Source organism: Salmo salar, chromosome ssa14, assembly GCF_905237065.1.
Source record: "Salmo salar chromosome ssa14, Ssal_v3.1, whole genome shotgun sequence".
Classification (NCBI taxonomy): Eukaryota; Metazoa; Chordata; class Actinopteri; order Salmoniformes; family Salmonidae; genus Salmo; species Salmo salar.
Genome location: NC_059455.1, coordinates 24,198,847 through 24,343,025, shown reverse-complemented (window position 1 = coordinate 24,343,025; position 144,179 = coordinate 24,198,847). Strand labels below are relative to the sequence as shown.

Here is a 144,179-nt window from a genome sequence, read left to right as displayed (position 1 = left end):
GACTAAGGGAGGGTCTGAAAACACATTACTGATACAGTCGTCAGTAATACTTTCTATCCTCCCTGGGAATTGTGTTCCTGTACACACGCAGAAGTAGACAAAACATAGTAAATGTAAGTCTGTCTCCCTCAATTTAGTATGGTATGTATTAATTTGTGATATGTTACGAATTACAATTTGTACAATATGTTACAAATTTCCAATACGTATGATATGTTACAAATTCCAATTTGTTGTGGCTAACGTTAGCTAGGTGGCTAACATTGTCGAGTTTAGGGGTTAAGTGGGAAAAAAAATACTAATCTTTTAGAAAAAAAATACTAATAAGTAGTACACATATTTATCAATCTGATAAAGTGCATTCGGAAAGAATTCAGACCCCTTTACTTTTTCGACATTTTGCTATGTTACAGCCTTATTTTAAAATGTATTAAAAAAATTTTTTACCATCAATCTACACACAATACCCCATAATGACAAAGCAAAAATAGTTTAAAAAATATATATTTTTAGCAAATTTATAAAAATAAAAAAACCTGAAATATTACATTTCCATAAGTAAACCCTTTACTCAGTACTTTGTCGACGCACCTTCGGCAGCGATTATAGCCTCAAGTGTTTCTGGGTATGACGCTACAAGCTTGGCACACCTGTATTTGAGTAGTTTCTCCCATTCTTCTCTACATATTCTCTCAAGCTCTGTCAAGTTGGATGGGGAGCGTCACTGCACACCTATTTTCAGGTCTCTCCAGAGATCTTCGATCGGGTTCAAGTCCAGGCTCTGGCTGGGCCACTCAAGGACATTCAGAGACTTGTCCCGAAATCACTTCTGCGTTGTCTTGGATGTGTGCTTAGGGTCATTATCCTGTTGGACGGTGAAGCTTCACCCCAGTCTGAGGTCCTGAGCTCTCTGGAGCAGGTTTTCATCAAGGATCTCACTGTACTTTGAGTTCAGTCTTGGTTTTATCAGACCAGAGAATCTTGTTTATAAAGGAACCTTAGCCTTTTGGCAAACTCCAAGCAGGCAATTTGCTGAGGAGTGGCTTCCGTCTGGCTACTCTACCATAAAGGACTGATTGGTGGAGTGCTGCAGAGATCGTTGTCCTTCTGGAAGGTTCTACCATCTCCACAGAGGAACTCTGGAGATATGTCAGAGTGACTCCCCCTGATTGCTCAGTTTGGCCGGGTGGCCAGCTCTAGGAAGATTCTTGGTGGTTCCAAACTTCTTCCATTTAAGAATGATGGAGGCCACTGTGTTGTTGGGGAACTTCAATGCTGCAGAATTGTTTTGGTACCCTTCCCCAGATCTGTTTTTCACCACATTATCATTATTAGGTATTGTGTGTAGATTGATGAGGAATACATTTTTTAATCTATTTTAGAATAAGGCTGTAACGTAACAACATTTGGAAAAAGGGAAGGGGTCTGAATACTTTCCGAATGCACTGAACAAAAATATAAATACAACATGGAACAATTTCAAAGATTTTACTAATTGAACTGATTTTACAGTTCAATTTCTGGGATCTTTTATTTCAGCTAATGGAACATGGGACCAACACTTTACATGTTGCTTTTACATTTTTTGTTCAGTGTATATCAGACACATCATTGGGGTGTCAACTAAAATACATATTCCAGACAAGATTAAAGAATGGGACATGTAGAATATAGAGGAAAACCTGGTTCAGTCTGCTTTCCAAAAGACACTGGTAGACAGATTCACCTTTCAGCAGGACAATAACCTAAAACACAATGCCAAATATACACTGAGTGTACAAAATATTAAGAACATCTGCTCTGTCCTTGACAGACTGACCAGGTGAATCCAGGTTAAGCTATGATCCCTTATTGATGTCTCTTGTTAAATCCACTTCAATCAGTGTAGATGAAGAGGAGGCAGATTAAAGAAGGATTTTTAAGCCTTGAAACAATTGGGACATGGATTGCGTATATGTGCCATTCAGAGGGTGAATGGGCAAGACAAAAAATTTAAATGCCTTTGAACGGAGTATGGTAGTCGGTGCCAGGTGCACTGGTTTGAGTGTATCAAGAACTGCAACGCTGCTGGGTTTGCACGCTCAGCAGTTTCCCGTGTGCATCAAGAATGGTCTACCACCAAAAGGCCATCCAGCCAACTTGACACAACTGTCAGAAGCATTGGAGTCAACATGGGTCAGCATCAACACCTTGTAGAGTCCATGCCCTGACAAAATGAGGCTGTTCTGAGGGCAAATAAGTGTGCAACTCAGTATAAGGAATGTTTTGTATACTCAGTGTAAGTCAGTGCTTGCGTCTGCAGTTTGCATGAATTTGAGTGGTTAATACAATACATGTTGACAGAATGGCTGTGAGACAGAGAAAGAGAGACTGTTGCTGTATTCCCAGCCTTTGCTTCTGGTACCACTGAAGGCCCCAGTGTTCAGTCAGGCAGCTTGAAGAAGATGTGTCACCATCCAGGCTCATGTCACAGCATACAGGGGCCTGATAGCGAGATTAAAATAAATACATTATGTACCTTTCACCACAAAAGCCATGTTAGCATTCACTGCACATATTGCTGAACAATTCAACCCTTTTGGTAGTGTAATTGATATATGGAAATTCACATATAATATTCATAAGCTTTGACTAATACCTGTAGGGTCTTGTGGGCCGCTTTAGCATTAGGTAGCCTAACATGAATCATATTACCAGAACAAATATATTTTTCTTTAAATACATGTGTTCTGGACCTTTTTAAACTACTAGCGGGCCGCTAACTGTTAGATAACAAACAACCTTGTCCAGTCATGTTACCTAGCTGACTAACAACCTGGTAACTCGACCACCAGTATGCTTTAAGATGGCACTGGAAAAAAGAAAAGCTGCTCCTGGATGTGCTCTCAGGCCTATAGGCTAAATCAATTGAAATCAATACCTTTTTATGGTGCTCCTAAATACTTTTTGATGCTCTTAATTATTTAAAGATGAGCACTGACTACCAATTAAAAAAGTTCATTTAGAGCCCTGACAGTGTCCCTTTATGTTTAGATCTACTCCCTGCTCTCAGCGGTGAGGACACAACCAAAGATTTCTTCCAAGAGCTGGTGAACATTCTCCTCAGCTATGTCTGCAAGTCGTTCAGACGGAGCTCCAAAGTCCTGGACTTCCACCACCCTCACCAACTCAGAGAGGGCCTGGAGGGCTTCAGTCTGGAGCTCCCAGACCAGCCCGAGAACCTGGAACAACTCCTGGTCGACTGCAGGGATACCTTGAAGTATGGAGTCAAAACAGGTACTGTAAGAGCTGTCGACTGTTTTGCCAAACGTACTCCATTAGGGGTGTAACGGTTCAAGCCCAAAGCCCAAGGTTCAGTACATATTGCAGTTTTGGGGTTAGGGTTCAGTTCCGGTACAGCGAGAAAATGAAATGCCAACAGTTAATGTAGTTCCTTTTTGTTTATTTAAGAAAATACAAAGTGTTGGTACTCCTGATTCCAGATGATCATGAGTCATAATGCTTGATGACAGCACAATCAGGAATACTAACACTTGTTGTATTGTCTTTAATGAAAACACATGATTACTCATCAACAACACCATTAAAATAAAGTGCAATATGCCTGCGAAATCAATATGTAAACATGGCTCCGATATTTTATAGGCCAATGCTGTAATGTTTTCTTAAAAAGAGAAAAATATGCAGACTTGTGTGACACTCATAAAGGGGTCATGTCTGCAGCACAGGTACTTCTCATTTCCCACTCTGGGGTAATGTAATGGGCTGTCCCTGTTAAGTAGCTCTCTGTAGACCTGAAGGTCCATCAATCTGCAATAAGTGCAACCCAGGGTGCATTGGCCAATTCATTGACAACTTTGGCTTTAGCTTGCTTATATAGAGCGGGTACCACCTGTTTGCTGAAATGGGTGCGAGAGGGAGAAGTTCGTAAGGGACAGTTCGATATCTACTGAAAGGAGCATCAAGCTCATCGGGTGCACTTTCACCATTTCATCTGTAGCCTAATAAACTGTCTGCTTCCTGGAGTCTAGAGGACACAACACATCATCTCACGACTCAAAGTTCACTTCGATATCAGGGGTTGCGTTAACGCAGAATTCAGCTTTTTTTACGCTGAAAAAAACGACAGCAATAAGAAATATGTTGCTGCGTTTTGTAAACGCAGGTCTAAAATGCTTCTCACGCCTTGACCACACATACAGCATCAATGCGCAAAATGGTACGAAGCATCATCTGGATATGTGTGCAACAAAAGTTCAACATTCATCTGCTACCATTTCTCTCAAGCCATCTACAAATACAATTCGATGCATAAGTTCGATTAATCCAACATATGCACCACACAGAACACACTGCAACTGCCTCTGCAACTCAATGCTGCAATGCTGCCATGGAAACACAGTGTTCCATTGGAAATTAATGTACTTCTGGAGTACCAAAACACAACGCCACTGTAGGTGTGATCAAGGCGTTATTGTCATTTCTGTTTGGCATTAGACTCATTTTGTGCTTCAGTTGCGCTTCTTCACTTAGGATGAGAATTCACTAATTCACATTCTATCATCAGACAGCTATCATCAAACAACACTCTGACTGATGTGTAGCTACTTTTCTCTGTGTTCCTCTGGTAAAAAAATTATTTCAAACAAAACATTAGGAAGTGTAGCTGGCTACATTCCATCTATGATAAACATTAGAAATATGATGGCCATGCATAGTTTTTGCTCAAAATACCTTGAATTTTCATTGTAAGCTAATTTACTTGGCTGTTAGCCAAATAGTGTTGCATTTATATTGTCGGCTGATGAAAATGAAGCTATTTTCTGCAGAATGTGTTGCACTAAAGTATTTTCTGTGAAGGAAAACTATAGTTGCACGTTCCCTGGTCACTCTATTGAAGCAAAAGAAACACTCTTGACTTTCAATATAAAACGCAGGTGAAATGGTTTAAAATGCAGATTTCTGTACTCTAACGCAACCCGGATATGGATATGATGGTTATTATATCAATATTTGAGCATTAAAGATTTTCTACTACCATTTCTTGCATAATTCATTTTACAGACACAAAAATATCCCACCTTGTTAAGTGTATTTTGTTTTGTTGACATTTGGAAAGTTTACCAACAAATTAGCTAGCTGTTTACATCAGGCTGGTCATGAAATGCTTTATCCAGCATGTACTTTACTCACATTAAAAGGATGGATGGAAACCTGGTTAATGTCAAGCCATTTTGAGGATGCTAGAATTATATTTAGGACAAACTTGCACATGCCTACAGGAGACTTTAGAAGTAGCCTAATCAGATTAGAACATTGTGCCTGGTTGTAAGCTATATGTAAGCTATATTTTGTCTCCAATGTTTATTGAAAACATACATACATTTTCACAATAACCACTTGTTGTCGCTCAAATACATTGTTACAGTTGGTGGTTAACTGTCTAGCAAATTTTTGCCATATTAGCATTCATGTGAAATCAGTCAAAACACAAGTTGAAACAAGTTGAAAATGAGCCACTTACATTTCCCCACATGGCAGTTTCTTGTCATTCTTGCTAGCAATCTGGCAACCCAGAATCAGAACAACAGAATCACAACAACAGGCTGACTTCTCCCCCATGGAAGCGAACATAGTTTTCGTGACATTATCAGCCAACTCGTCTATATGGCCACATTATTATAGGACGACTTGGGAGAATAATGATCTGCAACAGATCGCACATATCAGAATCAGATGTAAAAATACAGCCATACTGGCCTGCTACTGTGCCTTTCTAGACCTTATACACTGTCGAGAGTAGCCCCACAACTGATCCAAACGTAAAGAAACATTCATATCACAGGGCTTTTGCACGTTATTCAAAAATTTCACTACAGCCAAGAGTAGAATTTTGTACTCACTTGAAAACAATAATGCAATTATTCATTGCATTGTGGTGTTGTAGGCTAGTCTAGGTAAAATAATTTTATTGTCCCTAAACAAGATCAAATCAAATTGTATTGGTCACATACACATATTTAGCAGATGTTACTGTGGGTGTAGTGAAATGCTTGTGCTCCTAGCTCCAACAGTGCAGTAATATCTAACAATACACAACAACTGAGTACGCAGTGTTCTGTCAAACATTATTAAAGTGCCAGTGTTCCATGACTATGTACTGTACATAGGGCAACAGCCTCTAAGGTGCATGTTAGAGTAACCGGGTGGTAGCCGGCTAGTGACAGTGACTAGGGGTACTGGCCGGAGGCCGGCGGAGGCAAGTGGTGCTATTTAATAGTCTGATGGCCTTGAGATAAAAGCTGTTTTTCAGTCTCTCGGTCCCAGCTTTGATGCAGCTGTACTGACCTCGCCTTCTGGAGGGTAGCGTGGTGAACAGGCCGTGGCTCGGGTGACTGAGGTCCTTAATGATCTTCTTGGCCTTCCTGTGACAACGGGTGCTGTAGATGTCCTGGAGGGCCATACTCGGTGGTGATATATTCCAATGGTGCATCTGTAAAAGTTTGTGAGGGTCTTAGGGGCCATGACAACTTTCTTCAGCCTCCTGAGGTTGAATAGGCGCTGTTGCGCCTTCTTCACCACACTGTCTGTGTGGGTGGACCATTTCAGTTTGTCAGTGATGTGTAACCCAAGGAGCTTTTCACCTCTCCACTGCGGCCCCATCGATGTGGATGGGGGCGTGTTCCCTCTGCTGTCTCCTGAAGTCCATGATCAGCTCCTTTGTTTTGGTGACATGGAAGGAGATGTTATTTTCCTGGCACCACTCCACCAGGGCCCTCACCTCCTCCCTGTAGTCTGTCTCAATGTCGTTGGTAATCAGGCTACCACTGTTCTTTCATGTGCATTGATGCACTTGGCCTCTCCTCAGCTATTCCTATTTGTTCTTGTGGATTCATATTGAAAATTGATGCAGCTTTGAATGCTTTTATGTGTGCTATGATTGCTAGTTAGCCTATTGCAGATCTGGACAAACGATCCACCTACCATTATTGTCACTCTGAGAAGAGAGACGGCAGGGTTGACATTTCGGCTGTATATTGACCTGTGGTATAGTTAACCAATAAGGCCCGAGGGGGTGTGGTATATGGCCAATATACCCCGGATAAGGGTTGTTCATAAGCACAATGCAACGTGGTACAGTATATTGGCCATAAACCCCAGAGGTGCCTTAATGCTATTATAAACTGGTTACCAACATAATTAGAACAGTAAAAAGTTATGTTTTGTCATATCTGTGGTATATCAGTTTTCAGGGCTCAAACCACCCAGTTTATAAGAAAAGTTAGCGCACGGAAAAGCATATTGCATAAGGGATGTATTAAAACACCTTGATATAGGGGAGGCGCATGCAAGCAGATGAGGAAATATGGATAGAATGGAAGAAATTCTATATGCAAAAGAGAGAATGCAAACCAGGGGGAAAAAACTCACTACCCTCCCCAAAGCAGCAAAAAAACTGATAGACAACTCTCCCTTATTGCAGAGGGGAGACAAAGTTGTGCTGTTTTTTTTCTTCTTCGTTTTGGGGGTGATGTAGGCCAACCTGGACTCAGGAGTAGATGTAACATATTACATTTAAATCTGGGACATTCCAATTAGTATGATATGTTAAGTTTCACATGGTATGTATTCATTTGTGGATGTCCATCATCCATTTGGTATGATATGTTGCGAATTACAATTTGTACATGTTATGAATTTCAATTCGTACAATAAGTTACGAATTGCGTACAATATATCACAAATTTGAAAAACATATGATATGTTATGAATTCCAATTTGTTGTGGCTAAGGTTAGCTACGTCACTAATGCTAACGTTAGCTAGGTGGATAACGTTAGCTAGGCTAGGGTTAGGGCAGGGTTTTCCAAACCCCAAGGGGTGCACGTTTTGGTTTTTGCACTACACAGCTGATTCAAATAATCAACTAATCATCAAGCTATGATAATGTTAATCAACTGTGTAGTGTTTGGGGAAAAAACAAAATGTGCACCCCTTGGGGTCCCGAGGACCGAGTTTGGGAAATGCTGGGTTAGGGGTTAAGGTTAGTTTTACGTCTGTGTCGGCATAAATGTGTCAACATGTTTGAGGTGTTGACAGCTACACGGGCTATTCTCGTTGATCAGTGTCGACATATTCTCTCTGTACATTGCTGTTGTAATCTACTGGGAAGTCAAAATGTTCTTAAACGATGATGTAGAATCCTCCTTGTTTATCGACCCAACCACTCTCCATCATACAGATCTAGTTACTGGCTGCAAAAGGAATGTGTGAAATATTATTACAACATGTGCATATGCTCTATTTGTTTTAACAGAATAGCCTGAAATGTTCTTTTTCAGCTCAGATTTACTCTAAGCTTATACTGTAGGCCTAGTGTTTTTTTGTGTGGTTTTTTATGTGTTCATTCGGGAACCGAAGTCCCAGTACCGTACGGTCCAGTACAAATATGTGTACAGTTACCCCCCATACTCCATGTACCAGTATGTCATTGGTTCTGGCCATGGGAATGACTGACATTATAGATATCATAGACATTATAGATTAGTAGAATGTTCCAGAATGTCTTCATCTGTCCCCAGGTCACCCACGCTTCTTCAATCAGCTGTCTTCAGGGCTGGATGTCATCGGTCTAGCCGGGGAATGGCTGACGTCTACCGCCAACACAAACATGTAACATTTACATTCCTTTTTATTTAACCCTTATTTTACCAGGTAAGTTGACTGAGAACATATTCTCATTTACAGCAACGACCTGGGGAATAGTTACAAGGGAGAGGAGGAGGAATGAATGAGCCAATTGGAAGCAACCAAAAAAACTCATCATCAAGCTTTAATTATTTGAGTCAGCTGTGTAGTGCTAGGGCAAAAAACTAAATGTGCACCCAGGGGGGAAATGTACAAAAAAAGAGGTACAGCCGAAGAACCCTTTTAGGTCCAAGGTAGCACCTTTTTTTCAAAGAGTGTATGGCCTATGGTGTGATCTGTCCTCCGGTAAATGTCATTCTGCAATATGAGTTAAAGTGTAAAACCTTTTTTCTAGGTTTACTTATGAAGTGTCCCCAGTGTTCATTCTGATGGAGGAGGTTCTACTGAGGAAGATGCAGGAGATTGTGGGTTGGTCAGAGGAAGAGGGGGATGGTGTTTTCTGTCCAGGTACAGTGTTAGCTGCATTCTGACCTTACTATCGATACAAACAATGTAGCCAATGACAAACATACACTTTGTTACATTTACCCTTGTTACTTTCATTGAATTGGTTCATTGTGTCCTCTTAATTTTGGATATATTGTTTAGGTGTTATGAAGTTCAATGAAATTATAAGCTTAAGACAATCTCTTAGTGAGATTTCCACCTATAATAGAGTACTCTCTATTGGTTACACAGACTTTTGGCCCCATCCTATTCTAACCACCTCTCGCCGGCTTTGTATTCATGCTACCTGATGAAATTGCTGTATAATATGATCCTGTTGCCATCTAATGCACATTCAAATGTAATAAATCAACACTGCTGAGCTGTCCCTGTCCTCTGCCGTGCCTTGATTGTATTACTGTTGATGATATTTGGAAATGTGCATGTACACCCTGGCCCATACTGTTGCTAGCCACAATTCTGACTTGTGCTCTGATATCTGCTTCACTGATTTCAGCTCTCATAAAAGCCTGGGTTTTCTGCACGTTAACACTAGAAGCTTTTGGGGCGGCAGGTATCCTAGTGGTTAGGCAATTGGGCCAGTTAGCGCATTGGGCCAGTAACCGAGTGGTTGCTAGATCGAATCCCTGAGCGGACAAGGTAAAAATCTGTCGTTCTGCCCCTGAACCAGGCAGTTAACCCACTGTTTCTAGGCTGTCATTGTAAATAAGAATTTGTTCTTAACTGACGTGCCTAGGTAAATAAAGATTACATTTAAAAAAGGAAAAGCTTATTACCTAAATTGGATCAATTGAAAGGGTGGGTTCACAGCTCCAATCCAGATGTGTTGGTCATTACTGAGACGTGATTAAGAAAGAGTGTTTTGAATACTGATGTTAACCTTTCTGTTTATAACCTATTTCGGAAAGACAGATCTTCCATAGGTGGGGGAGTGGCAATCTTTACCGAAAATCAACTTCTGTGCTCGGTTGTCTCCACCAAGTCTGTCCCCAAACAATTTTATTTGATGGTTTTAAGTATTAAACTTTCAAATAGCTCTTCGTTGACTGTTGCTGGGTGTTATCGTCCTCCATCAGCACCGGCCTGTACCCTACCTGCCCTAAGCTCTCTCCTGGCTCTTACACTAAGTCTGAATTTGTCCCGCTAGGTAACCTAAACTGGGACATGCTTAAACCACCTGACCAAGTCCTAAAGCAATTAGACTTTCTAAATCTCTCTCAGATAATTACCAATCCCACAAGGTATGACTCCAAACACCCAGAAAAGGCTACTCTCCTCGATGTTATCCTCACAAATAATCCTCACAAATAAGTACCAGTCTGGTATTTTCTGTAATGACCTTAGTGATCACTGTTTAACAGCCTGGGTTCGTAATGGCTGCTCAGTGAAACATCCTGTCCTGATTTGTCATAGATGCTTGTGTCACGCCCTGACCTGAGAGAGAGGGTTTGTTTATCTATGTGGTTAGGTCAGGGTGTGGGGTGGGCATTCTATGTTTTGTATTTCTTCGTGTTGGGCCGAGTATGGTTCCTAACAAGAGGCAGCTGTCTATCGTTGTCTCTGATTAGGAACCATACTTAGGCAGCCTGTTTTTCCTTTGGGTTTTGTGGGTAGTTCTTTTCCGTTTAGTTGTGAGTACCTGACGGAACTGTCTGCTGTCATTTGTGTTTAATTTGTAAGTGTTCATTCTTTCATTAAACATCAAGATGAACATATTCCACGCTGCACCTTGGTTTACTCATTTTGACGCCTGTGACAGCTTGCTAAAACACTTTAATGAGCAAGCCTTCCTTCATGACCTGGCCTCTGTAAATTGGTACAGAATCAGCTTGATTCCCTCTGTCGAAGAAGCTTGGACCTTCTTTTTTGATATCTTCAGTGATATTGTTAACAAACACTCCCCCATAAAGACAATGAGAATTAGAAACCGGTTCAGCCCCTGGTTTGACCATGATCTTGCAGAGTTACTCCACCTCAAGAACTGCATTTGGTGAAAGGCTCAGCACATGCATACTCTGGCTGACTGGCTCTCGTTCAGGCAAATGAGAAATAAGTGCACTCAGGCTATTCGGAAGGCCAATGTGTAGTTACTTTAAGGAGTAGTTCTCTCTCTGTATGGGTCTAACCCCAAGAAGTTCAGGAAAACGGTTAAAGACCTGGAGAATAAACCCTCCTCCTCACAGCTGCCCATGTCCCTTAAAGTTGATGTGGTTGTTACTGACAAGAAGCACACGGCTGAGCTCTTTAATCACAACTTCATTAAGGCCGGATTCGTATTTGACTCAGCCATGCCTCCTTGCCCGTCAAACATTTCCTCATCTCCCACTAATGCGACTAGCCCCGATGTTCCTCCCTCTTTTTCCCCTGCCCCACTACAAAGTTTCTCCCTGTAGGCAGTCATTGAGTCCGAGGTGCTAAAGGAGCACCTTAAACTTCACCCCAAAAAAACATCTGGGTCAGATGGTTTAGACCCTTTCTTCTTTAAGATTGCTGCCCCTATAATCGCCAAGCCTATCTCTGACCTTTTTAACCTGTCTCTCCTCTCTGGGGAGGTTCCCATTGCTTGGAAGGCAGCCGCAGTTAGTCCTTTATTTATATGCAGATTATACAATCTTATACTGGCCCCTCCCCGGATTTTGGGTTAAACGCTTTACAACAAAGCTTTCTTAGTGTCCAACAAGATTTCTCTGCCCTTATTTATTATTATTATTAAACCTTTATTTAACCAGGAAGGGGTCATTGAGATTTAATATCTCTTTTTCAAGAGCATCCTGGCCAAGATAGGCAGCACCAAGTCATTACAAAAATTACAGACAAACAACATGAAAAACTACAAGTAATCTAGTAAAAACCATAGAATTCACAAGAGTATAACAAAATCAAAAACAGCAAATGAAAAACATTGACAGGTCAGGGAATCAGTCTCAAGATCATTCATCAGTGATTTAAAAATACCAATCGGGACAAGTTCTTCCAGTTTAAAAGTATTTTGTAAGGCGTTCCAAGACGATGGCGCAGAGTATATAAAAGCCATTTTACCAAATTCAGTTTCGACATTTGGAACAGTTAGCAGGATAAAGTCCAGCGAACGAAGAGAGTACCTTGTACCTTGTGGTTTGGTAAGAAGAATGCCCCTCTCACCACAGGTGTGACTACTACCTCTGAGGGTTTAAAGCTTGAGGTAGTCACCTCATACAAGTACTTGGGAGTATGGCTAGACGGTACACTGTCCTTCTCTCAGCACATATCAAAGCTGCAGGCTAAAATTAAATCTAGACTTGATTTCCTCTATTGTAATCGCTCCTCTTTCACCCCAGCTGCCAAACTAACCCTGATTCAGATGACCATCCTACCCATGCTAGATTACGGAGACATCATTTATAGATCGGCAGGTAAGGGTGCTCTCGAGCGGCAAGATGTACTTTACCATTTGTCCATCAGATTTGCCACCAATGCTCCTTATAGGACACATCACTGCACTCTATACTCTTCTGTAAACTGGTCATCTCTGTATACCAGTCACAAGACCCACTGGTTGTTGCTTATTTATAAAACCCTCTTAGGCCTCACTCCCCCCTATCTGAGATATCTACTGCGGCCCTCATCCTCCATTCACATCCGACCGTGATTGGGAGTCCCATAGGGCGGCGCACAATTGGCCCAGCGTCGTCTGGGTTAAGGGAGGGTTTGGCCGGCCGGGATGTCCTTGTCCAAAAAATAGGCACGCTGGGCTTTTGGTTTCTCTCCCTCTAAAAACAGAAATAAATATGTTGGCCTTTATAAATATTATTTTGGCCTTTATTCAGATTACAATCGCTTTAAATTCTCTTGTACAGACAATATTGAAGACTATCAAATGCTTTTCAAAGATGCCCTCTGGTGGTCAAACTAGCACTAACTAGCATTAATGGCAACAATGGCTGACAATGAAATAACGTGCCATAGAATTCTGCGGCAGCCCGCAAGGTATGCAGCAGTATGGCGCAACTTTTACAGGAAGAACTACTGTACAACACCCGTTCTGCCAGTCACATTCTGTTAAAGGTACTGACAGCTGTGGCTGCTTTGCGTGATGTACTGTAGTCTCTACCTTCTTGCCCTTTGTGCTGTTGTTTACATTTTTACATTTTACATTTTAGTCATTTAGCAGACGCTCTTATCCAGAGCGACTTACAGTAGTGAATGCATACATTTCATTATTTTTTTATTTATTTTTTGGTACTGGCCCCCCGTGGGAATCGAACCCACAACCCTGGCGTTGCACACACCATGCTGGTGTTGCAAACACCATGCTCTACCAACTGAGCCACAGGGAAGGCTGTGCCCAGTTGGTCGTACCCTGTTTTGTGCTGCTACCGTGTTGTGCTGCTGCCATGTTGTGTCGCTACCATTCTGTTGTCATGTGTTGCTGCCATGCTATGTTGTCGTCTTAGGTCTCTCTTTATGTTGTGTTGTATTGTCTCTCTTGTCGTGATGTGTGTTTTGCCCTATATTTTTATTTAATTTATTTTTATTTTTAATCCCAGTCCCCATCCCCACGAGGCCTTTTGCCTTTTGGTAGACCGTCATTGTAAATAACAATTTGTTCTTAACTGACTTGCCTAGTTAAATAAAGGTTAAATAAAAATTAAATAAAAATTTATATATTTCCTCAGGTGGGACCATGTCCAATCTGTATAGTGTACTACTGGCCAGATACCACTTCTTCCCTGAAGTGAAGACCAAAGGGATGACTGCTCTGCCCAGGCTAATCCTCTTCACATCAGCACATGTACGCATCACCAGTATTCATGTTAGGTCATGCTTATTCATATTATCTATAAACATGTACTGACAAATACTTTTTTCCCTACTCTAGAGTCATTATTCAGTCAAGAAATCTGCAGCAGTCCTTGGGATAGGAAGTGAAAATGTTGTGGTGGTGAAATGTAATGACCGGTAAGCAAGGAGGGGAGAGTGATTTGCATTTGTTGATCGTGAACATTGACAATATCATCAGAGATAAATGAGTGATGTTGTTTTTTTACTATTCAAGGGGAAAGATGATCCCTGCAGAATTGGAGTCAAGTATCATTACTGCCAAAGATCAGGTAATGGATGAATGAGTCTGCTCTTGCCAAACTGAGGGATACAGGGCTGTGAATTAAATACATGAAAGCATATATTTTCAGCCAGGGATGGATTTATTCAAATTAGGAAGAAACAGACCCCCCCCCTCCCAACAGAATACGCTCAAATCAGAATTTCTGTTTACCAGTCAACAACATTGTCTGGTTCCTAAAATGAGCTACCAGAGCTCCAGTGTGTGGCAGGGACTATTTCACAGGAACAGGTCAATACATTCATCATGATTCTTGTCATCTCTCTCTCTCTCTCTCTCTCTTCAGGGTTGTGTCCCATTCTACGTCAATGCCACAGCAGGCACCACTGTGTACGGAGCCTTTGATCCTCTCAATGCCATCGCAGACATCTGTGAGAGCCATGGACTCTGGCTGCATGTTGATGTATTTACCTTATAGCATCCATCTATCCATCATGGTTTACCGGACACAGATTTAGCCTTATTTCTGACATATTTTAATTGGGCATGCTTTTTAGTCCAGTACTAAGCATAATTTGTGTCTGGGAAACCGTCCCCATAAGAATTTGTTATATGTAAAGATAAGATTGTATTTAGAGTTAAATTCTCTTTATTTCTTAACAGGCAGCCTGGGGAGGAGGACTGTTGATGTCCAAGCGGCACCGTGTGAAACTACAAGGGATTGAACGGTAGGTACAGTAACCAGAGAGAACAGAGACTTGAGGACACCCAAAATCTACAGCTCTCCAAAAGGATAATAGATTTATGAATTTCACTCTACCATACAGCCAGGATCAATTACATTTGGGGGGCTACTGTTTCCATTCACAGTTGAAATGGAATTGACCCTCAACAGTTCTGCCTTGATTGGATCTTACATGCAGGTCTATTTGAATTATGTTTATTACAGAGCCTGGTCTGTGACTTGGAACCCTCATAAAATGATGGGTGCTCCGCTTCAATGCTCAGCCATACTGGTGAAGAAAAGGGTGTGTAGTCTAACGCTATGAATTTAAAAGATTCATCATCAAGATTACCATTACATGCACACACACACACACACACACACACACACACACACACACACACACACACACACACACACACACACACACACACACACACACACAGAGAGAGACACACACACAGAGACACACACACATAATGGAATTACTGGTTTCTCACTAGCAGGGCCTCTTGAAAGACTGCAATCAGATGTGTGCTGAATACCTTTTCCAAACTGACAAGCACTACGACACCTCTTATGACACCGGAGACAAGACCATTCAGTGTGGCAGGCATGTTGATGTCTTCAAGCTCTGGCTCATGTGGAAGGCCAAGGTATGTAACATACTCACATGGATTTATATATTTATTTATTTATCAAATGGCAAATAAAACTAATTTCATTCCCACCTTGATACATTTATAGTGTTTTATATATATATACTATATATATTTCTCTTCTCAGGGTTCAGAAGGCTTTGGATCACAGGTCAATAAATGTTTGGAAAATGCTGAGCACTTATTCGACAAACTTAAACAAAGACCAGACTTTGAACTCGTCTTCAAAAGCAAAGTAAGTCTGTTTTTTAAAGTCCCTTGTAGTTATTGAATAATTCCTCAGTGAGATGAATCGTTGTTAGCCTTTTATCTGTGATACATCCCAATGCAGCCTGAACACAGCAATGTGTGCTTCTGGTACATCCCACCAAGTCTGAGGAACATGCCACCAGGTCCTGAGAGGAACAGGAGACTCCATGAGGTAATGCTACACCTTGGATCTCTAATGTTAGTGATATATTAGATGCGTCTTAATTCAACCTTTTCGGTTCTTTATCCATTCGATTCTGCAGATACTGTATCTGTAATCATTCATTACTAGCACCAGCACATTATGACATCAGTTCATACTCTATAAAGCTAAATAACTGTTTGGTTTCTAAGGTGGCACCAAAGATCAAAGCCAAGATGATGGAGCAGGGGATGGCCATGATTGGTTATCAGCCGCTTGGAGACAAAGTTAACTTCTTCCGATGTGTCTTCTCCAACCCAGCCACACAGACAGAGGATGTGGACTACCTCTTGGAGGAGATCGCTTCTCTTGGTCATGACATGCAGAATGCATCAGGATTGAGACCAATTTGTGAATCAGGTTTGAGACCACTTTATGAATCTGATTGTGGCTCAGATTAACTGTAAAACATGCATTTAGAGGAAAATGGGTAAAAACAATCAGAAAACTAAATATATCTCTATACGTACTAATTGTTCTGAAATGTTTTGTTGTGTAATTACAGTCCTTCTTATGTAAAAATATATACAAATATGATTTTTGTATTCCAGAGTATCAGGGAATCATTAGAATGTAGCCAGTTAATATCCTAAATTCATTTTATTTGTGTACAACAATATTGTAGCCTACACAGCGCATCCGGAAAGTATTCAGACCCCTTGACTTTTTTCACATTTCTTTACGTTACAGCCTTATTCTAAAACTGATTAAATAATTTTTTTATCCTCATTAATCTACACACAATACCCCATAATGACAAAGGAAAAACTGTTTTTTAGAAATGTTTGTACATTTATAAGAATAAACAAACAGAAATACCTTATTTACATAAGTATTCAGACCCTTCGCTAGGAGACTCAAAACTGAGCTCAGGTGAACCTTGTTTTCATTGATCATTCTTGAGATGTCTCTACAACTTTATTGGAGTCCACCTGTGGTAAATTCAATTGATTGGACATGATTTGGAAAGGCACACACCTGTATATATAAGGTCCCACAGTTGACAGTACACGTCAGCCAAAAACCAAGCCATGAGGTCGAAGGAATTGTCCGTAGAGCTCCAAAACAGGATTGTGTTGAGGCACAGCTCTGGGGAAGGGTACCAAAACATTTCTGCAGCATTGAAGGTCCCCACGAACACAGTGGCCTCCATCATTCTTAAATGGAAGAAGTTTGGAACCACCAATACTTTTCGAAGAGCTGGCCGCCAGGCCAAACTGAGCAATCAGGGGAGAAGGGCCTTGGTCAGGAGGTGACCAAGAACACAATGGTCAATCAAACAGAGCTCCAGAGTTCCTCTGTGGAGAAGGGAGAACGTTCCAGAAGCACAATCATCTCTGCAGCACTCCACCAATTAGTTCTTTATGGTAGAGTGGCCAGACGGAAGCCACTCCTCAGTAAAAACATGACAGCCTGCTTGGCATTTCTATAAGGCTCCTAAAAGGACTCTCAAACCATGAGAAACAAGATTCTCTAGTCTGATGAAACCAAGATTGAACTCTGGCCTGAATGCCAAGTGTCACATCTGGAGGAAACCTGGCACCATTCCTACGGTGAAGCATGTTGGTGGCAGCATCATGCTGTGGGGATGTTTTTCCGTGGCAGTGACTGGGAGACTAGTCAGGATCAAGGAAAAGATGACAGGAGCAAAGTACAGAGAGATGCTTGATGAAAACCTGCTCCAGAGCGCTCAGGACCTCAGACTGGGGCAATGGTTCACCTTCCAACAGGACAAGAACCCTAAGCACACAGCCAAGACAATGCAGGAGTGGCTTTGGGACAAGTCTCTGAGTGTCCTTGAGTTGCCCAGCCAGAACCCTGACTTTGCTAAAATGTCTACAACCTGTTTTTGCTTTGTCATTATGGGGTACTGTGTGTAGATTGATGAGGAATAAAAACAATTGAATCCATTTTAGAATAAGGCTGTAACGTAACAAAATGTGGAAAAAGTCAAGAGGTCTGAATACTTTCTGAATGCACTGTATATCTAAGGGGACAATGAGCATGGTTTCATTTTTATATATAATTTCTCAAGTTTGATATTTCAAACATTTCAAAATATGAATGTTAAGTAGGCAACAGTTGACTCTGTAATTTAGTAATTGTATCAACTGAAAGGTTATTAAAGTGTTTAATCATATTGCCGTCATTGTGTTTTGCCTAAAATTCAGAGTAAAATTTCACTAAAAAGTCCATCACTAACATCTGTAGGTAAAAAGGAAGACTTGAACAAATCCAATCCCGAGCTCTAAAATGGGTCAGTTTTTATGTTTCTCATATGAATGAACACAAGTAGGATTTTTTTCTTTTCTTTTTTGAATGAATCACAATAGAGAAGCTGGAATAATGGTGATTGGTTATAACGTTTTAACTCTTTATTGCACAAAAATATGAAAAATCCTTAGAAAAATTCAAATTCATCATTATAACTGTACACATTCCTAAAACAAAGTATAACAACCATTTCTTCCCTCAATACGACAGCACTATCTCTGGTTAAGAAATAGCCTGAATACAGGCATTGTGACAATGTCCTGTAATTTTGGGGAGTGAGATAGAAAGATTCCAAACAGCTTATTAGTATCCAGTCTTTCAGGCACAGGATATCATGGTGAACCGTTTGTAAATACAGTTCATGTTGTGCAGTACAATGTACACAAGTAAGAGTAGGACAAAACCCAGAAGAACCACTAAGCCTGCCCTGGTCGTGAACGAGCTCTTACAACAACCTTCCTCCCTCTCCCCATGTTCCTCCCCCAACCCTGGGCTTCCCTCATCAGACACAGGCACGGGAGACATCTCCTTTGTCTGCCCAGCCAGTAGGTGCCTACCTGAATGTTCACCAGGCACTGTAGCCCTCTCTTGGTCTATAGACAGGTAGCAGGTGTTACTAGGCAGCTGTTTGAAGAAGACAGGTGTGTATTCTGGGGGGGATGGGACAGAGATGACGGCCATAGTGTCCGGGTCATCTGGGAGCTGGGAGACGGAGACCCCAGGTGGCAGGGTGGTGACAGAGCGACACCAGGGGCAGCGCAGCTCACTCAGGCTCATCTTCATCTGGGTCAAGCACACAGAGCAGCAGGTGTGTTGGCAGTCCAGGAGCTTGGGCCTGTGCTGCAAATTGTAGCAGTTCAGACAGATCTGACATTCTAACATGGGGCTTTGTTGTGAGACAGGTTCCATAATCATGAGTTTGGTCTGTTGTGTCAATGACGGGCACAAGATGTCAAACCACAGTCTTGTTCCCTCAGTATGAATATGCAGATTAGGGATTATTGCACATCCAGAGGGAGACACACAGACATTTCATGCTCTTGGTCTCGCCTCTTCTTTAGAGTTGTGTTGTCACAGTACTTAGTTAAATCCATGTCTGGCTCCATCTACCCTATTAGAGAGAAAACATTTGTCAAGTCAGTGTGTGATTCAGTAATCCTCATTAAATCACTTATATTGAAAAAGGAAAAAGACGACATTGTCATGTCCTGCCCTGTGTGTGTTGTGTGTGTCTCGGTGTGTGTGTCCTTCAAGACCCTGTGTATCACTATAAGGATAAAGTACAAGAAACCATTTTTGTCATTGAACAAAAAATAAAAGAAGCCTAGATAATGAGCAAACCTGTATCTGGTATGGACTGGCAAGGATGTTGACCTCTAGATCTTTATCGCTCAGCAGCCTAAGGAGAAGTTCCTGCATGACGTTGCTGAAAATATCTTAAGACAATCTTATGTGCTTAGTCCAGGTTGAAGTTTTTAGTTGAAGAATCAGTTGTGAGTTACAGAATGCATGGCAGCTCACAAAACGTTTTCAAGTTCTTGCAAGTACTGACATACCAACCAAACCAGTTCACCAGGTTCTCTAAATAGGACACACAAGCACAGTCAAATTATCCCTCTAAACAGCGGCAGTAGAGATACAGTTCTGTAACCTGCCTTCCACAGTTACTGCAGTAGCCTATCCTAAGTGCTGAAGTTTGCTAAAATAAAATGTACTTTAATTAGAGCTTTCTAAGACAAAGTCCTTGGACTTTACATATGCAAAGATAATGCTTTGCCACTAACTTGAAATGGTTATATATAGTTGATAATCACCTGAAAAGAAAAGTGGACATTGGCTCTGTGAATAGCTGGATGGAGCTTTAATTTGAAAGCAAAATATTACATGACGCCACACGTTCCTACCATATAGCCTAAATCATTAAGTTCAAAAGTTAGTGTCTACTTTAAAGGCTATGTAAACACTGAATGCCATGAAAGGTTGTTGCATTTAACTGGCCATAATGCTGTTTTCAAGGTCATTTCCTTAGTAGGTGATGTCAAAGGTGAGGAGTGGGAGCTCATTTTGTTTAACCTTTATTTTGACAGGGAGTCATGCAGTCTCACAAACATGCATTCTCACAAAGCAATAACAACTATTTTGCTGTCCTATAAATCCAGTTGCCAGTTTTAATATAATATTTCAATGGTGTCCTCAGACCAAATACAGGTAACATTCACAAGTCTCTTTTTGATCCTTCAGAGTACTGTATGCAGGTTGAGTAGCACACACAAACATATTTTGAGCCAAATAATTACACAAAAAAGGACCAAAGAGATAATAATGAATTCATGTGGTAGTTAGTGATTGTCAGAAACATTTTGGGGAGGCTCTCATTCTCAAAGGGCTATGTAATAACATCGTTTCATTCAGGTTGAATACCCTTGTGTCATAATGCTCCCACCACGCCTAGTTCCTCCAAGGGGTATATATTCCACAAAACCATTCCAGGTGTATCTCATGGAGGGGCAGCAGTGGAACAGTGAGATACTGGACAAACTTCACTCCCAGAACTCAATCATATGTGGGCTCACTATGGATTATTTGCAGCTGCCAGGTAAGTGTCAAATGAGCACATCAATTATTTAGATGTATCTATATGGTATCTCTATGGGGTTATGTCAAGATGACATAACTCTATGGGGGGCTATATAATTTAAAATAACTGGCCTTTTTCTGGCTATACTCCATGTATTTTGAATGGCATGGCAAGTTTTCATTTATGATATCTGTAAGTATGACAATGTATTAATGGTAGCATATATATTTGAATAATATGTTAGATTCACATGGTATGTAAAAAAAACATATCCAACATAGACCTCTTGAGTGGCGCAGCGGTCTAAGGCGTCACTACAAACCCTGGTTCGTTCCCAGGCTGTGTCACAACTGGCCGTGATCGGGAGTGTCATAGGACGGTGCACAATTGGCCCAGTGTCGTTAGGGGAAGGATTGTCCTGGGGTGTAGGCTGTCATTGTAAATAAGAATTTGTTCTTAACTTACTTCCCTAGTTAAATAAAAAAATATGTTGGATACAGGCCTAATGTCAAAATTAAAAGAATTCCAAATGTCAATATTGTATTGGATCATCATGTACTCTGGGTTTAATTGTTCCAGAAAGCATCATTGAAAATGCTAAACCAGGTGGGCAGGTTTTGGCAGAGAGTAAACAGCACAGAAACTCCTCTGACATCAACCCTCCACAGACAGCAAGTGATAACACCTGCAGCATAACCAAGGACTTCAGTTGCATCTACAGCAAAGGTAAAACTAGCCCAACATCATATGTTGGCATTTATGTATCTAATCCGGTTTCGGTATGAAAAATGACTGACAAAATCCCAAATTCCCGCGAGATACAGCGTGGCTCCTAATCCGTGACCAGATGTTTTATTTGTGAGGCTCCGTATCCGTGACTGCGCAGGTCCTCAGTGGAATGTGGGACTTCAATGATTTCTCATGCTGAAACCGGATTACGGTAGATAAATACATACACAAAGATTATATTCTAAATGTCACCAAGTAAAAAAACCAAAACAGAAATAGCCACTACAATGTCAAAATATGATGTTGTTATGAGTTCTGTACCATTTGCTTGTGTATCCATCGTCATTCGCTAGCTAACCGGCGTTAGATAGTTTGCCAGCCTAGCAAACTCTGGTCTAGTCCAATGGAAACTGATGCAACCAAAGATTTTTATAAAAACAAGAGACCACAGCCAGTCGTTTCAAACGTTAACAAATGAGTCATAGTGGGCAGAGCCAAGCACGAGCTAGCGCATATTTTCGTTAGGGAACCCCTACTCTGTCAAGTATCCGGGTGCTATAACTGAATTTGTCTATGCACTCTTTCTAAACAACGCTTTTTTTTTACTTTGGCAAATAGTAAAGTCTACTGAACTTGGTCCACTCTTTTCGTAACATATTCTATTTTTGGGAACCTAAAATTGTATTGAGATCAAATGTTTCATCGATGAGAAAATTTGCAGAATGTAGACCAAAAATTAATCTCATTCCATCTCCCACTGCTGGCAACAAACTTTCCTCTCACTACCATATTTGGTAGTAAGTGGAAACGACAAGCGAATGCTTCAGATTTATACATCCGGTGAAATATCTGTCTAATTATTCTATCTGTAATGCAACCCTGCTGGCTAGCTAGATGACCAATGATGATAGTGATGTACGTCCCTATGAGATTATAGGCTCTATTTTGATGGTTAGGGAGAAGTCAACCACTAGGTGGTTGAGATTTTGTTTGTTCAAATGTTTTAAAAACAATTCTAATTAATGAAACAGTTTGACAATGGAGGAAGATACTCCAAACGTTTAGACATTTTAAAATCCATCAAATATTGACTGAATTATATCACATAAAACATTTTACTGACATAGATATATATAATGACTGTAGTTCAGAGATTTTGATGGGAATTCATGTATTCAATATATTGTAAAATCTCACTTTTTTTCTTAGGATGCACTCATATGTACATTTTCTAATGGTATCAAGTATTTTTTTTAAATATTTTGTGTTAAAATAAAGAAAATGATGTGCTACATTTGCATGAATACACTGGGAGTATTTGCGTATTTGACTAAATTAACATAAAGGGGTGGAATTTACCACAGGTGGACTACAATCAAGTTGTAGAAACATCTCAAGGATGATCAATCGAAACAGGCTGCACCTGAGCTCAATTTCGAGTCTCATAGCAAAGGGTCTAAATACTTATATAAATAAGGTATTTTAGTTTTTTATTTGTAATACGTTTGCTAAAAAAAAATGTAAAACCAGTTTTTTCTTTGTCATTATGGGGTTTTGTGTGTAGATTAAAGGGGGGGAAATAATTTAATACATTTTAGAATAAGGCTGTTATGTAACAAAATGTGAAAAAAAGTCAAGGGGTCTGAATACTTTCACAATGCACTGTGTATAGCGAATATATATATATATATATATATATATATATATATATATATATATATAAACTGAACAAAAATATAAATGCAACATGGATAGTGTTGGTCCCATGTTTCATGAGCTGAAATAAAAAATTCCAGAAATGTTCCATATGCACAACTTGGCTGCAATTTAAATTAATCTCATTTTCTGGTGCTCCTACAAACTATTGCAAGTTGGGAGCAATTGCTAACATTGAAAAAATGAGCCCTGACCGTGTCCCTTTATGTTTAGATCTACTCCCTGCTCTCAGTGGTGAGGACACAACCAAAGATTTCTTCCAAGAGCTGGTGAACATTCTCCTCAGCTATGTCTGCAAGTCGTTCAGACGGAGCTCCAAAGTCCTGGACTTCCACCACCCTCACCAACTCAGAGAGGGCCTGGAGGGCTTCAGTCTGGAGCTCCCAGACCAGCCCGAGAACCTGGAACAACTCCTGGTCGACTGCAGGGATACCTTGAAGTATGGAGTCAAAACAGGTACCGTAAGAGCTGTCGACTGTTTTGCCGAAAATTTACCAAAAATGTACTATAGGTACAAAACATGTACTCCATGTACCAGTAAGTCATTGTTTCTGTCCAGGCAATGGCTGACATTATAGATTAGTATAATGTTCCAGAATGTCCTCATCTGTCCCTAGGTCACCCACGCTTCTTCAATCAGCTGTCATCAGGGCTGGATGTTATCGGTTTGGCCGGGGAATGGCTAACATCTACTGCCAACACAAACATGTAAGATTTACATTATCCCTAAGGTGTAAGATCTAATTTCTCACTAAGCCCTCATATTACAGAAGGACATTTGCCTAATAACATATCTGACATTTACCAGAGAACAGTATGTATCAAGCTTCTCAGAGTAGTAGTTCTGATCTTATAGACAGGGTGGATCTGATCCTATACAGTGGGGGGAAAAAGTATTTGATCCCCTGCTGATTTTGTACGTTTTCCCACTGACAAAGAAAGGATCCGTCTATAATTTTAATGGTAGGTTTATTTGAACAGTGAGAGACAGAATAACAACAAAAATATCCAGAAAAACGCATGTCAAAAATGTTATAAATTGATTTGCATTTTAATGAGGGAAATAAGTATTTGACCCCCTCTCAATCAGAAAGATTTCTGGCTCCCAGGTGTCTTTTATACAGGTAACGAGCTGAGATTAGGAGCACACTCTTAAAGGGAGTGCTCCTAACCGCAGCTTGTTACCTGTAAAAAAGACACCTGTCCACAGAAGCAATCAATCAATCAGACTCCAAACTCTCCACCATGGCCAAGACCAAAGAGCTCTCCAAGGATGTCAGGGACAAGATTGTAGACCTACACAAGGCTGGAATGGGCTACAAGACCATCGCCAAGCAGCTTGGTGAGAAGGTGACAACATTTGGTGCGATTATTCGCAAATGGAAGAAACACAAAAGAACTGTCAATATCCCTCGTCCTGGGGCTCTATGCAAGATCTCACCTCGTGGAGTTGCAATGATCATGAGAACGGTGAGGAATCAGCCCAGAACTACACGGGAGGATCTTGTCAATGATCTCAAGGCAGCTGGGACCATAGTCACCAAGAAAACAATTGGTAACACACTACGCCGTGAAGGACTGAAATCCTGCAGCACCCGCAAGGTCCCCCTGCTCAAGAATACATATACATGCCCATCTGAAGTTTGCCAATGAACATCTGAATGATTCAGAGGACAACTGGGTGAAAGTGTTGTGGTCAGATGAGACCAAAATGGAGCTCTTTGACATCAACTCAACTCGCCGTGTTTGGAGGAGGAGGAATTCTGCCTATGACCCCAAGAACACCATCTCCACCGTCAAACATGGAGGTGGAAACATTATGCTTTGGGGGTGTTTTTCTGCTAAGGGGACAGGACAACTTCACCGCATCAAAGGGACGATGGACGGGGCCAGGTACCGTCAAATCTTGGGTGAGAACCTCCTTCCCTCAGCCAGGGCATTGAAAATGGGTCGTGGATGGGTATTCCAGCATGACAATGACCCAAAACACACAGCCAAGAGCCACTCCTTTGTTGCCAAGAAGAAGCACATTAAGGTCCTGGAGTGGCCTAGCCAGTCTCCAGACCTTAATCCCATAGAAAATCTGTGGAGGGAGCTGAAGGTTCGAGTTGCCAAACGTCAGCCTCGAAACCTTAATGACTTGGAGAAGATCTGCAAAGAGGAGTGGGACAAAATCCCTCCTGAGATGTGTGCAAACCTGGTGGCCAACTACAAGAAACGTCTGACCTCTGTGATTGCCAACAAGGGTTTTACCACCAAGTACTAAGTCATGTTTTGCAGAGGGGTCAAATACTTATTTCCCTCATTAAAATGCAAATCATTTTATAACATTTTTGACATGCGTTTTTCTGGATTTTTTTGTTGTTATTCTGTCTCTCACTGTTCAAATAAACCTACTATTAAAATTATAGACTGATCCTTTCTTTGTAAGTGGGCAAACGTACACAATCAGCAGGGGATCAAATACTTTTTCCCCCCACTGTATGAGCACTCCTACGCTGAGGCGTTTGACACATACGGCCCCAGATGACTCTAGGGCCTACGGTGTGATCTGTTCTCTGGTAAATGTCATTCTGCAATATGAGTTAGTGTAAAACAATGTGTAAAACCTTTTTTCTAGGTTTACATATGAAGTGTCCCCAGTGTTCATTCTGATGGAGGAGGTTCTACTGAGGAAGATGCAGGAGATTGTGGGTTGGTCAGAGGAAGAGGGGGATGGTGTTTTCTGTCCAGGTACAGTGTTAGCTGCATTCTGACCTTACTATCGATACAAACAATGTAGCCAATGACAAACATACACTGTGATACAATTATCCTTGTTACTTTCATTGAATTGGTTAATTTTGTACTCTTAATTTTGGATATATTGTTTAGTTGTTATGAAGTTGAATGAAATGATAAGATTAAGACAATCTCTTAGTGAGATATCCATCTATAGTACAATATGTATATATTTCCTCAGGTGGGACCATGTCCAATCTGTATAGTGTACTACTGGCCAGATACCACTTCTTCCCTGAAGTGAAGACCAAAGGGATGACTGCTCTGCCCAGGCTAATCCTCTTCACATCAGCACATGTACGCATCACCAGTATTCATGTTAGGTCATGCTTATTCATATTATCTATAAACATGTACTGACAAATACTTTTCCCCTACTCTAGAGTCATTATTCAGTCAAAAAATCTGCAGCAGTCCTTGGGATAGGAAGTGAAAATGTTGTGGTGGTGAAATGTAATGACCGGTAAGCATGGAGGGGAGAATGATTTGCATTTGTGAATGTTGACAATATCATCAGAGCTAAATGGGTGATGTTGTTTTTTTACTCTTCAAGGGGAAAGATGATCCCTGCAGAATTGGAGTCAAGTATCATTACTGCCAAAGATCAGGTAATGGATGAATGAGTCTGCTCTTGCCAAACTGAGGTGTAAAGGGCTTTGTGAATTAAATACATGTAAGCTTACCTGTACACAGTATTTTCAGCCAGTGAAGGATTTAGTCAAATTAGGATGAAACAGATACCCCCAACATAATACACTCAAATCAGAATTTCTGTTTACCAGTCAACAACATTGTCTGGTGCCTAAAATGAGCTACCAGAGCTCCAGTGTGTGGCAGGGACTATTTCACAGGAACAGGTCAATACATTCATCATGATTCTTGTCATCTCTCTCTCTCTCTTCAGGGTTGTGTCCCATTCTACGTCAATGCCACAGCAGGCACCACTGTGTACGGAGCCTTTGATCCTCTCAATGCCATCGCAGACATCTGTGAGAGCCATGGACTCTGGCTGCATGTTGATGTATTTACCTTTTAACATCCATCTATCCATCATGGTTTACCGGACACAGATTTAGCCTTATCCAGGACAAAAAAATATATTTTAATTGGGCATGCTTTAGTCCAGTACTAAAGATAATTTGTGTCTGGGAAACCGTCCCCATAAGAATTTCTTATATGTAAGCAGGGTTGGGGAGTAACAGATTACATGTAATCGCAAATTCAAGTTTGTTCCACCTGAGCGAGTCTGACAAGTCAGAGACCACTATGACAACACAATAAATGTGTTTGACGGAACGCGGGAAAAGATCAGGAACAGGCTTTTGTGGGCTACAGTCTAAGCTATGTCTTCTAATGGTGCGACTGCTGTCAGCATCCAAACATTATAAACTTAAATACACGCTTGGAGGATGACAGCAGTGGTGTAGTCTACAGCGATATGGATATCACGTATTATTGATATCTACTGTACATAACGCATTGATGTGAATCACACTGCTGCCCTCTGATTTAGCTATTTGCACCTTACGGATTGTGGTTGTTGTGAATGGCTGTTCACAAATCTAAATGTGTTTGAACCCAATAATGGTTGAATTCAAGAAGTTTAAGCTGCCTATCAATCAGTTTTTGAAACCAATGGACAGCCTGTGAAAATTGCAATCTTTCAGCATCTGCATAGTGCGGATCCCAGCCTATGGAATAAATGTGGGGCTTTTTTGCTAAATCATACTGTTAAAAAATAAATAAATCCATAGGCCTAATGGAGACATGCTCAATCTCACACACTTTTGATAGACTTAAAGGGGCAATCTGTAGTTGCTACATCCATTTCTAGACTTATAAATGGTGTGTGTGTGTATATATATATATATATATATATATAAAATTTAATCCTATTATTATATGTAGTAGAAAGTGATGGGTTAGAAGAAGCCTACATAACCAACCCATAAAGTAAAATTTAACATCAATTTATGGCCAGCTATGTAAACTTTAACATTGATTTATCCTGCAATTGGTAATACATTTTTGTCTTCTTCTAATATCACTTAAGGGGAAAGTAATCTAAAAGTAACTGAATGTAATCACATTACGTTATTGATTACAATTTTGGACAGGTAACTAGTAACTGTAACGGATTACATTTAGAAAGTAACCTACTGTACAACCCTGTATGTAAGATATAAAATATAAAAAGATTGTATTTAGAGTAAAATTATCTTTATTTCTTAACAGGCAGCCTGGGGCGGAGGACTGTTGATGTCCAACCTGCACCGTGTGAAACTACAAGGGATTGAACGGTAGGTACAGTAACCAGAGAGAACAGAGACTTGAGGACACCCAAAATCTACAGCTCTCAGAAAAGATAATAATTGCTGAATTTCACTCTACCGTACAGCCAGGATCAATTACATTTGGGGGGTACTGTTTCCATTCACAATTGAAATGGAATTGACCCTCAACAGTTCTGCCTTGATTGGATCTTACATGCAGGTCTATTTGAATTATGTTTATTACAGAGCCTGGTCTGTGACTTGGAACCCTCATAAAATGATGGGTGCTCCGCTGCAATGCTCAGCCATACTGGTGAAGAAAAGGGTGTGTAGTCTAACGCTATGAATTTAAAAAAATACATCAAGATTACCATTACATCCACACACACACATTGCACACACACATACACACATTCAGAAATACACATACAAGATGTAGTCAGTGGTTTCTCACTCACAGGGCCTCTTGAAAGACTGCAATCAGATGTGTGCTGAATACCTTTTCCAAACTGACAAGCACTACGACACCTCTTATGACACCGGAGACAAGACCATTCAGTGTGGCAGGCATGTTGATGTCTTCAAGCTCTGGCTCATGTGGAAGGCCAAGGTATGTAACATACTCACATGGATTTATATATTTATTTATTTATCAAATGGCAAATAAAACTAATTTCATTCCCACCTTGATACATTTATAGTGTTTTATATATATATACTATATATATTTCTCTTCTCAGGGTTCAGAAGGCTTTGGATCACAGGTCAATAAATGTTTGGAAAATGCTGAGCACTTGTTCGACAAACTCAATCAAAGACCAGACTTTGAACTCGTCTTCAAAAGCAAAGTAAGTCTGTTTTTTAAAGTTCCTTGTAGTTATTGAATAATTCCTCAGTGAGATGAATCGTTGTTAGCCTTTTATCTGTGATACATCCCAATGCAGCCTGAACACAGCAATGTGTGCTTCTGGTACATCCCACCAAGTCTGAGGAACATGCCACCAGGTCCTGAGAGGAACAGGAGACTCCATGAGGTAATGCTACACCTTGGATCTCTAATGTTAGTGATATATTAGATGCGTCTTAATTCAACCTTTTCGGTTCTTTATCCATTAGATTCTGCAGATACTGTATCTGTAATCATTCATTACTAGCACCAGCACATTATGACATCAGTTCATACAAAGCTAAATAACTGTTTGGTTTCTAAGGTGGCACCAAAGATCAAAGCCAAGATGATGGAGCAGGGGATGGCCATGATTGGTTATCAGCCGCTTGGAGACAAAGTTAACTTCTTCCGATGTGTCTTCTCCAACCCAGCCACACAGACAGAGGATGTGGACTACCTCTTGGAGGAGATCGCTTCTCTTGGTCATGACATATGCATCAGGATTGAAACCGATTTATGAATCAGGATTTAGACCACTATATGAATCAGGATTTAGACCACTATATGAATCAGGATTTAGACCACTATATGAATCAGATTGTGGCTCAGATCAACTTTGAAACATGTGTTTAGAATTATTCTCATGTTTTATTGCGTAAATATTCATTTCTTTATAAATATTTGTATTTCAGATTATCAGGTAATAGTTATACTGTAGTCAGTTGATTTCTACATACATTTTGTGTACAACAATATTGTATATAACAGGACAATGAACATGGTTTAATTTCTCAAGTTTGACATTTTAAAATATCAATGTTAAGTAGGCAACAGTTGCTGTAATTGTATTAACCGATGGGTTATTAAAGTGTTTAACAATCATATAGTCATTGTGTGTGGCCTAAAATGTCCAACACCATCTGTAGGTGAAAACAAACAATTGAACAAATACTGCATGTTGTACAGTACAATGTACACAAGTAAGAGGACAAAACCCAGAAGAACCGCTAAGCCTGCCCTGGTCGTGAACGAGCTCTTACAACAACCTTCCTCTCCCTATGTTCCTCCCCCAACCCTGGGCTTCCCTCGTCAGACATCTTTGTCTGCCCAGCCAGTAGGTGCCTACCTGAATGTTCACCAGGCACTGTAGCCCTCTCTTGGTCTATAGACAGGTAGCAGGTGTTACTAGGCAGCTGTTTGAAGAAGACAGGTGTGTATTCTGGGGGGGATGGGACAGAGATGACGGCCATAGTGTCCGGGTCATCTGGGAGCTGGGAGACGGAGACCCCAGGTGGCAGGGTGGTGACAGAGCGACACCAGGGCAGCGCAGCTCACTCAGGCTCATCTTCATCTGGGTCAAGCACACAGAGCAGCAGGTGTGTTGACAGTCCAGGAGCTTGGGCCTGTGCTGCAAATTGTAGCAGTTCAGACAGATCTGACATTCTAACATGGAGTTTTGTTGTGAGACAGGTTCCATAATCATGAGTTTGGTCTGTTGTGTCAATGACGGGCACAAGATGTCAAACCACAGTCTTGTTCCCTCAGTATGAATATGCAGATTAGGGATTATTGCACATCCAGAGGGAGACTCACAGACATTTCATGCTCTTGGTCTCGCCTCTTCTTTAGAGTTGTGTTGTCACAGTACTTAGTTAAATCCATGTCTGGCTCCATCTACCCTATTAGAGAGAAGTCAGTTTGTGATTCAGTAATCCTCATTAAATCACTCATACTTAAAAAGGAAAACGACTACTTGGTCATATCCTGCCCACTGAGCTCTGTCCAAAACACTGGTGTCAGAAACAAACAGCAGTAGCATTAAGGCTGCACAATTCTGATCTTGTTCCACCAATCAGCCTTTCGACCAATCACATTAGCTCTGAAAAAGATCTGATGATTGGTGGAATACCTGTCTTTAGACCAATCAAATCAGATATTTTTCAGAGCTGATTGGGCTGCCTGTCTAATCTGTGTGTGTGTGTGTGTGTGTGTGTGTAAGGATAAATAAATAAATCTAGCTAATGCGCAAACTTTACTGCTAGACCTTTAATCACTCAGCAGCCTTAGGTAAAGTTTGAATGACATTGCTGCACATCTCTTTTCAAGGCAATCTCTGTCCAGGTTGAATTTGAGTTAAAGAAGCAGTTGTGAGTTAGACCACAGACTTTTTCGGTCAACAAAAAAAACACCTGGATAGAGCTGTAATGTGATAGCTATATATTACATATAGGCACACATTACTAGTACCATATAGCCTTATTCATGACATTGCAAGTTAAAGTCATGTGGATATAATGATGGCGCCGGAGGAGATGACTGACGCTTTACCGGCGCCAAACCAATTGTGCCATTGTGTGTTTTTTGGCGTCATTTGTAACTTATTTTGTACATAATGTTTCTGCCACCGTCTCATGACTGAAAAGAGCTTCTGGATATCAGGACAGTGATTACTCACTTCGTACTGGATGCAGATTTTTTTCTTTAACGAGTCGAACGTGAAGGATTTACTTCAGACACCTGACAAGACCCAAATCTCCATTCGCATGAAGAGACATCGGGGACGTAGGTCGGGGTGCCTTGTAAGGATCCGACGGCGAGTGAGTAATCCTTCTCAACCATCAGTCCTATTAGCCAACGTGCAATCATTGGATAACAAAATGGATGAGCTCTGATCAAGACCATCTTACCAATGGGATATTAAAAACTGTTATATCTTATGTTTCACCGAGTCGTTGCTGAACGACGACATGGATAACATACAGCTGGCTGGGTTTTCGGTCCATCGGCAAGATCGAACAGCTTCCTCCGGTAAGACAAGGGGTGGCGATGTGTGTATCTGTAAATAACAGCTGGTGCACAAAATCTAATAGGTTTTGCTATGAGGTATCATAATAAGCTGTAGACCACACTATTTCCCAAGCGAGTTTTAATCTATATTTTTTGTAGCTGTCTATTTAACACCATAAACCAATGCTGGCACTAAGATGGCACTCAACGAGCTTTATAAGGGCATAAGCAAACAAAAAATGTGCATCCAGATGTGGTGCTCCTAGTGGCCGGGGACTATAATGCAGGGAAACAAATCCATTTTACCAAATTTCTACCAGCATGTTAAATGTGCAACCAGAGGCTTTTAATTAGACCACCTTCACTCCACAGACAGACATGTACTAAGCTCTCCCTTATCCTCCATTTGGCAAACCTGGCCATAACTCTATCCTCCTGATTCTTTCTTACAAGCAAAAACTAAAGCAGAGTACCAGTGACTCGCTCAATAAGGAAGTGGTCAGATGACGCAGATGCTAAGCTACAAGACTTTTGCTAGCACAGACTGGAATATGTTCCGGGATTCTTCCGATGGCATTGAAGAGTACACCACATCAGTCACTGGCTCCATCAATAAGTGCATGGATGACGTCGCCCCCACAGTGACCGTACGTACATACCCCAACCAGAAGCCATGGATTACAGGCAACATCCGCACCGAGCTAAAGGGTAGAGCTGCCGCTTTCAAGGAGCGGGAACCTAACCCGGACACTTAAGAAATCCTGCTATGTCCTCCGACGAACCATCAAACAGGCAAAGCATCAATGCAGGACTAAGATTGAATCGTACTACACCAGCTCCAACTCTTGTTAGTTTGCAAGCCCTGCCACATCTATTACGGACTACAAAGGGAAGCACAGCCACGAGCTGCCCAGATGAGCTAAATAACTTCTATGATCGCGTCGAGGCAAGCAACACGTGAGCGTGCATTCATAAGCGCATCAGCTGTTCCGGACGACTGTGTGATCACGCTTTCCGTAGCCGACGTAAGACCTTTAAACAGGTCAACATTCACAAGGCCGCAGGGCCAGACGTGTACTCCGAGCATACGCTGACCAACTGGCAAGTGTCTTCACTGACATTTTCAACCTGTCCCTGACAGTCTGTAATACCAACATGTTTCAAGCAGACCACCATAGTCCCTGTGCTTAAGAACACTAAGGTAACCTGCCTAAATGACTACCAACCCATAGCACTCACGTCTGTAGCCATGAAGTACTTTGAAAGGCTGGTCATGGCTCACATCAACACCATTATACCAGAAACCCTAGACCCACTCCAATTTGCATACCGCCCCAACAGATCCACAGATGATGCAAGCTACACTGCCCTTTCCCACCTGGACAAAAGGAACACCTACATGAGAATGCTATTCATTGACTACAGCTCAGCGGTCAACAACATAGTGCCCTGAAAGCTCATAAGTAAGCTAAGGACCCTGGGACTAAACACCTCCTCTGCAACTGGATCCTGGACTTCCTGACGGGCCGCCCCCAGGTGGTAAGGGTAGGTAATAACAGAGCCGCCACGCTGATCCTCAACACAGGGGCCCCTCAGGGGTGCATGCTCAGTCACCTCCTGTACTGCCTGTTCACCCACGACTGCATGGCCAAGCACGACTCCAACTCCATGATTAAGATTGCCGACGACGCAACAGTGGTAGGCCTGATCACCAACGAGACAGCCAATAGGGAGGTCGTCAGAGACCTGGCAGTGTGGTGCCAGGATAACAACCTCTCCTTCAATGTGATCAAGACAAAGGAGATGATTGTGGACTACAGAAAAAGGAGGACAGAGCACGCCCCCATTCTCATCAACGGGGCTGTAGTAGAGCAGGTTGAGAACGTCAAGTTCCTTGGTGTCCACATCAACAAACTAGAATGGTCCAAACACACCAAGACAGTTGTGAAGAGGGCACAATACACCTATTCCCCCTCAGGAGACTGAAAAGATTTGGCACGGGTCATCAGATCCTCAAAAAGTTCTACAGCTGCACAATCGAAAGCATCCTGACTGGTTGCATCACCGCCTGGTATGGCAACTGCTCGGCATCTGACCATAATGCGCTACAGAGGGTAGTGTGTATGGCCCAGTACATCACTGGGGCCAAGCTTCCTACCATCCAGGACCAGGCAGTGTCAGTCAGAGGAAGGCCCAAAAAAATTGCCAAAGACTTCAGCCACACTAGTCATAGACTGTTCTCTATGCTACCGCATGGAAAGTGGTACCGGAGCGCCAAGACTAGGTCCAAAAGACTTAACAGCTTCCGTGCAGTGACTTTACATCTACCTACATGTACATATTACCTCAAATAACCGGTGCCCCTGCACATTGACTCTGTACCGGTACCCCCTGTATATTAACCTCGCTACTGTTATTTTATTGTTGCTCCTTAATTATGTTATTTTTCAATTTCTTATTTATTTTTGACTTCAGTTTATTTTAGTAAATACTTTTTTTGTTAAAATTGCATTGTTGGTTAAGGGCTTGTAAGTAAGCATTTCACTCTAAGGTCTACACCTGTTGTATTCGGCGCAAGTGACAAAATGTGATTTGTCAAGTTAAGCCTATGTAAACAAGGAATGCCATGAAAATGTATGCCTTTTTTCCCCCATTGATAAAAGCAGTGCAATTCCTGTATTGAATTTCGGCATTGGAGCATGCCGACATAATAGTGAACAAGGTTTGGAATTTGTTGTTCAGCCTAGTGAACAAGGTTTGGAATTTCACAGTACCATTCAGCAACAAAATGTCACACTGCCTACCATTCAGCAACTGAAGAACCGACATCCAGACCATTTTACCGGACTTTGTGAAGCCAGTGTGAGCCAGTCCCAAGGAAACGTCTGTTCCTTGTTTTGTCACGTGATTCTTGTAGCCCGCTTGTTTCTCAAATTACACACACGAGGTGGTTCGATTAATCTCTCCATGGCGCCCATGTGGGCCTGTTTTCCACCAGCTGAAAGTAGATCGCGTTCGATTTGAAACCGGGTTTACTACCGAGGAGAGCCAGTCTCCCCGGTCTGTCAAACGACTAAATATTTTCTAAACAAGTAACGTAATTAAGCACGTGTAGTAAGGATTCGGTGTTTTCGCATGTTAAACTAATTGCTTTTGATAAAAAAACGCTTTCTGCCTTCCAAATTAAAACTAGTTTGTAAATTCAAACATGTATTTTATGTAAAAGAGATGCATGTTTCCATACCATACACCATAATGCCTGGTTGACATGTCCGAGCGGCACAGATTACTGTTCGATTTGAGCATTGCGCTCCTCCGGATGATTTGACGGGCCATTGTCTGGTTCAACGCTGTCCAGTGTATAATAACTAATTGTCCCGAATTTAGTTGTCCGCGCCTACCACATGTTGATTAGGCCATCTCACAGCCCTCTCAGAAAGCGTTTTTTTTTTTTAGATTAGACTGAATTCATCCTTCATTTGGAACTACTAGACAATGAATTTGCTGTGCCTTTCGCAATTGACAGTGAATACATTTTACTTTCGAATTGTTGTGTGCGTCTATAGAATTCAGCTGTCATCATTAGCAAACTACCACTTTTAAAAAAAAATATATAACCTTTATTTAACTAGGCAAGTCAGTTAAGAATAAATTCTTATTTTCAATGACGGCCTACCCCGGCCAACTCCGGACGACGCTGGGACAATTGTGCGCCGCCCTATGGGACTCCCAATCACGTCCGGATGTGATCAAGCGTACATAAAAATCATTTCCATCCACATTTTCATATCAAATGCCTCCACTACTCCAAAAGACCAAAATACAAGGAATTATTTAAAAAAAAAAGTTTAATTTTGTTGTAGGTAGGCCTATAAATAGGGTTATTAAAATATCTTAGTCATTTGTTCTGTCTGGTCAGTCAGTACCTTGTGTTTTTCCATTTGCTCCTGTAGAGAAAAATAGAATTAATTCAAAATAGTTAATTTTCATGATCATTGAGCCATTTTAATATCTTCTATATAGGATCTGCTTGTCTTTTCAAAAATGACATCAGAACTCATTAAACGGTTCTACTTGCCTCTTGCTTTACCAGATCTGCCATAATACCCATTACAGCGTTCTTGGTAGCCATTCCTCTGGGTGTTCCACTGTCCAAGGGAGTTTGATGGGTTAGTCTGTGCCTGTGTTCTGTCTGTAGATAAAACCAATTACACAAACAGGTATTCAGCATTGAAAACACCAACACAGTGGAAAATAGTTATATGTTGAACATACCCTGTGGTCCATTTTGCCATGGTCTCCGTTTCTTTTTATTATTGTTCGGGCCATATCCAGTTTCGCCAAATTCATGACCAGGCCTGGCCTTGTTTGCTCTCCTGGAATCTGCAGGAGAAAGGTAAAATGTACATGTCATTTTCCAGCATCTTTTCAAATGTGCATTTGTGTAAGAACACACAGTGGTGTAAAGTACTTAAGTAAAAATACTACTTTAGTAGTACTTTAAAGTATGTTTACTATTTACATTTGACAACTTCATACTTTCCTAAAGAAAATAATGTATGTTTTACTCCATACATTTTCCCTGACATCTAGAAGTATGTGTTACATTTTGAATGCTTAGCAGGACAGGAAAAGGACCCAATTCACACACTTATCAAGAGAACATCCCTGATAATCCCTACTGCCTCGAATCTGGGGGACTCATTAAACACAAATGCTTTATTTGTAAATTATGTCTGCGTGTTGTAGTGTGCCCCTGGCTATCGGTAAATAAAATAAAAGAAAATTGTGCTGTCTGGTTTGCATAATAAGCTTTTTGAAATTATTTATGCTTTTACTTTTGATACTTAAGCATATTTTTGCAATTACATATACTTTAGATACTTAAGTATACTTAAAAATAAATATTTTTGGACTTTTACTCAAGTAGTATTTTTCTAGTAAGGAATCTTTACTTTTACTCAAATATGACAATTGGGTACTTTTTCAACCATTGAGAGTACATCAAAATCACACAGTAATTCAGACCAGTTTATGAAATTATTTAAAAAATATAAAAAAATAGGCTTTGCTCTCTTACCCATCTGTCGTTTCTGATTCTGTGGAATGCCACACTGCTGCTCCTGAGGCTTGAGATCAGGGGCCACATTTCCCTCATTCAGTCTGCCTGTGGGGCTCTTCCTGAAACTCTCTACGTTTAGCGTCGGCTCATGACAGGAGCAGTTCCTCTCCTGTAGCTTTGAACACGTCAGACTACACATCTTGAACTGTCTGTTTGAGGAAGGAACCGTTAGCATCCTAATATCTGCGATCATCTGCTTGCAGCCCTGCCGACTGGGCACAACAGGCCCAGTCTGTTTGGCAGGCTCCTTCTCTTCAATCTCCATTTCCTGGTTGCAGGGACCTGGACAACTGTAACCGGGCTCTTTGTCTCCTGCCATACATTCGGAGGCATATGTTTCAGGGTCACCTGGAGAGCAGGGAGGGCTCTGAGCCCTGTGCTCTGTAACTTCAAGAGGCTTCAGATTTGGGCAACATTGAGCCTTGGGTTTCAGTGACCCTTGAGTGCTATTCAATGATCCTTCAAGACTTGGGATCATTGTACTTTTGCTTGAGAGCATAATAGGTGAACCATCCACACTGGCTTTTTCCACAGGCTTCACTGACCAAACAAACTCATTAGCATTTCTCTGTATTTGGCTATAGTGGAACGACTCCTGGCATGGAGTAGCATTCTCTACAGACATTTTCTCAGCCTCTTTCACATTTTCTAAAGTCAGTGAAAACCGCCGACTTCTCCTCCTCTCTGTTATATCAATGACCTGACTGGCTCTGAGGCCTTGATTGACGTTAGCAGGATCAGATTCTTTCTCAGTCACCACATCAGGATTCATAAGGACGTTCTCTATCAGCAATTCCTTGGAGGGGACATACGGGGCCAACGACTGCACTGACCATACTGACGCATTCAACTTTTTCGGTACCTGCCTATAATGAAAGGACATCTGGCTTTGATCAGCTGAAACTTTCTCAGACGACTTCTGTGCCACATCTTCTGGCGCCATCAGTCCATTTTGTATCAGCCACTCTGTAGAAGGGATGTATGGTGCCATTGACTCCACTGACCACACAGACTCATTCACCTTTGACTCCGTCATCAAATCATGAAAGATAAAAGGTAGCTTTAGTATTTTGTAGTGGCAATTGTCTAAGTTCGGAACACCTTCACAGCTTCCTGTCATGACCACATTGGAGCCCTCTGTGGTATTCTCATGTGTAATTTCTTGGGTAAGAGTCTGACCACATTTGGGTGCCCTCTCTATTTTGGAAGATGGCGAACCTCCACTGATCAACACATCTGGGAAGGAGGAGGACGCACACCTCTCAGCCATGATAACTTCATCCTCCTGGTCAGAGGAGCTACACATGGGGACCATGCCATCAGCAGAGCTAACTGACCACACATCATGATGCACTAGGTGGCCTCCACCATGGACAGGCTTCCCCAGTGCCTCTATAGAGGTCCTACGTGAGTGGATGGTCTTGGTTCCTGCAGGTGGGTCTGTGCCAGTACCCTGGCCGCTCACTATCCCCTGGAATCCAGTTTTGAAGGCAATGGGGGAATTAGGTTCTACTTCCAGGCAGCTCTGTTTCTCTGCATTGGAGCTTGGCGAGGATGGGGTGGTGGAGTTGGTAGAGTTGGTGCCTCTTCCAGAGTCTGACCCAGCCAGAGGGGCAGCATAGTATTTCTCCGCTTCAGGTGGTGGTTCAGTCTGTACTTCGGAGTTGACCGTCTCTCTGGGTGTGGTGTTCTGGTAAAATGTTCTCAACCTATTGTTGTGGTTCTGGTAGACCATGGCAGCAGGAGGAAACTGGTATTGTCTGTACTCAGCAGGGTGCAGCTGGGCATGGGGAAGAAAATAACCTGGAGCCTCCATGTAAGGGTGGCGAGGGAACGGTGGCATAACCATACCCGGCATACCGTAACCTAAAGACAGAATTAGAAGAGATGAGTATCATTGAATTGAATCAATTAATAAATAAAAGACAGCTGAAAAACATGGGGTTCCTCAAATTATGGAGGTGTACATTTTGAGTTTGTACAATGTAGTAGATTAATCAGAACAAACATTTGGTTTAATTATCATTACTTTATACACCCAGACTAAACATTTCATAGCTTTAATACTACGGAGTATGAAAAAGGATTCAAGCGTACCCATCCCTGGAAAGCCAGAGTATGGGTTGTAGGGCATGGGCCACTGGTAGAAGGGAGGAGGAGGGGGCTGCACAGGCTGCACGTAGAAGTAGGGTCGAGGCTGGTGCACATGATGGGTCGGATGTTCGGTCAGATGAGGCCCTACTCCTTGGGGTCCATGCACTGGGTGCCGTGTACCAGGGTTAGGCTGACGAACTGGCTGGCGTGGCCCAAGGGGCCTTGCTACCGCATGTCGGCCATGCTGTCCATTATCAAACGGGGTTGCTGCCATAACTCAACTAGGCAAAGAAAGAGATGGTAACTATAAGGAAATACATTGAATCAATGAAAAGTCTGACATTTTGATTAATTAATGACCTGAATTCAATCAATTTCATTGAATAATAGGTACATCTTACAAATGGTGACACTACAATAATTAACTCCAATTGCCCTGAATAAGAAAAAAAACTCCAAAACAGAGCACACAAACGTAAGAAATGACCTGATCACCACCAAAACAATAGATCAACTTGCATTGCCTAACACGCTGATCGAAAGTGGATACTAGACACACCTGGCATTAAGTAGATGATTATGAGAGGTGTGGTTTCAGTTTGAAAAACAGTTCCTTATTTGGATTGGTTTACCACCTGTTGCAAAGCTACCGGTAATTTACCAAAGTTACTGGGATTCTTGGTAATTTAGATAATTAACAGGTAATCCATAGCAATCTTTGGTCATTTACACTTTAATAACTTTTTACAAAATGTATTCATATAGTATACTTATTTTATATTGGTGTCCATATTGTCCTTGAGTTTCTAGTGGTTAGACCAGGGGTATTCAACTCTTATCCTACGAGGTCTGGAGCATGCTTGTTTTCTGTTCTACCGGATCATTAATTGCACCCACCTGGTGTCCCAGGTCTAAATCAGTCCCTGATTAGAGGGGAGCAATGACAAAATGCAGTGGAACTGGCTTCAAGGTCCAGAGTTGAGTTTGAGGGGGATTAGACCATATGGTTCAAGAGAAAATAGCCTAATTAATGAAACAGGCATATAATCAACAATGGCATTATTTTCAATTAACTTTGCAACTCTTCTAACTATTGACAACTCTCACCAGTTTGGTGGCAAAACATTTACAACAAACACATATTGACATAGTAAATGACATTTAAAAAAATGTGTAAAAAAAAAAAATATCAAGGATATTTTTTATTTTTTTTAACCTTTATTTAATTAGGCAAGACCTGCAGGGACAGGGGCTGGGATTAAAAATTTAAAATAAATATAGGACAAAACACATCACAACAAGAGGGACAACACTACATAAGACAACAACATAGCATGGTAGCAACACAACATGACAACAACATGGTAGCAACACATCATGGTAGCAGCACAAAACATGGTACAAACATTATTGGGCACAGACAACAGCACCAAGGGCAAGAAGGTAGAGACAACAATACATCACGCAAAGCAGCCACAACTGTCTGTAAGAGTGTCCATGATTGAGTCTTTGAATGAAGAGATTGAGATAAAACTGTCCAGTTTGAGTGTTTGTTGCAGCTCGTTCCAGTCTCGTGCAGCGAACGTAAAAGATGAGCGACCCAGGGATGTGTGTGCTTTGGGGACCTTTAACAGAATGTGACTGGCAGAATGAGTGTTGTATGTGGAAGATGAGGGCTGCAGAAGATATCTCAGATAGTGGGGAGTGAGGCCTAAGAGAGGGTTTTATAAATAAGCATCAACCATTGGGTCTTGCGACGGGTATACAGAGATGACCAGTTTACAGAGGAGTATAGAGTGCAGTGATATGTCCTATAAGGAGCATTGGTGGCAAATCTGATGGCCGAATGGTAAAGTACATCTAGCTGCTCGAGAGCACCCTTACCTGCCGATCTATAAATTGTCTCTCCGTAATCTACTGTAGCATGGGTAGAATGGTAATCTGAATCAGGGTTAGTTTGGCAGCTGGGGTGAAAGAGGAGCGATTACGATAGAGGAAACCAACTTTAGCCTGCAGCTTTGATATGTGCTGAGAGAAGGACCGTCTAGTCATACTCCCAAGTACTTGTATGAGGTGACGACCTCAAGCTCTAAACCCTCAGAGGCAGTAATCACACCTGTGGGGAGAGGGGCATTCTTCTTACCAAACCACATGACCTTTGTTTTGAAGGTTGAGGACAGAGAAAGCTTGTTGGACACTAAGAAAGCTATGTTGTAGAGTGTTTAACACAAAATCCGACGATAGGGGTAGCAACCTTAAAGAAGAAAGGCTCAAACCCATCTGACCCAGATGTTTTTTTGGGGTCAAGTTTCAGGAGCTCCTTTAGCACCTCGGACTCAGTGACTGCCTGCAGGGATAAACTTTGTAACGGGGCAGGGGAAAAGAGGGAGAAGCGTCAGGGCTAGTCCCATTAGAAGGGGTGGGAGATTAGGAAATGTTGGACGGGCAAGGAGGCATGGCTGAGTCAAATAAGAATCCTGACTTAATAAAGTGGCGATTAAAGACCTCAGCCATGTGCTTCTTGTCAGTAACAACCCCATCATCAACATTAAGGGACATGGGCAGCTGTGAGGAGGAGGGTTTATTCTCCAGGTCTTTAACCGTTTTCCAGAACTTCTTGGGATTAGACCCACAGAGAGAGAACTGCTCCCTAAAGTAACTAACTTTGGCCTTCCGAATAGCCTGAGTGCACTTATTTGTCATTTATTTCTCAAGTATGCATGTGCCAAGCCTTTCGCCAAATGCAATTCTTGAGGTGGAGTAACTCTGCAAGATCACGGTCGAACCAGGGGCTGAACCTATTTTAAATTGTAATTTTCTTTATGGGGGCGTGTTTGTTAACAATACCACTGAAAATATCAAATAAAGAAGGTCCAAGTGTCTTCGACAGAGGAGATCAAGCTGATTCTATACCATTTTACAGAGGCCAGGTCATGAAGGAAGGCTTGCTCAATAAACTATTTTAGCAAGCGTCTATGACAAATCAGGACAGGTCGTTTCACTGAGCAGCCATTATGAACCCAGGCTGTTAAACAGTGATCACTAAGGTCATTACAGAAAACACCAGACTGACACCCATCAGGATTATATGTGAGGATAACATTGAGGAGGGTAGCCTTTTCTGGGTGTTTGGAGTCATACCTTGTGGGATTAGTAGTAATCTGAGAACGATTTAGGGAGTCCCATTGCTTTAGGACTTGGTCGGGTGGTTTAAGCATGTCCCAGTTTAGGTCACCTAGCAGGACAAATTCAGACTTAGTGTAAGGGGCCAGGAGAGAGCTTAGGGCAGGTAGGGTACAGGCCGGTGCTGATGGAGGACGATAACACCCAGCAACAGTCAACAAAGAGCTATTTGAAAGTTTAATGTTTAAAACCACCCAATCAAATTGTTTGGTGACAGACAACTGAGCACTGAAGGTTATCCTTGGTAAAGATTGCAACTCCCCCACCTTTGGAAGATCTGTCTTGATGAGAAAAAAAAATGTTACAACCAGAAAGGTTAACGTCACTATTCAAAATTCATGCTAAAACCCTCATTTTAAACACCAATTGTATTCACTAAGTTGATGGTTTGTATTTAGGATAAGGTTTAACAGCTTTGTCATTCTATTTTTATTATATGATAAAACCACAGACGGGCCAGAGATAAGTACACCTGTGACACCTGTAATAATCTGAAGTACCTAAAAAGGCCACTAGATGTCATGTTATAAAAAACTTGAAAGTTACCAACATTTGGTAGTTTACTGGTAAATTTAGAAAAGCCAGATTAAACCCAACTTTCATTTGCTTTACAAAATACACTTCACAAAAATATAACTGGAAATCAGTTAATTGAAATAAAAACATTAGGCCCTAATTTATGGATTTAACATGACTGGGAATACAGATATGCATTTGTTTGTTACAGAAACGTTTTTTTTTAATGTAGGGGCATGGATCAGAAAACCAGTCAGTATCTGGTATGTTCATCATTTGCCTCATGCACAGCGACATCTCCTTCGCATAGAGTTGATCAGGCTGTTGATTGTAGCCTGTGGAATGTTGTCCCACTCCTCTTCAATGGCTGTGCAAAGTTGCTGGATATTGGAGGGAACTGGAACACGCTGTAGTACACATCGATGCAGTGCATCCAAAACATGCTCAACGGGTGACATCTGGTGAGTATGCAGCCCATGGAAGAACTGGGACATTTTCAGCTTCCAGGAATTGTGTATTGATCCTTGTGACATGGGGCCGTGAATTATCATGCTGAAACACGAAGTGATGGCGGATGCATGGCACGACAATGGGCCTCAGGATCTCGTCACAGTATCTCTGCGCTTTCAAATTGCCATCAGTATAATGCAATTGTGTTCGTCGTCCGTAGCTTATGCCTGCCCATACCATAATCCCACTGCCACCATGGGGCACTCTGTTCACAACATTATCAGCAAACCACTCACCCACGAGACACCATCTGCCCGGTACAGTTGAAACCGGGATTCATCCATTAAGAGCACACTTCTCCAGTGTGCCAGTGGCCATCGAATATGAGCATTTACCCAATGAAGGAGGTCACGATGCCAATCTCCAGTCAGGTCAAGACCCTGGTGAGGATGACGAGCACGCAGTTGAGCTTCCCTGACAGTTTGTGCTGAAATCCTTTGGTTGTTCAAACCCACAGTTTAATCAGCTGCCCTTTCTCAGACGATCCTGCAGGTGAAGGTGAAGTCAGATCTGGAGGTCCTGCGCTGGCAGGTAGGGTACAGGACCTGCCCAAGTGAGGCCGATTGGACGTACTGCCAAAATCTAAAACCACATTGGAGGCTTGTTAAATAAATGAACATTCAATTTTCTGGCAATAGCTCTGAAGGACATTCCTGCAGTCAGCATGCCAATTGCATGCTCCGTCAACTTGAGACACCTGTGGCAGTATGACAAAACTGCATATTTTAGTGGCCTTTTGTCCCCAGCACAAGATGCACCTATGTAATGATCATGCCATTTAATCAGGTTCTTTATATGACACACCGGTCACGTGGATGGATTATCTTGGCAAAGGAGAAATGCTTACTTACAAGGATGTAAACAAATGTGCACAAAATAAGCTTTTTTTTGCTAATGTCTGGGATCTTTTATTTCAGCTCATGAAACCAACGCTACGTTCAGGGGCGGAAATCCCGGGGGGGACACAACCCCCCCATCCTTGGAAAAATATGATTTGTCCCCCCCAATATATCACTGAAACATAACTATGTAATTTAAATAATATTAATAATACGCAATGAAAGCAATTGTGCTGATTATAGACACTTAATAGCACGTTTTTAAGTTTCAAATGATTGCGACCCCCCCCACCCTTTGCCTCAATGTTTTGATCCACTACCAGTTCCTTAGTTGGCAAGGTAACAGAGGGGTCGTATCTACTGTCTGAAAGGCACTCAATGAACGTAACTGACGTGAGGTTAATCCAGTCAATCGCGCGCGCACACACACTAGCTGAATATGCAGAGCTAGCACGCAAATATTAACTATTAAGCTAGCTAGTACCTATTCCATTTATGTGGCCCCGTCAAAGATGGAATCTTTGCTATCGTCAATTTATTCCAAGATCAGCATGCAGATGATGTAAGTTAGTGCTTCAAAGTCCCTGCGATAAGGTTAGCGATAAACTGAAGTCCAAACTGAACTACACTCTCTTCTACCATTGTCTTAAATATATTTAATGGTCTCGTTGCAAAAGCTAAATTGTCGCAAGGGAACTTTTATTTATTTCATTTCACCTTTATTTAACCCGGGTAGTAAAGATTATAGCAAACACCACTGAATTGGTGCTCGCTAGCTTTGCAAATTCAGCTATTGTTAGAAGCCAGCCAATATGAAACAAACAATTAAAATTACAAAAGGTTGCAGCATATGTTGTGTAAATGGTGAAATCATACAGCTGTCAACTCTTGTCATTTTAATCCGTTTCACATTTGCTAGCTACCTTTTAGATCGAAGCCCAAATAGAATGATATAAGATGATAGAAGCCCATCTCCTACTGTAAATAACCTACACACTGTGTGTGTCTGTGTAGCCAGCCAGCCAGGTAGAAAAATAAAAGACGGACATCAGAGTATTTTTCAGTACACCAAAACGCAAAGTAAGAACCCTAGTAGCCTAATATCTCAAAGACTAGTTGATAAAATGTTCATAAGAAATGAAATTCTAATGGAAATGTTTCACAATGTCATTAGGCAGAGCAGGCAGATGGCACAGACAGCTGAGTTGGGACAGATATGCAGGGACAGACTGGCAGAGACAGGGAGTCTCAGGTAAGTTTGTTGAGTCTTTGTTTGGCAACATTATGAAAGGTTCTCCATTTTGACTTGTAAAATAGGAACATAATTGGAAAATGCCATGGATACCCCCACTCTCAACTTAAACTGGTGACTGAACTAAGATTTGTTAAAGGCAATGGTATTGCTGTTGTGATTAGTTGTGTAGTTTTGGGTACCGGTAGTTAGGAGTATGGCAAACACCTTATTTCCTTGGTTCCTCAATATACATTTACCATATTACAATGTAGGCTGTGTTACAGCACTACTTGGTGTCCCCCTCAGGAATTGTTCATGAGAAAATGTAATGTAATTGTCCCCTCCAAAGTTCAGATTTTCGCCCCTGGCTACGTTGTGTTTATATTTTTGTCCAGTATAGTTACGTCTACAGTCCCCATTGTCCAATGATCAAGTTGAAACTTCAGGTGTGACGTTAATGGTCATCAGACAACATGTCACCCATTACAGTCAGAATAAAGAACTGTGGTGATCACAAGGCTGTGCTAGCTTCCAGATTACCTTGAACAATTCATAGACATGCCAATGATTAAGACTGTTACAATAGTACAGATGTGAAGTGGTCTGCTCTTCCATGAAGTCCATAATGCAAGGATAGCCATCAATTACATTTTGGGCCTTTCAATTACTGAGCCAACTTGTAGAGCACCATCCACACCTTTCATGAAACTGAGGCAGCAAAGTATTCTTCATGATGAATGTAGCCCTCGTCTCTTAAAATAATAAGTCATTTTTTAAAGTGCAATGCAAGGATTTTAATGACACAACAACACTGTGCAGACAAGTAGATGTCAGTTTGTCAACATTACACTGCAATGCTTAAAATATCTGCACAATAATAAAAAGACACATTTAGACTGCCTGGCTCTTAGCTCCAAACTAGCCCAACAATTATTTTGCCACTGCATTTCCACTGCTTGATACATCTTATTACCTGGGCTTCATCCTCAGTGAACGACACAGACACTGAAAAGAGTTTAAAAGCTGCAGAGTAGACTGGACCTACACCTCCCAGGTCCATTCTGGTCTGCAGGTCAACATGGGGGTTAGCGTCACAGTACGGTCAGTGAGGCTGCAGCCCAGGCTGTGATTAGGATGAACACACAGCGTCCAACATGACTACCATCAAGCAATGGAAATGCAGGCATCTACTGTGTAGCTAGTTGTTGAACTGCCGCCTGAGATTCTTTTTTAACCACGTATACAAACATTACGAGTGTCTATTAATTTATTACAATGTGTTTTGTGTGCATTTCATAGTGCAAGTGAATTTCTATATTAGGTAATACATTTAGAATAAATATATTAGGAGCGGTGCAATTCTTAAATAGGCTAATATCTTGTGCCCCTTCTCTTTGTGGTCCCTGAAAAAAGGAAAAAAAAAATTGATAATTTTGAACCGTGACAGAAGTAGTAGTATCTATACTGCAACACAACCCTTACCTCTGCCCCTCTGGCAGCGAGAGAACTCTGATTCTTCATGATCGTCATAGTCAGTCCTTCGGGGCCTCTGCTGAACAAATGGCCTTCTGCGTGGGGGTCTCACTGAAGAATAGAGAGGGAGGCATGAGCTGGGACACCAATAACAGCCAGGTCAAACAGTGAATGACTAGTGAAAAGTAGAGAACTGACAAAGGCAATGGGTAACTCGGCAGTTTGAAAAGGAAACTCACTTTGTTCTTGGGACCCATTGTACGGTCTCCAAGACTTTGGCTTATATTTGGCACCAGAACTCCCCCAGCTATCTTGGTCTGATGCCATAGTGCCCTCTCTCCAAGGTTTCTCTGGGAAACATGACAAATTCACAACATCACATTTGTAATGAATGACACGAGGATTAAAAGTAAAAACACTATTTAGGAGGAGACATCAGACGTCAAGAGATGAAAAAAAATCTTACCATTATAAGGCCTGCATGGGGCATTTCTTTGTCCTCCTTTCCCTTTATACTTGTCAGCTTTGACAGTAGCTTTATGGTCCTCACAGTAGTCAAAACTCCAGAGGTAACCGTGCTCCTGCTCTTCGTGACACATGACTTCATGGTGGTCCTCACAGCAGCCCCTCTTTGGTTTACTGTTAGGAAACTGGCGAGCAGAGGGCTGAGGCACTCTGTTAGGGTGATGTGGCTTCTTCACAGGCACCTGACAGGCGCTCAACAGCTCCCCTCCCTCATTGTAGTCATCTTCCTCTAGTGCATCTTCATCCGTTTCCTCCCGCTCAACATAACGGCATGGCCCTTGTGAGTCGCCTGGCCTCGACTCTTCCGCCAGGCTCAGGCCACAGCTGAGACAGGTCTTAGAACAAGCTGGAAACCCTTCTACTGGGTTGGATTGAGTTGGTACGTTTTCCTTACCAGAGAGGTCAGGTGTGTCGCAGGTTGCCTCGGCTAGCTTGCCGCCTCCCACATACAGGTGACCACCAGAGATAAGGTCCACATCTTCGATATCAGTGGAGAAGAGCTCGTCTCTTGAGGAGAGCTCGTCTATGGATGGGCTGAGAACACTCTGGCGCTCCTGGGCCACTTGCGGGTAGTAGCTACAGTAGTAGGCACTCCCAAGCGGGGACAGATGGCTTTGCGGTGGAGGCACCAGACTGGACGCAGCAGAGTCAACATACCACAGTGGATCGTCCAGCAGCATGCCTGTAACCTGATCACAGGGCAGCCTGAGGGTTCTGTAAGGCAAGTCAGAGGACTCTGCCTTGGAGGCTAGATTTTCTACAGGGTCCTTCAGAGCAGAGGCGGAGTGGGATGGAATCAGAACCTTGTCGCAATCTAGTTCTGGAGCCAGACAGTCAAGTGAGTGGTGGTCATGTGACGCACCATTCAGTTCAAGGCTCTGTGTCAAGGCCCCAGAGTCACATTTTACATCCTCTGTAGTATTAGGATGTTCTCTGGACTGCCCCTCTATCCCAGGTTCTTCAGTATTCAGGTGGAGCGTCTCAGAGTGGCATTGCTGCCTAGACTCCTCCAGACTCTCCTCCTCATGGACAGAAGAGCTGTCGATGGGCAGCACCCCAGAGCCCAGGGACCAGCAATTCTGCTTGGCCATCTCCAGGCAGCTCTGGCTAGATTCTGCATCATAGACCACTGCTGTAATAGTGGAGTCACTGAATACGCTGCTGGACAGAGGGGAGTCCCTCTGCCTCCTCTTACCCTGCTGGGGTTGTCTCTGTGGCAGAGGTCTCAACTCCAGCTCCCTACCCTTCCCACTGAATTCCTTTTCCACATTCCCAGAGGAAGAAATGGTTGTCTCAGAGGTTAGGGACCCTAGGTCAGATTTAGGGTTTAGCTCACTGTCTTCAGGTGGCTTCTCATTGGTTCTGAGCCTGTCCAGACTGTCGATCAGCTTGTGGACAGTGTCGCTCGGATCAGTTTGAACCTCTGAACATGCGGTCTCTCGCAGTACACAGGCCTGTTGCTGGTAGTGGTGGCGGTACTGGACGTCGTAGGTCGCAGAGGAGATGTGGGGGTTAAACACCCTACTGTAATCAACAGGCTGCATCGGAGCCTGGGGAACCACATAGCCAGGATACTGCATACCAGTATATGGATATGGAGCCATATATGGACGCACGTAAGGAATAACTGGAAATAAAGAATGTTTTTATTAAAATGTAAATTAATTTGTTTAAGATTCTAGAAACAATGTGTGCTATTGTACCTGATGGGGGAAGACCATACTGGCCATATGGGTTCATATTCCATTGGTACATATTATAATAAGGTTGAGTTGGTGGTTGAACATAGAAAAATGGTCTTGTGTGATTAGTTGGATGGTGTGGTTGCCCAACTCCCATTGAGTGTGAAGGATTATTCATATCTGAATGGAACGACAAATGAATTAGTTGATTTGACACTTCATTTCACCACAAATAATCAATTGAGTAATGTTACAATTTATCAAAACCCAGTAGACTAATAAATAAAACCCAGTAGACTAATAAACAACAATCACCTTCCATTGCTTGGTCAGGGCTGAAAGACACAGCACAGGATATTATACACCGCAATTCTAGTGCAAATAGGAAACAAAAAGTTAACGTAAGCCTACACACATTAGATGGTCACCCTAAATCGGTGTAGAAACTGGTAGTGTTGTAGAGGCCATGCCTTCCATTCAAATAAGGCGACAATCTGACTGCATCCACGAACAACAAGAAATATGTATTATGCCATTACATTAGAGATATACACCTGAAAATGACGTGGGGGAAAAATGTATAAGGACTTACATGTGACCGTGACGGTCCAACAAAAAAACAAACCGTGAGACCGTAGGAGTGCACGAAACGAGAGCAACACAAAACTCTCTCTTCCGTCACCCTCCCCACCATATTTATCACCTACTGCGCGTGGACATTGCAACACGCGCGCCCCACACCAATTAGCGTGTAATCAACTGGATATTTTTCAGGTGAGCCGACAGGCAAATTAGGCAATTAGTCATTTTCACCACAAGGTGACACCAAAACTTCACAAAACCATGTACTGCACTGCAGCTTTGCGACGTTTCCCCAGTCCAAGCCATATTGGCTCCGGGATCTCTGTTTGATAATTAGGTTTTGACACACAATGGCGGTGCACGGCGGTTAGTTTCTTTGCGCAAAGCAGAATACGGCATTTTTCTCACGCAGTTGTTTACATTCGTGGCTAGTACTGCAGCTAGATTTTACTACGACCCTCTTACTACTTTTTTTTAGAATAACATTTGATATAAAAAAAAATATATAAATACATGTTTTTAGCGCACAAGTCTGTATTGGGGTGCGTGACATGGTGTTTTGAAAGCACCCGCTTGTGAATGAAATGCCATCTCATCGTGATTCAATGGCTGTCACTGCAGACAGTTGAACGAAAACACTGGGTAAGCAGATAGCTTATATGACAGTATTTTCACATAGGTAGAGATATCATTTCCACTTCAACTTTAGTTAGCTAGTAATTGTGTTGTTGCAAATATAGAGTACTGCAGATGCAGTAAAAGTCTCTGGTGGCTGTGTGTGTCCCTTGATATGACAGCCTTGTGATTTAACAGCCACGCACTGTCGCGGCTTACAGGTAACGTCTTATGAATGAATGAATGGATGTCAGTAAGGCAAGCATCTTGCTCATGTTCGTCAACCCTGCCTGTGGTGTGGCATTGCCCTCAATGATTTGCTATCTGATCTGTGTGATGATGATGACTGATGTCTCTTTTCCAGGATGGCTAGTACCCTTTCAGACCAGCTAGAAGAGGTACGATGCCATGCGGAAGCTTGTCTGTATTCCACTGGCTCAGTGCTGGAGGTCCGTGCAGGAATATCAGCCATGGCCAACATACCCTTACCACCATCGGTCAAATACCGCTACATTGCTGCAGAGACCATGATAATTGAAAACGGCGTCAATAACAACAGGAAAGAAGTGAGTTAGAGTGTGGTTGAAACAGTAAACAATGTCCATATAACAATGGCATAATCACCTTCACTTAGCCTACATCTTGGAATAGTGAACTCCTTTTCCCTCTCTCTCTATACATTGTGTTCATATTTTTGTTCACTGTCTATTCTTTTCTCAAACTTTTTCTGTATCAAACTTTTTTTGTCTTTGTCCTCTCTCCTGCCAGACCATAGGTTCCCTGCAGAGATTGTCCACAGCACTGAACATTCTGGAGAAGTATGGCTGTAACCTCACCAGCTCCAGTAGGCCCAAGTACTGGCGTGCTGTCAAGCACAACAACCCCGTCTTTAGAGCAACAGTAGATGCCATTCAGGTGAGGATGTCTTCAATACAGGCAGGTGAGATTCTGGGTGGTGATATGTAGTCTACTGTCTTGTCACTATTATCTTATTGGCATTATGTTGATATAGGCTTAGTTCAATATGAGTCTATAGCCTACTACCTTGTTAATGAAGTTAATTGTGCACACACCACAACACTAACGTTATACCAATAGTATTGCATAAAACCCTCTATATCCTTTCCTCTACTCTGTTCTACCCCAGGGAGGAAGGGCAGTGCTCTGTCTCTATGGTTACTCCAATCAGCAGCCAGATGGCCTGAGTTTCCCTGATGAGGTCGTGGAGCCTGACATTGAGAAGGTCGCAGCGGTCACCTTGGAGGTCATGAGTCTACGCATGGAACTGGACATGCTCATCAAGGTCTGGACCAATGGCAGTTATTCTGAAATATTTCAAAGAGGTTTCTAAAGTCAGTTGAATTACTGAGTCGTTGTTGATGTTTTCACAGGAGGCTCACCCCCACCCAGAGTTCTTTGAGAGAATTATCCCATCACTGAACCAAAAGGTATTTTTCCTTTCTCCCATAACCTATCCTCTTCCTCTCTGCCTTCTACATGTTTTTTTGTTCACCCTATTTGCCTTTCTCTACTTCAGACAGTTTTTATATTTGTGTGGTTTTGTGCCTGGTAGTTTCCACCACCATCAGATGACTGAATTCTCCTTTATGATTCCAGGATGACTTCGGACCCATTTCTGATGCGGTAGCTATTCCCTCCAGCCTCAGAGAGAGCCAGCCCCTGTACATGTCTCTGGCCTCCCTGTCTCAGTCTCCTACTAGTGCCTTTCTTCCAGTACGGACTGCTAACGCCTCAACCTCCACCTCTATCTCTACCAGACACACAGGTTGGAAGTGTGTGTGTGTGTGTATTTTTTACATCTGAAACTTGCATTCAACTTTCCTTGTTTCTCTTCCCCTTCGCAGACAACTGCACTATCTGTGCTATATTCCCAGTGGCTGCCCACTGTAACTCTTGTGTCCAATGGCTGTGTACTGAATGTGATAGACTGTACCACTCCTCTGCAGAACGAGCCAATCACCACAGGACTGTCGTGACATCCTCTAAAATGCGAAAGAACCACAGGTAAGACATGACAAGTAAGACAAATTAGAAACTGACAGGAAAGGGTGAGAATCGCTACATTTTCAAAGGGGGTGATTATTGCTGAAATGCAACTCCCTGTGTGTTGGGCACTAGATTCACTTCCTCCCTCTCTTTCCCAGCAGCTCCCACCTGTCGTGGCACTGTGCCCAGTGCACCAGGGTCAACTCCCACCAGGACATACTGTGTGAGACATGTAAGAGACCACGCCTGGCCTCCTCTGGCTCTGCTAAGGATGAGTTCCCACAGCCCTTCACCATCACTGGTCAGTATACACACACACACACACCCAACCAACAATGTTTGTGTATTAATAGTGGTGGTTTGCCTTTTTTGCACTCCAATCAGTCTCACTCCTCTGTATTTCTATGTATACTTGTTTATTGTCTGAAAATGGATAGACACACTTGTTGTATATGAGCTGTTGAGTTAATATTCACCTCTTCCATAGTCCTTTGTTGAGTGTGTTTTCACTATGCATGTCACCAGAGTGGCAGTGTAAAAGCTGTACGGTGGTGAACGCGGGCAGTAGTATCCTGTGTGAGGTGTGTGAGCGCCCCCGCCTGGCCACCAAGCCTCCGGCAACCCCCACACGCCCCCCTCCTACACCCAACCGGCCTGCTGCTCCGGTACTGGGTATGCCAGGAGACCCAGACAGCCAGGTAAACTGCTGTTAAAGTCAATGCAGAAGCAGCACATTTTGAGTTGAAATGAATGTTTATCACCATGTATTACAGTTAATGTTGTTCCTCTATTCCTATGAGTGTCTGAGCTCACGCAAATTATCTGTTCTTCTCCTATCCTTTTGCAGTGGATGTGTCAGTTCTGTACTTACGTCAATTACACTCCAGCGTCAGTGTGTGAGATGTGTGACCTCCCCCGCCCCGAGCCCGCCAAAATGCGAGTCAAACTCCACCCTCCGTCCCAGGTCAAAAGGGTCCCCGTGCTGTCCGTCAAACCCAAAGACCCGCCCATGGAGGACCCTGATTTGAGGAGGCAGAAACTAATGAGGGAGGAGGGGCTAAAGCTGATCCAGCTCATTAGAGTGAGTGAAAGCTTTCTGTTTTATCTATAATATGGTGTATAATCACATTACCCCACTACTTGTAATATTGCAAGCTATTAGCTAATTTTAGATTCAGAAAAGTCTTTATTGTACCATTGCTAGCCAATTTGGTTGCAGTACTATTAAAACTACAGACTACAGATTTCAGAAAACAAACATTGTGTAAAAATAACCTTAGCATCCTCTAGGTGTGTAATATACAGTGTGGTGAGTAGCAGCAGCTGAGGCCTAGTGAATATGTATGACAGATTGGTTTCTTTATTTCTCGCTCTCTCTCGCTCTCTCTCGCTCTCAGGATGGAGAGAAGAAAGGAGTGAGTCCAGAGGAGGTGTACACAGGCATGCGCGTCTCCGGGGACGGAAACATCCTTCCCTGTGATTGGCTCAAAGCGGAGCTACCTCACTTGCTCGACCAGATCTGTGCCACTTCGTCTCGAGCAGCAGACCTGAAGGCCGGACAGAACCAGAACGGTGCTGGTACTACAGAGGATACAGGTGTGGAGGAGGAGCAGACCAGAGGGGGAGGAGTGACCCTGTCCAGGGCTGAGGCCAAGCTGGCCTGGCTGTCTGCAGGGGGAGACACTGAGAGAGCAGCGAAACAGGCTCTCAGAGACAGACACTCTAAGGTGAGAGACAGGTCAGAAAGTCTATTGCCCACTAAGAAATGGTCTAAGGTCAGTTGTACCGTCACTTTTTTCACTTTGCTGACAGCTATGTGCTGGTTTCCCAGACCTAGATTAAGCCTAGTCTTGGACTAAAACTGACTTTCAATGAAGATTCTCTACTAACTATTTTGAGTCCCGAATTAGGCTTAATCTTGGTGTGGGAAATTGGCCCCATATGTAGGAGATTAGCCTTCGAACACTCAAGGAAGGGTTTGGTCTCTCATGTACTTTTGCAGGTAAAGGAGCTGTGTTCTCTGGGGTTCACTGATGAGGTGCGGTGTCAGGAGGTTCTGAGGCAGAGCGAGGGAGAGGTGCGGGGGGCTCTATCTCTGCTGCAGCGACCCCTCATGGAGCCCTTCCACCAGCGCATGTGGAGCGACCAACCTGAGCCACCCATCGACATCAACCACCCCGACAAACAGGTGGGTCACTGGGGCACTCTGAACTCCACTATGTGCTTTATTCTGGCCATACATTTAGCTGAACACAGAATAGCTATATTGATGATAATCTGCTTATACCTACCACCATTTGAAAGGCCCACAGGTCATACATGTTCTTCAGTCATCTTGACAATTGCTTGATGTCTCATGTACATTGATGTTTTACAGTGATAAGAGTTATTTTTGAGTGAGGCATATCTCTCCTTTCATCATTCCTCTGTATCTGTTTGTCCACTTCCCTGGTCTGATCGCTCTCTCCTCACTCTACCCCCTCCACTCCCTCCCTCTTCCCCCTGGGGCCAGCGTGTGTGCCGAAGGCTGCTGGCGGTGTATGACCTGCCCAGCTGGGGCCGCTGTGAGCTGGCCCTGTCCCTGCTGCAGGAGCGTACCGCCCCCTACTCCCTAGACGACGTGGTACAGGCCGTACGCGAGTCACATGACCGAGACTTCATCCGCCGGGTGCTGGCCAAAGAGTGCCCCATCTGCCTGTCAGACTTTCCCCACAGCAAGGTACTCTCTCAAGTGTGTGTGTCATAGCACAAGCTTGTCTTTACTCAAAATGTAGCAGAAGCTTTTCTCTTTAGTTTTTTGTTGTTGTTGCCGTATCCAACCCCCCCAACTCTCCTAATCCTTTCTTCCTCTCTCTTCCCTGTTTCAGATGCAGTCTCTGACCTCCTGTCAGTGCTCGGTGTGCTGTGGCTGTTTCCAGCAGCACTTCACTATCGCAGTGAGAGACAAGCACATCAGAGACATGGTGTGTCCCGTCTGCTGGGAGCCTGACATCAACGACCCCGAACACCTCAACAGCTACTTCTCCACCCTGGATATCCAGGTAGTACATCACACAGAGAACAACGTCACACAACATCTCCCTCAGATTCTCTCTTTGAAGAGGGAAGAAACTGCGAGAAAAAACACAATTCCAGGATTTCAGAGGCTTCTCTCCCTTCAAAATGCAGTTGTTGGTGGTGTCAGTGTTGTCTCATGAGATCACAGTTTTGTTTTCTGGGTGTGTGTATGATGGTAACACCTGTAATCATATTTTCCTCTGCGTGTGTGTGTGTGCAGCTGCGGGAGTGTCTGGAGCCGGAAGTGTATGATCTGTTTCATAAGAAGCTGACTGAACAAGCCCTCATCAAGGACCCCAAGTTCCTCTGGTGTAGTCATGTGAGTTCTAATCACATAATAGCCTTGAGTGGGTTTTTATAGTTTTATTTCCTATGTGTACAAAGGCAAAGGAAAATTTTTATATTATGTTTGTTTCCAGACATAATTTGCTAATCCCCATTTGAGGCTGTCATAAAAAAAAAAATCACAGTAATCACACTTCACTAGCTAAGAAATGTAGTGACCCCTTTCTACATTTCGTTACGTTACAGCCTTATTCTAAAATGTATCAAAATTGTTTTACCCTCATCAATCTACACACAGTACCCCACAGTGACAAAGAAAAAAACAGTTTTTATAAAGGTTTGCAAATTTATAAAATAAAAAAACTGAAATATCACATTTACATAAGTATTCAGACCCTTTACTCAGTACTTTGTTGAAGCACCTTTGGCAACGATTACAGCCTCAATTCTTCTTGGGTATGACGCTACAAGCTTGGCACACCTGTATTTGGGGAGTTTCTCCCATTCTTCTCTGCAGATCCTATCAAGCTCTGTCAGGTTGGATGGGGAGTGTTGCTGCACAGTTATTTTCAGGTCTCTTCAGAGATGTTCAATCAGGTTCAGGTCCGGGCTCTGGCTGGGCCACTCAAGGACATTCAGAGACTTGTCCCGAAGCCACTCATACATTGTATTGGCTGTGTGCTTAGGGTCGTTGTCCTGTTGGAAGGTGAACCTTTGCCCCAGTCTGAGGTCCTGAGCAGGTTGTCTTCAAGGATCTCTTGGGGACCTTCAATGCTGCAGGCATTTTTTGGTACCCTTCCCCAGATCTGTGCCTTGACACAATCCTGTCTCGGAGCTCTACGGACAATTCCTTCAACCTTATTGCTTGGTTTTTGCTCTGACATGCTCTGTGAACTGTGGGACCTTATATAGACAGGTATGTGTAATGTGCAAATGTCCAATCAATTGAAGTTACCACAGGTGGACTGCAATCAAGTTGTAGAAACATCTCAAGGATGATCAATGGAAACAGGATGCACCTGGGTTCAATTTCGAGTCTGATAGCAAAGGTATTTCTGTTTTTTATTTCATGAACTATTCCTGTCTTCCCCTTCCTCCCCTCCCCTTCCTACTGTCAGTGCTCCTATGGGTTCATCTATGATGGAGACCAACTGAAGGTCACCTGTTTCCAGTGCAGGAACAGCTTCTGCGCACAATGCAAGAAACCTGTAAGTGACAAACATCCACTCTATTTATGTGTGAGAGAGGGTGATGGAAGGGGATTTTTCTTTGGAGTGAAGCTGGAGCCTAATCTGTATATCATCCTCTCTTGTCTCTGTCACCTTGCATTCTCTAGTGGGAGTCTCAGCACGGTGGTCTGTCGTGTGAACGGTACCAGTCCTGGAAGAGAGAGAATGACCCAGAGTACCAGAGGCAAGGCCTGGCCGGATACCTGCGTGACAACGGCATCAGTGAGTCTCTCTCTCTCTCTCTCTCACACACGCACACACACCTTCTTAAACACCTCCTCCATTGAGAGCTACTGTAGCGTTTAACCAGGAAAGGCAGGTACTTGCGGAGGTGTGAACGGCCAGACACTTGACTAGGTGTTGAGCTGAGAGAGATCAAATTGGTCTTACTCATAGTTCCTCGTCCAAACCAGTACATTTCATTAGCATCATGAATAACATTCCCATAGAGGTACTGTAGGCCTTCTGCCTGAACTAAGCCAGAAGACTAAGGACAAACCGGACTGTGCCGACGAACAGTTAAAAGCAGCAGTTGGCCCTCCTATCGCCTCTGACCGCATAGAATATTGTCTGTCATTTTCTGTTCATTTCTCGACAATTCATGTTGAATTGTTACCTTTCATCGACATTCAGAAGGTGTTCTACTGCACCTCAGTAGGTGTTCTACTGTATTTACCTTTAGACCCTGTTTTACCAAGTTAGAGCAAGTTAGACCCTTTTAAATATTTACACTCTCTTCCATGACCTTCATTTGTGGGAATTATTAAAACTCGTTTAGTTCCTTTCCCTGATGCATTCTCATGTGTACTCTCCCAATACCCCGGAGTCGTTTCCCTGAATTGACTTCCTCTTTCCCTCAGCATGTCCAAACTGCAGGTTCCAGTATGCCCTGTCCAAAGGAGGCTGTATGCACTTCAGCTGCTCCCAGTGCAGGTACCAGTTCTGCAGTGGATGCAACAACCCCTTCCATACTGTAAGTCTCTTAAATGGCTTGGTGTGTTTGTGTTGTTCATTTGTGCATCGTTCATTTGTGCGTCATCGATTGTGCTAGTTCCTGGCAAGGTTTTATCTTATGGGAGTTGAATTGAATGTCACTTTAATGTGGGTGTTTGTTTTTCCTTCTCTCTGCCACTCTCTCCCACCCTTTCTCTCTTTCTTTTCTCTCTCTCTTGCGCTCTCTCTTTCTCTCCTTCCTTTTCTCTCCCTCTTCTGAAGACTTGTGCAGTGATCCATTGTAGTGTGACAGGCCTGCATGCCCATCACCCTCGAGACTGTCTCTTCTACCTGAGGGACTGGGAGCCTGGCAGACTACAAGCCCTGCTGCAGGTAGAGACGCACACGACACACACACACACACGGATGCTCACACTCCATTACAATCACCATAACCACATTATAGCACCCTGACTCGCATTCAGTTATAACTGATTTTATTGCAAGAATATCTGTAGATGGACCGCATTAAAATGATTGTTTATTGTTATTGTCTGTTTGCAGAACAAGGGTGTTGAGTTCAATACTGACACCCCTCCAGGAACTCAAGCAGGTAAGATTCTATGTGTTTTATTTTTACTCAGAAAAACTGAAATGGAGAAATACTAAGATATATAATTTTCTTTCTCTCTATCTCAGGGCTGTGCGGAGTGATAGAGCAGAAGGATGAGAGTGGGCAGCAGACTGACTCGGCCTGTGGGGCTCAAACTCAGCCTGGCCATGCAGGACTCTGCGAGTATGTTACCTCTCACTGCCACCACCAGTATTTTTCAAGGACTCAAGGGAGCTTTAGAGAACAACAGAGTGCTCCCATGATAAACATGCATCGACGTAACTAACTGTTTTTTGTCTAATCTATTCCAGGAAACACTACAGAGAGTACTTGGTGAGCCTCATCAATGGCCATTCCATCGACCCGGCCCCTCTCTTCAATGCCAACGAGCTGGTTCCGGCCTGTCGGAGATACCAAGTGGATGACGCCCGGGGGGAGCTGGAGGACGACGTGACGTACTATACACGAATACTGGAGGTATGCTTTGATGGTCCTTGTGGAGGGATTTGTCTTTTTCCAAATATTTAGTCACTTGGTTTGAACATTTCTAATCTTATTTCAGAAACTTATTGATGAAGTACCACTTGGAGACAAGGTTCCACGGAAGAAATGAAAACTACTTGTATGTTCGTTGAAGTGTTTTTAGTATTGAGTGTTGGGATTTTGGCTCAATAGGCCATCAAATGTGTTTGCGTCAATGTGACTGTTACAGCACACAGCAGAAAGCTATGCTTACATCCCCATTATTGTGCTACAGTTATTTATGAATCTATATTAGGGATAAATGCTCAGTTGCACATTCATTTAAAACAGAGAAGTATGAGTGTGTGTGTGCATAACATTTCAAGACTGATAACAGGGTTACAGCTTAAATAACCAGTTATATTTAGAGGCATCGCTTCATTGCACACAGTCTGGAGGTGCATGCTCTCAACTGTATATTTCTGTCTGGGGGAAAAAATATATATATGTCTGGGGGGAAAAAAATAATATATGTCTGGGGGAGAAAAGATATATATATATATATATTTAAGCACCCAATAAACCACTAGATTTTCACACCAACTCTAATCTAGCACACCTGATTCTAATAATTAGCTGGTTTATATGCTGAATCAGGTTAGTTAAAACTGAGGTTGAACTAAACCTGCAGGAGGGTAGAACTCCAGGAACGGGGCTGGAGAGCCCTGCAATAAACCAAAAGATCAATCATCCACTATGGTTCTCAGTCATGCTTTTTTATCCAAAATGTTTCTGGTATGCTTGCTGTAAGGGAGGTAGTTGTGTGCTCAGAATAACTGCAGGGTTGACATAGTTACGGGAATTTTTTTTTTTGGGGGGGGGGGGAGAGATTGGACCAGTACAGCGCCAGAGGTAGGATTCCGCTTCAAGACTGGACATTTCCAAACTGGAGATTGTTTCCCCTCCAGGTATCATTGTGAAGTATTTCTACAGTAAATGAATCATACACAATCATTTACAATAAACTTCAGATTTTACTTGAGATATTAATTGTTTTCCCTTAATTGCATTTGTCTTCAGTGTCAGTGAATTATGACTGAATATCACTTTGTGTAAGTTGGCTATGACTAATGTGGGACTGATTATAAAGGATGTGGCCCACTGTGTGTTGCAGCCCCAAGCGCTATGATTAGCGGCCACTGTTATTCACTGTTCTGACTCTGAAAAACACACAGAGCAAGAACTTTAACTCAGACCTTTTGAAATTGCATTTTTTTTCTACACCGGGTTTCAATGTGCTTATTGACTTACATGTATATTCTCACTCTATTGTTTGCATAAAATCATGTTTATTAAAAAAAGGAGCAGCCTTGACATTTTACGGTCAAAGAGTTTTTCAAAACATCTGAGCTTGAACAAGCCTAATGACGGCTCAAACATGAATAATCATACGTGTATTGCGGTTTTTCGCTCCTCCCATACGAAGTCAGATGAGTCAGCTGCTGACATGGCTGCTAATGTCTTGTGACAGATGAACTCTCTTGTGCTTGTCTCTAGGATGTTTTGGGAAGCGAAGCAGCCATTGTCTGAGATAGATATCGGTACGGCAGCAGGATCAGAGACAAGTGGAGAGGGGGCAGGGAGAGCCTGCAGGTTTATGGGTACTTCTGTGATGGTGTCTCTGTGCCACAGGGCATGCGTTGGAACAGAGCAAGGCACACTGCCAAAAGTCAGAACTCGTATTTGTACCCACTGCTTAGGCCAACCATCCAGTGAGTGCCCTGAAGAGACGGGGGTCCTGATGAAATGAACAAAATAGGAAATGCACTATACGGCAACATGTTTTCCTAACATGTAACACACACCTTCAGGTCGTGGTATTTAGGTTAACCTAAGCCAGAATTGTCATGAAATATTAAGTTTTATTTCAAGCTCAGCCAAGCTATATCAATTGTGTTATTGCTCTATCTGCTCTGGAATTGACCTCTGGGGTAGTTTGACTGGGGTTGGTGACGATGGGGAAGGGAATGGCTTTTTAACATGCACCACAAGACCTGTTTGACCTTCATTATCCACAGCCAGATAGCAGCCCTGCAAAGCAAGTGTATCTGTGGAATGTTTATCAGCCAGCTGTGTCAAACTAAATTGGCTCCATCAGATACATTTTAAATGAGAACATTCAGTGTGTCAAGGGGCAAAAACTGAAGGATGACAAGTGAACTTGAAAAACACCAATATCATCAAGTGGGGAAATGGTAAACCAAAAGCTTGAGACCATAAAATATACGTAGTGGTAGGTTACGTTTGTTTACCACAACACTATATATTACACTGATGCGGGTTGTGATAGCGTTACAGAAGCCATAACTCAGATTTTTTTGCTGCATAATAGGCCTACAGTACAAGTCAAGCTGACTATCAAGTGCTTCATACTGGATGGATTTTTGACTGGCATGTGCATGGGCTGACATATAAAACAGGTTTTCTCTCAGGGGTCTGACAAAATGGTTTGCAAGTTCAATTTTCATACCATCACTATTAACAGTCAAGTCTTGTCCTCGGGCTTGCTGAAATGGAAGTGAAATGGAATCTACCAATCAGGTTGTAAGATTGGGAAAAGCTACAGTAAAAACTGAGTGCAGTATGTCAAGATTGGTTAAAACCATGATGAGCAGCTAAAGGGACATCCTTATGAAATCAATAGGTTTAGTACCGTTGAAAAACTATCAATACATATTTTTGTATTTTACTGTCAACACTGAATGAATTTAAAGCTAAAATATCGAACTGTTGTTTAATGTATCAAGCAGGTTGGGCTTACAGTTGAAGTCGGAAGTTTACATACATTTAGGTTGGAGTTATTAAAACTCATTTTTCAACCACTCCACAAATTTCTTGTTAACAAACTATAGTTTTGGCAAGTCGGTTAGGACATCTACTTTGTGCATGACACAAGTAATTTTTCCAACAATTGTTTACAGACAGATTATTTCACCACTGTATCACAATTCCAGTGGGTCAGAAGTTTACATACACTAAGTTGACTGTGCCTTTAAACAGCTTGGAAAATTCCAGAAATTATCATTGCTTTAGAAGCCTCTGATGGCTAATTGACATCATTTGAGTCAATTGGAGGTGTACCTGTGGATGTATTTCAAGGCCTACCTTCACACTCAGTGCCTCTTTGCTTGATATCATGGGAAAATCAAAAGAAATCAGCCAAGACCTCAGAAAAAAAATTGTAGACCTCCACAAGTCTGGTTCATCCTTGGGAGCAATTTCCAAATGCCTGAAGGTAGCACATTCGTCTGTACAAACAATAGTACACCATTATAAACACCATGGGACCACGCAACCGTCATACCGCTCAGGAAGGAGACGTGTTCTGTCTCCTAGAGATGAACTTACCTTGGTGCGAAAAGTCCAAGTCAATCCCAGAACAACAGCAAAGGACCATGTGAAGATGCTGGAGGCAACAGGGCAGAACTGAAAAAGCGTGTGAGAGCAAGGAGGCCTACAAACCTGACTCAGTTACACCAGCTCTGTCAGGAGGAATGGGACAAAATTCACCCAACTTATTGTGGGAAGCTTGTGGAAGGCTACCCGAAACATTTGACCCAAGTTAAACAATTTAAAGGCAATGCTACCAAATACTAATTGAGTGTATGTCAACTTCTGACCCACTGGGAATGTGATGAAAGAAATAAAAGCTGAAATAAATAATTATCTCTGCTATTATTCTGACATTTCACATTCTTAAAGTAAAGTGGTGATCCTAACTGATCTAAGACAGTGAAATTTTTCTAGGATTAAATGTCAGGAATTGTGAAATACTGAGTTTAAGTGTATTTGGCTAAGGTGAATGTAAACTTCCGACTTCAACTGTACTTGCCAATCTTACCATTGTAATAGCTAGCTAACTTGTTCAAGTGAGAGATTCAAATACAAACTGAAGAGAGAGAGCGAGGGAGTAGTCTATATTTTTATGTGGCTGATATGTAATTGTCCACAGAAATCGGTGGCTAAATACCCAGGCCAATCTGCAGCAGTGAGGGAGGCAGCGAGGCCAGCTTGACTCCTCCCATCTCTTCGCCTGAACTCTGGTATTGCCCTGAGGGTCTGGGCACCGCCACCCAGGCATGTCACTCCCTCTCTCACACTCCTCTACAGATCATCCTGCTAGAAAGAGACAGGGCCAAGGCATGGGACAGGGTCAGCATCCCTCTCCAAATAGACCTTTAGATTAGAACACTCATGGGCTCCATGCAATGTCAACATAGAGCTTTTGCTGTTGAATTTTATTGAATTGAAGCAGCACTTGAGTTTTTGCATTTCTTTCTGGGTCATTCCACGAAATGAGTGCCTTTTGATATTAAGTCGAAATTGTGCACAAATATTGAATTAGAAAAACCTGTTATTAAATGAGATGCCCTTTAATATAGACCACATGGAAAATGCAATAAATAATTTTTTTTATGTGAATAAAATTCTGCATTTTGTCCCTCTGTGCATCCTCTGTGACTTCTAGGAAGATTTTAACCCCAACATTTTCTCAAGTTTTCACCATTATTGTAAAGCCCTAGTTTTTTTTATTTTTGCTTTGACAAAGTCATTTCTGAAGATTACAAATTATTTAATGTGATGAGTGATTCATTTTAAGGTAAAAAAATACATGTCCATCTTTTTAAGGTCAACCCTGTTACGTAAACTGAACTCTCGTTTTAATATGGTGAAACATTGAACATCTAATAGTCAAATCATAGTGTAAAAGTATGCAGGTGAGCTGGTTCTACTCTTTTCGACATTTTCTTGTGTTTTGTGGTAAAAAAACTGAGCGGGTTGAGCATTATAGGTAAACTCTATTACCCATACAGGCTACAAATGTTATGCACACAACAAGCTTCCATTCGCCCTGTCATGAAGCATATATGGCTGATTTAAGATGAAATCGTCAACCCTGTTACTGTCATCCCTGTTACTTTATTTGGCACTTAATAGGCACTTACTATAGTAATTTGTTTATTTAACCTCTTGAGATGGGAGAAATGTGGTGAAATAAAAGGTTACACTACTCAAAAGGCACTTCATTAGTGAAACAACCCATCTGTATTACCAAGATATTGCCAAAAGCCCTCTGTTGGCAACTCCAAGGACGGTTGTTATTACTTTGGACCTGTTCCTATACACCACAATCTAGCACAAGTCAGCATGTAAGTAGCTGCTTTTTCATAAATGTCAGCGATACATGCATCATTCTGTGTTGTTTACCAATGAAAACACCTCATTTGAAATGTCATGGCAATTAAATCTGAGCTAATTAATTATGTTGCCCCCCTGTTTCCTCTAGCCAAACCAGCCCCCCTAGTAGACCATGGATCACAAGCACCCTCCCACTGGGCACACACTGGCCGAATCAACGTTGTTTCCACGTAATTTCAATGAAATGACGTGTAACCAACGTGGAATAGACAATGAATTGACATCTGTGCCCAGTGAGCTGGTCTCATACCCAGGGGCCAGACAGACAGTACCCAGACAAGATCTCTCAGAAGGGCTAGGCCAGACAGGCACAGTGTTCCCCTGCCAGTGGGAGTTACACAGCAGAACGAGTGACAGATTGACAGATTGAGAAATAATTAGAATATTGTACTCAGCCCATTGGCTGAGTTGGCAGTTGACAGCGGGTCTTTGATTTTGTTGTTGTCTGCTGCTTCTCTCTACCCCTCTCTCTCGCTCAGAATGACGCTAATGAAAATGAACCTTTATTGGTTGGTTAGTGACTTGTTACACTCCAATGGTTTGGGTATTTCAAACCCATTTCCGCTGACTATTTTGTCCACATTATTTTGGCACTGTACCATAGCTTTTCAATGTTTTGACACTTGCCATTTTATATTATAGTACAGTGCCTTCTGAAAGTATTCACACCCATTGACTTTTTCCACATTTTGTTGTGTTACAGCCTGAATTTAAAAGAAATTAAATTGAGATTCTGTGTCACTGACCTACACACAAAACCCCATAATGTCAAAGTGGAATTATGTTTTTAGAAGTGTTTGCAAATTAATTAAAAATGAAAAGCTGAAATGTTGTGTCAATAAGTATTCAATTATTTTCTTATGGCAAGCCTAAATAGGAGTAAAAATGTGTTTAACAAGTCACATAATAACTTGCATGGACTCACTCTGTGTGCAATAATGGTGTTTAACATGATTTTTGAATGACTACCTCATCTCTGTACCCCCCACATACAATTATCTGTAAGGTCCCTCAGTCAAGCAGTGAATTTCAAACACAGATTCTACTACAAAGACCAGGGAGGTATTCCATTGCCTCACAAAGAAGGGCACCTATCGGTAGATGGTATAAATTAAAAAAGCAGACATTAAATATCCCTTTGAGCATGGTAAAGTTATTAATTACACTTTTGATGGTGTATCAATACACCCAATCACTACAAAGATACAGGCAACCTTCCTAACTTAGTTGCTGGAGAGGAAGGAAACCCCTCAGCGATTTCACCATGAGGCCAATGGTGACTTTAAAACAGTTGCAGAGTTTAATAGCTGTGATGAGAGAAAATTGAGGATGGATCAACAACATTGTAGTTACTTCACAATACTAACCTAAATGACAGAGTGAAAAGAAGGAAGCCAGTACAGAATACAAATATTCCAAAACATGCATCCTGTTTGCAATAAGGCACTAAAGTAAAACTGCAAAAAATGTGGCAAAGAAATTAACTACCACTATTCATATTTTCAAGCATGGTGATGGCTGCTTCATGTTATAGGTGTGCTTGCCATCGGCAACAATTAGGGAGATTTGTGGGATAAAAAGACATGGAATAGAGCTAAGCACTGGAAAAGTCCTAGAGGAAAACCTGGTTCAGTCTGCTTTCCAACAGGCACTGGGAGACAAATGCACCTCTCAGCAGGACAATAAACTAAAACACAAGGCCAAATATACCCTGGAATTGCTTACCAAGAAGATATTGAATATTACTGAGTGGCCTAGTTACAGTTTTGACTTAAATCGGCTTTAAAATCTATGGCAAGAATTGAAAATGGCTGTCTAGCAATGATCAACAACCAACTTGACAGCTTGAATAATTTTAAAAAGAATAATGTGCAAATATTGTACAATCCACATGTGCAAAGCTTTTCGAGACTTACCCAAAAGGATCCACAGCTGTAATCTCTGCCAAAGGTGATTCTAATGTGTATTGACTCAGGCGTGTGAATACTTATGCAATATATTTCTGTATTTTATTTTCAATACATTTGTAAACATTTCTAAAAACATGTTTGACTTTGCCGTTATGGGGTATTGTGTGTAGATGAGTGAGAGAAAAAAAATGATGAATACTTTCTGAAGGCACTGTAAATCCAAGACGTCTCACCCAGTTTGAAAAAGTTTCAGACGAAGCCTCTTCTCATGACAATCCTTGTTTGGTTCAGTGGACAAGCCTCCCTGTGTCACCATCTTTACAGTTAGATGCCAGTCTGAGAGCGGCTCTAGATAGCAAAGGCTACTGTCCCACTTTTAGCATGTCAGCTCTCTTACTATTCGAACGGACCTGTCACAATGGCATGTTGTCTCACCGCAGGTCCTCACTCTGTTTGAAATGTTGGGGTTTGTTGCTGAGCAACTACGGCTGTCATTAATAACAAAGGAAGAAGATTCTTCACTTGACAAAATTATCACATTTCATTCAAATTCAGAATGATGAGCAAGTTTTCTACCAGATCTGCTGATCGATATACATTTTTTCAATATTCATCACCTCTGAATTCTGCATCTGTGTGTGTTTTACATAATCTAATCATTGCAGATAGCAAGTGTAAAATGAACCCAAACCCTTCTGACAGAAAGGTCAGACTGATCTGAAACTCAGTTTATGTATCATGTTTGTTACAGGATGGTATATTTTACAATAGGATATGTCTGTAGAATATATGTATAGTAATTATAGTATAGCATGTGAATTACAGTAAATAGACTGTATCCATTGAATTGATACCATGTGTTTTAGGAGAGGATCACGGCAGCTTGCCTGGTTCTGATGACGTATGATGCTGAGGGCTGCTCTATTAATATTTCATACTGTAGATATGGCCCAGATATTTGATGCAACACTGGGCTTTGAATAGACAATGTCATCTGGATCTTTTAATATACAGTACAAACGAAGCATGAATATTTAGCGACTGCTTTCTTTTATGATAAAGAAATAATCTAGGTTGGACACGTCTTCTAAATAAAAAAAGACTCCAGTGAGTTTGTATTGTGTCCAGTACTTAACAGTAAGAGACAATGAGGGGTTAAATGCGGAAGACACATTTCAGTTGAATACTTTCCGTTGGACAACTGACTAGGTATCCCCCTTTCCTTTCCCTTTCCCATTACATTCAGATTAGTATTTATTTGCTGGTTAACACTGATGCAACTGATTCAAGAGGCCAGTGGAGTTGTATGATTGCTCCTGTCATAAAAAATTAACCTTGGAAATCATTAGGAGGAATTAATGATGGAATTCAGAGCTAGGCATAGCTATCCATTTGACAGAGTGCCTGTTCAAATCAATAAGAGTAGACAGCAGTAATTAAATTGTGGTTGCATAGGGAGGGATGTCTCCTCCACAGAACAGGGGTCTCTCTTGAATAACTAATATGCTTACTGCTGAAAGATTTTAACAGGGATTTATGGTGGAGTAATTGAAAGTGAGAATTCCACATGATAAACATGAATATGTGTGAGAATTCATTGCTGCAGACAGTTCTGAATAATGTACCTTTTCAGTTACTTAAAATCAAGAGGTGAGGGGTAAAGGTAGGAAGCACAGCTATAAAACATGGGTGAGATAATGTGGGGGCTGTCCCTAGTTCTGTGAGGTGGCCCTTATTTCATCCAGGCAAAACGTAAACAGCTCACAGCAGCCCTCCTCTTTAATGAGTTCCATCTCATGAGAATAAATAGATTGTTGAGGTTCTCTACTACAGTAGTGTTGGTAACCGTGACCAGAAATCGGCCCGGGCATTGCAAATACACCGGACCATTTTTTTCCTTGAGGCCACCAAACAGGCAATTTATTTCTAGAGGCCCCTGTTGTTATCCAAATAAACATTATGCTCAAAAACCTGCAATTCAGACAGGCCCACTTGGCCAAAGATGGACCAACCCATCTGACATTTGCCCAAACTGCATTTAGGAAAGTCTGTTTCTGGTTGGTATGGAGTGAGCCATTCCTCCACAGTGTGTTGTGTTTATGATGTGACAGACAGGTGAGCTAGGAGAGGATACAGCACCAGGTGACAGCTAGCCTGACAACTCACACTAAATGATCTCGCTGCTCTGTCGTTCGCTATATACTTTAGTCCGAGACTGCCATCATTGAAGTTCTTTATGGTGACGAGGTGCACGAAGGGCGTTGACAGTGATCGGATCGTCTCTAACCAATCAGAGTATCAAAGCCAATGACTCATTTTATAACCCATCGTAGCAGGCTTGAAAAGAAACGCCTGAAACTAGATCCCCTACATACTGGTCTTGACAAGATGGGAAAAAAACTGGCAGAGGAGGTTCTCTTCTGCACTGTTCAACCAATCCAGTAAATGTGGAGGAGGAGTTAAGATGGAGTGTTGCCTTCTTAATGTCCAAAAGCGGAAGACACACCACAGGCTCTCTTTCATTTCCCCTGAAAACCAGAACATCCAGTTGTTGTGGACTTGGCAGAGGCTACGCATTTCCAAACCGCTGCTTTACCCACGTGTGTTCTGGCTCTGGCCCAACCCTTCGGTTTCTGGACCTATCAGACGGCCCCGAATGTTCTCACATTCGGTGAAGGGTTGGGGAGGCCCTCAGAACCAGACTCATTACGGAGAAGAAACTAACATCTGTGGGTGTGGCGTAGCGTTTGGCCAGAGCAAGGAGTCTGGGTAGCCAGGTAAGGTGACAGCACCATCATTCTGGCTTAGTCACCCATAGGTGGTGTGGCTGTGGCAGTCAGAGAGAGAGAGAGAGATGGCCACAGGAACAGCAACACGGCACAAGACTGGCCAGTGGTGGAAGGAGATGTGTGACGCTCATCTTCACGTCAGTGGGGCTTGAAATGGGATCTGCCAAATGCTAGCAGTTCGAGTCACGCCAAGGTATTTATCCTCCCCTGCACCACTAATGACAGATGGTCACATCTTTGAAGATTTACCATGCGTCGCAGATTGGCTGCCTGGGAGGGAGGCTAAGGTTGTCATTCGGGGCCCCTAGGTGCCGCAGTGCCACTATATAAGCCATGACGGGTGTATTATAGTGTTTAGGAATATAGAGCTATAGTGTTGTCCTCTTTCCCCCCCATCTCCTCATTCTCACGCCTCTGTAGCATCACCTGTCTGTCAATCAGTCATGGGGCATGGATAGATTTTTCTTTGTGACAGGGTCCATATTTATATCTGGATGCTCTCCATCTCTCACACATGCACACAATTCATTAACTATTTTCCTCATTTTAGACAGCTAATACAAGCAATCTCTCAGTTTTAAATCTCAAATAATAATATTTTAGTGTCACTGTTCAGCATTTCAACGAAATACCATTGAAGCAAGGCTGTGGTCATGTTTTGAGGTTGTGCAGTTATATAGCTTGGTCGTCCTCTGGCCATGCATGCAGCCAAGCTGCGAGGAGGGCGTGTCAAAATCATAGCGGTTGTGCGGCTGTGCTTCAAATAGCCTATGGTGCGTACGGTCAAGGCATAGCCTGTTATAACTAAGGAGATCATTCATTAAAATCGCAGTCAATGACTGTGTCGGGACCCTCTAGTAATAAATGACGGGACTTGATTGCTTACCGGCGCATTCTGTATGAGGGTAGCAGTAGGCTACAGTATGAAAGTGAGTTGACGCGGAAGCTGTCCATGGTGCTGAACCGTTGTACGCACTTTACCAGAATACCCAGATGAGAAATAGGCTACATATGTGAATAGTGGGATAATTGACTACTTAACCACAAATCAACACTTTCTAGTGGGTGCGTGCGTCACTGCTACAGTTATTTATAGCTATTATATTATTTCATAGTGGCAGCAGGAGAACCCTATTCCCTCCTCACTGGGCACAGACGTCAGTCCAACGTCTAGTTTTTATTTACATTTGGTTGAGTTGTCAACTAACGTGAATTCAACGTGATTTAGGTTAAAGTTTGGGTGAAAAAATACAAAATTCTCTGAAGTTGATGACTTTTTGCAAATCCAATCAGTTTTCCACGTTGATTCACAGGTCATCACATTGCATTTTGGGGTTGAAATTATGTGGATTCAACGTTGATTCAACCAGTTTTTGCCTAGTGGGTCTGGATTAGGTTAATAGCCTATTGTATTTTGCTCATCGTTGGTCAAGTATAACCTACCTGAAATATTGGCCAGGCCTTCGATTCATTTTATTGCAGTCCTTTGGGATATATATATATATTTTAATTAGCCTATACATTTGGTTTAATTAGGCCTATCAGAGTGAATTGCAATATGCTGTAGCTCTATTGTGGCTATTGAGGAGAAATGTGAGGTGAGGAGCGACTGAGGAAGAGTTGCGAAGCAATGATGTCATAGTTTCAAGTCTGTGCCATGGGAGAGCATATGGTTCGTACCCGCTGCCGAGCGGTAGGGTTGCTTTGTTATGAACAGGCGGCGCTGTAGCTGGCGGAAGAGGAGGTCGCCCAGCCCAGTATCTCTTCGCCTGGAATACAGAAGCCGAGGGGGAGACGAGAAAACGGGAGGAGAAAAGACGGTGTTGGCTGGAGGAGAAAGAAAAAGCTACGATAATGGCCGCTAAATCGGATGGGGTATTGAAAATTAGAAAGAGCGATGTAGCGTTCACGCCTTTGCAGAATTCGGACCACTCGGGCTCAGTACAAGGACTCGTTCCAGGATCGCAGCCGGATTCGGGAACCGGGGATGGGGAATTCGTGAATGGGGAATCGCGGTGCTGTGGTTCTAATTCGACATGTCTTCGCCTTGGCAGAGAGCAGCAAACAAAATACACGATATGGGACTGTCTATGGATTCTCGCTGCAGTGGTGGTGTATTTCGCCGATGTAGGCACCGACATTTGGCTTTCTGTCGACTATTACCTCCGTCGCGACTACTGGTGGTTCGGGCTCACGCTATTTTTTGTTGTGCTAGGGTCGTTCTCCGTCCAAGTCTTTAGTTTCCGATGGTTCGTCCACGATTTCAGCACCGACGAGAGCGCCAATGCCGCCGGTGCGGCAAACTGCTCATCCCACATGGACGGGAAGCTGCTGAGTGGTTCTGCTTCACATGGAGATGTGGGCGCCCACCCGTCCACACCTCAAAGACAGGCATCCACCGCGAGCAAGAGCAACACCACAACCAACAGCAACAGCAGCACGGCAACCCCGACTAATAAGAAAAGGTCGGCGTCCTGTTCAGTATTCATATGGTCCGCGCAATCCGTCACCCACATCTTGCAGCTTGGGCAGATTTGGAGGTAAGCGTTTTATATGCTCTTTCGAATGAATAGAGTAGCACCCCATTAGCCTACGTGTGTTAACTTCTGACTGCACGTACCTCATAGCCTAGACTTAGCTCCCATCATGCCCAAGAGGGTCTACTGTTACTAATTATTAGGCACCGACTGCCATAGAACGTCTAACATTTCAGGTTTTACGCGCACTGCAAAGCATTTTGAGAAGCATACCCTGAGTAGCCTCTTGGTGGGTTATAGGTGTTATATCTTAAATAAACAATCATAGGGAGAGAAAATAGTCTGTCGTAAAACAAAATGGTATCATGTTTCATGATGTGGTATCCTTGTGAATGTGCTTGGTCCAATGGCGAGCTCGAAGTTGTGCATGTTCAATTGAATTCCTCACACCATACAGTATAGGGCTAGATTTATGTAGCCCAGCTTAGTATACAAATGGCAAACTCTTTACAACTAAGCCTATTATTTACAAACAAGTACATTATGTGTGAGGAAAGGAACAGTAATAAACCACATTGATCTCCTTAAATTAAGAATATATCAAATATGTATTTGAGACATTTGGGTTCTGAACATTGAGGGTGAGGGTATGCTGTGTGTTTATTGTGTGAGTGTGTGTGTGTGTGTGTGTGTGTGTGTGTGTGTGTGTGTGTGTGTGTGTGGACCAGGGCATCAATACACACTCTTTTGCAAAAAGCATGTCATGTCAGAAGAAATGGATTGTAAATTCACCCACATCAAGTTCAAAATCTATTGATAGAAACATATACTGAGGCATGATATTGAATAAAACCACATTGTAAATCCATTATTAATGAGATTGAGCTTTAACTTCAAGAATTTCTTTAATTAAATACAGGGGTCGTAACAAGCTATTAGTGGATATTGCTTCCATTCTCAATTCAATTTCTCTCTGGTGCCATCCTATTTTTTTTGTATCCATTCTGTTCCAGTCACACACAGTCTACAGTAGGCCACATGTTATCTGCGACTGGGCTAATTTAATGTGGGTGTGTTCGCACATGCATTATTATTTGCATGTGATATTATGTTTTATTGATTTTCTGTTTAGCTCCTGGCCATGCATGATCATCTACAATAATGTACATTTCATGGGGGCTTGCACCCTTGACTCCTTATGTAACTCCTTGACACTGCCACACTTGTATTTAGGGAAAGGGGAAATTCAGTTGTACAACTGAATGCCTTCAACTGAAATGTGTCTTCCGCATTTAACCCAACCCCTCTGAATCAGAGAGGTGTGGGGGGCTGCCATAATTGACATCCACGGCGCACGGGGAACAGTGCTCAGGGGCAGAACGACATATTTTTACCTTCTCAGCTCGGGGATTCGATCCAGCAACCTTTTGGTTACTGGCCCAACGCTCTAACCACTAGGCAACCTGCCGCCCCATTTAGTTTCATCATTGTTATGTCACATTGTCTGGTGCATTGAGAATACTGTAGATCTGACTCCACCAGGGTGTGTATCCTCAGAGAGTAGACAGGGTATTGTTGAGACACGGCAGTGAGCACAGTAGTCTGGGGAAATCAGGCAAAGTTGAGGGGCTGCATCCCAAATGGCACCCTATTCTTTATGTAGTGCACTACTTTGGACCAGAAGCCCTGGTCAAAGTAGTGCAGTATATAGGTAATAGGGTGCCATTTGAGACACAGACAAGGTTTTATAAATGGCTGTGTGTTAATGAAGTTCATCAGACCCAGTGTGAGCCATGTTGGTTCCTGACAACGGTTATGACATGACATCATCACCATGTGTATTATTAGCACAATGACTCTGTAATTGTTTATCCAAACAGGTTTCCATCAGATATTTCTCCAAACACTCACGTTGGAAATGGTTTGAATAATTCAGTTATTTCTGAATTATGAGTAACCTTTTTTCAAATGCATTTTCTGTATTATTTTACTCACACAATGTAAATTGCTTTTCAGTAAGGTTTTCCCCTTTCAATTGCAGCTGTAGGGTTAATAATATGGCTGTCAAACCTCCACATACAGTATTTGTATTTATTATGGATCCCCATTAGCTGCTGCCAAGGCAGCAGCTACTCTTCCTGGGGTCCAGCAAAATTATGGCAGGTTTATACAATTTTAAAAACATTACGATACATTCACAGATTTCACAACACACTGTGTGCCCTCAGGCCCATACTTCACCACTACCACATATCTACAGTACTAAATCTGTGTGTGTGTGTGTGTATAGTGCATATGTTATCGTGTGTGTATGCATGTGTCTGTGCCCATGTTTGTGTTGCTTCACAGTCCCCGCTGTTCCGTGAGGTGTTTTTAAAATATTATTTTACTGCTTGCAGCAGTTACTTGAAGTGGAATAGAGTTCCATGTAGTCATGGCTCTATATAGTACTGTGCACCTCCCATAGTCTGTTCTGGACTTGGGGACTGTGAAGAGACCTGATGTGGCATGTCTTGTGGAGTATGCATGGGTGTCCGAGCTGTGTGCCAGTAGTTTAGGCCGACAGCTCGGTGCATTCAACATGTCAATACCTCTCATAAATAAAAGTAGTGATGAAGTCAATCTGTCCTCCACTTTGAGCCAGGAGAGATTGACATGATATTAACATTAGCTCTTTGTGTACATCCAAGGGCCAGCCATGCTGTCCTTTTTTGTGGCACCTGACCACACGGCTGAACAGTAGTCCAGGTGTGACAAAACTAGCGCCTGTAGGACCTGCCTTGTTGATAGTGTTGTTAAGAAGGCAGAACATCGCTTTATTATGGACAGACTTCTCCCCCTCTTAGCTACTACTGTATCAATGTTTTGACCATGATAGTTTACAATATAGGGTTACTCCAAGCAGTTTAGTCATCTCAACTTGCACAATTTCCATATTATTTATTACAAGATTTAGTTGAGGTTTAGTGAATGTTTTGTCCCAAATACAATGCTTTTAGTTTTATAAATATTTAGGGCTATATTCCTTGCCTCCCACTCTGAAACTAACTGTAGCTCTTTGTTAAGTGTTGCAGTCATTTCGGTCGCTGTGGTAGCTGACGTGTATGGTGTTGAGTCATCCGCATACATAGACACTCTGGCTTTACTCAAAGTCAGTGGCATGTCGTTAGTAAAAATTGAAAAAAGCAAGGGGCCTAAACAGCTATCCTGGGGAATTCCGGATTCAACCTGGATTATGTTTGAGAGGCTTCCATTAAAGAACACCCTCTTTATCCACATTATAGCAGGGGGTGTAAAGCCATAACACATACATTTTTCCAGCTGCAGACTATGATCGATAATGTCAAAAGCTGCACTGAAGTCTAACAAGACAGCCCCCACAATCATTGTTATCATAAATGTATCATCAGAAGTCCAGATGTTTGTTGTATACGTCACATCTTTGGATTGACACTTACAGTACCAGTGAAAAGTTTGGACACGCCTACTCATTCAAGGGTTTTTCTTTATTTTTACTATTTTCTATATTGTAAAATAATAGTGAAGACATTAATACCATGAAATAACATATGGAATCATGTAGTAACCATTTGTTTTTAACAAATCAAAATATATGTTATATTTGAGATTCTTCAAAGTACCCACCCTTTGCCTTGACAGCTTTGCACACTCTTGGCATTCTCTCAACCAGCTTCACCCGGAATTATTTTCCAACAGGAGTTTACGAACATGCTGAGCACTTGTTGGCTGCTTTTCCTTCATTTTGTGGTCCAACGAATCTCAATTGGGTTGAGGTTGGTGATTGTGGAGACCATGTCACCGGATGCAGCACTCCATCACTCTCCTTCTTGGTCAAATAGCCCTTACACAGCCTGGAGGTGTGTTGGGTCATTGTCCTGTTGAAAAACAAATGATAGTCCCACTAAGCGCGAACCAGATGGGATGGCGTATCACTGCAGAATGCTGTGGTAGCCATGCTGGTAAATAAAACACTGGCAGTGTCACCAGCAAAGCACCCCCACACCTCCTCCTCCATGCTTTATGGTGGGAACTACACAGACGTTCTACTCTGCATCTCACAAAGACAGAGCGGTTGGAACCAAAAATCACAAATTTGGACTCATCAGACCACAGGACAAATTTCCACCGGTCTAATGTCCATTGTTCGTGTTTCTTGGCCCAAGCAAGTCTCTTCTTCTTATTGGTGTCTTTTAGTAGTGGTTTCTTTGCAGCAATTCGACCATGAAGGCCTGATTCATGCAGTCTCCTCTGAACAGTTGATGTTGAGATGTGTCTGTTACTTGAACTCTGTGAAGCATTTATTTGGGCTGCAATTTCTGAGGTGCAGCTAACTCTAATGAACTTATCCTCTACAGGTAACTCTGGGTCTTCCTTTCCTGTGGCGGTCCTCATGAGAATCAGTTTCATCATAGCGCTTGATGGTTTTTGCGACTGCACTTGAAGAAACTTTCAAAGTTCTTTGAACTTGGTATTTGGACTTGGTATTTTACCAAATAGGGCTATCTTCTGTATACCACCCCTACCTTGTAACAACACAATTGATTGGCTCAAATGCATTAAGAAGGAAAGAAATTCCACAAATTAGCTTTTAGCAAAGCACACCTGTTAATTGAAATGCATTCCAGGTGACTACCTCATGAAGCTGGTTGAGAGAATGCCAAGAGTGTGCAAAGCTGCCATCAAGGCAAAGGGTGGCTACTTTGAAGAATCTCAATTATAAAATATATTTTGATTTGTTTAACACTTTTTTGGTACCACATGATTACATATGTGTTATATCATAGTTTTGATGTCTTCACTATTATTCTACTATGTAGAAAATAGTAAAAATAAAGAAACCCAGGAATAAATAGGTGTGTACTCTATCTCACAATGGAATACACACGATTGCATTTCAAATGAGCAGCCAGGCAGCCTCAGTGTATACAGTATATACAGTGCGTTCGGAAAGTATACAGACCCCTTGACTTTTTCCACATTTTGTTACGTTATTCTAAAATTGATTTTAAAAAAATCCCTCAATCTACACACAATACCCCATAATGACAAAGTGAAAACAGATTTATAGAATTTTTTTCAAATGTATTAAAAATAAACAGATACCTTTTTTATATAAGTATTCAGACCTTTGCTATGAGACTCGAAATAGAGCTCAGGTGCATTCTGTTTCCATTGATCATCCTTGAGATGTTTCTACAACTTGATTGGAGTCCATCTGTGGTAAATTCAATTGATTGGACATGATTTGGAAAGGCTCACACCTGCCTATAGAAGTTCCCACAGTTAACAGTTTATGTAAGAGTAAAAACCAAGATGTGAGGTCAAATGAATTGTCCGTAGAGCTCCGAGACAGGGTTGTGTCGAGGCATAGATCTGGGGAAGGGTACCAAAACATTTCTGCAACTTTACAAGTCCAAGAACACAGTGGCCTCCATCATTCTTAAATGGAAGAAGTTTGGAACCACCGAGACTCTTCCTAGTGCTGGCCGCCCGGCCAAACTGAGCAAGCGGGGGAGAAGGGTCTTGTTCAGGGAGGTGACCAAGAACCTGATGTTCACTGTCAGAGCTCCAGAGTTCCTCTGTGGAGATGGGAGAATCTTCCAGATGGACAACCATTTCTGTAGCACTCCACCAATCAGGCCTTTATGGTAGAGTGTCCAGACGGAAGCCACTCCTTAAAGGAACATGAAGCCCGCTTGGAGTTTGCCAAAAAGCAGCTAAAGACTCTCAGACCCTGAGAAAAAAGATTCTCTGGTCTGATGAAACCATGATTTAACTCTTTGGCCTGAATGCCAAGTGTCACTTCTGGAGGAAACATGTCACCATCCCTATGGTGAAGCATGTTGGTGGCAGCATCATGCTGTGGGGATGTTTTTCAGGGGCAGGGACTGGGAGACTAGTCAGGATCGAGGGAAAGATGAACGGAGCAAAGTACAGAGAGATACTTGATGAAAACCTGCCCCAGTGCTCTCAGGACCTCAGACTGGGGCGAAGGTTCTACTTCCAACAGGAAAATTACCCTAAGCACACAGCCAAAACACCGCAGCAATGGCTTCGAGTCTCTGAATGTCCTTGAGTGGCCCAGCCAGAGCCCAGACTTAAACCCAATCGAACATCTCTGGAGAGACCTGAAAATAGCTGTGCAGCAACGCTCCCCATCCAACTTGACAGAGCTTGAGCTGATCTGCAGAGAAGAATGAGAGAAACTCCCCAAATACAGGTGTGCCAAGCTTGTAGCGTCATACCCAAGAAGACTCGAAGCTGTGATCGCTGCCAAACCTGTTTTTGCGTCATCATTATGGGGTATTGTGTGTAGATGGATGAGGAATAAAAACGATTTAATATATTTTAGAATAAGGCTATAACGTAACAATATGGAATAAGTCAAGGATTCTGAATACTTTCCAAATGCACTGTCGGTTTTTTAGTGTATCTGTACTTTACTATTTCTGATGACTTTTAGTTTTACTCCACTACATTCCTAAAGAAAATAGTCTACATTTTCCCTGACACCCAAAAGTACTCGTTACATTTCCAATGCTTAGCTGGTCAGGAAAATGGTCCAATTCACACACACTTATCAAGAGAAAATCCCTGGTCATCCATACAGCCTCTGAGATCTGGCCGATTCACTAAACACATGCTTCTTTTGTCAATGATTGTGGAAGTCTTGGAATGTGCCCCAGGCTATCCGTGAATTAAAACAACAAGTAAATCATGGCGTCTGGTTTGCTTAATATAAGGAATGTGAAATGATTTTTACTTTTGATACTTAAGTATATTTTAGCAATTATATCTACTTTTGATACTTATGTATATTTAAAACCAAATACTGTTTTTTTTTACTCAAGTAGCATTTTATTGGGTGGCTTTTACTTTTACTTGAGTCATTTTCGATTAAGGTATGTTCACTTTTACTCAAGTGTGACATTTGGGTACTTTTTCCCACCACTGTCTACCAGCTGGACCAAACCGTTGAGGTTTTGCTCCAGATCCTCTTGTGCCACCACCCACCTTTTCTACGATAGCTCACTGGCAATTGGATTCGGAACACATAATTTAAGCACAGAATTCACTAGCGTTGGAAGAAAACATCTAGAGTTCTGCTTTCTGGTCACGCCCAGTGTCCATGTAATCTCTCACTACTGTAGAAGTACACTATCTCTGGAAGATTGATCATAATCAGAGTGATCATATAACGGTTGTATAGTTTAACGAGTCAATGGGTCAGGCTTCTGCTATACATACTGTATATTGCTATACAACTCTGTAACCTCACGAGTCAGTCCCTTATGTATAGAGCTATTATGTACATTGTAATGTATACAGTACAACACTCTTTATTGAATCCAATGCATTCTCTAGCTGCATCCTCATTTTGTCAACCACTGTGTGCATAATGAATGTATACTGAATCCTGTCATGGAGATGATGCCTCTCCTTCGATACGTCCCAAATATCACCCTATTCCTTATGTAGTGCACTACTACCCTATGAGCAAAAGTAGTGCAGTATATTAGTAATAGGGAACCCATTTGGGACGCAGACCTTGTCTTGTGTGTGAAGTATCATTCTTAGGACGCCATGTATAGGTGATTTATGATAGCATCAGTGTATCTTCAATCTGTACTAATGACTACATTTTGTGTAGGATGATGCTCGTAGGCTATTTTGTATTTGGAAGACTGCCATATTTCTAATCTGTGCATAGTATGCATCACAGGTTGTAGTTTCAAGTTCTGTTTACAGAGAATGAGGGATATTTGCTGTTGATTTATTTTTGGAGTACAACTGTCAACACTATTTCACAGAGTTCTGAATTAAAACACGTGCATAGTCTTCTATGGTAATAGTTTTCATGTTTTGATTAGTTAACAGTCCCCTGTTCGTCAGGGGCGCTGTGAGAGTTATTTAAGAACTATTCAAAGAGGTAGGGTTTCAGACATTTCGCAAGATGGGCAGGGACTCTGCTGTCTTGACTTTAGGGGGAAGAAGAGCTTTGACTGCATTGGGAGCTGCCCTCCCGTAGAGGTGGGAGGGCTAAGAGACCAGATGTGGCGGAACAGAGTGCTCGGGTTGGGATGTAGGGTTTGAGCATAGCCTGAAGGTAAAGAGGGGCAGTTCCCCTTGCTGGTCCATAGGCAAGCACCAGGGTCTTGAAGAGGATGCGAGCTTTGGCTGGAAGCCAGTGGAGTGTGCAGAGGAGCAGAGTGACATGGGAGAATATAGGAAGGTTGAAAACCAGGCGGGCTGTGGCATTCTGGATAAATTGCAGGGGTTTGATGGCACAAGCGGGGAGCCCAGCCAACAGAGATAAAGTAGTCTAGACAGGAAATTACAAGTGCCTGGATTAAGACCTTCGCCGCTTCCTGTGTGAGGAAAGGTCCTACTCTACGGATGTTGTAGACTATGATCCTGCAGGAGCGAGTCACTTTTTTGATGTTTGCAGAGAATGACAAGGTGTTGTCCAGGGTCACGCTAAGGTTCATTGCACTCTGGAAGGAGGATACTGTGGAGTTGTCAACCATGATGGAGAGATCTTGGAGCGGGCAGGCCTTCCCCGGGAGGAAGAGCAGCTCTGTTTTGTCGAGGTTGAGTTTGAGGTGGTGGGCCGACATCCAAGCTGAGATGTATGCAAGGCACGCATAGATGCGTGTCCCCACCTGGGTGTCAGAAGGGGGAAGGAGAAGGGTAGTTAAGTGTAATCTGCAAAGCAATGATGGGAGAGACCATGTGAGGATCTGGCAGAGCCGAGTGACAAAAAAAAGATTAGGGGGTAGATCAACTTTAATATTGCAGAAAGACTGTAGCTTCCACCAATGTAATTGTCTGCATCACTTCCAATCCCCCATATATTTTTTTGCAAATATACATACATACATACATACGCACCCGCACACACACAATCTTTAAAAATATATATTTCCTTTATTACCCTCCAACCTTACCACCCCTCCCCCAATTGGAGCAAACTAGTGAACAACAACGCTTAGGCCTGTATTTCCAGCGTATACATACTATATACATTTTATGGACACAGTCTATTTTACAATAGTTTCATTTTATTTGTTTTTAACTCTTGACCTTCCTCTACCCTCAACCTCTCCCATATATTTATGATGTTCATCCGTTTTGATTTCTATTTGCCATATCTTTCAAACTGTGCTCTTTTCAAAAAAGTTCTTAACCTATATATGTTTCACGGGCACAATATGTTTTACATTAGTTATCTTGTTGTTATTAGTTGTTATTAGTCCCAAACTTCAGCTCCATTCAATCCATCCCATCAATCTCTTAACACCATCCATATTGGATTTCTATTTGACATAACTGTGCTGTGATGTTTCACAAAAGTTCTGAACCTTTCTATTCTCATTGTTTCTACAGATTGTAAATTGAAAGTAAACATTTTTGCTGAAAGTATTATATTATTAATCGATTGACTATGACTTTTCAGATCGCCCAGTAGTGCACCAGGTAAATATTGCAATTCTTCAGCCATTCCTGGGCCTGTGACCAAAAATAAGCTACATATGGACAGTACCAAAACTAATGATCTAATGATTCTGCCTCTTCGCAGAAAAATCTGCAGAGTTGGGAAGGTTGTATCCTCCATATAAATAACATTATATTGGTTGCAAGAATTCTGTATAATTTAAATAAAAAAATGCTAAGTTTTGCGCATCAGTTCATAAACCATGTGCCATGGAATCGGTACCTCAAAAATCTCTTCCCAATTATTTTGCAATCTATATGGCACGGCTGTCAATTTTTTGGTCCTTAAATGAAACTGGTATACTTTTTTATTTATCACAATTTTCTTGAACCAATTATGGTCTTTAATGCAGGGCCGACAGACAAGTTCCTTACTTTTTTCCCCTTCCACTTTCCTCTTCCATTTTTGCGTAATACTGCAAATAGTTGGTTTTCATTTTGGGTAGAACAGATATTTCCATATGTTTTAGTTAGCTGCATGTATGACACCTCCACCAATCGTATTTATGATTGGTGTATTTATGTATTTATGATATAATTTACGAAGATTATACCTTTTTATAAACATAAAAAAAAACGTATATCTGAGTTTTGTTTGTTCTGTCTTTTCTGGTGAATTAAATTGAAATTGCAACCAACTTTCTATGGCTTGTTTTAAAAATAGCGAGTGGCTTCATGGAAAGAGAAAAAGGAGAGGACATAGAACCGAACCATAGGGGACACCAGTAGTGAGAGCACATGGTTCAGACACAGATCCTCTCCACGCCACCTGGTAGGAGTGACCTGCCAGGTAGGATGCAATCCAGGAGTGTGCAGAGCCTGAGACACCCAATCCTGAGAGGGTGGAGAGGAGGATCTGATAGTAAACTGTGTTGAATGCAGCGGATAGATCTAGCAGGATGACAACAGAGGAGAGAGAGTCAGCTTTGGTGGAACGGAGAGCCTCTGTGACACAGAGGAGAGCGGTCTCAGTTGAGTGAGCTGCCTTGAAGCCTGACCGGTTAGGGTCAAGAAAATCATTCTGAGAGAGATAGCGAGAGAGTTGGTCAGAGACAGCAGGCTCAAGTGGTTTGGAAATAAAATAAAGAAGGGATATATATATAAATATAAAAGACCCCCTTTTTCTCCCAAATTCCGACCTTGTCACATCGCTGCATCTCCCCAACGGGCTCGGGAGGCGAAGGTCGAGTCATGCATCCTCCGAAACATGACCCGCCAAACCGTGCTTCTTAACACCTGCTCGCTTAACCCGGAAGCCAGCCGCACCAATGTGTCGGAGGAAACACCGTTCACCTGGCCAGCCGGACATCACGAGTCACTAGTCACAGAGAGGGGAGAAAGAGGTCAAGGTGTAGGGTAGTTCTGTGTGAGTGGGATTAGTGGGCTCAGTAGGCTGAGTGAATGAGGAGCAGATGCCGTCAACCTTTTTTTCATTAGTGGTTGACAAAGTCGTTCGCAGAGAGTGAGGGGGGGAGAAGGTGGAGGATTAAGGAGGGAAGAGAAAGTGGAGAAGAGTCACAGGGCTGGAGGCAGAAGCTTTTAGAGTGATAGAAAGCAGCTTTAGCAGCAGATACCGAGAAAGAGAAGGTGGAGAGGAGGGAGTGGAAGGATGATAGGTCCTCCAGAAGTTTAGTTTTCCTCCATTTCCGCTCAGCTGCCAGCAGCCCTGTTCTGTTAGCACGCAGTGAGCTATTTGGCCATAGAGCAGGAGGGGAAGGATCGAGCCGGCCAGGAGGATATGGGACACTGAGATGCTGACAGGGAGGAAAGTAGGGTCGAAGAGCCAGAGTCAGGAGACAGGAGGGAGAAGGATTTAGCAGAGAGAGGATAGGATAGAAGAGGAGAGAGTAGTGGGAGAGAGACAGCAAAGATTGCAGTGGCGCATCTGGGTAGGGACTGAGTGGGTAGGGATGGAGGGGAGATGGAGAGAAAAGGAAACAAAGTAGGGATCAGAGACACGGAGGGGGGTTTACAGTGAGATTAGTAGGCGAACAGCCTCTAGTGAAGATGAAGTACAACATATTGCCTGCGTTGTGAGTATGAGGTGACTGTGAAAGAGTGAGATCAAAAGAGGCAAGGAGGGGAAAGAAAGAGGTGGAAAGAAATTAATTGAAGTCAGACGTCGAAGTCGCCTAGTACGATGAGTGGTGAGCCATCGTCGGGAAATTAGCTTATCAAGGTGTCTAGCTCATTGAGGAACTCTCCAAGGGCACCTGGTGGGCAATAGATGACAACAATGTTAGGCTTGAGTGGACAAGTGACAGTGACTGCATGGAATTCAAATTAGGAGATGAACAGGTGAGTGAGGGAGAAAATAGAAAATATCCAGAAATGAGTAGCACGGTGCCACCACCGTGACGACCTGATGCTCTCGGACTTTGAGAGAACACCTAGTCAATTTACGACATAGCAGCTGGAGTAGCAGCGTTCTCTGGGGTGATCTATGTCTCTGTCGGTGCCAAAAAGTGTATGGACTGAAGGGCAATATAGGCTGAGATTAACTCCGCTTTATTGAACGCAGATTGGCAGTTCCAAATGCTGCCGGAGACTAGGAAATCCGCATGGGTTGTGCACGCAGGGTACAAAAAATTATAAGGGTTGCAGCCACCAGGTAAGCATCTTTAAAACCTACAGGGAGAGGAGCGAACTGGGATAGAAATCACGCACATACTTGCCAAAGCTACAAAAGAGCTAAATGAGATCATCAGAAAATAACTAGGTAAGATACTCAAGTGAGAGAGTGATGTGGAGCCTTCCTCTCTTTACTTCCTCAAACAACTCGGCAGAACGTCTTTGTTTCGGCGACAACACTGTCGTTTGACAATACCACCGTTTACAGCTGCCACTGAAAAAAACAGGGGAAACTAAAGGACTAACACTAATTGCCTAGCAAAGGTGAAAGACATACCTCCCAGCACTGATGCTGATTGCCTAGTAGAGGTGAAGAAAACACCCCCCTAACATACAACACACCCGCAAATTAGCAAGACTGTTAGACAAATAGGCCTGAAACTAGTCCACAGCAACAGTCACAAGTACTGAGCAATGATTTAAGTAGGTAAAAGAAAGGTAAAAGGTAGGTAAAAGGTAAAAGAAAGCAATTCAATTAAATTGCCCTAGCAAGACAATACCAACAGCTAAAAATGCCACTGGCGAAGAAGGCAGATGTTTTACGTGTGCCCAACCGATTGTGTTTTTTTGTTTGTTAATTTGTTTTTTGTAACTTATTTTTTTTACTTATTTTGCACATAATGTTGCCGCTACCGTCTCTTATGACCGAAAATAACTTCTGGACAATACTCACCATGCGATTACTCACCACAGACTGGCAGAATCCTTTTTTTCCTTTAACGAGTCTGACGAGCCCAACGCGAACAATATACTGCTTTCTCGGGAACAGGCCCAGATCCCCGTGATTTGTGTGAAGAGGAGGCAGAGAAAAAGGGGCCAAAGGGAGGTCTGCCTTCTGAGAATTCGTAGGCGATCAAATAAACCCCCACTTCCTTCCATTCTGCTAGCAAACGTGCAATCGTTGGAGAATAAAATGCATGACCTACGCGCAGGATTAAACTACCAACAGGACGTTGAAAACTGTAAGTCGTGGTTTAACAATGACACTATCAACATACAGCTGGCTGGTTATACGCTGTACCGGCAGGATAGAACAGCGGCGTCTGGTAAAACAAGGGGCGGCGGGCTATGTATTTTTATAAATAACTAAGGAATATCTAAGGAAGTCTCGAGCTATTGCTTGCCTGAGGTAGAGTATCTCATGATAAGCTGTAGACCACACTATCTACCTAGAGAGTTTTCATCTGTGTTTTTCGTAGCTGTTTACGTACCACCACAGTCAGAGGCTGGCACTAAGACAGCATTGAATGAGCTGTATTCCGCCATAAGTGAACAAGAAAACGCTCACCTAGGAGGCGCTCCTAGTATCCAGGGACTTTAATGCAGAGAAACTTAAATCAGTTTTACCTAATTTCTATCAGCATGTTAAATGTGCAACCAGAGGGGAAAAAAACTCTGGATCACCTTTACTCCACACACAGAGACACATACAAAGCTCTCCCTCGCCCTCCATTTGGCAAATCTGACCATAATTCTATCTTACTGATTCGTGCTTACAAGCAAAAATTAAAGCTGGAAGCACCAGTGACTAGATCAATTAAAAAAGTGGTCAGATGAAGCAGATGCTAAACTACAGGACTGTTTTGCTAGCACAGACTGGAATATGTTCCAGGATTATTCCGATGGCTTTGAGGAGTACACCACATCAGTCACTGGCTTCCTAAATAAGTGCATCGATGACGTTGTCCCCAGATGACGTTGTCCCCAGTGACCATACGTACATACCCCAACCAGAAGCCATGGATTACGTATAACATCCGCACTGAGCTAAAGGCTAGAGCTGCCACTTTCAAGGAGCGGGACTCTAACCCGGAGCTTATAAGAAATCCCGCTATGCCCTCTGACAGACCATCAAACAGGCAAAGCGTGAATACAGGACTACGATCGAATCGTACTACACCGTCTCTGACACTCGTTGGATGTGGCAGGGCTTGCAAACCGTTACGTACTACGAAGGGAAGCACAGCCGAGAACTGCCCAATGACACGGGCCTACCAGACGAGCTAAATTACTTCTATACTCGCTGCCCAGTGACACGAGCCTACCAGACGAGCTAAACTACTTCTATACTCGCTTCAAGGCAAATGGCACTGAAACATGCATAAGAGCATCAGCTGTTCCAGAAGACAGTGTGATCACTCCCCAGCCGATGTGAGTAAGACCTTTAAACAGGTCAACATTCACAAGGCCGCAGGGCCAGATGGATTACCAGAACGTGTACTGCGAGAATGCGCTGACCAACTGGCAAGTGTCTTCACTGACATTTCCAACCTCCCTGTCTGTGTCTGAAATACCAACATGTTTTAAGCAGACCACCATAGTGCCTGTGCCCAAGAACACTAAGGTAACCTGCCTAAATGACTACCGACCCTTAGCACTCACGTCTGTAGCCATGACGGGCTTTGAAAGGCTGGTAATGGGTCACATCAACACCATTATCCCAGAAACCCTAGACCCACTCCAATTTGCATACCGCCCCAACAGATCCACAGATGATGCAATCTCTATTGCACTCCACACTGCCCTTTCCCACCTGGACAAAAGGAACACCTATGTCAGAATGCTATTCATCGACTACAGCTCAGCGTTCAACACCAGAATGCCCTTAAAGCTCATCAATAAGCTAATGACCCTGGGACTAAACACCTCCCTCTGCAAATGGATCCTGGACTTCCTGACGGGCCGCCCCCGGGTGGTAAGGGTAGGTAACAACACATCCGCCATGCTGATCCTCAACACAGGGGCCTCTCAGGGGTGTGTGCTCAGCTCCCTCCTGTACTCCCTGGTCACTCATGACAGCACTGTCAGGCATGACTCCAACAGCATCATTACGTTTGCCGATGACACACCAGTGGTAGGCCTGATCACTGACAACAACGAGACAGCCGATAGGGAGGAGGTCAGAGACCTGGCCCTGTGGTGCCAGAACAACAACAACCTCTCCTTCAATGTGATCAAGACAAAGGAGATGATTGTGGACTACAGGAAAAAGAGGACCGAGCACGCCCCCATTCTCATCGACGGGGCTGCAGTGGAGCAGGTTGAGAGATACACGTTCCTTGGTGTCCACATCACCAACAAACTAACATGGTCCAAGCACACCAAGACAGTTGTGAAGAGGGCACGACAAAACCTATTCCAGCCACCGTAGTCATAGACTGTTGTCTCTTCTACCGCACAGCAAGCGGTACCGGAGCGGCAAGTCTAGATTCCAGAGGTTTCTAAACAGCTTCTACCCCAAGCCATAAGACTCCTGAACACCTAATCAAATGGCTACCCCCCCCCCCTTTTACACCGCTGCTACTCTCTGTTGTTATCATCTATGCAAAGTCACTTTAACTCTAACTACATGTACATATTACCTCAACTAACCGGTGCCCCAGTACCCCCCTGTACAGTGCCTTGCAAAAGTATTCATTACTATTTTGTTGCATTACAACCTGTAATTTAAATTGATTTTTATTTGGATTTCATGTAATGGACATACACAAAATAGTGAAAGTGAAATGAAAAAAATTACTTGTTTCATAAAATTCCCCAAAATAAAAACCGTAAAAATGGTGCATGCATATGTATATGCATATGCATATGCTTTGCTATGAAGCCCCCAAATAAGATCTGGTGCAACCAATTACCTTCAGAAGTCACATAATTAGTTAAATAACGTCCACCTGTGTGCAATCTAAGTGTCACATGATCTCAGTATATATATATATACATACTGAGATATATATACACACAAGCGGCTCTCCAAACAGGTCAGGGACAAAGTTGTGGAGAAATACAGATCAGGGTTGGGTTATAAAAAATATCAGAAACTTTGAACATCCCACAGTGCACCATTAAATCCATTATTAAAAAATGGAAAGAATATGGCACCACAACAAACCTGCCAAGAGAGGGCCGCCCACCAAAATTCACAGATGAGGCAAGGAGGGCATTAATCAGAGAGGCAACAAAGACCAAAGATAACCCTGAAGGAGCTGCAAAGCTCCACAGCGGACATTGGAGTATCTGTCCATAGGAACACTTTAAGCTGTACACTCCACGGAAGAGTGGCCAGAAAAAAGTCATTGCTTAAAGAAAAAAAATAAGCAAACACGTTTGGTGGTTGCCAAAAGGCATGTGGGAGATTCCCCAAACATATGGAAGAAGGTACTCTGGTCAGATGAGACTAAAATTGAGCATTTTGGCCATCAAGGAAAACGCAATGTCTGGCGCAAACCCAACACCTCTCATCACCCCAAGAACACCATCCCCACAGTGAAGCATGGTGGTAGCAGCATCATGCTTTGAAGATGTTTTTCATCAGCAGGGACGGGGAAACTGGTCAGAATTGAAGGAATGATGGATGGCGCTAAATACAGGGACAATTTTGAGGGAAACCTGTTTCAGTCTTCCAGGGATTTGAGACTGGGACAGAGGTTCACCTTCCAGCAGGACAATGACCGTAAGCATACTGCTAAAGCAACACTCGAGTGGTTTAAGAGGAAACATTTAAATGTCTTGGAATGGCCGAGTCAAAGCCCAGATCTCATTTCAATTGAGAATCTGTGGTATGACTTAAAGATTGCTGTACACCAGCAGAACCCATACAACTTGATGGAGCTGGAGCAGTTTTGCCTTGAAGAATGGGCAAAAATCCCAGTGCCAAGCTTATACAGTGGGGGAAAAAAGTATTTGATCCCCTGCTGATTTTGTAGATTTGCGCACTTACAAAGAAATGATTGGTCTATAATTTTAATGGTAGGTTTATATGAACAGTGAGAGACAGAATAACAACCAAAAAATCCAGAAAAACGCATGTCAAAAATGTTATAAAATGATTTCCATTTTAATGAGGGAAATAAGTATTTGACCCCTCTGCAAAACATGACTTAGTACTTGGTGGCAAAACCCTTGTTGGCAATCACAGAGGTCAGACGTTTCTTGTAGTTGGCCACCAGGTTTGCACACATCTCAGGAGGGATTTTGTCCCACTCCTCTTTGCAGATCTTCTCCAAGTCATTAAGGTTTTGAGGCTGACGTTTGGCAACTCGAACCTTCAGCTCCCTCCACAGATTTTCTATGGGATTAAGGTCTGGAGACTGGCTAGGCCACTCCAGGACCTTAATGTGCTTCTTCTTGAGCTACTCCTTTGTTGCCTTGGCCGTGTGTTTTGGGTCATTGACATGCATGAATACCCATCCACGACCCATTTTCAATGCCCTGGCTGAGGGAAGGAGGTTCTCACCCAAGATTTGACAGTACATGGCCCCATCAAATGATGCTGTGAAGTTGTCCTGTCCCCTTAGCAGAAAAACACCCCCAAAGCATAATGTTTCCACCTCCATGTTTGACGGTGGAGATGGTGTTCTTGGGGTCATAGGCAGCATTCCTCCTCCTCCAAACACGGCGAGTTGAGTTGATGCCAAAGAGCTCCATTTTGGTCTCATCTAACCACAACACTTTCACCCAGTTGTCCTCTGAATCATTCAGATGTTCATTGGCAAACTTCAGACGGGCATGTATATGTATTCTTGAGCAGGGGTACCTTGCGGGCGCTGCAGGATTTCAGTCCTTCACGGCGTAGTGTGTTACCAATTGATTTCTTGGTGACAATGGTCCCAGCTGCCTTGAGATCATTGACAAGATCCTCCCGTGTAGTTCTGGGCTGATTCCTCACCGTTCTCATGATCATTGCAACCCCACGAGGTGAGATCTTGCATGGAGCCCCAGGCCGAGGGATATTGACAGTTCTTTTGTGTTTCTTCCATTTGCGAATAATCGCACCAACTGTTGTTACCTTCTCACCAAGCTGCTTGGCGATGGTCGTGTAGCCCATTCCAGCCTTGTGTAGGTCTACAATCTTGTCCCTGACATCATTGGAGAGCTCTTTGGTCTTTGCCATGGTGGAGAGTTTGGAATCTGATTGATTGATTGCTTCTGTGGACATGTCTTTTTTTACAGGTAACAAACTGCAGTTAGGAGCACTCCCTTTAAGAGTGTGCTCCTAATCTCAGCTCGTTACCTGTATAAAAGACACCTGGGAGCCAGAAATCCTTCTGATTGAGAGGGGGTCAAATACTAATTTCCCTCATTAAAATGCTAATCAATTTATAACATTTTTGACATGCGTTTTTCTGGATATTTTTGTTGTTATTCTGTCTCTCACGGTTCAAATAAACCTACCATTAAAATTATAGACTGATCCTTTCTTTATCAGTGGGCAAACATACAAAATCAGCAGGGGATAAAATACTTTTTTCCCCCACTGTAGAGACATACCCCAAGAGACTTGCAGCTGTAATTTCTGCAAAAGGTGGCTCTACAAAGTGTGTGTGTGGGGGGGGGGTGAATAGTTATACATAGTTATACACGCTCAAGTTCTGTTTTTTTGTCTTATTTCTTGTTTGTTTCGCAAGAAGAAAATATTTCGCATCTTCAAAGTGGTAGACATGTTGTGTAAATCAAATGATACAACCCCCCCAAAAAATCCATTTTAATTCCAGGTTGTAAGGCAACATAGGAAAAATGCCAAGGGGGTGAATACCTTCGCAAGCCACTATATATAGTCTCGCTATGTTATTTTACTGCTGCCCTTTAATTACTTGTTACTTTTATTTCTTATTCTTATCCGTATTTTTTTTAACTGCATTGTTGGTTAGGGGCTCGTTAATAAGCATTTCACTAAGGTCTACTACACCTCTTGTATTCGGCCCATGTGACTAATACAATTAAATTATATTTTATTGAATCATATGATGCTACATAAGCTACTTATGGTTATATGATGCCCTCCTACATACTGAAGTATACCTAAAGGTACACAAACTGTCTTTTTTGTGTAAAATACAGTGTGTACTGTGTCAAACCTACTTCCTCTCACTTACACATTGCAGTATATTAGTACTTGCCCACTCAATCCCAGTAGACCATGTATTTATTTACCTAGTGTGGGACAAGCTGTTGCTATAACATCAGAACACCATTCTAGAGGATAACTTGCAATGCTGTTGAGGCAGCTGAAAATAAACCACAGCAATTACTTTTAATTAGTAGTTTTCCGATTACGTCATACTATATGCTTACCTGTTGACACCTGCTGGCTAGTTAGTCTGGATGACTAGACTGCCTACCTGTACTGTGGTGTGATGTTGGATGGTGCTGGGAGGGAGAGAAAGAGAGAGGGGGGAGGGAGAGGCCACACACACCAGATGGGAAACAAAAACCCCAACAACTGGTGTCGCTCTCTCCTAATTGCCCCATAGTGAAACAGGTTGTTTCCGCTCCCTTCCAGTACTGCAGTTTGAGTGCCTTTCTTTTAATTAATGTTGCAACATGCCTCATTTAACAAACAAACAAACAACTTCAAAGTTAATCAGTGCTGCCATGGTGTGCTGTGTACATAATAATGCGTATTTATTCACTGCAGACCCCCATCCTTCCAAAAGGATGTCTTACTAGGAAACACCCTGTGAAATGCATGTATTTTTTTTCGCAGTTTACTGCATGTATGTCCTGTCTGCTTTGGGATGGTCAGCCTTCGGACAAAACAATGATGACAAACCTACTTAGCTACCACTTGTTTATTATATTCACTGTCAGGCTAATACATTTAATGACTGACTGACCTAGTGGGGGCAATTTAATGACACAGCAGGCTAACCCTGTGTATTCCATATTGATCTTCATTAAGAATCTCTACTTAAAGAGCAACTTGGTCCTGAATGTTTGTGATGCATTACAGCCCTCTTTAGTGGGTCTTGATGCTCCTGAAGTTTTATTGTCAGTTTAATATTTCATTTATGTATGGCTTGATTGCGCCTACGTGTACAAGGTGGACTATAAAGTCTGATTGCGTGATTGACCGTAACATCCCCTGTGAGAGTCGTCAAACCATAGATTGTGTAGAAATTAAACAGATAATGGTTATTCTGTATAATGCAGTAAGTTAACCGTGGGAAATGGTGAAAACAATATTATACCTCCGACTCAATGTCCAAAATAAGGTGTGACAAATTTAAACCTTTGTTTTTAACCATATCTGTTTGAATATGCTGTATTGAATATTAACTTGAGGAATTACAAAGCAAATGGAAGTTGATTCAACTTATAAATCGGTAAGCATAGGAAAATTCCTAAGCGCTACGTACCTCATAGAGGAAAGCTGTTTCCTTAAACTGCCACATTTCAGAGAGACTGCTTCTTATACCAGTGAATGGCCCAACAAGTAAGCCTCCTACATGTATTGCTGTGGTCATGAGTGGAGCAGCTTGCTTCCATTGAGCACCTCCATTACGGAGAAGGAATTCTGTAGGCTTTAGCAGCATGGGGGACTTAAAGCTGATACATACTCCCCATTCAAGGAGTAGAAGGATTGTATAGGATTGGAACCCACTGCTCCAGTCAATACAGAGCGGGAGCAAGCAACACACTAAGTCCCATAATGCACAAGGCTCCCAGGGGGATACCTGGCTAGAGTGTTCCATCAACAACACTGCTCCAACACCCCCTCTGCCACTTTCATCCATGTCAGTTTTTTAAATCATCTCCCCACCAGCCAATGACACACAAGGTTCCATAAAGACTATGACCTGTGCTTCTTTTTCCTCTATTTCCTATAATCAGAACACAAGAGTCAAAGGGAGGATAGAGGAAGCATTTGCTCTCCCACTGATGACATAACACAGCACTTCTTGTACCTGAAGGAGTCACAGAGAGAGTAGAGGAGAGCAGTGTCTCCGTCATGGAGGGATGTCCACCTTGGATGAACATTTAACCAGATGCTCAGCCTATCGAGTCTCTCTTTCTCCGTTTCCCCCCCCTCAACCCACCCCCTCCAGTTTTTGATGGACCTGTCACTGTCCACTTGTTCTCTGGATTAAAATGAAGACCCTGGTCAGATGCTAAACTACAGTACTGTTTTGCTAGCACAGACTGGAATTTGTTCCGGGATTCTTCCGATGGCTTTGAGGTGTACACCACATCAGTCACTGGCTTTATCAATAAGTGTATTGAGGACGTCGTATCCACTGTGTCTGTACGCACATACCCCAACCAGAAGCCATGGATTACAGGCAACATTCGCACTGAGCTAAAGGGTAGAGCTGCCGCTTTCAAGGAGCGGGACTCTAACCCGGAAGCTTATAAGAAATCCCGCTATGCCTTCCCACGAACCATCAAACAGGCAGCCACCCTAGTCATAGTCTGTTCTCTCTGCTACTGCACGGCAAGCGGTACCGGAGCGCCAAGTCTATGTCCAAGATGCTTCTAAACAGCTCCTACCCCCAAGCCATAAGACTCCTGAACAGCTAATCAAATGGCTACACCCCCCCCCTGCTACTCTGTTATTATCTATCACTTTAATAACTCTACATGTACATAATTACCCCAATACCGGTGCCCCTGCACATTGACACTGGACCGGTACCCCCTGTATATAGCCCCGCTATTGTTATTTACTGCTGCTCTTTAATTATTTGTTATTCTTATTGCTTACTTTTTAAGAGATTTTCTTAAAATTGCATTGTTGGTTAAGAGCTTGTAAGTAAGCATTTCACTGTAAGGTCTACACCTGTTGTATTTGGCACATGTGACAAATAAAATTTGATATGAAACTACTACAGCTACTTCTTCGAAATGGCCTCCCAGAGTAGAGCCAATAATAGAGCAGTCATGGTGCCAACAAGCTCTTCAGGCTGGCCAGCAGGTTGCACATCTCTCAAAGATTAGCACCCGCCCTCCCAGGCTCCATGTCAGTGTGAGTGTGTGTGCCAGAGTCTTGAATTGGCACACAGAGGCTCCATTTGAAAACAACCGTCTCACATGTGTGTGTGCGCATGCGTGCATGCATTATAGAATTATAGGATCTCTATGGTGTGTGAGGCCTGGGTATCGGCCAACGTACCAGGCGGTCCTGGGTCCATGCCTCTACAATCTGCCCACCACGTGGGGGGACGTTAGGATCTCTCTCCACCACCTGGATGTTGAATATACCCCAGGCTTAGAGCTGACACATGATAGTTAGGATGACGTGTTTCAGGAGCTTCTTGATCTATTAATAAAGTGCAGTAACTTCTGATTATGGGCAATTACAGAATAGATCCACTACATAGTATATTAACCCTTGTAGAGATGAAACGGTATGTAAATGGCATATCACGATTATAGTGACCAAAATGATCACGGTTATCAGTATTATTCAAATGTGCTGGACATTTTCAAAAAGTACGGATACACACACTGAAATGATTTCACCAAGTTTCACAAATTGCAGCACTATGAATTTTTTATGTGCATAAACATTAAAATAATAACATTAAAGATGGCACCATGTGGCCATGAGAGGTTGAAGTTTCCCTAGTGCAGATTTAAATATACACAACCTTAAGTAAGCAAATAAACAAACAAATAAAATTAGCAGCACTCACTTTGTAGTGAGGCACGCCAACCTTCATCAGCCTCTGAAAGCCAGGCCTCTCAACAAATTGAAATGGCATCATGTCCTTTGCAATGAGGTCTTGAGCATGTTTTGATGTGGGTGCATAAGCAGCCTGCCTTTTAAATGCTTGCTCGAGTGTCTGTGTCACAACTGTAGATGAGGAGGGACCAGTAGCATCACAGGGTTTGCCTGCTGCTCGCCCACTCTGTAAACAAGGGAATAGCAAATGTATTATTATTATGTTACATTATTATTAACACACACACACACACACACACACACACACACACACATTTACATAAATACAAATGAGTCTTAAGAAGACAGTGATAGTAATTGTAATGAGCCCAACAATTGACATAAATACAGGAGTCTTGTATAGGAGTCTATAGTGTTTCTCCTGTTGGAACACTTTTACAACCAAGTGGATGACTGCCGGATTTTCAATGAACAAAATATGTTGGTTGGGTGACTAAACTACATGACGTGTTATTGTGTGCAATGGATGAATATCCTTCTAACCCCCCCCTTAAAAGATTTAGATGCACTATTGTAAAGTGGTTGTTCCACTGGATATCATAAGGTGAATCCACCAATTTGTAAGTCGCTCTGGATAAGAGCGTCTGCTTAATGACTTAAATGTAAATGTAAATGTGAAAAGAGTCTGCAGACACCCAACGCATACAGCAGCAGAACAACGTGTAGTGTTTTTACAAGAGTAGGTAACACTGAAAGCTTCAGTTTACATTATTGACAAGCTATTAGCAAGTCAGACAGACAAACCATGACATTTTCCCCCATTCCGAAGTCCCCACATCATGCATTGAGGTAAAAGTTAACTTACCTTGTATTGGCTATAAAGTAGTGAGTGGTGATCACGAAGATGACTCAAGAGATTTGGAGTGTTGCCCCCTTTCGCAGCGACTTTTTTGCATGTTCTGCAGACAGGGTGACCATCTTCGATTAAGTTTCCCTCAGCACTCTTGTAAAACTAAAAATACGACCACGCTTCAGATTTGGTCCTCTTAGAAGGCTGAAAAATCTCCCGGCGCTGTCACTGCCTTCCGCCATGTTTTCACACGTTGCATGCTGGTTTAGTCATCCCTAAACCCTTCCATTATGCTCACAGTTTACGAATGTAGTGATAAAAGTGTTCTTTACAAAAAATCTGACCGATTTAAATATTTCAAACAAATGAATGACTTCAGAATCGTAACACATTATGATGAACTGCCTGCATTAACACTTCAGATCTCTCTCTCTATTTTTTACAAATTATTACAGGGGTGCTCATATTTGCAGTTGGCAGGCTTCTGTCCTGCGCATCTCAGATTATGGTCTTTAACATGGGCTCCTGCCCATGGCAATGGAGGTAGAGACTAATGGCTATGCCTTTTCTTTGTCTTTCTTTCATTTCTGATGTTGTTGAGAAATTAACCTGTCTGTCCGTGTCTTTCTGATGCAAAAAAATACTTTCTATGCCTGTGATATGTGGTTGTCCCACCTAGCTATCTTAAGATGAATGCACTAACTGTAAGTCTCTCTGGATAAGAGTGTCTGCTAAATGACTAAAATGTAAAAAAAAATAATGGCTGATATGTAAGCATGTGCTTCATTAATGGTATTTTGTGGTGATAGAATTACATCAGCAGTGATTGTCATCACACACTGTCTGTTGTTTGATGGTAACTGGCAGAAATCTGAAAAAGAAAATGTTTTCACAGAAACAGATTACAATCACCTACATACTGCTATCAAACACCCACACTACTTTCAAGCTCACAATATTAAGGCTCTTTCTCTGATATATGAAATGGCCTAAAGCAAAACAGTTGTTGTAGTGCATGTTTTACATATTCAATTTTGTACCGAAAATAGATACTAGATTTTACCTAGCCACTTCATAAGCGGACACTTTCTGTCATTCCATCCTTTACCTGTACTAACATATGAGGTGTTTGTGCATGTTTTTTGTTTGTGTGACAGAGATGCTCTCTAAAGAGGCCCTGTGCTATGTGCATTTTGAAGATTGTCACTCCCTGAGTCCTCAGTCAGAGCAAGGCTGCTGTGTGTGTGACTGTGGCTGTGTGCAGGCCAGGCCAGGGAACAGTGCGTTGTCAGCAGGACAGCTGCAGCGTGAGCCATGATGTGCAGGCAGTTAGTCCTCTCCTCAGAGCCAGGATACTGCTGCCTGCTGCTATCCAATCACAGGGCCTGGGGGGCCATTGTAGTGTCAGGGGTCCCGGCACCTTAGGCTCACTAGACAACCCTACACTCACAGGACACCATCCCCCTGACCTTGTGTTGTGTGTGTGATCTTGAATGCACACTTTTCCAATATTATATCAAACTGTTAAATACAAAATAGTTCTGATTTCTAAAAATAGAAATGTAAGATTGGACCAGTGTAAAGTAAGAAACTAGCACACCACACTTCTTCCATTATCAACCGATAGCAGGCGAGTGACAGGGGCTCTGTCACTGCTGCAGTAGTCTAGTTTGCTGCTGTCACTTCTCGTTGATTGTGTTCTCTGAGTTTGTCTCCAGGCGGTGAGGAGGCATGCCGAATCTCACCATGACAGTTCTACAGAGGTAACTCTGGGTTTGATTATTCAGGCCAAGGCTCTGGTGTTGATACATTCACTTCCTGCTAATCCTACTGCTGCAGTCCCCACTGTCAAGTCAAACCATTCTGACCTCATCATGCTGCCTTAAAACCACTCACCACTACTGTCACAGTAAACTATAACGACACAAGGCGAGACCCAGATACAGACACGGGAGGCAGATGGTTTGAGCTCTGATATTTATTATAGTCCAAGAGGTAGGCAAAAGGCAAGTCGGGGACAGGCAAGAGTTCATAACCAGTTCAGAGTCCAAAACGGTCCAGGGCAGCAGGCAGGCTCGAGGTCAGGGGCAGCCAGAATGGTCAGGCAGGTTGGCTCAGAGTCAGGACAGGCAAGGGTCAGAACCAAGAGGACGAGGAAAAACAGAGACTGGGAAAAACCAGGAGCGAGGAGAAAAATACTGGTTGACTTGGCAAACAAGATGAACTTGCACAGACAGACTGAAAACACAGGTATAAATACACGGGATAATGGGGAAGATGGGCGACACCTGGAGGGGGTGGAGACAAGCACAAGGACAGGTGAAACAGATCAGGGTGTGACAGTAAACATTACTAAGAACATGCACATGAAGTAAATTGATAGGCCCTTGTGCTTATTTGATGGATGAGTCCCATAGGGCAGCGCACAATTTGCCCAGCATTGTCTGGGTTTGGCGGTCATTGTAAATAAGAATTTGTTCTTAACTGACTTGCCTAGTTAAATACAATAGAATGGTGTGTGGGCGTATACAAGTCATAAAAAATATTAACGCAAGTAGACCGCTGATTGGCCAGCTCATCCTCCTCTACACCGCTGATTGGCTAGCTCATCCTCAGGGAGATGACATCATGTTCTATAAGGAAATAGCAAGCATTTTTTAAACGGTCTGTTTGAGAAACAAGTTTGACGTGGGTTTTTGAAGTGTTTTTTTTCCCTCCAATTTATGCTTTGGCCACATACAGCTATAGGACAGGTCAACAACATCATTTGGATATGAGTTGAAGGAATTCTCCGGTACTTTTCTATACTTTTTAGCCAGTAGTTCTGAAAGTAGCATTCACGAGCCAAAAGTGGTCCCTGAAAATTGCGTACTACGTCACATATGTGCAGATATGTGCACCATGCAATAGCGCTCTCTCTTGCGCTTCTGTGTGGGCATGATGTGCATCTTGCTAGCTGTCACTCGTATGGTGAGGTGCAGAAGCTCATTGGTTGAACTCAAATTGCAATGGTGCTGGACCAGTTGGGGGAAAATGTAGAGAAAGGGCGCAGCACATTTTCCAGAAAAAAACATTGCTTTCAAACTAGTGATTTCATGGCTAATTGAGGTAAGACAGTAATTCTGCTCATAGATGAGATGGATTTGGAGTCATACTCAAAATTAAAGTGGAAAACCACACTACAGGCTGATCTAACTTTGATGGAATGTCCTTAAAACAAGTCAAAATGAGGCTCAGTAGTGTGTGTGGCCTCCACGTGCCTGTATGACCTCCCTACAATGCCTGGGCATGCTCCTGATGAGGTGGCGGATGGTCTCCTGAGGGATCTCCTCCCAGACCTGGACTAAAGCATCCGCCAACTCCTGGACAGTCTGTGGTGCAACGTGGCGTTGGTGGATGGAGCGAGACATGATGTCCCAGATGTGCTCAATTGGATTCAGGTCTGGGGAACGGGCGGGCCAGTCCATAGCATCAATGCCTTCCTCTTGCAGGAACTGCTGACACACTCCAGCCACATGAGGTCTAGCATTGTCTTGCATTAGGAGCAAACCAGGGCCAACCGCACCAGCATATGGTCTCACAAGGGGTCTGAGGATCTCATCTCGGTACCTAATGGCAGTCAGGCTACCTCTGGCGAGCACATGGCGGGCTGTGCGGCCCCCCAAAGAAATGCCACCCCACACCATGACTGACCCACCGCCAAACCAGTCATGCTGGAGGATGTTGCAGGCAGCAGAACGTTCTCCACGGCGTCTCCAGACTCTGGCACGTCTGTCACGTGCTCAGTGTGAACCTGCTTTCATCTGTGAAGAGCACAGGGCGCCAGTGGCGAATTTGCCAATCTTGGTGTTCTCTGGCAAATGCCAAACGTCCTGCACGGTGTTTGGCTGTAAGCACAACCCCCACCTGTGGACGTCGGGCCCTCATACCACCCTCATGGAGTCTGTTTCTGACCGTTTGAGCAGACACATGCACATTTGTGGCCTGCTGGAGGTCATTTTGCAGGGCTCTGGCAGTGCTTCTCCTACTCCTCCTTGTACAAAGGCGGAGGTAGCGGTCCTGCTGCTGGGTTGTTGCCCTCCTACGGCCTCCTCCACATCTCCTGATGTACTGGCCTGTCTCCTGGTAGCGCCTCCATGCTCTGGACACTACGCTGACAGACACAGCAAACCTTCTTGCCACAGCTCGCATTGATGTGCCATCCTGGATGAGCTGCACTACCTGAGCCACTTGTGTGGGTTGTAGACTCCGTCTCATGCTACCACTGGAGTGAAAGCACCGCCAGCATTCAAAAGTGACCAAAACATCAGCCAGGAAGCATAAGAACTGAGAAGTGGTCTGTGGTCCCCACCTGCAGAACCACTCCTTTATTGGGGGTGTCTTGCTAATTGCCTATAATTTCCACCTGTTGTCTATTCCATTTGCACAAACGCATGTGAAATCTATTGTCAATCAGTGTTGCTTCCTAAGTGGACAGTTTGATTTCACAGAAGTGTGATTGACTTGGAGTTACATTGTGTTGTTTAAGTGTTCCCTTTATTTTTTTGAGCAGTATATATATATATATATATATATATATATATATATATATATATATATATATATATAGAAAGTGAGATGTTCACTGGGCAGTTACTTTAATTCACACGTTAAATCCAGTGTACTGGAACGAGATCAGGAATGGCTGGGGCTCACTGAGGATAGAATTGAGAACCACTGATTTAGTCAACGTTTCTCAAAACACAAGACCTTTTGTGAGTCTTTCACAAAACACCATTACTGGCCATAGTGACGTTTAACATGTAATGACATAACACAACAGATTAGGTGAACTGGAATAAAATTCTCACTCACGGTTGCACAAAAAGAGCTGTGAGCAGACCAAGCCCCAAAATATTTGTACGCCCCTACATTTGAGTTATCACTAAAAGATGAAAGAAACCTTTTCTGATCTGCAAAGAACTGTTGAAGGGCTCAAAGAGTTATTTGAGTCATTATGGTTCCACATAGAACCATCACCCTTACCAAATAACCAAATAAGGGACAAAGCTCTTTATCTAACAATGAAACAGCTGTAGCAAATTACTCAGTGTTGAGTCAGTGAAGAGAGAAGGCTTATTCCTTAACTTCTCTAGGGTAGGGGGCAGTATTTTGACGTCCGGATGAAAGGCGTGCCCGTAGTAAACTGCCTGGTACTCAGGCTCAGAAGGTAGGATATGCATATTATTAGTAGGTTTGGATAGAAAACACTCTGAAGTTTCTAAAACTGTTTGAATGATGTCTGTGAGTATAACAGAACTCATATGGCAGGCAAAAACCAGAGAAAAATCCAACCAGGAAGTGTGGAAATCTGAGGTTTGTAGTTTTTCAAGTGATTGCCTATACAGTATACAGTGACTTAGGGTTCATTTTGCACTTCCTAAGGCTTCCACTAGATGTCACCAGTCTTTAGAACCTTATTTCATGCTTCTACTGTTACTGGGGAGAGAATAAGAGCTGACTCAACAAGATGACTGCCTGAGACCAATGAGAGAGAAAAAAATAATAAAGACCCTAAGGTTTGATTGTAAACATCGTTTGACATGTTTCTACGAACGGTAATAGAACTTTTAGACTTTTCGGCTCGGGTTTTGCGCTCGCGCATTATGCCTTTGGAATAGTGATTTGAACGTGCAAACAAAACGGAGGTATTTGGACATAAATATGGAGTTTATCGAACAAAACAAACATTTCTTGTGGTAGTGGGAGTCCTGGGAGTGCATTCCGACGAAGATCAGCAAAGCTAAGTAAAGATTTATAATACTATTTCTGAGTTTTGTTGACTCCAGAACTTGGCGGGTAACTGTATAGCTTGCTTTGATGGCTGAGCTCTGTACTCAGAATATTGAACAATGTGCTTTTGCCGTAAAGCTATTTTGAAATCTGACACAACGGTTGCATTAAGGAGAAGTGTATCTATAATTCTTTCAATAACTGTTGTAAATTTTATCAACGTTTATGATGAGTATTTTTGTATATTGATGTGCTCATTCACTGGAAGTTTTGGAGGTAACACATTTTTTGAACATCACGCGCCAATGTAAAATGGGGTTTTTGAATATAAATATGAACTTTATCGAACAAAACATACATGTATTGTGTAACATTGAGTCCTGGGAGTGTCATCTGATGAAGATCATCAAAGGTTAGTGATTCATTTTAGCTGTATTTCTGGTTTTTGTGACGCCTCGCCTTGCTTGGAAAATGGCTGTGTGGTTTTTCTTGTCTCAGCGCTGTCCTAACATAATCTAATGTTATGCTTTCGCTGTAAAGCCTTTTTGAAATCGGACAATATGGTTGGATTAACGAGAAGTGTATCTTTTTAAAATGGGATATAATAGTTGTATGTTTGAGAAATTTCAATTATGAGTTTTTTGTTGTTTTGAATTTGCCGCCCTGCTATTTCACTGGCTGTTGAATAGTGTGTCACGCGGGTGGGACGCTAGCATCCCACATACCCCAGAGAGGTTAACTAGCTGAGCCTTATTCCCATACTTAATGACAAGACATGATGACTAGACTTACAGTGGGGTGAGGTTGCCAGAAATAGTACTTTTATTCAACTTTTGAAGTAGAATAAAGTTGTTTACTACCCTACTTCCTGTGGATAAAATTGTTCTATGTGATCATGAGAGGCAAATGGCTGTCAGCAAACAATACAAAGTTTCTCTCACAACTATTTTCTTCCATGCTCCTTATGGCTTAGGGGGATGCAGCGTTTATTAGACGGTGTGTAGCGAGGCGGTGACAAACTTTGAGGGATATGAATGCATCTCAAGTCAGGGATTAGACTTGGTCTAGGAGGAATCCCAAACACCAGATTTCCTTTTGATGTCATAGAGAGCTATTTATGTTGCCTTTGATGATATGTAAACGTCCTTGCATTTGACAATGGATATCAAAGGGTTTTAGTCAAGGGGACTGTTGGACGTATTAAATGACAGACAGTGTTTTATACATTGCTTGGAGAAATATGAGGGACAGCTGAGGTATGTGGAATGTATTTTGTGAATAACGTTTGTAAGGATATAATACATTTCTCTTATGCCAGTTCTATACATGTCTCTTATGCCTCAAATGTTCAGTGGTTTACTGAAAAGAACATTGCGTATTTCAGTAAATGACGAACATCTATAGAAATGTTTACTCTCTCTATTATGCAGTTCATGGAATTGTGAATGGTTTGCCTTGAACATCTTTACCTACCGCTATAACTACAGCTACAAAAACCTCAGATAACCTTCAGTAATATTCTGAATAGAACTGAATCCTGAATAGAAGTGGTTAGGTTGCAAGCTTGCTTTTTGTTGTAGAGTATTCTCCAAATATAACATTCAGGTTTAATTCCAAAATAACTCAATCAATGTTTTGAATTTTTTCTTCACTTACTAAAAATCACTATTTTCTATGTGTTGGTAGCACCATTGATCCTCTCCGGTCTGGGTGTGTAGTAAGCGTTGGTTAGAGAAGTGGTGAATGTTCCCTAGCAATCCTGGGCTAGAAACAGATATTGAGTGATGCCCTCACAGTGTTCCAGCCAAGTCAATGGGAAATCTGTTCTTCAACTTGATCTGTAGCCGGAGACGAGCTACATTTAATGGCAACCGGAGGGCACAATTATATTTCTTCCTGTCAGGATGGGGCTCAGCTGACTGTAGCTGTGGCCCTTTATCTGGGTCTGTAGTACTCCTAATCACTGTATACTGTTTACCTAACCACAACGGTCCACTACTGATCTCAGATCATCTGATCCACAACTATTCATCTTGATCCAGAAAGTGTCGCCGCTCGCCACAATTGATGTTCTGTTTTGTATCTTTGTTCCAAAGCAAACACTAAACACGTCACTATAACCTACACTCATATATCATGCACATACTGTATATATGGAAGCTGTCTGGCGAAACTGGCAACCAACTGCAAGTGTTTGTAGTGTTGTCACAGTGCCAAGCCTGCCCACAGAAATGATCCCATGGTGATGACACATTTTTATCAATGCGCTGCTGAAGGGCACTTAGTGTTAGGCTGGGCAAAATCAACCCTGGGAAAGGGCTTCCAAGGACATAATACCAAGTTCCTTATGTCCATCTAAAGGACATCTCCTACCTTTTCATAGATTTAACTTTCAAATACTTTATCGAGAATGAAGTGTATAGATGATATTTTTTGTGTATAGTGTATAAATGATATTTTTTTTAAACTGAAAGAGCTCTGCTGCAAGGGATGTCTGGGAGAAAAAGTCGGTAGTTAAAGGCCCAGTGAAGTCAAAACTTGATTTCCTGTGTTATAAACTCAGCATAAAAAGAAACATCCCTTTTTCAGGACCCTGTCTTTCAAAGATAATTTGTTAAAATCCAAATAACTTCACAGATCTTCACTGTAAAGGGTTTAAACACTGTTTCCCATGCTTGTTCAATGAACCATAAACAATTAATGAACATGCACCTGTGGAACGGTCGTTAAGACACTAACAGCATACACAGAGTAGGCAATTAAGATCGCAGTTATGAAAACTTAGGACACTAAAGAGGCCTTTCTACTGACTCTGATCAATACCAAAAGAAAGATGCCCAGGGTCCCTGCTCATCTGCGTGAATGTGCCTTAGGCATACTGCAAGGAGGCATGAGGACTGCAAATGTGGCCAGGGCAATAAATTGCAATGTCCGTACTGTGAGACGCCGAAGACAGCGCTACAGGGAGACAGGATGGACAGCTGATCGTCGTCGCAGTGGCGGACCACGTGTAACAACACCTGTACAGGATCGGTACATCCGAACATCACACCTGCGGGACAGGTACAGGATGGCAACAACAGCTGCCTGAGTTACACCAGGAACGCACAATCCCTAAATCAGTGCTCAGACTGTCCGCAATAGGCTGAGAGAGGCTGGACTGAGGGCTTGTAGGCCTGTTGTATAAGGCAGGTCCTCACCAGACGTCACCGGAAACAACGTCGCCTATGGGCACAAACCCACCGTCACTGGACCAGACAGGACTGGCAAAAAGTGCTCTTCACTGACGAGTCGCGGTTTTGTCTCACCAGGGGTGATGGTCGGATTTGCGTTTATCGTCGAAGGAATGAGTGTTACACCGAGGCCTGAACTCTGGAGCGGGATCGATTTGGAGGGGGAGGGTCTGTCATGGTCTGGGGCGGTGTGTCACAGCATCATCGGACTGAGCTTGTTGTCATTGCAGGCAATCTCAACACTGTGCGTTACAGGGAAGAAATCCTCCTCCCTCATGTGGTACCCTTCCTGCAGGCTCATCCTGACATGACCCTCCAGCATGACAATGCCACCAGCCATACTGCTTGTTCTGTGCGTGATTTCAGGAATGTCAGTGTTCTGCCATGGCCAGCGAAGAGCCCGGATCTCAATCCCATTGAGCATGTCTGGGACCTGTTGGATCGGAGGGTGAGGGTGAGGGCCATTCACCCCAGAAATGTCCGGGAACTTGCAGGTGCCTTGGTGGAAGAGTGAGGTAACATCCCACAGCATGAACTGGCAAATCTGGTGCAGTCCATGAGGAGGAGATGTACTGCAGTACTTAATGCAGCTGGTGGCCACACCAGATACTGACTGTTACTTTTGATTTTGACCCCCCCCCCCCCCTTTGTTCAGGGACACGTTATTCCATTTCTGTTAGTCACATGTCTGTGGAACTTGTTCAGTTTATGTCTCAGTTGTTGAATCTTATGTTCATACAAATATTTACACATGTTAAGTTTGCTGAAAATAAACGCAGTTGACAGTGAGAGGATGTTTCTTTTTTTGCTGAGTATATATATATGTATGTATATATATATTACTATGAGGTTGGAATAATATTGTGAAAATTATGGTAATGCTTTTTTTAGTGTAAGAGGTGTTTGAAAAGACCACCTGAAATTTCAGTTTTGGTGGGATGGAGTTTTGGCCTGCCTGGTGATGTCATTAAATTAGTTAATAGACCAATAAGAGAGTTCCAAACCTATTGGCCAATAACAGCTAGTTTTCAGTTTTCCCCTCCCCACTCAGACCACTTCCAGACAGTCCTAGCAAAATTATTGCTTGAGATATTGCTCTTTGCTAAGAAGCTATTTTTGTTTGTTTTCAATTAAAATGGTATAAATAATCAAATCAAATGTATTTATATAGCCCTTCTTACATCAGCTGATATCTCAAAGTGCTGTACAGAAACCCAGCATAAAACCCCATACAGCAAACAATGCAGGTGTAGAAGCACGGTGGCTAGGAAAAACTCCCTAGAAAGGCAAAAACCTAGGAAGAAACCTAGAGAGGAACCAGGCTATGAGGGGTGGCCAGTCCTCTTCTGGCTGTGCCGGGTGGAGATTATAACAGCACATGGCCAAGATGTTCAAATGTTCATAAATGACCAGCATGGTCAAATAATAATAATCATAGTAGTTGTCGAGGGTGCAACAAGTCAGTAACACAAGAGTAAGGCACTTAAAGTGACACTCTAGTCTCCTTTTCACCTCATTTATCACCTGATTTACTTAATAAAAGGTACATCTCAATAGGTGGTCCAGGTAAGTCATGACATAGCACAAGCCTATCCACTTTTGTTCTCTATTGCTCCTCTATTGTTCATCAAGAAAGGGGGAGGCCGATGACATTACGACTTCCCATCAGACCAACTCCTTGAATGCCCTACTCCTTAAACTTTGCAGTTGTGTGTAAAAAAACATTATTTTGCCCAAAAATATTTTTGGACCCTTAAGTGTGTGTACTTTACTGTATTCATACTTGGGATATCGCTTTTCAACAGTAAAAGTAAAAAAATCGCTGGGGGACGTATTTAATTGTTACCCAGAAATGATTTGAAATTAGATAAAAATGGCTGCAATGGACCTTTTTTAAAGAAAAATCTTAAAAGCAGTACGTTCAATTTGCCAAATGTTTCATTCCCTTTGTCTTTGTCTCTACAAAATGTCCGGTATCCTTTATTATTACATGACTGATAGTCAAATGACAAATTAGACAGAAATTCAGCATTTGAACAATAGGTATAATGAACAGAAAGGGACCAATTAGGAAAATTAATCCAGTAATTTGTCACTCAGTATCAGAATGTTTTACCCTGATAATGTTTTTCATCTATATTCTTATAAGATCTAGTTGTCATGCTATATGCTTATCATTGTTGTGTAAATTATGTATCAATCAAATCATAGTTTCATTGATCAAATGGGACTAAGCTGCTGCATCCAATGTCACTTTGTGATGGATGGACCTTGTGGAGTAGCACTGGGCATGGGGACCAGGCAGTGATGGGCCTCCTGTGCCCAGACTGGGACATTATCGCCTGGGATCGATGGTTGCAGACAGCTGCTGTAATGTCCCCCTGAGGAGGGCCTCAGCCCAGCCTGTGTGCCGGAAAGGGCCGGGGAGGGGAGACAGAGGGGGGGAAGGGAGACAGAAGAGGGGAGGGGAAGGGTGGAAGAGGGAACAATGGTGTGCAACTGCAGCCTGCAATTCGGGGCGTTTCTGAATGTGGGAATTCTCCCATTTGGTTCCTTCATGAACACTCCCCCTCAATCATCCCATTGGTTTACAAGCATTTCGCTACACCCGCAATAAGATCTGCTAAACACGTGTATGGGACCAATAACATTTGATTTGCATGAACGCATCCCCCCTCGAGCATGATATCCTCATGCTTGTGACACTTTTGAATGTGGGTCAAAAGGGAAGTAAGTATTATCTGAGTGTCTTTCGCTCCCGCCTGCCGACCACCTGCCCTCGCTGTCCTTAACAGAACTGCAGGAAACAGTGCCCGACAGGCGGGGACGAAGCACACTGTCTATTGTTGTACGGCTAGCTAGCTACCATTGTCGCCCCCACCCCTCTTCTGTGGGGTTTATCGACGGCTGGCATCCAATGTTATTGTGCATTAACACCATCTACTGTACTAGAGCGTCCCCGCCTCCTGCCTGTCATAGCTTTAAAAATGTATCAATAGAAGTATAAAGAGGGGTTCCTGCAAATGCAGGAATGCCCACATGCAGGAACGCCCCGAATTGCAGGCCGCAATTGCCCCCTTCTCAGAGGGAAGGGGGCGTGGGGGAGGGGCAGTGAAATTACCAAATGGGTCAGACGGACCAGCATCCTCCAGGGGGACCACTCCCTCCCATCCTCTTGAGTCAGCTACTCCAACACACAGGCGAAACCGCACACATGCAAACACACACATTATGACCACAGTAATGACAATGTATTGACAATAATGTTCAGATGAGATCAGCCCTCGTGGGTGACCCTACCCCGATCACATCTTCTGTCACAGCTGATGGATGGACATACACCACACCCTGATGTATGCAAATACACTCTATTGTTGGTTTCAAGGTGTCATTGTCAGTGTGTCACTGGTTGAAATCACGCAGACAGTATTGCATTTGTGTCAACCTTTTTTGTCCCAGGACAGAAGTCAGGGAAATAATACAATGTATTAGAAATGTTTTATCTTTCAACAAGTAATGGAATTTCTTTGTCTCTGGATGGATGATGTAGTAGATTAGCCACACAGCAAGTACAGTATGTACTTTAGCTTGTTCTTTGTCTAGGGTTTCATTTCGTCAGCCCTTTTTAAGATGAATAATACTTAACAATACATATTCCAATTATGATTTCTGCACTTTCACTTTATAGCCGGCACTCTGCATGATGTCTATGAAGACCAGTGTTCCTTCCCAAGATATATTGTACATCAATACTTAATGTTTACAGGGCAGCACTGCATCTTATGTTATGACAGTACTGGTTCAATGAAAGTCCTCCTCAGCCAGCCAAAGCAGCACAAGCACCAAAAGGTGTTCTCATCTCTTTAATCTCTATCATTACCCCCCCTGAGGAAATGAATTGGCCTGATATCTCATATCTAGGATTACAAAGAGAGTTAAGGCAGATTTGGAGAGGAATCCGGTCCATCCATCTGGGTTTAATAAGTGTTTTTTGATTCAGTTGACCATCCATAAGCACGCACACAAAACCCCCTGCATCCATATTCATATATCACTAAATGTTAAATGCAGCATACAAAGCATGAAGATATTATACAGTAGGCCCTATGTGGTTTGTATTTATATTTAAGACTCAAATCCATGTGTGTTTTATGTGTAGTTCAAATACTGGTGTTCTATACATCATTATTATGATTGAGTTAACAAATGTTAATGCGATGAATTTGGATAATTAAGGGTCAGATGTTTTTGATATATGTACTGCTGCACAAAACGGATGCTCTCAGTGATTATCAACTTTCAACTCTTGAGTCCAGTAGTTACTCATAAGCCATATGGGATGCAGAGGAGTTAGTCTATGCGATAGTGTTTACCGTAATTTCCGGACTATAAGCCGCAACTTTTTTCCCCGCTTTGAACCTCGCGGCTTAAACAATGACGCGGCTAATATATGGATTTTTCCCGCTTTCAATTTTTTTTGAAAGGAGATGACTTCGGTGGTTTCAGTGCACAGGAGGAGGAAGATAGTGACCAATGACTTTCTTGGTAGGCTACTGTTTACTGCTAATTTTAAATTTTTTGTTACAAGCCATGTTTCGTTAAAGCCTATTTATTTTTGTTACAAGCCGTGTTTCGTTAAAGCCTATTTATTTTTGTTACAAGCCGTGTTTCGTTAAAGCCTATTTATTTTTGTTACAAGCCGTGTTTCGTTAAAGCCTGTGTAAAGTTCATTTGTTTCAATGTACCGGTAGGCACCTGCGGCTTATAGACATGTGCGGCTTATTTATGTTCAAAATATATATTTTTTTTTAATTGAGTGGGTGCGGCTTATATTCAGGTGCGCTCAATAGTCCGGAAATTACGGTAATGTAGTACCATTGGAAGCAATTCAAATGAACTTTAAGCAGTATCAAGTTAGTGGCAAAGGGGAAGAAGAGAGAAGAAACAAGGCTTTTTCTTTTTGTTTTCAAACTAAGATTCTGCAGGTTGCACCAAAAGATCTCAATACCCCAGCTATTTGTCATAGAGCCAATACCACAGTTACAAATTTGGGCCATCTGTTACATTGCTTTAGTGACAAATTGCCCTCTGGTCTTAGGAATCATTGCTTGCACAGCAAAAAAAAAGTGTTTTTCAGGGAGGCCTGTTTGCCATAAATGCTTTGGAAACTAATGGAAACTGTGGGTGTCTATGCGTAACCCTGTGTACTGTACCTACTATAATGTGATGTTATACTTAATGGCTGTACAGTACAGGACCATAGGCATTATACACCTCTATTTGCTAGCCTCAGTATAGATTCCATCTCTGCATGAATTTCAACTGGGAATCTTTGCTTATCTTCACCGATCTTCTAATCTTTACTGCCGATAAAATGGTCTCAAATCTACTCCGCTATAACCAAGAAAATATGAACAAGACCAAACGGCCACACGAGAGAGAGGGGGAACATCTTTGGCACCTTGAGGGTGAATTTCAGAGGAACCACGGGAGAGAGGGGCTTACGGCTGCTGGACATGCCTGGATGTCACTACTGGCTGAATGTAATCTTCTAGGTTACTCATGTGTGCACTGCTCTGGGTGCATATGCCATGTGCACGCTGCACCTCACACACTCAGCCATTTTGTTTCAGGGATTTTAATTGGGATGATAACATGGAGGGAGAGGAGAGGGTATTGGAGGGAAATTTGCAGGTGTAAGAGTACAGTATCTGTACAGTCTGGTAATGTGGCCCATACAGTATGCCGATTGTGCTGAAGCACCCATAGTCCACACTCAGCACTATGAGCAGTCTGACCTGAGGGGACAGGCTCTCCATGTGCCTAATGAGGGACACATTAACTGGAAAGGAGGATGCCTTGTACAGCAGTGTGTGTGCGTGTGCGTGCGTGTGTGCCTGTGTTGACTCAATGTGTCCAGGAGTCAAAGCACTGACAGCAGAGCCCCTTTATGCCGGCTGATTCTCAGGCTAGGAGGGGCTGTGCTAGGCTAGGTTAGGCTAGGCTTCTATCTGCCTCACTGGAGTGTCACAGTTACATGCCGCTCTCTCTGAATAGGGCTCAGTGTAGACTGAAGTTTATGCGCTGTGACATAGCAGTGATAGCATCTGTGGGTCCTGGCATGCAGAGCAGTCTGACAGAGGCCCAGACAGCCCAGCCAGCTCTCTGACTGACAACATGGCTCTCTGTGGCTTCATAGTTACTGCCTCATCCTTCTTGTCGTCCTCCTCCTCTTCCTCGTCCTCCTGAACACATTCTGCGATGGCTGTCCTTCTGTTTATAGATAAGACACATTTGGACAAAACATGAAAACGGACAGACTATCGATCTGGAATACTAGTGGGAATAGTGTTGAGAACTGCAGGATTTATTTATCTTATATACATCCACTGATGAAGTGAATGAGATTTTAAATGACAGGATGGCATACAGTGCCACCAAGTGAACCCATTATTAGGTGATGAAAACAATTGAAGGTGACGTACTGTATTATTTTAATGGATTGCATTTAAAGACTGGAGTGACAAGCCATGTGGTTCCACCGTCCAGTTTATGCTTCAGGTACATCCTTAACATCAAGTGTGGCTGTCAATCACTCAAGGTTTTCTCTGTGACATTCTACCTCCAGACCGTCAATGGCTATAAGCCTGGAACCTATGTGTCTGCTGTGACTGGTAAATGCAAGAAATATGGCCGTGTCAAGAATTTAGTGCACAGTAATATCCCGGCGAGAGTTTTATTTATGGTGGTGAATCCCATTGACCTTCTTCATTGGGCATCATGCAGAAAAAGTGGTCCTTTGATAATTGCTGAATAACAAGGTTCAATTGATTGGGTTCCTCTTGGCAGCGGCATAGGAGGCATTCATCATGTATGGGAAGGAGGCAGGACTGTACTGGGCTGAGCTGCAGGCTGGGGATTCGCTGGCTCCGGCTCCATGAGGCATTGATTGAGCCATGAGGGACACACACACACACACACACACACACAGAGAGAGAGACAGACCTTAAAGATATAATCCTTAATTCAAACAATAACAACGTATTGCTAGAGAAATGTAACCACTCTCAAATTCAGAGACAGAGCTATGGATGCAATGACTGACCATCCATTGTATCAAATCGTTTTAAACATGTTTTGAGTTTATCCACTGTTTGTTTATGTTCATGTTGTTTACAAACGTTGGAGTAAAACAAATGTATATTTTGGGTTTTGATGGGGTACGACAGTTGAACTAAGCTTATTAGGCATTTATAAGTTATATTCTTCAAGAATCAACCAAAAATGGATGTAGAACCTAAGGACTTTAGCTTTAAAGGATCAGTAGTATTAGAGGTGCAGTATTTCTGTGTTGTGATATCACCCTGGTCTTCTAATTGACTGCAGCGAGCACGGTTGTAGTGTGCAGTGTGTCTCGTTGTAGTGTGTCTCTCTCTGATGTTCTCTGATTGACAATGAGAAGCAGGAAAAGGCAGTAATTAGCAGACTTAGTTGGTCAACAGTGGTGTGGCAGAGAAGCTTTGATTTACTGTGAGAGATGGAAATTCCCTCCACACTTCTCCTCCTGGCTGTATCGAAATCCTCATGAATACGACGGTAGAGGTAAAGTGGTTGCTGTGGTTACCAATCAAAATGGCATTCAGATCAATAGGGAAATAGTCCTTGCAAACCATTTGACTCAAGCCCATGTTGGTAATTATGATGAGTGTTTGCTGTCTCCTCTGCGTTACCCCGAGGGTCCTGAGTGGATGCATGAAATCGTGCCACTATACAGTATAATTCACTATAGAAACACAGACCTCTAGAGAGGATTGCATACATGCAGCTGATGGTGATGGTGGTGCTTAGCAACGGAGGGAGCGCTTAAAGATCAGGTGTGATCCGGCACTGCAGCCTCAGCCTGTGACTGCGTCCCAAATGGAACCATAGTCCCTTCATAGTGCACTACTTTGGACATGGGCCCATAGGGCTCTGGTCAAAAGTACTGCACTATATAGCAAATAGGGTGCCATTTGGGACATTGCCTGTTCTGTTCCTTTCTTCCATGGTGTTTCTGTCTCCCAGGGCTTGTAGCCTGTCTCTGCCAGTCAACCTCAGAGCCTGGCTCTTTCCACCTGAGTCTCCCCCATAAAAGCAAAGGCTTGTTCCACTGACCAGTTACCATTCTCCAGCAACCATTAGCAGGTCAAGTGCTCTCCAACTGTGAAAGATTAGTGTCACTCAATACTTGAGACTGTCTGAACTAGATATTTGACTATATAGTGCTGTATAGATGGGATCACCAGTTGAAATGTCTGAGTGGCTTGATTTCTCACACACACACACACACACACACACACACACACACACACACACACACACACACACACGAGACAGTATAAAGTTTTAAAAGATAGTCTGGTCTGGTGATTGACAGGACCCAGAGCTTGGGGAATAGATGAGGCTTTGGCAGCAGAGAGATATATTGGTGGGGAGAAAGTGTGCGCGCCTGTGTGTGTTTCTGGAGCTGTCAGTAGGAGTGGGAGTGTGTATGTGCGGGGGAACGGGGGTGATAACCACACTGGGCCACTGATGGCTGGGGAGGGATGGAGTAAAATTAGACAGTGATGAAGGGGACGAGGCTGGACCCTACAGTATGATACCAGAACCAGTGAGACATAAAGGATAGAGCCATCGGGAGAACAGCTCTGTCACACAGAGAGAGAACAGAATAGCCACCGCCACCGGCCCCAGAACCCACAGAGAAACAGCAAACAGAACAGAGCCAGAGGCCCAGGCCAGCAGCATGAGAAGTAACAAACAGGACGAACTAACCTGGGTCGTGTTCATTAGAACAGAGCCAGAGGTCCAGGCCAGCAGCATGAGAAGTAACAAACAGGACGAACTAACCTGGGTCGTGTTCATTAGAACACAACCAGAGGCCCAGGCCAGCAGCATGAGAAGTAACAAACAGGACGAACTAACCTGGGTCGTGTTCATTAGAACAGAGGCCCAGGCCAGCAGCATGAGAAGTAACAAACAGGACAAACTAACCTGGGTCGTGTTCATTAGAACAGAGCCAGAGGTCCAGGCCAGCAGCATGAGAAGTAACAAACAGGACGAACTAACCTGGGTCGTGTTCATTAGAACAGAGCCAGAGGCCCAGGCCAGCAGCATGAGAAGTAACAAACAGGACGAACTAACCTGGGTCGTGTTCATTAGAACAGAGCCAGAGGCCCAGGCCAGCAGCATGAGAAGTAACAAACAGGACGAACTAATCTGGGTCGTGTTCATTAGAACAGAGCCAGAGGCCCAGGCCAGCAGCATGAGAAGTAACAAACAGGACGAACTAACCTGGGTCGTGTTCATTAGAACAGAACCAGAGGCCCAGGCCAGCAGCATGAGAAGTAACAAACAGGACGAACTAACCTGGGTCGTGTTCATTAGAACAGAGGCCCAGGCCAGCAGCATGAGAAGTAACAAACAGGACAAACTAACCTGGGTCGTGTTCATTAGAACAGAGCCAGAGGTCCAGGCCAGCAGCATGAGAAGTAACAAACAGGACGAACTAACCTGGGTCGTGTTCATTAGAACAGAGCCAGAGGCCCAGGCCAGCAGCATGAGAAGTAACAAACAGGACGAACTAACCTGGGTCGTGTTCATTAGAACAGAGCCAGAGGCCCAGGCCAGCAGCATGAAAAGTAACAAACAGGACGCACCAATCTTGGGTCGTGGTCATTAGGCACGAGACAGCAGGAAACCTTTTGAAAATGAAGATGTTAGACAAGTTCAAGTAGCTCCTTCTCGGTTTAGAAATGTTTCATTCTGTGTGTGCCTAATGAGCACGATCATGGTTATTAAAAGCCGATGAGAGACATGGAACGACTAGACAAGTATTTGATTAAGCATTTGTGCTGTTATGTTTGAGAATTGTGTATGTGTTTTATGACATTGTTTAGTTTGTTTCAAGGAGTGACAGAAACATTGAACAGACAATAACTTGATTGTTTTGTATTGTGTCACAGCAATGAATCATATCTAAGACATATATACACTGCTCAAAAAAATAAAGGGAACACTTAAACAACACAATGTAACTCCAAGTCAATCACACTTCTGTGAAATCAAACTGTCCACTTAGGAAGCAACACTGATTGACAATAAATGTCACATGCTGTTGTGCAAATGGAATAGACAACAGGTGGAAATTATAGGCAATTAGCAAGACACCCCCAATAAAGGAGTGGTTCTGCAGGTGGGGACCACAGACCACTTCTCCAGAGCATGGAGGCGCTACCAGGAGACAGGCCAGTACATCAGGAGACGTGGAGGAGGCCGTAGGAGGGCAACAACCCAGCAGCAGGACCGCTACCTCCGCCTTTGTGCAAGGAGGAGCAGGAGGAGCACTGCCAGAGCCCTGCAAAATGACCTCCAGCAGGCCACAAATGTGCATGTGTCTGCTCAAACGGTCAGAAATAGACTCCATGAGGGTGGTATGAGGGCCCGACGTCCACAGGTGGGGGTTGTGCTTACAGCCCAACACCGTGCAGGACATTTGGCATTTGCCAGAGAACACTAAGATTGGCAAATTCGCCACTGGCACCCTGTGCTCTTCACAGATGAAGCAGGTTCACTCTGAGCACATGTGACAGATGTGACAGAGTCTGGAGACGCCGTGGAGAACGTTCTGCTGCCTGCAACATCCTCCAGCATGACCGGTTTGGTGGTGGGTCAGTCATGGTGTGGGGTGGCATTTCTTTGGGGGGCTGCACAGCCCTCCATGTGCTCGAAAGAGGTAGCCTGACTGCCATTAGGTACCGAGATGAGATCCTCAGATCCCTTGTGAGACCATATGCTGGTGCGGTTGGCCCTGGGTTGCTCCTAATGCAAGACAATGCTAGACCTCATGTGGCTGGAGTGTGTCAGCAGTTCCTGCAAGAGGAAGGCATTGATGCTATGGACTGGCCCGCCCGTTCCCCAGAGCTGAATCCAATTGAGCACATCTGGGACATCATGTCTCGCTCCATCCACCAACGCCACGTTGCACCACAGACTGTCTAGGAGTTGGCGGATGCTTTAGTCCAGGTCTGGGAGGAGATCCCTCAGGAGACCATCCGCCACCTCATCAGGAGCATGCCCAGGCGTTCTAGGGAGGTCATACAGGCACGTGGAGGCAACACACACTACTGAGCCTCATTTTGACTTGTTTTAAGGACATTACATCAAAGTTGGATCAGCCTGTGGTGTGTTTTTCCACTTTAATTTTGAGTGTGACTCCAAATCCAGACCTCCATGGGTTGATAAATTGGGTTTCCATTGATTATTTTTGTGTGATTTTGATGTCAGCACTTTCAACTATGTAAAGATCTAGGATGTGTTATTTTAGTGTTCCCTTTATTTTTTTGAGCAGTATATATATATATATATATATAATCTAGAAATGAATCAAACAAATAACTCCCTCTTTTGCAGTGAGTGGGAGTATACTTTACAATACTCTTCATTGGCCAGTCTTAAAAGAAGCTGGAGAGATTGATCCTTAAGAGGAGCAAACAGACGTTTTTAGGAGAGTCTTAGGAATCCCTACTGATTTGAAATACGGTGATCAAAGGTCTGAGCTGGGAGAGCTATCAGAGCTCGGTGTCCACTGATCCTGTGAGTAGGCATGCATGGCCTGTGAGGATGCTTCCCTGTCCTGCATGCCTCACACAGTCAGTCAGTCAGTCACACAGCCCTGTGTGGAGCCTGTCATCATCACGTTTCTCCGTCTGGTGCTATTTGGACAATGTCAGTGTTTCTTAGCTCAGCCCTCAAACATAGACGCAGGCCTGCTTTGTGTGTATTGTATTATGGGTGTCTACTCAGGCAGGCGTGTTGTGTGTACACTGTACAGTAAGCTATGGGCCCATCCACAGGCATTGTTGCTCTATGCACGTCTCTTGAGCCACTCTTCAGACTGGCATTGGCTGAGTGGTAGAAATAATCCCATTTCAGGGAAGGATGCACAACAACATTTGGCTAATCCCATTTAGAATGGCGACTATCACCACACCATGCAAAGCCCCGGCTCTCCGCTGCAGTAATAACATCATCCAGAGGCCAGTTACCCATCCAGTTATCCAGCCACAACCAGCGTTTCACACACTGGGGGGGCTTGGTGCTGGGGATGATATGAAGTGAGTAGTTACTATGAGCGGGATATGTTTTCGAAGGAAATAGCAAACAAATGGTCCTAATTCAGTACTGCAGTACTATTTGCTTCTATGGTGTTGCACAGTATTTCATCATGGTAGTGTCCTGGATCAACCTGGAAGATTAGCTTTGTTTTTCCATCAAGAGAACATGTGAGCAGTAATCTGTTGAGATGATCTCTAGATTGACAATGTGGTGGAGCAGTGAGTGAGGAGGGCTAGTGTCCGTTCTGTCTTCATGGCAGTGTTAAAGGGATGGGGTGGAGTGCATCATTATGCTGTTCAGGGCCTGGAGCCCATTCATTGAGAAGGTCAGGCAGGAAGATCCCACTGAGACTCCCCAGTGCAGACCTGGACCTTGACTAGCACACACACCAGTAATAGTATTCCTGTTTTGATTGATAAATCATGAATAGGTCATTGGATCATTGACAGGGCAGGAGGAAATATTCTTGTAGTTTGCACAATATTTTACCACTATCGTAATCATGCATGTATGTAGATTTTGTAGAGCTTCCATGCCAGACATTGTTATACTAAAGTGTAATGTATCAGCAGAGGACTAATAAACAGCTAATCATTTCAATTAATCTATATCATAGGCTCCTATTTCAAATTCCCTCATCCTATCGTCTCTTTCTTTAAGTCTAATGAGTTATTCATTACCATAACAGAAACTGCTTCGTTTGACCCAAAGATACTATTCAGTAAATTGCTCAGTAAAAAAATAATCTATATTTCCGTGCAAGATTCGACTCATCTAAAAATAGGTCAGGATTCCAAATAATTTACATTTATCCTGGCACTTCTAGAACACACTTAATGCAAATTAGAGGCATAAATGCAAGAGTAATGGAGGGTTGTAATAATTCTGTATGACACAGAGGTTCTCTTCTCCATACATATCTGTAATAAGAACGTTTGTGGAAGAAGCTATTTTGTTATTCTATAAATGTCACGACTTCCGCCGAAGTCAGCCTCTCTCCTTGTTCGGGCGACGTTCGGGGGTCGACGTCACCGGCTTTCTAGCCATCGCCGCTCCATTTTTCATGTATCCGTTTGTTTTGTCTTGTTCCCTGCACACCTGGTTTTCTTTCCCCAATCAATTCATATGTATTTATTCCTCTTGTCATTTCTTTGGGTAGGATTGTTTGTGTTACGTGTATTTTGATATTGTGGATATTGTTACGCGCATTACTATTTGTCTATGTTCCGTGTTTTGGGCACATTTTATGTTATTTTTGTGCTGTCATTTTGACCGGAATTAAAAGTGCGCTCTGCTCTCCTGCACCTGACTTCGCCTCCGATACACACTCCTAACAATAAAACATTTGCCGAAAGGACAAAGGAAGTTCGATGCTTGGCTTGTACCTAAAGCAGTGGTTGGACCACTTGTATTATAGGTTATTTATAACGCAACAGTATATCTTTAGATGATGCTCCAATTAGAGAGTACCCAAAGCAAGTACTGATTCCATCGTCATCATTTTACTGTCCTTACTGTACTACTTACTGTAGTACAGGCCAGGGGTTATGATGAGTGGCTTCCTAAAGGGAGAAGCACACAGTTCTTGACGGGAAAAGTCCTCCTTCCTCATTATCAAATCAATGGAGGAAATGAACTAGCATGATGTCACTAAGAGGAGTGATGCATTTTCTCAGATTCAGAAGATGTTTCGCCTTAACACAATGAGAAAGACAAAAGAGCACAGAATATGCGTATGTCTGGGTTTTAAGATAACTCATCATGGGTTCGCTTGGTGGAGATATTTCTCATGAGTTTAGATATTATAAAAGACTGTTGTTTTGAGGAATGATGTGATGCTCAGTTGTGAAACATAATCCTTTAATTTACATCATTGTAGTTAGAATACCTCATGGTAGGCCTCCCGAGTGGTGCAGTGGTCTAAGGCACTGCATCGCAGTGATTTACATTTTAGTTATTTAGCAGACGCTCTTATCCAGAGCGACTTACAGTAGTGAATGCATACATTTCATTTCATGCATTTTTTTTTTGTACTGGCCCCCCATGGGAATCGAACCCACAACCCTGGCGTTGCACACATCATGCTGGCGTTGCAAACACCATGCTCTACCAACTGAGCCACAGGGAAGCTATTTAGTTATTATCCTTGTGGTGATAGAGGCGTTACTACAGACCTGGGTTCATTCCCAGGCTGTGCTACAACCAGCCATGGCTGGGAGTCCCATAGGACGGCGCACAATTAGCCCAGCGTCGTCCGGGTTAGGGGAGGGTTTGGCCTGTGGGGCTTTACTTGGCTCATCGTGCTCTAGCAACTCCTTGTGGCGGGCCGGGTGCCTGCGGGCTGACACCGGTCGCCAGTTGAACAGTGTTTCCTTCAACACATTGGTGTGGCTGGATTCCGGGTTAAGTTTGTGGGTATTAAGGAGTGTGGTTAGGCGGGTCATGTTTCAGGGGACGCATGACTTAACCTTTGCTTCTCCCGAGCCTGTTGGGGAGTTTCAGCAATGAGATAAGATCGAAAGTTTGGGAGAAAAAGGGGGTAAAAAAATATATACAGTACCAGTCAAAGGTTTGGACACACCTACTCATTCCAGGGTGTTTTTTTATTTGTACTATTTTCTATATTTTAGAATAATAGTGAAGACATCAAAACTATGAAATAACACACATTTAATCATGTCGTAACCAAAAAATTATATTCAAAGTAGCCACCCTTTGCCTTGGTGACAGCTTTGCACACTCTTGGCATTCTCTCAACGAGCTTCATGAGGTAGTCACCTGGAATGCATTTCCATTAACAGGTGTGCCTTTTTAAAAGTTAATTTGTAGAATTTATTTTCTTCTTAATGCGTTTGAGCCAATCAGTTGTGTTGTGACAAGGTAGGGTTGGTATACAGAAGATAGCCCTATTTGGTAAAAGACCAAGTCCATATTTTGGAAAGAACAGCTAAAATAAGCAAAGTGAAACAACAGTCCATCATTACTTTAAGACATGAAGGTCAGTCAATTTGGAAAATTTCAAGAACATTGAAAGTTTCTTCAAGTGCAATCACTAGCCTCAGTAATTGCAGCCTAAATAAATGCTTCAGAGTTCAAGTAACAGACACATCTCAACATCAACTGTTTAGATGAGACTGCGCGAATCAGGCCTTCATGATCAAATTGCTGCAAAGAAACCACTACTAAATGACACCAATAATAAGAAGAGACTTGTTTGGGCCAAGAAACATGAGCAATGTATATTAGACTGGTAGAAATCTGTCCTTTGGTCTGATGAGTCCAAATGTGATATTTTTGGTTCCAACTGCCATGTTTTTGTGAGACACAGAGTAGGTGAACGGATGATCTCTGCATGTGTGCTTCCCACCGTGAAGCATGGAGGAGGAGGTGTGATGGTGTGGGGGTGCTTTGCTGGTGACATTGTCAGTGATTTATTTAGAATTCAAGGCACACTTAACCAACATCACTACCACAGCATTCTGCAGCTATACGCCATCCCATCTGGTTTGCGCTTAGTGGGACTATAATTTGTTTTTCAACAGGACAATGACCCAACACACCTCCAGGCTGTGTAAGGGCTATTTGACCAAGAAGGAGAGTGATGGAGTGCTGCATCAGTTGACCTGGTCTCCACAATCACCCGACCTCAATCCAATTGAGATGGTTTTGGATGATTTGGACCACAGAGTGAAGAAAAAGCAGCCAACAAGTGCTCAGCATATGTGTGAACTCCTTCAAGACTGTTGGAAAGACATTCCAGGTGAAGCTGGTTGAGAGAATGCCAAGAGTGTGCAAAGCTGTCATCAAGGCAAAGTGTGGCTACTTTGAAGATTCTAGAATATTAAATAAATGTTGATTTGTTTAACACTTTTTTGGTTACTACATGATTTCATATGTGTTATTTCATAGTCTTCACTATTATTCTACAATATAGAAAAACCCTTAAATGAGTAGGTGTGGCCAAACTTTTGACTGGTAATGTGTGTGTGTGTGTGTGTGTATATATATATATATAACAAATACAAAGAATACCTCATGATAAGCTGTAGACCATACTATTTACAGAGAGAGATTTCATCTATATTTTTCGTAGCTGTCTATTTACCACAGACTGATGCTGGCACTAAGACCACACTCAACGAGCTGTATAGAGCCATAAGCAAACTAGAAAATGTTCATCTAGACGCAATTCCTCTAGTGTTCAGTGATTTTAATGTCTTATCTAATTTCAACCAGCATGTCACCTGTGCACCTAGAGGCGAAAAAACTCTAGATCACCTTTACGTCACACAGAAATGCGTACAAAGCTCTCCCTCGCCCTCCATATGTCAAATCTGACCATAACTCTATCCTCCTGATTCCTGCTTACAAGCAAAGCTCAAGCAGGAAGTACCATTATCATGGCTAATATGGAAGTGGTATATAGCCAAGTTACCATTACTGATTGTGTATTTATTATTACTTTTATTATGTGTTATTACTTTTGTATTATTTCTCTATTTTCCTTCTCTCTGCATTGTTGGGAAGGGCCTGTAAGTAAGAATTTCACTGTGTCTGCACCTGTTGTTTACAAAGCATGTGACAAATAACATTTGATTTGATTGTACAAACATCAAAATAAAATAATTCGCGCCAAAAACCATACTTGGGAATATTTTGACTTAGTACTACAACCGTTAAAAACAAAGATTTATGGTAGCTGAAGACTGAGACGAAGCATTTGGGTTTGAAGTGCATTCATGTCATAATACCGGGGATGGTTGAGCTAACGTAGGCTAATGCGATTAGCATGAGGTTGTAAGTAACAAGAAAATTTCCCAAGACATAGACATATCTGATATTGGCAGAAAGCTTAAATTCTTGTTAATCTAACTGCACTCTCCAATTTACATTATTTTTAATTTATTTTTAATTTTTATTTATTTATCCATTATTTTACCAGGTAAGTTGACTGAGAACACGTTCTCCTTTGCAGCAACGACCTGGGGGAATAGTTACAGGGGAGAGGAGGGGGATGAATGAGCCAATTGGAAACTAGGGATGATAGTAGCTATTACAGTGAAAGAATACCATGCTATTGTTTGAGGAGGGTGCACAATTTTGAACATAAAAAGTTATTAATAAACAAATTAGGCATATTTGGGCAGTCTTGATACAAAACTTTGAACAGAAATGCAATGGTTCATTGGATCAGTCTAAAACTTTGCACATACACTGCTGCCATATAGTGGCCAACATTTATATTGCACCTGGGCTGGAATAATACATTATGGTCTTTCTCTTGCATTTCAAAGATGATGGTACAAAAAAATACTAAAGAACGGTAGGTTTTTTCTTTGTATTATCTTTTACCAGTTCTATTGTGTTATATTCTCCTACATTCCTTTCACATTTCCGCAAACTTCAAAGTATTTCCTTTTAAATGGTACCAAGAATATGCATATCCTTGCTTCAGGGCCTGAGCTACAGGCAATTAGATTTTAGTATGTCATTTCAGGCGAAAATTGAAAAAAAGGGGCGGATCCTATTAGTTTACCTCTGTTGCCTGTGAGCGTGAGTATGTTGGCTGTGTGCCTAGGTGGGTCAGGGGGATAATGTGTCTGTGTGAGGACCCCAGACACACCCTGGGAATGGGGCATCTGGCACCGCGGGGCAGGACTGGTGCTGGGACAGGGCTGGCAGGGTCGTATACATTAGGGCACAGCATAGCAATTTTAAAAAAAGCGTTCATCAATTGAAAACAGAAAACAAGCGCTTCTTATTGTACAAGTTTAGGAAGTTGCTCCCTGTTCCAGTCCTTTTCTTTCTTCGTTTGGGGCCAAATTACTACAACTCAGGGGCCAGTAGGCAGGGCCTCTGTTGGAGTCAAATTCAGGGCTCCTCAGTAGCTGCGTCCTGGAAAAACAGGAGTTGGATCAGTCGGTGTATCAATTCACAGTCTGGCTACGTTTCATTAGGGCCATATTCAGTCATTAGACCTTTAGCAATGACCGTAACCCAAGTCAGAATTTCATAAGCATCCTGTCTACTGTGTTCTGTTTTAAAGCAGAAATGTGATTCTTAGAAACCTCTGAAGTGTAGTTACCCTAATAATCACTAGCTAACCCTGGAGACTTGAAGGCCCACACAGAATCATATAAAGTTTAAGTCTTCTTAAGAAACCTTTAATTCATATCACTTAAATGTGCAACACTGACTGTTTAGATGTAGTAGTATTTCTGCTAGGGAAATATAAATGTGCAACACTGACTGTTCAGATGTAGTAGTATTTCTGCTAGGGAAATATAAACGTGCAACACTGACTGTTCAGATGTAGTAGTATTTCTGCTATATAAATGTGATAAATGTGGTACAATCGCAGATGAGATGTTGTGATAAGTACAAATGTATAAACAAAATCTAAGTGTTCAATCTCAGTCCTTTCAAAATATGAGGCACTGACGGAAAGTATTAACAGTCAAAGCTTACACCTACACGAAGTTTGAAAGCAGCAGTTTGCGAAAACATCCAACTGCAGTTCTATAATTTCCACATGAACTTTACAGATGCGGCACTTGTATGTGGTTATTTGTGACAAAATTAGTTTAATCAGTGCTCTTAATGTAGAGAGCTACAAAAATTATAGGGGCACCAAAACACAGACACTAATTGGTCACCATGTCGGCCTCCCCTGAACATGTTCTCAGGTAATGGAGTAGTAGAAGCAGAGTACAGTGCTGTACTCAAATAGCCCTGTGGTGAGCCGGTAGATTCTGGCCGGTTATGTTTGGACGGTTGCCCAGACTGCCAGTGGAGAATATTATTTGTGTGTGTGTGAGGATTTCATAGATTGGTGGAGCTGTAGTCAATAGCTAGCCTCATCTTAATTCTGCGCATGTCTCTCTCTGACAGTAAAAGTGTATGTTTGAGAAATAAGCTCTTTCAAGCCTTTATGTTTAAATGGTTAGATTAGCATTGTAAATATAGATGTAGTTAATTAGCTGGCAGTAGCAAGCAGCTTAAAAGTGATGTTCCATCCACTTGAAGCTTCTGAGTCCCAAATGGCACCATATTCCCTATAGTGCACTACTTTTGACCAGAGCCCTATGGGTAGTAGTGGGCTATAAATGGAATAGGGTGCCGTTTGGAACTTAGCCTAGAACAAGCAAGCTGATAGCTGTTTCTGCCAATGCTGAGGTTAACTAATCTTAAGTGCCACTTGAGACATTTTCACTGTGTAACAATTAAGTCCACTTTTAGAAAACAATTGGTCTTTATTTATTTAATCATTTGCAATGACAGGTTAAATGTACTTATAAAATGGGAGGTTCGAGCCCTGAATGCTGATTGGCTGATGCCACGGGTATGACAAAACATGTATTTTTACTGCTCTAATTACGTTGGTAGCCAGTTTATAATAATAATAAGGCACCTCGGGGGTTTGTGATATATGGCCAATATACCACGGCTAAGGACTTTGTCCAGTCACTCTGCTTTGCTTTGTGCCTAAGAACAGCTCTTAGCCATAGTATATTTGCCATACACAGTACCAAATCCCCCCGGGACTTAAATGTATCATAATCATTATTCTATCTACAATACCAAGCTGAAGTTATGTAACAATGACATCACTTTCTCTGTGTTTATTGTTTCTATCCACACTATGTCTGTATTCACAGAATCAACTGCCACAGCACTAAATAATTCACATCAAATTCATGTGCATCCTTAGGCATAGCTAACACACAGCATAACCCAACACAACATCAGAAACCCTCTTACCGCTGAATGCAGTCTGTTGGATAGGTGCTGTAAGACACAATTTTAGAAGTTCAACTTGGTGAAATTCCTTCTAGATAGGATTATAATATGAAAATGGATGAAAAACATTTGAGTGGCACATATAAACACAAATATGATATGACTCTCTATATACATGCATAACCAAAGGGGGTCATACTGTGGAGTCGAGGGGTGGCACATTAGCTGCTACGCCAATGGATCCAAACTTTTTGACAAGGTCACTAGGTGTCCTGTAATTTGACTTATGGATGTATTGTTTCCTTTTGTTCCAGGTATTTCCACGCCATCTACCTGGGCATCCGGAGCCGGCGCAGTGGGGACCATGACCGCTGGAGGTTCTACTGGAGGATGGTGTATGAGTTTGCTGACGTCAGCATGCTGCACCTCCTGGCCACCTTCCTGGAGAGCGCTCCTCAGCTGGTCCTGCAGCTCTGCATCATCATCCAGACCCACAAACTGCAGGCCGTCCAAGGTACTGGCTGGACCCACACCCTGTATTAACACTCTACCTTTCACCTCATCTATCTGCCACTATACACATACTGTAAACACACAGGCCATCCAATGTATTTCCTGAAACCACACTTTCACATACTCTCTCCATCCCCCACTATTCCCATTCGTTGTCTCTGTCTGTTGTAAATCAGTCACATTGCACTGTTAGGGTTTCCCAAGCTGGGGCACCACGGTTTAAAAGAACACCACCACCCAAGTGTTCTATTGTGGTCCAGGCCTGTGTGGAATACTTCTTTGTTAGTGTAAACAGAAGCACATCAATGTAAAGTCTGCTCTTAGAAATGCAGGCCTAATGTAATGTTAAGTACAGAAAGAGTGTGGTCCTCTCTCCGGGGCAATGAATCATGTTTAATTACACTGGCTGGGCTGGCACACACACACCTCGCAAGCCTCACGCTTGTATACGCACACACACACACACACACACACACACACACACACACACACACACACACACACACACACACACACACACACACACACACGCACACCGCACACGCAAACGCACGCAGGGGGGGAAGAAGGCTGGCCACATTTAGGCCAGTGGAGGGCTTCCAGGTCTGCTGTGGGCTTGAACACTATCACAAGTCTTCCCCTTGTCCATCATCCCCACAACTCCACAGCCTTGCTTTGCTCTACCTTCTCCTCTGCTGTGCTGAGCCGCGGAAAGTAGAGTATTTGCCGCACTTTAGAGGCACTTATGCTCTTTCTGCTGTGCTAAAGAAGATTGGCCTCCTCTGACGTTAGCGACGGGGAGACGAGGGTTTGGAAAATCTGTGATGCGCTTGAGAGGGAGAAAAAACAATGGAGAGGATGCTGACGAGTCTGGGGATGTAGTCACTCAGTTGTATTTCCTCTTGTCAGTCTCCCTCCAGCCATCATTTCAAAACAATTCTATTCATACTGTGGGAGTTGCATAAGATTTACAAGTGGAAAATGCACATAATGCAAGATGTTAATCACTGTAGCTACTCTGAGTCTAGGAGCCTTGGGAGAAGAAGAGAGAGTGTATTTATAGGTTCCTCTTCTTCCATTTGATATTCACAGGCTGCTATAGTACAATGGGACAGAGAAATGTGGATGGATTGATGGGGAAAGTTAATTGCTCTGAAAATCCCATCCTCGGCTCACCAAGACTTGAGGACATTATGGCGGATTTATAGAGCACCTAAAACCCTCCCATGTGGCATCGCTGACCTTGGCTTGACCTAACCGTTTTAGTCCCCCATTCAGTTTAGCGCATTAACAATTTTCTATAAAAATACATGAAAATATGATTGTTCAATATCGGGATGGGTTTTGACGATGAACAAGTTGTGGGTATGTCTAGGCTTTGCCCCTTACTGGCCAATCAGAACGTGCTCCATGGCGAAATATGTGGTTGTTTCAAGTTGTGTAATTACGGTCTTTTATGTATTGTCTTGGAATCAACTTCAATTCCAATGTTAGTTTGTTAAATGACTTACAGAAATGAAGTAACAAAATGTACCTATCTTTGTTAAATATGTTAACATGAACCCATTTCAGTCCACAATGTTCTAAGTAATTGCATGGCTTCAATAGCATTCACACTGATATTGGGGCTAGGCCTACTGTAAATTACATCATGGCTGAGCGTGGACATGCCAAACATTGTCATTAAGCAAGATTCAATTAATTATTGATAAGGCGTAAAAAGAGGTGAATAATTCTAATCAAATTCTAAACAAAACAACAACTTGTTTTAATAGGCTATGTCACACTTACAGGCACCATCATTTCTCCATGTCAGCATATAATATTAAAACAACGCAGACTCTGGAGGGTTCCACGCACATCCGAAACGGGACCTGCTTGGCTAAAATAATGTGGGCCTGCCTACAATGCATAGATAAAAAGGGAATGTCAGCTCACTGTTTTTCTCCTCTCAAACTTAATATTTTAATAAAGCTTTGGTGATTTAAGATTTATTTCCAAGCGGTTTCAGGAGCCAAACCTGTTATCGACAGTCTTGACTACTTCGCAATTGCAATGGGCAGACAAAAACTTCTAAATACGAAGTATACAGGCACATTAGGTCACTCTTGTTCAGTGGTGGAAAAAGTACCCAATTGTCATACTTGAGTAAAAGTAAAGATACCTTAATAGAAAATGACTCAAGTATAAGTCACCCAGTACAATACTACTTCAGTAAAAGTCTACAAGTATTTGGTTTTAAATATACTTATTAAATAAACAAAGGTAAATGTAATTGCTAAAATATTCTTAAGTATCAAAAGTAAAAGTATGAATCATTTCAGATTCCTCATATTAAGCAAACCAGATGCCACAATTTGTGTTTTTAAAAAATGTATTTATGGATAGTCATGGGAACACTAACATTCAGACATAATTTGCAAACAAAGCATTTGTGTTTAGTGAGTCCACCATATCAGAGACAGAGATAACCAGGGATGTTCTCTTGATAAGTGTGTGAATTGGTGTAATGGGTCTGTGTGTAGCTGGTGTAGATGAGTCAGGCGCAGGACAGCAGATATGAGTAATGTACGCAATTTTACTCAACAATAATCACAATACACGTCAATAAATCCAAGGCCACAATTACAGACCGCAATACAATAAACAATCACTAACAAACAAACATGGGGGAACAGAGGGTTAAATAATGAACAAGTAATTGGGGGATTTAAACCAGGTGTGTAAGACAAGGACAAAACAAATGGAAAATGAAAGTGGATCGGCGATGGCTAGAAGGCCGGTGACGTCGACCGCCGAACGCCGCCCGAACAAGGAGAGGGACCGACTTCGGCGGAAGTCGTGACAATTCGACCAATTTCCTGTCCTGCTAAGCATTCAAAATGCAACGAGTACTTTTGTGTGTCAGGGAAAATGAATGGAATAAAAAGTACATTATTTTCTGTAGGAATGTAGTGAAGTTAAATTAAAAGTTGACAAAAATATCAATAATAAAGTACAGATAACCCGAAAAAACAACTTGAGTAAAAATACTTAAAAGTTCTACATAAGTACTTTACACCACTGATCTTGTTCCATGTGCAGTGTACATCACGCTTGGATAGGCTGCGTTTCCGCTGTCAAAATTCATGCCATAACCAACTGTGTTACCGCTAAAACCAGCTTTAGGTTGGTCTTAAATATCCCTGTCAGCGCTGCCTGAAATTAGCACTTTGGATCATGTTTTCAAGGACACACTTCAAATATTTCCACCCTGCCCATCTGAGCGCAAGCGAGCTCATGTAAGACAGGTAAATTGCCGAACCTGGCGTTATGGCTGGAAAATGCCAGTGCGCAAGTTTTTACATGACAAAATTGCAAACTAATGTGCGTTTGACACTAGTGCCGTCCTTAACGCCAGCCAGAAATAGAGCCCTCTATCTCTTCCTCTCTACCTCTCTCTCTCTTGCTCTCTCTCTCATATTCTCACTCACTCTCTCATTCATTCTCATTAGATTTCCCTACCACTTTCTCTCTCTAAGTGAAGTTGCCATAGCTACTGTGGTTTTAGCCCACACTAGCAGTGAGCCAGACCTCATCAGTCGTCAGCCTTTTTCCTCTCTTACACTCTGTCAGACTGACACACTTCCTTCCTGGGAAAAGGAATATTCTCCAGGAGGCCTATCTAACCAGCACCTGTAAGTGAACAATTATTCAGCTTGACTGTATTTCTTGCAGCACTTTTCCTGAATTATATCTACTTTGTCCTCACTGCAATCGTAAGTTCTATCCCAGGTGAAAAAATAAGTGGTATTCAGCAATCCCTCTCGGTCCAAAGTCAAGGGTACATCACTGTTGGTTACCTATTGCTTGAATATGCAACACATTTGACTTGGTGACTCTCATATTGGAAAAGAACAAGAGAAATTAGACATTAAAATCCTCCTCTTGCATCAACACACTGCGCTATCACAGGGAGCTAACATGGAGAGCTTTATGAAATGCAAGTCATGTCATACCTTCTGTGTTGATTTAAGAAACCATTTAACCCAGTGGCATATCACACACCATTCATTTGTCTGAAGTATTTAGGTAAAACAATACATCCTATAATCTGATGAACTGGGCAATGTATTTAAAAACCCACCATGGTTGGGAAGAGCTTGCTTTCTCCTTTTCCAAATAAGCTTGTGTTAATGGGTTTGATAAGGCTGTTTCAGGCCTGTCCCAGGCCCTCTCTGTGTGCTCTTCAAAACACTTGTCTTAATTTCACTCTCTGCTAGATAAGTTCATAGAGGCAATGTCTTCTTCCTTACCACAACAGTATGTCTGACTCTCTCCCCTTGTTCTGGTTGTATTTTAGAAGGCCAATCCTGGCAGTTTTTTTTTAAATCCCTGAGGTTAAGAAAAGTGTTATTTTGATCATGCGGCCATGGCCACAGACATTCACCTCTCATTCACCCACTCACTCACTGACTTATAGTATCACTGAGAGAGTTATCCAGAGAGTTAGTTATCCAGCTCTGTTGCTTGCAGTGAGAATACCATATGGGGCCATTTTATAAAAGCAGTGGCAAATCAGTGAAATAAACTGTCAGCAACACAGTGACAATGCCAAAGGCACAAGTCTATGAGGAGAAAACCACTCACACTGAAAAATCTCAACTGTACAGTATACCAGGAAGCAGACACTCATCAACGTTTTATTTCCACAATATCCATTTCCCAGTGCTGCCAACAGTAATGACCCTGCTGCTGCTGAAGCAGGTATTTCCACACAGGCTACATCTGAAATGTAAACATATTCCCTACATAGTGCTTATACTATATAGTACCCTGTATAGTACTTTTGGCCAAAGCCTTTGCTGTCTGAAATGGCCCCTAATTCCCTTTAATATAGTGCACTAGTCTGTTTAAAGGTAGGGCACTATATAGGGAATAGGGTGCCATTTGGTACATTGCAGCCCCAGTGCTGCAGTGATGCTGCTGTGGTTTACGTAACCCTGCCCCTCCCTGGTCCCCAGCCCACCCCCTTTCCCAAATTACTGAAGCTTCTGTGAGAGGAGAGGGGAGAGGAGAGGGGAGGGGAGGGGAGGGGAGAGGAGAGGAGAGGAGAGGAGAGGAGAGGAGAGGAGAGGAGAGGAGAGGAGAGGAGAGGAGAGGAGAGGAGAGGAGAGGAGAGGAGAGGAGAGGAGAGGAGAGGAGAGGAGGGGAGAGGAGAAGCATTACATCACCAGTTAAATCACACTATCCAGTAGCCAGGCAGCACGCTGCTGGACTGTGGCAGCCTGGCAGATTCCTCTGGCTTCCCTCCCCTCCTCCTTCTCCTCGAGGTGTGTGTGTGTGTGTGCGCGCGTGCGTGCGTGCAGAGGAAGGGCTTTGCTTCCTTCCTCAGACACACACCCACACACTCACGTGCAAGCACTCCAGAATAAGAATGGCATCCCCCTCCCAGTCCCCTGCCACTCCGGGCCTCAGCCTGTTAATCAGCCCACTCCACACAGTAGTCATTAAACCCTTTCATCACGCCCCAACACCTAATGGCCTGGCCTGCATCTAACTGGGTTAAAGACTGTTATTAATCAATGACAAACAAATACAAAACATGTAAATAGATAGGCCAATCAATATAGTAGATAGATACAGTTGATAAACAGCATCTGCTTAAGGCATAGCTATATTATTGATAGGCATACAAACAGGAGACAGACAGTAGAAACAAGTAGGAACGTGACAGAACGTCATTGCGTTCTTCCACTTCTGTCTACGCAAAAACATGCTATCTAGAACCTAAAAGGGTTATTCAAAACTAGTTTTTCAAAGGGCTCTCCTATGGGGACAGCTGGTTCTAGTTAGCATTTTGTTGTGTAGATAGAACTGGAAGAACACAATGATTTTCTGTCATATTTCTACTGTATACATCACGCCATCCAGTTCTGACATCCTGGAAAAGAGAGAGTGGACGTCTCTCTCAACAAACTGACTCGGTTTGACTTTGAAGTGAAAATAATTAAAAAGCACAGGAGTCAGCCATATGTTAACGTCTGATTACAAAATGCAATTGACTGTAATGGTCCTGGGTGTTAAAGGCCAGGAACAGGGAGATAAGTAATGCATATACTGCAGTTACACTTAAGCTCATAGGGACTATTTGGGAGACATTACACAAAGGACATCTACAGAAAGGGTAATTGGGTAACACTTTGCTGTACTGTAAGACTCCTTGAGTGAGGTGACAGGATTGACATTGGTTCCAGATACATATCCATCCACAAAGAGCCAAAGAGTTTTGAGTGAGGTTCTAAATAAGATATTGATGCTTTGATATGCACATACATTGAAGTTGTCCTATATTTTCTCTATCATCTAAACTCTTCATTTACATTTGAAAGGGTGTTTGGATGGCTTTCATTTTCAACTTTTGAAGCTGGATTTATTCATCCAGTTCCAGGATAATTAATTGATTTATGTATGAGGTTGTTGCTACATGGACAAAAATGTCCATAGCAGCCAGTCACATCATAATCCAAGATCTAGATTAGACAGACAAGTATCCTGCCCACAACAGTCTTTGGTCTAGAGAATGTCAAGTATGGATTTCGTTTTGTGCCCCATCATCAAAGCCATCTATGGTAAAAGTAAAACGGAGATATCCGGGACAGCTCTACCACCAGACAGAGCACAGCTTGTTGCCAGATGTCTTTGTGGGTAATTCACAGTAGTAACTCTTTGTTATGAGAGGAGCCAAGGGAGCTGCGTTGCAATAAAAAGTAATCATCTCCATTTTAAATATGGTCTGATCTATTATAACCTTTAAAGTCACAATATGCTCACAGGTTGATCAAGAGCTAGTCCACCCAGCCAGGCCGCTAGACTATTGGATAAACTGGGGTTATGCGGCACAGCTCAACCAGTATTAATTTCCCAGTTTGCTTCACTCTCTCTTTGCTCTTGAGGATGTAATAAAACAATGGAGCAAGTGTCTTTTCTGAGCGGACTCTGGCTCACTTTATGGGAAGAGTAAGTAGCTGTTATGCCCTGTAATAACGACTGTTCCTCACTTTTAATTTACACATGATTGAATAGCATGGTTTATTATTAAGCTTCCCCCCAAAAAATGGCGAGTGGCCGGATGGTGACATCCCATTCTGCTACTCATTGTGTTAATAGGAAACCGTCTTCATTATGTATCAACTAACCGCACCATTGTATAATCACCGTTCCCTGTATTGTGGGTGGATCTTTTTATTACATTTTTTTATTTAACTTTATTTAACCAGGTAGGCCAGTTGAGAACAAGTTCTCATTTACAACTGCGACCTGGCCAAGATAAAGCAAAGCAGTGCGACAAAAACAACAACACAGAGTTACACATGTGATATACAACAGTACAGTCAATAACACAATAGAAAATCTGTATACAGTGTGTGCAAATGAAGTAAGGAGCTAAGGCAATAAATAGGCCATAGTGGCGAAGTAATTACAATTTAGCAATTAACACTGGAGTGATAGATGTGCAAATGAGGATGTGCAAGTAGAAATACTGGTGTGCAAAGAGCAGAAATAAACGAAAAACAAATATGGGGATGAGGTAGGTAGTTGGTTGGATGGATGGGCTATTTACAGATGGGCTGTGTACAGCTGCAGCGATTGGTTAGCTGCTCAGATAGCTGATGTTTAGTTAGTGATGGAGATATAAGTCTCCAACTTCAGTGATTTTTGCAATTCGTTCCAGTCATTGGCAGCAGAGAGCTCTATAGGGCTCTGGTCAAAAGTAGTGTACTATATAGGGCAGGGGTATTCAACTCTTAACCTACGAGGTCCGGAGCCTGCTGGTTTTCTGTTCTACATGATAATTCATTGCACACACCTGGTGTCCCAGATTAGAGGGGAACAATGAAAGAACACAGTGGAACTGGCTTCCAGGTCCAGAGTTGAGTTGGAGGGCTATAGGGAATAGGGTGCCATTTTGGATGTATCCCAGGATATTCATGGAGTCCTCCTCCATGTGATTAAAGAGTAGTATGAACTTGAATGGCTGCCAATGAACCTCTTATTGCTCCTACTTTCAGTGTTTACAGTCAGATTGTAGTCTGAAGAGTTTGCATTGAATCCCTAGGGCAGGGGTACGCAACCCTCATCCTGGTGTGCTGCAGGCACTTCATGCTTTTGATTTAACCGACCTGGAAGACTAGGCGTGGTCAATTTAGGCACTGAACTGATCAATTAGCTCAGTTGGTCAGGTGTGGTGCCAAGTTGGAACAAAATCCTGCAGTACCTGCGGTTACGGAGGAATAATAAACAGTAGATATATTCAATAGGATTTAACAAAGATAGTAAAATGCAGTCAATTCAGTCTGTCCACTTGTGCTCTTTGCCTCTTGCACCTGTCAGTCAGACCAAAGTATTGTGTGTGTGTGTGTGTGTGTGTGTGTGTGTGTGTGTGTGTGTGTGTGCGTAGAGACATCTTGGGGAGGTCGCGCGTGCTCGTGTGTGTAGGCTGTTGTCTCCCTCTGGTATCGAGGCCAGGAGATGGTCTCCTCTCACTCTTGATAGAGGACGATCACTCCAGCACCATGAGTATTTGGCACTGGAACCATGGCACCCAGCTCCTCAGAGAAATCCAGTGTCAAACCCAGTGTCATACAGCCAGGGAGCCCTGGACCTCTGCCATCACCACAGCCATCTTTACTGGATTGTAAAGTCCAAAGCAACAATACAGTCCCTCAGTTCAGATATTTCAGAGCTAAACGCCACCAGTGGGCCTTGTGAATTGCTGTATTTTACAGGCAGCTTGGAAAAGAATGGGTTTCATATTGAGCTAATTGCGCTGCAGAGAGTCACTGAGTGGAGGAATATGTAATGTTATGCAGTTCCTCCTGAAGGGTTGTTTGTCTCCCAAATGTGCTTGTGTTTGTGTTTTGGTGCAAAAAAAAACGTTTGTTTGGCTCCCGGTTCTGTTTGGTGTTGCGTGGCTCTTTGAAAAGTCACGCCATCCATGTTCTTCTTTAAATACTTCCTGGAAATATTTTACATTTTAGTCATTTAAATATATTTTTTCTTCACACATTTCTTGTGAATAATCCATTTGAGACATTCTACGTACCGGTACTGTATCTATTAAAGAGTCATCACATCATGGCAGACTTACAGGAAGGAAAAACTCCACACATTACTCCCATGTAGGTTTTTTTAATTTTTTTTATTTAACTCTATTTAACCAGGTAGGCAAGTTGAGAACAAGTTCTCGTTTACAACTGCGACCTGGCCAAGATAATTCAAAGCAGTGCGACAAAAACAACAACACAGTTACACATGGATAAACAAACGTACAGTCAATAACACAATAGAAAAAATCTATATACAGTGTGTGCAAATGTAGTAAGAGTAGGTAGGTAAGGCAATAAATAGGCCATAGTGGCAAAAAAAATACAATTTAGCAAATTCACACTGGAGTGATAGATGTGCAGATGATAATGTGCAAGTAGAAATACTGGGGTGCAAAGAGCAAAAATAAATAACAATATGGGGATGAGGTAGTTGGGTGGGCTATTTACAGATGGGCTGTGTACAGGTCCAGTGATCGGTAAGCTGCTCTGACAGCTGATGCTTAAAGTTTGTGAGGGACAGTCTCCAGCTTCAGTGATTTTTGCAATTCGTTCCAGTCATTGGCAGCAGAGAACTGGAAGGAAAGGCAGCTAAAGGGGGAGTTGGCTTTGGGGATGACCAGTAAAATATACCTGCTGGAGCACGTGCTACGGGTGGGTGTTGCTATGGTGACCAGAGATAAGGCGGGGCTTTACCTAGCAAAGACTTATAGATGACCTGGAGCCAGTGGGTCTGGCGACGAGTATGAAGTGAGGGCCAGCCAACGTGAGCATACAGGTCGCAGTGGTAAGTAGTATATGGGGCTTTGGTGACAAAACGGATGGCACTGTGATAGACTGCATCCAATTTGCTGAGTAGAGTGTTGGAGGTTATTTTGTAAATGACATCGCCGAAGTCATCCACCTCTGGCCTGCTGGCCCCCCTACCTCTGAGGAAGCACAGTTCCCGCTCAGCCCAGTCAAAACTGTTCGCTGCTCTGGCACCCCAATGGTGGAACAAGCTCCCTCACGACGCCAGGACAGCGGAGTCAATCACCACCTTCCGGAGACACCTGAAACCCCACCTCTTTAAGGAATACCTAGGATAGGATAAAGTAATCCTTCTAACCCCCCCTTAAAAGATTTAGATGCACTATTGTAAAGTGGTTGTTCCACTGGATATCATAAGGTGAATGCACCAATTTGTAAGTCGCTCTGGATAAGAGCGTCTGCTAAATTACTTAAATGTAAATGTAATGTAAATGTAAGTCCAGGATCGGTAGGATAGTCAGTTTTACGAGGATATGTTTAGCAGCATGAGTGAAGGAGGCTTTGTTGCGAAATAGGAAGCCGATTCTAGATTTTATTTTGTATTGGAGATGCTTAATGTGAGTCTGGAAGGAGAGTGTAGAGTCTAACCAGACACCTAGGTATTTGTAGTTGTCCACATATTCTAACTCAGAACCGTCCAGAGCAGTGATGCTAGTCGGGCGGGCGGGTGCGGGCAACGATTGGTTGAAAAGCATGCATTTAGTTTTACTAGCATTTAAGAGCAGTTGGAGGCCACAGAAGGAATGTTGTATGGCAGAAGAAGGGCCAGAAGTATACAGAATGGTGTCGTCTGTGTAGAGGTGGATCAGAGAATCACCAGCAGCAAGAGCGACATCATTGATATATACTAAGAAAAGAGTCGGCCCGAGAATTGAACCCTGTGGCACCCCCATAGAGACTGCCAGAGGTCCGGACACCAGGCCCTCCTATTTAACACACTGAACTCTATCTGAGAAGTAGTTGGTGAACCAGGTGAGGCAGTCATTTGAGAAACCAAGGCTGTTGAGTCTGCCAATAAGAATGCGGTGATTGACAGAGTCGAAAGCCTTGGCCAGGTCGATGAAGACGGCTGCACAGTACTGTCTTTTATCGATGGCGGTTATGATATCATTTAGGACCTTGAGTGTGGCTGAGGTGCACCCATGACCAGCTCGGAAACCAGATTGCATAGCGGAGAAGGTACGGTGGAATTCGAAATGGTCGGTTATCTGTTTGTTAACTTGGCTTTCAAAGACTTTAGAAAGGCAGGGCAGGATGGATATAGGTCTATAACAGTTTGGGTTACCACACTCTCTGATTATGTTATAACTGTGAATGTGACTGCGAATCTCATGAGTTTTTTTTGTCCTTTCTGTGTCTCCGTAGGAATGACAGCGGCTGCCTCCCTGGTGTCTCTGGCCTGGGCCTTGGCATCCTATCAGAAAGCCCTACGAGACTCCCGGGATGATAAGAAGCCAATCAGCTACCTGGCCGTCATCATCCAGTTCTGCTGGCACTTCTTCACCATTGCCGCCCGTGTCATCACCTTCGCCCTGTTCGCCTCCGTGTTCCAGCTCTACTTTGGTATCTTCATCGTCCTCCACTGGTGCATTATGACCTTCTGGATAGTCCACTGTGAGACCGAGTTCTGCATCACCAAGTGGGAGGAGATTGTCTTCGACATGGTCGTGGGGATCATCTACATCTTCAGTTGGTTTAATGTGAAGGAGGGTCGTACTCGGTGTAGGCTCTTCATCTACTACTTTGTGATCCTGCTGGAGAACACTGCTCTGAGTGCCCTGTGGTACCTGTACCGCGTCCCTCAGAGCACCGACGCCTTTGCCGTCCCTGCCCTCTGTGTCATCTTCAGCAGCTTCCTCACCGGCATCGTCTTCATGCTCATGTACTACGCCTTCTTTCACCCCAACGGGCCCCGATTCGGACGCTCACCCAGCCTCGTGCTGGACGACCCCACGGCTGCCTTCACGCTGCCTGCCGAGGGGGCCACCAACTCGCTGAGGTCCAACCGTGGTGCGCCTCTCATCTCGGGGGACGGCACCATTGGCAGGGACGGCAAATACACAGAGAGGGACGGCTGCATGCCCGTGTTTCAGGTGAGACCCACCGTCCCCTCCACGCCGTCCTCCCGTGCCCCACGCATCGAGGAGACGGTCATCAAAATAGACCTGTGTCGGAACCGCTATCCGGCCTGGGAGAGGCACGTATTGGACAGGAGTATACGCAAGGCCATCCTGGCCATCGACTGCTCCCCTACGCCGCCCAGACTCCAGTACAAAGATGACACTACAGTTCAGGAGCGCCTGGAGTACGAGACCACGTTGTAGCCCTACACTGCTGCCTGGATGTTGGATGCCTGGATGTTGGATGCCTGGATGTTGGATCCTTGGAAATGCAAAACCGTAACAAAGGATGACCATCAACTCGGATTTACAGCAGGACTGTGGCAATAATAAGTTATTAGCTCTCTCTCTCACTCTACATACTAGCATTGAACCATGATGTTGATTGTCATGGGCAAGAATAGACACAATTTATTAGTTGATGTGACGGAGGGATATATTCATGTTTTCTAAACAGAGTTAATCTTTTTGGGTTTATTTGGTTGATGTTGTTGTTATTGTATATAAAAAATTGTAGCCCAATAGTCTACCATAATAAAAGCAGTGTTCTAATGAATGATATCATGCCCCTTCATAATAGATCCTTATGAAGGTTCGTAACAGGTTATAACAGGTTCATGTTTACCTACGATATCTCATATTTACATTAATTTCTATTACCAACATCTTAGACCTGCAAATATGTACTTTACATTTATAGGATACAAGTAATATCCCCTGATATAGTGGACGTGTTGATTAACAAAAATAAGGGGGAAAAAGGTCAGTTAATGGTCCTGATTCATATTTAGGATGATTCCAGTTATTTCTAATTCAAAGAAAACAGGTGACAAAGTAGTACACAATGTAATTAGCGACATGAGTAGGGCGTTGTGTCTGTCATACTTTACATGTGTACTGGTCCATGAGTTCTGATCTGATTTCATCAGCCATGTTGTCCTAGTGCCAAAAGGTCTGAAACTACTGGATGTTGTGGCTGTGACTGCCAGTAACTGCTATTTACTTTGAAGAAGCTTAGTACTGTACCTGGTAATCATGCTGTTTATATGCTAAATAAAACCGGAATGTTCGTGTATTGTGGAGAGACTGAAGGACAAACCTCATCTTTGTTCTCGCCTGGATAAAAGGCGGCATGCCAAGAAAACCTTCCTGGCAGCTCCTATTTACAGTCCAGCCTCGTCCAGCTGTGGTCTGGGCTGCCATGCGTCCATATGGCTGATAAGGATCAGTCTGCTGGGCCACATAGTGCTGTTCTGTACAAAGAGGAGGAAGAGACAAACGAGCAGCCACTTCAGCCAAACTACTCTCATAACTGAAGCACCTGCAGGATCTACTGTCATCATAGATGCCGCATTCTTTTTTACATTTTACCTAACTGATGTAAAAGTGTATTGCCATCCGTGTGTGTGGGAGGGAAGTGTGTGTGTGTGTATATGCGTGCGCGCTCATGCGTGCTTGTAAGAGAGGAAAAGCATGGCGCAGGATGGTATGTGTAGATGCTACAATCAGTGGTCAGTTTGTCTGCAGCTATATATTGTAGTGCAATGAACTAGAGACATGCACTTCAGCACTATGGTGTGAAGGCTGCTGTAGCCTATACTCAACACAAGATCAGTACCAATTCTAGGGTGTATACCACTATCATGGTAGCTGTCAACATCCAGCATCAATGGTGTCAAGATGGTCTTTTGAGCAGGAAACAACAAGTATTTCACCTTTTATGCTCTGACTTAAGCCCCAGGCACTATGACTGTGGATGTGATATCTAAAAATATCTTCAAATATCTTGCAAAGGTGTCTTCACAAAAAAGAAAGTGTGTAGCTTCTCTTTCAGTTCTAGGTCACAAGCGTTTCTTTTTTATGTCTTGTTCGTTTGAACTATGGAGAGAAGAGGGTGACAAGGAGGAGGGAAAAAAACAAGCACAAAACTTCTGTGGAATTAATCAGAGCACATTGAGGGAAGGAAACCATGATATTCAATGTGAGAGTGAGAAAAGGCCATTGATCAGTCCAGAAAGATGTGTCTGTTGTTTTCGACTAGAGCTCGATTTTAAATCTCTACTGAATGGTTCAGATTTATTTTTGTTGAATTGTTTTTGTTGAAATGTCTTATTTGAATTATTCATATCCGTTCGTATGTGGGAAATTCTTGGTTTAATTTGCTTTCACATTGTTTGCCTTGTTGTTGCGACATCACACAAATTGTCTTAGTTATGTCTGTTCCCTTCTGTTCTGTGGTATGTTTTACTCAACTCCATTAAATATTCAGAAGTGAATGCCGCTACACATTCAAGAAACTCTCTAAAAACGTTTTGGGGGTAATACATGCAGAAGCACTGGGTAAAATCATGTCCACAGCTCTGTTTACTTCTTCTGAGTTGAATTCAGTGTGGATGAGCAGAAATGGTGCAACACGTTTTATTACAACTTATCTTTTCAGTTTCTCTCATTAACCCAGGGCTGTCATATGGATCCAGCCCGCGAGCCCCTTCAATCCTGTTTGAGTGTATATATATTTTTTTAATTAATACATTTTTTTGAATTATTTCTGAGGAAATACGATCTCAATCGACATTGAAATGGCAACAACAAATATGAAACTGTAGAAATGATAATGAACTTACATTTATAGTCTCTTTATGCTGCTCTACACCGAATTCAACTCCAAGAAAACAGAGCTGTGGACATGATTTTACCCAGTGCTTCTGCATGTATTACAAAATAAAAACTTTTTGGAGAGTCTCTTGAACGTGTAGCGGCATTCACTTCTGAATATTTAATGGAGTTGAGTAAAACATACCACAGAACAGCCACCGAAATAAAAAGCTAGACAGTCAGGGAGCATAAAAAATTCCAAAAGCGATGGATAGAGGGCAATTTTCAGCAAACTTTGACGGCGAGGAAATATAACCAATTTTAAGTGTGGCTCTCCGGACCTTGGTGAAGACTGAATGCAGCCTGTGGGGCAAAATGAGTTTAACACCCCTGCATTAACCTGTCTGTGTTTTAAGGTTAATTTAAAATAAGCAGATTTGTATTTATTTACAATGAAGACAGAAACCAAACGGCACAGGGAGAAATCAAGAAAGCACAGGCTTAGAAATGAGCAAATTATCATGAATGGCACAACACTGGTGCTTTTGTTCTATTTTATCTTGGGATCACTTATTTAGGTCTGCTATTGATGATACACTTAAAGAGGTCAAATGATTTGCTCATCATTAACTAGTGAATCATTGAAGGTCACTTGGCCTGGTTCCATCTCCTCATCAATAAAACATGTAGTAAATTATTCTCTCAATGTCACCTTGCATGTCTTTAGCTTGTGTTGCTTTCCTTTAGTCAATCTGATCCATGTTAACATGAGATTTTATCATGTTTTGTTCATATACCATTATTTGCTTTCAACTGCTATTTTCATTTTCAGTGGGAGTCCCAGTGTTGATGATTTATTGAGGTCATGGCCACAAATAGACAACGCGAGTCTTGTTTTTCAGAAGAGTGGTGTGTCTGACTGTGTCCTCATACAGTGATATCCTCATAGGTTTCCTCAGTATTCATGTATATTGCGAAAAATGTACAGATACAACAACTGCTGTCAGTTCCATCCGAATGAACACCCGCTGGACTCACCCAGTACACCACCTCTACAGTGGCTTGAGAAAGTATTCATCCCCCTTGGCATTTTTCCTATTTTGTTGCCTTACAACCTGGAATTGTATCATTTGATTTACACAACATGCCTACCACTTTGAAGATGCAAAATATGTTTTATTGTAAAACAAACAAATAAGACAAAAAAAAATAGAACTTGAGCGTGCATAACTATTCACCCCCTTCCCCCTCCCAAAGTCAATACTTTGTAGAGCCACATTTTGCAGCAATTACAGCTGCAAGTCTCTTGGGGTATGTCTCTATAAGCTTGGCACATCTAGCCACTGGGATTTTTGCCCATTCTTCAAGGCAAAACTACTCCAGCTCCTTCAAGTTGGATGGGTTCCGCTGGTGTACAGAAATCTTTAAGTCATACCACAGATTCTCAATTGGATTGAGGTCTGGGCTTTGACTAGGCCATTCCAAGACATTTAAATGTTTCCCCTTAAACCACTCGAGTGTTGTTTTAGCAGTATGCTAAGGGTCATTGTCCTGCTGGAAGGTGAACCTCCGTCCCAGTCTCAAATCTCTGGAAGACTGAAACGGGTTTCCCTCAAGAATTTCCCTGTATTTAGCGCCATCCATCATTCCTTCAATTCTGACCAGTTTCCCAGTCACTGCCGATGAAAAACATCCCCACAGCATGATACTGCCACCACCATGTTTCACTGTGGGGATGGTGTTGGGTTTGCGCCAGACATTGCGTTTTCCTTGATGGCCAAAATGCTCAATTTTAGTCTCATCTGACCAGAGTACCTTCTTTCATATGTTTGGGGAATCTCCCACATGCCTTTTGGTGACCACGAAACGTGTTTGCTTATTTTTTTCTTTAAGCAATGACTTTTTTCTGGCCACTCTTCCGTGGAGTGTACAGCTTAAAGTGTTCCTATGGACAGATACTCCAATGTCCGCTGTGGAGCTTTGCAGCTCCTTCAGGGTTATCTTTGGTCTTTGTTGCCTCTCTGATTAATGCCCTCCTTGCCTCATCTGTGAATTTTGGTGGGCGGCCCTCTCTTGGCAGGTTTGTTGTGGTGCCATATTCTTTCCATTTTTTAATAATGGATTTAATGGTGCTCTGTGGGATGTTCAAAGTTTCTGATATTTTTTTATAACCCAACCCTGATCTGTATTTCTCCACAACTTTGTCCCTGACCTGTTTGGAGAGCCCCTTGGTCTTCATGGTGCCGCTTGCTTGGTGGTGCCACTTGCTTAGTGGTGTTGCAGACTCTGGGGCCTTTCAGAACAGATGTATATGTACTGAGATCATGTGACACTTAGATTGCACACAGGTGGACGTTATTTAACTAATTATGTGACTTCTGAAGGTAATTGGTTGCTTCCAGATCTTATTTAGGGGCTTCATAGCAAAGGGGGTAAATACATATGCACACACTACTTTTCCTTTTTTAATTTTGTAGAATTTATTTAAACAAGTAATTTTTTTCATTGCACTTCACCAATTTGGACTATTTTGTGTATGTCCATTACATGAAATCCAAATAAAAATCCAGTTAAATAACAGGTTGTAATGTAACAAAATAGGAAAAACGCCAAGGGGATGAATACTTTTGCAAGTCACTGTAAAAATATGAGACTTGTGCGTTACAATCTAGCCAATGTTCTACTATTTCTAAGTCGTTCTATCTTTAGAAAAAAGTAGTGTTGAGCTTAGGGTCAAATATGAATATGTGTCAGTCACTTTTATAGGGCAGAGGGTCAGGAAAGGTCAAAAGAGTCATTATTAGTACATCAAAAATACATTCCCTGTTGTCACAACGGAGTGGGAAAATCTCCTTTGGTTTTGTGGGTGATAATGATGAAATTATTATTACACCATCTGTAAACCCATCTATACAGAAACACTTTTCAGGAAGGCGTCTTATTCTTTAATTAAAAAAAATTAAAAAAATGTTTTGGCACATCCAGGGATGAATCTCAGACTACCATTGTTCATCATCATCTCTGAAAAAGTGTGTAAATTGTACATATACCTACCTCAACTTGGTTTCTGAACAGAATACCCTCCTCTGACGTCATTCATACATGATATTGTACTGATCTTCTTACCAAGAGCATAAATCCAAATGTGAAACAAATGATAAGGCGTTCAGTGTTTTGATGGTGGATGGTATTCTGTTTACCACTGTAAGTGCATCAGCAAGCAGACTGAGACAACAGGAAAATGCACTTGTCAACAAACCCGCTTCATTGTTTAAGAGGAATTCATGGTTGTGACTATTTAAGCTGCTTAGGCCTATATCTGTTTTGTTTGCCTTAAGAAAATATTTCTATGCTTTTGTTTAATTTCTTTCAATCTCATAAGGATTTGTTTTTGTCCTCTGGTTTTGTGGTTATGATGATCAAAGTGGTGTGAGGTCTCTAGGTTTATCAAAGTTCTCTGTTCACGGCCCAATAGCAATGTGTTTCTATACAGTTACTGTGCTTATACTATTATATAATTATCCATAATGCAAGATAGACCTATTTAGCTCACAGTTTAAATGAGAACCCTTGACCCAGGAAATGGAATTGTCCTTCTTGTAGCAGGTCATACTGAAGACTTCTACAAAAGGAACTACTAATATTATGTATTGATTTGGATCCATTATTGGGGGTTGAGTTTTGTTCTGAGGTATTCATCAACATTAGATACTAGTAATGTAGACAAATAGCAGTGATGTATTGTATCATACTATTCCAGCCCTACTGTAGCCAATATAACATTAGTACAAGCACAGTAACAAATGAACATAGGAATGTCATTCCATTTTGTTAACTTCTAAAGCATAGTGTACAGATGTCCTTAGTGTCTCAGTTGCAAATGGAAGATCACAATAGTAATTGAAAAACAAAACTATATAACTGTAAATAAATGTATGCAAATGTACATGTTAAAAGAACATTCCTCTCAGAGTCCTGATTGTGAAGGGTGTCTGTTGACTGGAGGTCGCCGCCACAAGACGGCAGTTACATATGATGTAATACAGATTAAAATAGTGTGGTGTATGTGATGTATTAAATGACAAAAATGCAAAAAATGCAAAAAAACTAAAAAAACTGTTAATTATTGGTATTTTAAGTAAGTTGCATTGTGTAATGAAAGTCTGAAGTGCTTGAACTGCATTAAATCAGATTAAAACTAATGTTATTGTAAATTGAACAGTAAAAACAGAACATGACATTTTTGTATATATTGGATTTTTGTAAGTTTTTATTTGATTCTAATGCAACACAAAGTACCAAAATTTATTTAATAAAGTACACTGTGGCCATTTTTCAGCCTCCACTTAGTTAATTTGTGTTTTGTTAACACAGGTTGTCACATTATGTGCATGCAACTCTAAAGATATGGGAATAATGGTAATGTATTATACTATGATTCATATATTTTCACTAGAGCCACAGCATTCCAACAGCATTGTTATTGATATAATGCAGTGTTTGCAGAATGGGCAGTGAATGAACAAACGATCAGCACATTTACACCCCGATACATTTAAGTGCATTGAGTTCTTGGCTTTGAATACTGTGGGTATATAGTATGCAAATAGGTCGGTGTGGGTAAAATGTACATTCTGCATGATGACATACTAGATAATAGGTGCTATTTACCTCTTCATTCATTATTGAAGAGGCTGTATCCACTGACAATGGATGTGTCCCAAATAGCACCTTATTCCCTATTTAGTGTACTACTTTTGACCAGAGCCTATAACCCTATGGGCCCTGGCCAAAAGTACTGCACTACATGGATTAGGGTACCCATTTGGGACACAACCAGTGGCTACTGCAACCCACCAGAGGCTAATAGGTGAACAGGATATCACACAGGACAGGCAGGGAGAGCTGTACAGGTGTCAAAGCCTAATAACTAGACAGTACTGGACTGAAATAAGCTGTACAATATGTGAGGTGGATGCCAACAATGTTCCATAACTCAGATCTCTGCAGGCCTGAGTTTGAGCTCTAAGCATCTCTGCAGATTAACCAAAGCAGTTTCGCTTTGTTCTTAAGAGTAGTAACAATGTAGTATAACACTGAGTTTGTGGTGTTGCTCATTACTGAGATGTGTGATGGAGTTTGTCTGCTGAGAAATATCCCCAAAATCCATTGAAGAAATCCCATCATTCTTTATTGGAAATATTATGTAATTCTCACCTTTGGATTGGCATCAGTGGGCAGTGTTTTTATTTGACAAGTTAGTACAGAAAAATACACTAAATGGGTTTTAGCATAGGCTACA

The 144,179-nt window shown here is 42.5% G+C and overlaps 7 protein-coding genes and 1 long non-coding RNA gene across 20 annotated transcripts in view; 4 read left to right on the top strand and 4 right to left on the bottom strand.

Annotated features, from left to right (window-relative positions):
- The window catches only part of LOC106569274 (glutamate decarboxylase 1), a 23,305-nt gene extending 6,481 nt beyond the window's left edge, over positions 1–16,824 (top strand). Inside the window, exons 3-15 of one of the 2 annotated variants that reach the window (XM_045694107.1) lie at positions 3,034–3,276; positions 8,582–8,672; positions 9,043–9,155; positions 13,811–13,926; positions 14,014–14,093; positions 14,191–14,245; positions 14,543–14,659; positions 14,860–14,924; positions 15,146–15,224; positions 15,424–15,576; positions 15,707–15,814; positions 15,911–16,000; positions 16,183–16,824. In XM_045694107.1, the coding sequence (XP_045550063.1) occupies positions 3,034–3,276; positions 8,582–8,672; positions 9,043–9,155; positions 13,811–13,926; positions 14,014–14,093; positions 14,191–14,245; positions 14,543–14,659; positions 14,860–14,924; positions 15,146–15,224; positions 15,424–15,576; positions 15,707–15,814; positions 15,911–16,000; positions 16,183–16,431 (1,559 nt within the window). In that variant the 3' untranslated portion in view covers positions 16,432–16,824. The remainder of the gene's footprint in view (positions 1–3,033; positions 3,277–8,581; positions 8,673–9,042; positions 9,156–13,810; positions 13,927–14,013; positions 14,094–14,190; positions 14,246–14,542; positions 14,660–14,859; positions 14,925–15,145; positions 15,225–15,423; positions 15,577–15,706; positions 15,815–15,910; positions 16,001–16,182) is intronic. The other variant, XM_045694108.1, reaches the window with a different exon arrangement.
- A 1,550-nt stretch (positions 16,825–18,374) lies between these two features.
- Positions 18,375–19,866, bottom strand: LOC106569247 (E3 ubiquitin-protein ligase RNF152). The gene is made up of 2 exons (XM_014140429.2): positions 19,646–19,866; positions 18,375–19,415 (listed from the first exon to the last, which is right to left on the bottom strand). The coding sequence occupies exon 2, from the start codon at positions 19,217–19,219 to the stop codon at positions 18,623–18,625; it is 597 nt and encodes a 198-aa protein (XP_013995904.1). The 5' UTR covers positions 19,220–19,415; positions 19,646–19,866; the 3' UTR covers positions 18,375–18,622.
- Positions 19,867–20,755: 889 nt separating this feature from the next.
- Positions 20,756–30,152, top strand: LOC106569246 (glutamate decarboxylase 1). Of its 2 annotated transcripts, XM_014140427.2 has the most exons (15): positions 20,756–20,900; positions 21,462–21,608; positions 23,541–23,783; positions 23,945–24,035; positions 25,948–26,060; positions 26,290–26,405; positions 26,492–26,571; positions 26,662–26,716; positions 27,013–27,129; positions 28,344–28,408; positions 28,628–28,706; positions 28,842–28,991; positions 29,122–29,229; positions 29,326–29,415; positions 29,593–30,152. In XM_014140427.2, exons 1-15 carry the CDS (start codon positions 20,804–20,806, stop codon positions 29,788–29,790), a joined length of 1,749 nt encoding a protein of 582 aa, XP_013995902.1. In that variant the 5' UTR covers positions 20,756–20,803; the 3' UTR covers positions 29,791–30,152. The 2 variants fall into 2 exon arrangements, with proteins under 2 accessions (XP_013995902.1, XP_013995903.1); XM_014140428.2 differs by lacking the exon at positions 20,756–20,900 and having other exon boundaries at positions 21,604–21,822.
- Positions 30,153–35,896: 5,744 nt separating this feature from the next.
- On the bottom strand, positions 35,897–40,147 carry LOC106569292 (uncharacterized). Of its 7 annotated transcripts, none has more exons than XM_014140485.2 (6): positions 40,044–40,147; positions 39,277–39,554; positions 37,138–39,045; positions 36,333–36,440; positions 36,136–36,249; positions 35,897–36,004 (listed from the first exon to the last, which is right to left on the bottom strand). In XM_014140485.2, the coding sequence occupies exons 2-6, from the start codon at positions 39,545–39,547 to the stop codon at positions 35,973–35,975; spliced, it is 2,433 nt and encodes an 810-aa protein (XP_013995960.1). In that variant the 5' UTR covers positions 39,548–39,554; positions 40,044–40,147; the 3' UTR covers positions 35,897–35,972. The 7 variants fall into 7 exon arrangements, with proteins under 7 accessions (XP_013995960.1, XP_013995961.1, XP_013995964.1 ...); XM_014140486.2 differs by lacking the exon at positions 40,044–40,147 and adding an exon at positions 39,833–39,960; XM_014140489.2 differs by lacking the exon at positions 40,044–40,147 and adding an exon at positions 39,769–39,820.
- A 5,957-nt stretch (positions 40,148–46,104) lies between these two features.
- Positions 46,105–49,927, bottom strand: LOC106569294 (bucky ball). The gene is made up of 7 exons (XM_014140490.2): positions 49,828–49,927; positions 49,551–49,607; positions 49,257–49,415; positions 47,495–49,180; positions 47,268–47,378; positions 47,038–47,139; positions 46,105–46,958 (listed from the first exon to the last, which is right to left on the bottom strand). The coding sequence occupies exons 2-7, from the start codon at positions 49,555–49,557 to the stop codon at positions 46,927–46,929; spliced, it is 2,097 nt and encodes a 698-aa protein (XP_013995965.1). The 5' UTR covers positions 49,558–49,607; positions 49,828–49,927; the 3' UTR covers positions 46,105–46,926.
- A 189-nt stretch (positions 49,928–50,116) lies between these two features.
- On the top strand, positions 50,117–60,060 carry LOC106569248 (E3 ubiquitin-protein ligase RNF31). 5 transcript variants are annotated; one of them, XM_014140434.2, is made up of 23 exons: positions 50,117–50,459; positions 50,797–50,998; positions 51,201–51,347; positions 51,580–51,735; positions 51,824–51,880; positions 52,050–52,218; positions 52,400–52,457; positions 52,601–52,740; positions 52,965–53,137; positions 53,287–53,520; positions 53,837–54,166; positions 54,442–54,627; positions 54,952–55,158; positions 55,307–55,480; positions 55,717–55,815; positions 56,900–56,989; positions 57,118–57,232; positions 57,871–57,983; positions 58,226–58,336; positions 58,508–58,556; positions 58,643–58,739; positions 58,868–59,033; positions 59,119–60,060. In XM_014140434.2, the coding sequence occupies exons 2-23, from the start codon at positions 50,798–50,800 to the stop codon at positions 59,167–59,169; spliced, it is 3,123 nt and encodes a 1,040-aa protein (XP_013995909.2). In that variant the 5' UTR covers positions 50,117–50,459; position 50,797; the 3' UTR covers positions 59,170–60,060. The 5 variants fall into 5 exon arrangements, with proteins under 5 accessions (XP_013995909.2, XP_013995907.2, XP_013995910.2 ...); XM_014140432.2 differs by having other exon boundaries at positions 52,598–52,740; XM_014140435.2 differs by having other exon boundaries at positions 51,201–51,372; positions 52,298–52,457; positions 52,598–52,740.
- Positions 60,061–70,638: 10,578 nt separating this feature from the next.
- On the top strand, positions 70,639–139,574 carry LOC106569249 (XK-related protein 4). Its single transcript, XM_045694106.1, has 3 exons — positions 70,639–71,516; positions 124,068–124,267; positions 135,528–139,574. Exons 1-3 carry the CDS (start codon positions 70,831–70,833, stop codon positions 136,484–136,486), a joined length of 1,845 nt encoding a protein of 614 aa, XP_045550062.1. The 5' UTR covers positions 70,639–70,830; the 3' UTR covers positions 136,487–139,574.
- On the bottom strand, positions 93,853–95,518 carry LOC106569250 (uncharacterized). Its single transcript, XR_001320458.2, has 2 exons — positions 94,868–95,518; positions 93,853–94,228 (listed from the first exon to the last, which is right to left on the bottom strand). It is a non-coding gene; the product is annotated as an uncharacterized lncRNA (long non-coding RNA).
- Positions 139,575–144,179: the final 4,605 nt, after the last annotated feature.

Excerpts from the sequence above, each read along its gene's own strand:
- LOC106569247 (XM_014140429.2), bottom strand. The coding sequence starts at position 19,219 with ATGATTATGGAACCTGTCTCACAACAAAGCCCCATGTTAGAATGTCAG.
- LOC106569246 (XM_014140427.2), top strand. The coding sequence starts at position 20,804 with ATGGAGGGGCAGCAGTGGAACAGTGAGATACTGGACAAACTTCACTCC. Across the intron at positions 26,572-26,661 it reads GTGGTGAAATGTAATGACCG|GGGAAAGATGATCCCTGCAG; the intron begins GTAAGCATGGAG and ends TTACTCTTCAAG. Across the intron at positions 28,409-28,627 it reads AAACTACAAGGGATTGAACG|AGCCTGGTCTGTGACTTGGA; the intron begins GTAGGTACAGTA and ends TGTTTATTACAG.
- LOC106569292 (XM_014140485.2), bottom strand. The coding sequence starts at position 39,547 with ATGGCAGCAACCCCGTTTGATAATGGACAGCATGGCCGACATGCGGTA. Across the intron at positions 36,250-36,332 it reads ATGGCAAAATGGACCACAGG|ACAGAACACAGGCACAGACT; the intron begins GTATGTTCAACA and ends TTTTATCTACAG. Across the intron at positions 36,005-36,135 it reads CAGATCTGGTAAAGCAAGAG|GAGCAAATGGAAAAACACAA; the intron begins GCAAGTAGAACC and ends TTTTCTCTACAG.
- LOC106569294 (XM_014140490.2), bottom strand. Across the intron at positions 47,140-47,267 it reads CAATGGGTCCCAAGAACAAA|TGAGACCCCCACGCAGAAGG; the intron begins GTGAGTTTCCTT and ends TCTATTCTTCAG. Across the intron at positions 46,959-47,037 it reads TCGCTGCCAGAGGGGCAGAG|GGACCACAAAGAGAAGGGGC; the intron begins GTAAGGGTTGTG and ends TCCTTTTTTCAG.
- LOC106569248 (XM_014140430.2), top strand. The coding sequence starts at position 50,798 with ATGGCTAGTACCCTTTCAGACCAGCTAGAAGAGGTACGATGCCATGCG. Across the intron at positions 53,138-53,286 it reads CAGGAGACCCAGACAGCCAG|TGGATGTGTCAGTTCTGTAC; the intron begins GTAAACTGCTGT and ends ATCCTTTTGCAG. Across the intron at positions 58,557-58,642 it reads CCCTCCAGGAACTCAAGCAG|GGCTGTGCGGAGTGATAGAG; the intron begins GTAAGATTCTAT and ends TCTCTATCTCAG.
- LOC106569249 (XM_045694106.1), top strand. The coding sequence starts at position 70,831 with ATGGCCGCTAAATCGGATGGGGTATTGAAAATTAGAAAGAGCGATGTA. Across the intron at positions 71,517-124,067 it reads CAGCTTGGGCAGATTTGGAG|GTATTTCCACGCCATCTACC; the intron begins GTAAGCGTTTTA and ends CTTTTGTTCCAG. Across the intron at positions 124,268-135,527 it reads CAAACTGCAGGCCGTCCAAG|GAATGACAGCGGCTGCCTCC; the intron begins GTACTGGCTGGA and ends GTGTCTCCGTAG.